We start from the raw sequence: 144,179 nt of genomic DNA on the forward strand, positions 1-144,179 counted from the left end.
AGCTCTAAGCGGTTGACCAATCACAACAGAACCGGCCTGCTGACCAATCAGAGCAGACTGGGCTCTGGTTTCAGACAGAGGGTGAAAAGAGGTGCTGCAGCACAGACAGTATGAGAAAAATAAAGAGCTTTCTGAACATTAGAGCATGGAGACATGTCCCAGGAGAGACACTACATATGAACCTGGAGGTGAGCAGAATATGACCCCTTTAAGTGTGTCTTTATTTGCCAATAAAATAGAGAGTGGAAATCAGAAAGAGTGAGTTTACACGTGCAGCTTTATGGACATTTGCAGCATACATCTGTCACCACCAGAGAGGGAACTTGTTGTACAAACTGCCTAAGACTCTTTCTATCCAGGGCTCTGGTTTTATTATCTATCTTTAGTATTATAATATTGGACCCCAGCAGCCAAATGTAGCTCAGAGGCCTCCTCCTGAAGAAGTGCGGTTGATGCATTGACACGTTAAACTGTAGACCTTTACACACCGTTGAGATAAATGCTTTTGTTTCCGTCTCATTTCTGTGTTTCTATGTCATGAAGGATTGGTTTGAAGTTTTTCACTGGTTGCATGAAAGCTGTAGCTAAGGAACTGCATTGTTTTAGCTGAATTACATCGTATTTGTAAAGGGAAGAAACTGGCTTTATGTAAACACGTCATGTGGTCACTTTGTTCTTTAGCAAATCAAGTTTGTTATGATGTTGATGTTGGAAGCATGGCAGAAGTTATTTTCCATATTGATCAATCTTCCAATTCTTTTATTGAGTAATAGAGGCTATGCTTGGTCTTGAACATGTAAGAAAATAGAGAAAGAACATCTAAATTGACCGTGTTTTGTCAGACCCCAACTTAATTTATCTGCTGTTTTTCTGAAAAATTAGGATTCAAATTGGATTAGAAAACAAATTGACATCCAAAAAACATATTGATGCGTCCTTACTACTATTGATCTGGTCTCAGTCTTTATTCTGTGGGAATCTATACATGCGTGGATGATCTGATTAGGTGGCCAAACGTTAGCTCTATTTGAAATCTAATTTAAAGCTTTTTCTAATGGACTTTTTGTAGGGAATTCATGCACCTCAGAAACATCCATATAGAGAAGATGTCGTAAATAGCGAGTATACTCATTAATGTACATTGTTTCTCATCCTGATTTTACTGGAGTTACTTAACTATAGCTCGACTTAAATCTAGTCAAATGTTGTGTGAGACAAATGGGAGAAAAGCATAATCCAGGCAGCATTGTGTGCTCTTACAACTTGAAACTAGCTACATGCTGCTGTTACATCACATCAGATCTGTTTGTAAGAAAACATATCATCATTTCCCACCAGTTACTGAAGCAGGAAGTCATTGAGGTTGATAACACAATTAATATTCATAATTTTAGAAATGACGTGCATATTTTTGCATTTCTTATTCGATAACTAGTGGTCATTTATCGTCAACATTGTTTTTTGGGTAAAAATGTGCCTGATAGGCCTCAGACTGTTAGCTTGTAGCCATAATAAGATGATCCCGATGCAACGTACCCAGTGCTTTTCACTTGTTGATGTAGTGGAAGGTCTTCTACATAATTGAAATCCTGATAATGAAATTGTGATGACTGGGAAATATCCCCTGTTCCACCTGCAGCCACCAGGGGGCGATGCAGAGCTACGATAACAAACAACATTCAATTAATAATCCTGGGTCTACTTTTCCATGTGGTGTAACGTGAGGAGTATTAATGCTTTATTAGCTTGTAGGGAAAGTAAAGATCCTCAGGGTTGTCCGTGTTTTAGTATTCGTTCATTAAACGTATAGAGAGAAGCATCAACACATGCCATGACTTTAACACTATTGTTCGTGCATCGTCTGTAGGTAACTGTTTTACACCCTTCCTCTCTTTATGTCACAACAGACGTCATGTATATATATTAGGAACTGCTGTCAACTTTGTTTCTTTATGATATGTATTAGAGATTTTGTTAAATATTTTCTTCTGCAGAGGAGGACGAATAAATCTGAACTCTTATATGAATCTGCGTGGCACTCATTGTGAAATCAACTCACAATGCATGTCAAATCTTATGATATAAAGCTCTCTGATTTGATTTTAAACACTAGATCTACAAAGGAAAGGCTGTCAAATAAAATATGGTGAAGTACAAGGTGCGTCTTTTCATGATTACAGAGGTAGAAGTAGAAAGTAGCATCTCAAATAAAGGGCAAGTAGTGCTAAAGTGTACCCAAGTAGCTGACACAAGGAGGCAAAATATACTTGAATATGTCAACATATAGGATAAATAACGACTTCAATATATACACTTTGCAGGCTGAGCATAACTGAGTATTTGGTACAGCCTTCCTCAGTGTAAGCTAAGGCCTCTATTCTCTAGAATGAGAAAACTCAGACAGTATAAGAAACAAAAAGCACTAAAAGACAGCATTAGACCACGGCTGCTGCACAATATAGAATCAGGAATAAAACATTGTCAATATCTTAACATCACAGCAGATGCAGCCAAGAAAACACACATTCAAGCGAAAAGAGAGCTTACACACATCTTTGCATACATGTCAAATACTCCAGTAAAGTGCAAGTGGTTCTGGAGTGTACACGAGTAGCATACAGTAGCTACATGAGGCAGCAAAATACACTTTAACATGTCAACATACAGGCCAAATAAGGATTCCCACACAATTCCTACAACATATAAACTCTGCAACCTGAGTCATCCTTCCTGACTGTAAGCTTAGGCCTCTATGAACCAGAACAAGAGGGCAAAACTCAGACAATTTAACAAACAAAATGTTCAAAAAGACAGCATTAGAACACGGCCGGTGCACACTGTAGAATAACATGACTGACAAATGTGAACATCAGCCAAGAAAACACACATTAAAGCGATGTGTGGAGCAACACATACAACACCATGTTGACTTTTCTATGCAAACGTTGATCTGCAAATCAGTAGTTAAAGCTGGGAAATGAATGTGGTGGATTCCAAGCTACAATTCTCATGATTGCAGGAGTAGAAGTATAAAGATGCATCAGTTCAAATGCTCGAGTAAAGCATACTTAATCAACCTTCAGTAGCTACTTAAAGCTGCAAAATATAGGCCAAATAACAATTCCTGCACAATTCCTACTAAACTTTGCAGCCTGAGCATATGAAGCTTAGGCCAGTCAACACCAGCAGTACACTGCGGCGGGGCACATTTTGGAATAAAGAACAACACATTAAGAGACATCCATAAACATCCCAGCAGATACAGCCACACACACACACACACACACACACACACACACACACACACACACACACACACACACACACACACACACACACACACACACACACACACACACACACACACACACACACACACACACACACACACACACACACACACACACACACACACACAGTGAATTGAACTGTTGCTTCACTCACCTGTCTGATGTCATCTACCTGGCATCTGCTTGTTCTTCTTCTTCGTTGGTGTTTCACTGCAGATTGCATCCATAGTTGCATTTAAAGTTCCACTGTTCCTTCTTCTTCACAGATTTCAGCCACTCTTCAGCTTACTGTTCTTCAGATTTGTTTTGCAAATCTTTAAGTCTTCTACAATCTAAACTTGTCCATCTTTTTCCTACTGCAAACAGTGTATTCGGCCTCTGTGTCCCAGAATGAGTAAAAAAAAAGCCTAATAATATCATTGTTTTTAGCATTTAGCATGTTTGCATGAAGATCCAGAACACACGTTGGGGACGCAGCATCGCAGGTGGGTTTGATCAGGGTGACGTCAGAAACACGTGGTGCAGCTTTACGTTAGTGACGAAGAACATTAGCGCGAGTCAAAGCACATCGAAACGTAGAGCTTTTGTATCCTTGGTGTCTTTTTCACAGGTTGCCCACATCTGTATTTCTTCATATGCTCTGGGACTTGTAGTTTTTAAATATTAATTGGACTACAGAGGTCGCCCCTTGCTGGCAATATTATTTGATTATTTATAAAATATGTTATACAAATGTATGACGTCAATAAATAAGAAATCAAGGACATTTACCCCAAAAATGATCATATAAAATACCATTAAATTAAATGTGTTTTCCATTTTACGTAAATCCAATGACAAAGCTTTTAATGCCAGGTAAACAACATACATGTTTCAATATAATGGTTATTAAAATGAGAACTATAAATTGTTGTCAAGTCCAGTCTTGTTACTGATTTTGGAGATTCATTTAGCTTTGTTAAATGAAACTTTTCCAATGAAATAAAGAAAAGAACATTAGCGTTTTCCCCTCAATTGTTTATTTTAGTGCAAGTTTATGTCATTTCTTATACATGCATGTAGCACAGTGATGCATAAAAGGATCCTGATCTATAAATAAGACCTCTACATAATTAAATTAACACATGCCCTTTACCATGTCGCCCTCTGGTGGCTCATTCCTGCAAGTGCATGTTCAGAGTGTCCACAACAAACAGCAGCTGCTCACAAAGTCCAGTAACATAACTTTAATAAATCCGTCATTTGCAGCAAGTGTCTCACAAGATCTGAAAGGGGAAAACCCGAAGACAACAAGAAGGGAAAGACGAGGGAGAGTGAGTGTGTTTTTATTCAACAGTGGTTTTCCCCTTGACTTTAAAAAGTTGCCATGTGATCCTCCAGGCGAACTCAGCCAGAATGTCAGCCGGCATTTGCGCGCTGTTGCCCGGTAGGCAACACCCCTTTTCCTCGGTGTCTTCCAACTGAACCGGAACACGTCGACCTGGTTTTTCCTCCAGTTATAAATTCAGTTTCCAGGGGAGTTTCCACAGGGAGGAAACATGCGATCTTTAGCCGGACTTGGTGCCCTTGTGGCGGCTGCGAGTTTCTTCCTCTACCTGCTGTCCACTCATCTCCCCCCGGGTACCAAGCACCTCCAGCCGGCCTCTGATGGTGAGGACGAGACGGTCGAGGAGTACAGGTAGGGCCAATGGAAAGAGACCGTGCAACTTTAAAATGAATTATATGGAGTTGTTAAAGTAGAGGAGACATCACATAAATATCTGAAGTGATGATGAGACTACCAACATGTTTACTAGATGTGTATCTCCTATTTCCCTAGCTTTGTTGAAGCAGCAAGAGAACGAGGCATGGAGTACACAATATAAGCATACAGATTAATCTAGAATACAGTCAATAAATATCAACATATGCATAGTAAACTGTGCAAAGTAGTTTTAGTTTTTGTAATTAAATGTAAAATGCAATGTGTGAGTAAGTCAAAATGAAAGGGATTTGAGTCTCTCTCAGATCAGGTATTCATCCATTAATCAGCTTTTTCCATGTTTACATATCTTTATCGGAGGTCTTGCACTAAAATACTCTAATTACTGTTGTTACAAATAGGTCTACCTGTAAAGGAAGCACACAGAAATCATACTACAATTCAATGATTCAGTGTAGCATTAGCTGACTTATACACCCCCTATTATAAATACCTGTTTGATTATGACCTGTAATTTCTGATCTTAACATGGATCAATGTGAGCCGTTCAGATGCAATCAAATGTTGTTTCTCTTCTAAATGTTTCATTTCTAAGCCCCCAGTGAGGTCAAAGTGATCGAAAATGTCAAAAGATAATCACAATTGTATGATTCAGATAGTCAGAGCTCATTACCCTTATTATCATGTCGTGACACGTCATATTTACCTTACATTACCTTGACATTTTAAACCAAGGCAGCCTTCATTAGAGTCCTCTTTCCAAGTGCATGCTGGGATAGATTCTCTACAGTAAAGGCAATTAATTCAAAAGCGGTGACCTCTGTAGTCAATCCAATATAGAAAACTAGAATTCCCACAGCATATTAAGGAGACAGCCTTGGGAAACCTGTGTGTGGAATTATGATTAATTCTTAAATGTGTTGAGAATGAGACTAATAATAATAATCACGTCAGAACACTCAAATATGAGATGTGTGTGGTTCACCCATCTCTCCTTAAGTTCCCTCTCCTTACATATTGAACTTATCTCATTACGTGTGTGTGTGTGTGTGTGTGTGTGTGTGTGTGTGTGTGTGTGTGTGTGTGTGTGTGTGTGTGTGTGTGTGTGTGTGTGTGTGTGTGTGTGTGATGTGCCAGACAGTAAAGGTTGTCTAGGGACGGTAGAATAACGCCGACCAATACACTCTGAGGCCAAGAGAGCAGGACCTGTGTGTGTGTGTGTGTGTGTGTGTGTGTGTGTGTGTGTGTGTGTGTGTGTGTGTGTGTGTGTGTGTGTGTGTGTGTGTATGTGTGTGTGTGTGTGTGTGTGTGTGTGTGTGTGTGTGTGTGTGTGTGTGCGCGTGTGTTAAATGACATTGATGTTACTCACATTATACAGTTACTTATCACGTTATTTTAAAAATCAGTGCACCCTACAAAGTTACATTTGTTGACTGTTTGCCTAGTTGTGTGCGTGTGTGTGTGTGTGTGTGTGTGTGTGTGTGTGTGTGTGTGTGTGTGTGTGTGTGTGTGTGTGTGTGTGTGTGTGTGTGTGTGTGTGTGTGGATATACTACATTTGTAAGATATCTGTATTTATTTGTACAATAATAATAGCTGGCATTAAACAGAGCCTATCGCAGGTTATTACATTTATTTATTCAAAATATGAATTCTACACTTTTATCTGATTTCAATGAATAGCCCCCCCCCCCCCCCCTGAAGAAGAAGTCTACATGTTGTGATATCTCTTAATTTTTTCAAAGCTGAAGCCGAACTTCCAATGTATTGTATGACCAATTAAAATCGTGAATCAAGCAAAGCAAACGAACTGACCCGATACGACCCGGTTTCATGTGTCGTCTTAGTGGGGATGAAGGGACTTTTACAGTTAAAACCCCCCTTGACCCCCAGTGTGTGTGTGTGTGTGTGTGTGTGTGTGTGTGTGTGTGTGTGACAACATATGCACAGCCATAATTCCTCATGGGGTTGTGCGTAAGCGAAATGAAAAGTGCCCACGGGGACAAATTTCCCTCCTCAAATACAGCTCATGCATTCATTCAGTTTCACGTATCGGAGCTGCTGACCAATCACAGAGCAGCATGTTAGTCCGCCGACCAATGAGAACGAGCAATGCTGAATGTCAGAGCAGCAGGGAAAGGAAGGTGGCATCTTGAGTTTCAGGGTGTGTGTGTGTGTGTGTGTGTGTGTGTGTGTGTGTGTGTGTGTGTGTGTGTGTGTGTGTTAAAGAGTGTCTTCCTACCCTGTGCTCAGGTCTACAGGCGGCGGCACTATTTCTGTCCTCCCATCAACCCTCAAATGTATCCTGTAACTGCCCCCACAACACACACACACACACACACACACACACACACACACACACACACACACACACACACACACACACACACACACACACACACACACACACACACACACACACACACACACACACTATAGGAGCATAACTATTTGGTTTATAAGTGTGTAAGTTTGGTCCCGTTGTGTTTCTCCATGCAGTCTGAAGTTCCCGTCGGACCTGGACTCTCTGCGGGAGCTCGCCGAGATGCTGAAGCTCTACAAACGAGAACATCACAGCTACGTCCTCCTGCTGTTCTGCAGCGCCTACCTCTACAAGCAGTCCTTCGCTATACCCGGCTCCTCCTTTCTGGTGAGGAACACTTAACACGCACACGGACACACACTGAGGAGAGGTTGGATGGAGGGATGATGGGGTTTAAAACCAGAGACTCAGCCTGATGATGATGCACTCTGCTCCGTTGGCATTAATGACTTCTATCCCTCCTTCCTCTCCTCTTCAGAACATGTTAGCCGGAGCGATCTTCGGGCCCTGGGAGGGTCTGGTGCTGGCCTGCCTGCTGACCACTGTGGGCTCCACCTTCTGCTTCCTGCTCTCCTCCACGTTTGGGAAGCAGCATGTTGTTTACTTCTTCCCCGACAAGGTGGCCCTGCTGCAGAGGAAGGTCAGTTCCTCCTGGCCTCTTTAGCATGCTGACACATGCACAGTCAGAACTGATATATTTATCTCTACAACATCTATTTCCCCCATCGTTTCTCTCTCTTCCTCCCTCTCTGCCTCCCCTGTGTCAGGTGGAGGAGAATCGTAGCAGTTTGTTCTTCTTCCTCCTCTTCCTCCGTTTCTTCCCCATGACTCCTAACTGGTTCCTTAACATCACCTGTCCCGTACTCAACATCCCTATGCCCATTTTCTTCTTCTCTGTGTTAATAGGTGAGACACACACACACACTTTTAAAACACACACTCTGGCTGGAAATGTTAACGTGAAGCACACTACCCACGTTTGATCGTTTGAACGACTAAAAAGTAATAGTAGTACAGTAAAGGAGTCTCACCTCCTGCTCTCTCCTCCAGGTCTGATCCCCTACAACTTCATCTGTGTTCGAACGGGCTCCATCCTGTCGGAGATCTCCTCCCTGGATGATATCTTCTCCTGGGCGACGCTGGCTCAGCTTTTAGCCATCGCCCTCATGGCTCTGCTGCCCGGAGCGCTGATCAAAAAGTACGGAAAAGCTCACCTCAGTGTGGACGGCATGGACAGCGACAGCCAGGATCAGATCAGGAAGGACCAGAAGAAACGATGAGGATTCTGGGATGGAGGAGGATACGTCGGTGTGGAGGATTTTTTCTGTGAAGGAGCAGTGAACTGGAGGAGACTGGAAACAGATGTCTTATGATACTGAAGCTTGATAAAGGAGGATTGACTGACAAGGCAACCAGAGATGTGTCAACGCTGTCACCAAGCCTTTCTCTTCATGCATTCATCCTGTGCAGGGTCTGCAAGGCAAGGCAGATTTATTTATATAACATGAGGCATTTCAAAGTGCTTTACCAAAAAAACAAAAGGGGACAGAAAGCAGACGTGGTTGGTTTGTATCCAGCAGAACTTCAGACATGTGTTGAGACCCTTAAACCATTCAGTGCTTTATAAACCAGCAGTGGTATTTTGCAGTTGTTGGCAGACAGTAAGGCGGTGTAAAGACCTCAAGATGTGATCCACTTTCTTGGTATCAATGAGGACTCGAGAGTAAGTTTCCTTATCTAATTTATCTCCTAAAATCTCAGTCAAAACTCTTTCCATCTCCTTTACCTCGAACACCAGAGAGCACAGTCTTAACTCTTATCAGGTTTGGGCTGACAGCTCTTAAAAGTATACGACTACATTTTGCAGAGCTGTGCATAAAGTGTAAGGTTTGAATACATTTGCATATACCAGACTTAAGAGTGACTCGTGATTCGACTCTGACTCTTACTTGGAATTGAACTTGGACTCACACATCGACGATCAGTCTCAAGTAAGTTTTGTCTCGAGTCCGGATGTACTATGCCCCATGCGTGTGCATCTGTGAGGCGAGTTCCCGTACCGAGCACCCCCGCTATTCTCAGTCTAAAGATGAGGGTGACTCGGACTCAAGCACAGGTAATGATGACTCAGACTCGACTCGGACTCTTCCTAGGTGACTCAGACTTGGCCTCGGACTCGAGAATTGGTGACTTGAGTACAACACTGACATAAACCAAAAGAAAAAGCTCAGAAATAACTTGAAAGTCAGATTTAGGATTACCAAACACAACATCCTGTCAGAATAATTGAGATGTAAAACTAAACTCCCCACTGGTGTGACCTTTAGTCCGCCCCAGCCTCTGTAAGGTGACACCAAAGGCTCGTCATGCTTATAGCGTGATCTGTTCTGAATGTTCGGAAAACGTCACGATGCACCAGGTCTAGTTTCCTAAAGGTCTATCGAGGCCAACACATAGAGCTAAAGACTTGGAGGTCTTCTAAATAGACCATACAACTCTTTAACTTTACAATAAACCAGGTGTTAAAAGTTGGGTTTTTTAGAAGTGCCTTAATTGGTCACATCCCATAAAAAACACTGTAATGACGATGGCTGCCACGGTCATACAGCAGCTTTAAAATAAACTCACTGTGAATGTATTGGTATGAGAACAGCTTTAAAAGACACTTTTTGGGGGCATTTACAAACCTTTCTATTTGGTTTTCAGTTAATCAGCCAATGTATTTATAGACTTATAATGTGAACATCTAAGAACTGTTTTATGGTGCTTTTTTAAACTTGTTTACATGGATTTTACTCTAGGATTCTGTGAAGAGTGAAGTTGTTTAGCCAGTGGAAGTTAGCAACCACTGAGGTCCTTTAATATGTAAATATAGAGCCTTTAATATGTAGTGATGCACCTTTATATATGATGCAATCAGTGTGACTGATTTACTAAAATGGTACTATTTATTTATTATTAAATCAGAGTTGATATAGAATTGTAACTTGTCAAGCATAAAGAAAAGCTTACTTCAGTGCACAAGGGACAATCTGCAACCATATTTTACAGACCTTTTCTATCTTTTGTAAACTAACTCCCGTATTGTGAGGGTCAGGATGTATCCATCAGTTACTGCTTTGTTTTTGCTCTGTGAGCTTGATGGCTCCACTTTTAAAGGATTTTGAATGTCAAAAAGTCCCAAATAAAAAACGTTTGAGAGGTTCTTTCCACCTTGGACCTCGCTGTTGGATTAAGTTTGAAAAAGGATCTGTGTACAGACGGTCTCCGAGAGATTTGGTTGACCAAGAGAAAAGAACATCTGCTCAGGAGGGACACAATCTTTACAAAAACGACAAATAAAACCAGCCTTTTGTGCATAATGCAGAGGTTTTCCTGTTTAATGTAATATACATCTTTTCTTCAGCTGCCCTTTTTACATTTCAGTCAGCATCAATAAGTCGAGACGAACGGGAACGTGATTTTTGATGCAGACGGTTTTATTTGTGACTCTCGGTCACACAGTGGTTCACCCTGATTGACTTTACAGCAACACATTAAAACATCCACAGGTACACAAAGCAACGACACACTGTCACACCTCATGGTAACATCTCTCTTTCTGACACGCATGCACACACACACACACACACACACATACACACACACTTGCACACTGGTATAAGCAGGCACTCAGTAAAACAACAACCTGACGTGAAAGTGAAATATGGAGTCAGTTTGCAGAAACACACAGATGGACGTACATGCACATCGTTTCTGATGTGGTTTTGATAAAGGAAAGCAGAAATGTATTTATTTTGGACATTTTACTTCATGTGAAAGGGTTGTGGGATGAAATAAAGTACATTTACTCAAGTATTGTACAATTTTGACATATTTGTACTTGAGTATGTTCATTTTATTCTACTTTTTGGAAGCCAGTATTGTACTTTTTACTCCACCTTTACCAGCTGTGCAAACATTAATGCATCAATGATCATAATCCAGTCATTTAATATGGATTCCGAGTACTTTTGCTTTTAGCATTTGAAGTATATTTTGATGCCAAAACTTTTATTAAGTTAGGGAATTTTAGTCTTTTTTGTGTTTCTTACAGGTAGAAATTACAACAGCATAATTCTTCCCTCTCTCCTGGAATGATTCCAATGAGTGGTCGTTCTCTCTCTGCTCAGGTGCATGTATCACCATCCATCCCTCTTCTGCAACACACTGCACATTTCCCAGTAGCATCACAAATCAGCAGCACCTTAACAGGCAAACAGGAGTGTAGTGTAGAGCCGAACCATCTGTAAACAGCTCAGTGAAGGTAAGGATACTTCACTCATAATGTTTGCGTACAACAGCTACGCCGGCCGACAGGTGCACGCACTACAGCAGCCTTACACACTTCCATTAGGAGAAAGAAGCTTTAATCGCCCCCTGGTTTCTGTTGTTTTCATCTTCTTGCAGCACTTTCAATAAATATGTTTCCTAAAGTTGGTGAATTTCTTAATTTGCATGCATTTTGGCACCTTAGTGTTTTATATTTGCATCAGTCCTGATTCTGAAGCTTGTGGTGGCACAAGGTCGTTTGTACCTGCCGGCCACCGTAGATAGGAACCAGTTTGGGACTGTAATTATATCAGGCGTATCAAAGTGTAACAACACAAAGCAAAACCCTCGATCAGACTTGTTTTAGATTTCTGGGGAATTTCCAATGTTTCGCACTACAGTCTTGAGGAAACTTGGCATTTATTTTCTGATCAGTCTCCAAAAAAAGCATATATTAAATACCTGGTGCCAGATTTGGCTTGCAGACATCTGTGCAAATGTTCCACCATCAATTTATTTAGTTGTGTGACAACACTCAGTCCTAAATAGACGTTTTAAATGACACCACAATGCAATTATAACAAACTCCCGCAGCATCATCACAACACACACATCCAGTGAGTTGCATATAAAAGAAACGTGACGGTTATTTTCAGTCAGTGCAGAGATGGTCAGTGCGGGGCAGAAGTCAGTCTGTTCTGCTCCGAGTCATGCAAGAACATACCGTAGACCAGAGTGGTTAAAAGACACAACGTGCAAAATATCTAATACTGGAAAACAGGCGAGATGATTGGACGTCATCTGAACGGAAACAACATGAAGCAGAGCGAGCAGGAACGCCTTTCAGTGAGCAGCCCTGCAGCCCATTGGCTCAAAGGAAACACATGGCACATAAGGAATACAGTATTCGAGGCTGATGGACGTCTGGTAAAAACAACAAAGCTTATTTGTCCTTCACTTAATGAGAAGTGAATCCAGAAAAAAACACGTGTCACATCATGATCAATGATAAAGCTATGATCAACAGCAGGTCCATTTAGAGCAGTGAAAATCAAAGAAGACTTGGTCCGGAGCCCAGAGAGAGGGAGCGCTTGTTTCGTCTTCAACCATTGCTTTCTTATGGTTATTCAAGGGAGTGTAAATACAGCCTCATAGAACCGGGCCATTTTAAATGTTGGACAGGGAGTGGACAAGCGAGAGGCTGCCACTATGGATAAATAAATCAAACACACCTTTGAATAAAACTCTTCCTCCACTAGGGCTGCACAATTAGAAAAAGTAACCAATGGCGATATGATTCAGGATATTGGAGTGACTGATATGTTTTATTCTCACTATCATCATCACTGAGAACTCATGTGTTATTGTTTGAAGAGGATCTGAACCACACATATCTGTTTTGCAAAGGTGGTCCATAATGCTTCATTCTAAATATTATTTAACAAACGTTTAGCATATATTTGTGTCTGGGAAAAAAATGTGTTGGCAAGACTGAATTTCAGGTAAATGAATAACATTATTTTTGTATAATTTAGTAAATATTGACGAATATATTGATGCTTTTGGATTATTCTGAAGCTATGCCTTAAATCAGGGACGTCTGCAAGCTCGATATACGCTTTTGATTGTGATAACACGTGTCAGCTTAGTTGTGCATTTTATTTACTTTACGTAGTGTCTTGGTCAAGTCAGTAGTGGACCAAGCAATATGCAATTTGGATTTGGATGCTTTGTTTTACTGTGAATAATCCTTCATAATTGACCTGCATTCTGTGAGAGCACTGAGTGTCACAAAAGGTCTCAAAGTCAGAATGAAAATACCCCGGCAGACTAAGTGAACTAGTGAATGAAAACCCACTTCAAACAAATACCACTCTTCCTGTAATTTGGATATTGCACTAGTCCATATTCCGATACATTTCTAATAAATTGTGCAGCCCTGTTGCTCCCTCTCACATGATGTGGGCCCACCCCTCCTCTTTACTCCGCTGTGTGAAGCAGTACAGCAGCGAGGGCTCGTCTCTGAAGATGTGCTGACGATCCAACACTCCTCCCTGCTGAAGCCGAACGCCATACAGTGTGGCGTCCGCCCGCCCCGAACACAAGCCCCTCTGCACCAGCCAGTCCACTAAATCACTGCCCCGAAACACACCCTCAATGCCGGTGTGCTGATGGAGATCATGCTGGTGCAGGAGGTGGGGGTTATCTGTGTCAGGAGACTGGAGACTCTGCTCCTCAGGGATGGAAACAGGTGCTTGGTTTTTATTTTCAAGTTGGGATGGAGGCGAGTATCCGGCGCTGGTTTCATCTGGACTTTGGTGCATAACCTGCGACTCCTGATGCAGGTGAAGGGGCTGATGGGAGGGGGAATGTCTCAAAGCCCCACCTTCCTCCTTTGGTTCTTCATACCTGTCATTATCAGAGGAAGGATTCACCTGTGGAGCCGCTCACACTTTCCCCTGAGCCACTTTTAGAGAAGGACGGAAAAAAGGGGCAGGCAAAGAGAAGCAGGGAGGAAGAAAGTATAAAAGGTTAATGAAGAGCAGCAAAGAAAAGTGGAGAGAAGTTTATGTAACAAGAAAAGAGTCAAGACAAACAGAAACTCAATGTTTCGTTAGTAGAGGGCTTTTTTCAACAGTACTGGAGCGCTACCCAATAGAGTGTTACGTAGGGATGTCCTTATGTCGTGGAAGTAAACAAAGGAGTCCAATGGAGACGTTTCAGGAACACTGTTTACCACAAATCATTACGTTGTGTTTAGAGGACAACAGTAACTGCAGCAAAACAGACCAACTGATGGATGACATGCGAAGAGGATGCAGAGAAGAATCATGTGGAAAATAATCAGAACTCATGTAGCAGGGACACAGCCAAAACAGAACCAAATCAAAGAATAAAAATTTACTTTACGCAAGAGCAACTCAATGAACACAACCATTAGTACAAGCAGAATTACATGTTTCCCCACATGCTTTACACCGAGAACACAAACTGTGCGACACATAAGACACAACCCAGAGCATTCTTACCTGCGTGTGTGCACGATGTCCTGTACACACTGGTCTTTGTGATAGCGGACAAACTGCGTACAGGTGAGTCTGACTTCCTCCGGTACAGCTGAGGGACTCAAATCCTCAGCCTCCCTGCCCTGCCACAGACCCAGAAACCTGACACAGACACACACCAGGTCTTAAACAAGCTGCTATTGTAAACGTGTCTATGATTTGTTTATCTTGACATGAGCTCTTAGCTAATTTAGGCTCTATCACTCACCTCTTCTTGAAGGGCAGGATAATAAGATGTCTGTCCAGACCGAAGATCCCAAAGGACAGGAAGCCCTGGGACAAAGAGGAAGAGGAGTAGTTTATTTTGCGCTCAAAGCAGATCATATTTAATTTACATATTTCACACACACACACACACACACACACACACACACACACACACACACACACACACAGGTACCTGTCCATAGTTTGCCACGGCACTGAAGAACTGCAGTTCCAGGTAGAGCCTCCCTGGATCTTTGTTGAACAGCCACCACAGACAGCTGGACAGATTCTACAGACACACAGAAGAACCAGTAAGAAGTGGGACAAGCTAACACATTTGACTGGTATTAGGACTCATTCCTGCACCACTCAGTAGATTTTGAACCCTTGTCTCACCGCTAGCAGGCTGACAAACAGCAGCAGGCAGAGCAGAGCGTGTCTGACTGTCTGTTTATCGTCAGTGGGCTGCAGCCCGGGGGGGGGCAGGTTTAGCGGCTGCTCAGAGGAGGAACTCGGAAGCCCGTCAAACAGCGCCCCACTGTGGCCTGGAGAGGGACAGAAACATATCAATACATTTCAAGGTTACTGAAAAATTCCTCACATCTTGATTTTTAGGAATATTTCCCATTGACTGAAAAGCTTTTATAGCACTTTGAAAATGTTATTATTTTACAGGGAATTTGTTGTTTTTAGTTTGTTTACCTGTGCCGTTTGACAGCTCTGTCTGTGTGCTGGCTATCATGTCAGGTATTGGCTGGAGAGGGGAGAAACTGTGGAGGTCTGAAGACACAACAGAAGACAATACACATATTTTAAGTTAGTCTGATTCAATATGGACCAATGCAGTCTTTAAATAGCACGAGTAAAAGGAATCGCTAATTAGTAACTTTTGAAATCTTGCAACCCTATTTACTGTACTTAATCTAAGTTTGGTTAACGTTTGAACTCAATTCAACTGTACTTATTTTTCTCTGACAGCTACCTGAGTTGGAACTGTAAGCAGGTGAGGTAATCGTCTCTTCTTTGTTGTTGTTGTTGTTGTTGTTGTTGTGGATCTTCCAGGCCACCAGTGGTCCTCAGCTCTTCGTTGAGGCCTGTTACAGCCGCTCTGTTCAGGGCCTCGTAGCCGGTCTGCTCCCGCTCCCCCTGGCTGAGACCCATCAGGGAGATCGCACCGAGCACCAGGCTGACCGCAAGCACCACCGTGGTGCTGATTATCTGCAGAGAGAGGACGAAAAAAACACTAACCTTCAATACTTGAGTTTTTGTTTGAGTAAAAGTGAGGATTTCCTTGAGAAATTTAGACATGGACTACGTCAATAGCTCAGGTTGTAGGGATTTGGAACCAGATGGTCACTGGTTTAAGTCCCACTATAGACAAAATAAACTGCTCCAAACACGGCAGCCGCTTTGCCCCAGACATCTCTCCAGAAGATCTATGTGTGTATTTGTAGTGTATCATCTAACAGCATGGCAGAGAAGACAGGAGAAAACAGAAGTACATTCACACTGACCTGAGCTCTACCGTAGAAGAAGGCAGAGTCTATGGAATCAGTCCGTTCGCCTACTAACAGAAGACCTCCCACCATAAGGAAGGGAACCCTACGCACACACCACACACCACCCACACACACACACCACACACACACTCGGATCTTTTATCTCAGTCGGCAAAGTAACAAACCCAAAGAAGAGTAAAATAATTTATACAAAACGTAGTGAGGTGTCTGTGCTCACCCCCAACCCAAAACCATGAATACTCCTGGTCTGAGTCTCAGCAGATCATTTCTGTTAGTCAGGGCGAGACACAGAGGGATCAGACCTGAAAAAAAGAACCAAAAAAACACATTTTAATACAAATGTAATCACCAGTGTGTACATGCAAGTGTTATTTGGAACCCTTTGCAGCATTTTGTGCTTTTCTGTCTCTGGTTTGTGTGTGTGTTTAGGGTTGGGGTGATTATATGGGGGGTATGCGATATTATCTGTGATGGTGCTATTCTTAACCATTCACTAACACACACACACACACACACACACACACACACACACACACACACACACACACACCCGTCCAGATGTAGGTGCTGTACAGAGAGCCGTAGAGCAGAGTGAAGGTCAGGATCTTTCCCACCAGATTGTCCTCTTGTGTCGCCAAGAAGTTCCACAGGATCATACTGACACACACCAAAAACTACAGGAGAGAACAGAAGGGTAAGGTGGAATAAAGAAAGTGAATACGAGGAGCCAATGTCATTACCGTTTAAGATTAAGACATATCCTATAAAACAGGAAAGCTGATCTTCTTCATCTCTGAGAGGCTTACACAATATTCTCTGCCATGTTTGCATTTAGCAAGTCATTGATTCTGTCAGTTGACTAATTGGTCACTAATTGTAGCAACTCTAGACCACAGCAATTAAGACAGTAATTATCCTATATTATTATTATTTTCTCCAGCTTTTAGAAACATCTGTATCGGTCATAGTATGTCAGAGTTAATGTTGTGAAAGTCCTAAATTACTTAAACCACCCCAAAAAAAACAGTCCTTTTAAAATACATACCATATTTACAAGTAGAGCCTTTAGCATAAATACTTTGTATTATATATATAATTTAAATAATACATGTAGACACTTGACGGAAGCTCCCCAGGCTTAGCTAGGGACAATACATACCGGTGCTACTTATATTACATTACACACATAGGCCTGACATGTAAACATGCACAATCAGGACCTACACACACGCAGCCCTACAGACGGGCAAAACACCCTCCAGTCATCACTGGTGAAACATGCTGTACACGACTCTATATCAATATCATGTTTATAAATCACTGGAGCTGTGACTGACCTGGGCGAGGAACAGATTTAAGGCAAAGAGGTGAGGGAGTCTGTTGAATTTCCTGCTTAGCAACATCACCACTATGGTCCACACCTGAGGGAGAACACGGGGACGTGAATTATTCATCATGCTTATTGTATTCACTTATTTATTGTGTTGCACCATTTAAAAAACACAAGCCTAACAGTTAGGTGTGTGTGTGTGTGTGTGTGTGTGTGTGTGTGTGTGTGTGTGTGTGTGTGTGTGTGTGTGTGTGTGTGTGTGTGTGTGTGTGTTAACTATGCCTTACATGTAACCTATCCTAAAAATGTCTGAAAAATAGTTTTTGCATCCTATATTCATTGTTCATTCAAAATTCATTCAAACACACTCACCAGCGCTACCAGGCTAACGATGCTAATGTTGAAGCTAACGTTCTGAAGTTCAGTCACCAGGGGGGCGGGGTCCATCAGAGGGATCGTTAGTAACCAGGCCGACACGTACATGATGGGAGCCGACAGAAACGTACTGATCACCATCCCTGATGTTACCTGAAGAAAGGAAGAGGAGGGAATATCAAAACACAACGCACAACACTCAAGAGGATTCTGGTGTCCATGTTGGTAGTGGTTTCTCGTTAGCAAAATGACATGAAATATTAATAATTTACCACAACTTGTTCAGTAACTGAAGGAGAAAAACTTCACCAGGTTGTGTCACTACAGCAGTACTTACCACCTCCAGCTCGATGTTGTAGTGTGCAGCATAGATGGCCACACTGGGTGCCGTTGGGAAGACTCCATACAGGAAGGCAAAGTTAGACAGACTGGTGTGATTGGAGCTGGTGCTGTTCACTCCAACATCCAGAATATCCACCATGTCTTTACACACCAGCGGCATCACCAGGCTGCAGAGAGGGACACAAAAAGTCATTCAACTTCATCAAAGACCGGCTGTCCTAGATAAGGAGGATAACATGAAGGGATTAGTGGTGTCATTGCTGGTCAGCACTTTATTAAAGTGTTCCTAATCCATTGCCTCACTACTATTACTAAACCTAAACACTTTTAATGATTCAGTATACTGCAATTAAAGCCAGCCCCACTTTAAAATCACACACTAATCCCAGTCCCGCTTACAGTTTGGCAGTGATGAGGAGAATCAAAGCGACTCCGGTGTCTCTGGTGAGTTTTCTAAGCTGGCCAACCTGCAACAGAATAAGAGAAATGACTTACTGATGAAAATAATGCAGATTATTATATGCACATGGGTGAAAGGCAAACAGAAATACAGCGTCATTACGTCATAGATATATTCTGCACACTTTACACCATGCAACAAAAAGTTTAATGACTACTTTTGGATTCTTTTTGCATCTTAGCCAGGTTAAAAGAGTGTGAATCTCACATTAACTTATATAGCGTGCATACAACAAGTTAAACAAGCTCTATGTCTGCAGCTATGGTTCATACAAAAGACAAAAGAAACTACCATAGTGAGGCCGAGGTAAAACAAAGCCGCTCCTCCGAAAGAGTTGGCCAGGCCGTCTATGAACTGTGAGAGCACGGCGGGGATCTGCTGGCCCAGCGCAAAGTGGGAGAGGATTCCTATTATCACCATGAACACCATGGGGTTCTTCAGCACCTGCAGAGGGGACAGAGAGAGAGTTAGCTCAACTAAATTAAAAATGACTTTGGGTGTGTTCTGTCAAACTAGTGTTTGTTATTCGTCTGATTCCAAATGTTTGCACGCATTACCTGTAGGACGACGACTCCAAAGATGCGCATAGTGCTGTGTGAATGGTTGGTCTGCCTCCACTGCTGCACCTCACAAAGAGCGAAGCCGATGGGGTTGAGGAGCATGAGAGACACCGGGGCAACCAGATAGATGTACTGCAGGTACTCTGGATATGTGCTCCGATACAAAGCATCAACTAGAAAGAGAAAAGGAGTCTTAAATGCTGTGTTTTCTGGAACATTTTAGTAGAAAGCATCCGTGTTTTGTGTCTGCCTCACCTATGGGGTATCCTAAGGCAAAGTCATTGCTCTGCGTAGCGAAGATGGCGTACAGGCCCGCCTTGCTGTATCTGCAGTCTGGACTGGCCACCATCAGAGTCAGCACACACACCAGCACAAACACGGTCACCTACGCACAGGATGCAAAGGCTTTATTTGTCATATGCACAACAGCTACAGCTTAGGCAACAAAAATCTCCAACACTGCTTCATAAAATGTACTTAACACAATGGTAAAATACATTTCATTTTCATTACATTTACATCCAATAAAACAGATAAATGGTTTAATAAGTTGGAGGAAAGGAGCATCAAATTCAGCATGTGTATTTTTGAGAGGGTTATAATCTTGACCTTAAACCCAGGTTGTTGCCTTTTATCGACTGACAGAAAAAACAGAGAGTCTTACACCAACCTTAGCGACCAGAACGCTCCAGAGAAACGCCCAGATGACGTCTCCAAAGTCCAGAAGCACCATGTTTTTAAAGAGCAGAGCTGGAAGAGCAAATTTAGACACAAAGGCCCCCAAACCCTTCGCCTGGCTCTGTGTGATGATATCTGCCCTGTAGGATATAACGGAAGAGAAATCCATAAACACACAGATGTGTGAGAATGAGAATGCTAACTTATTATGTGACAACAACTTAAAGGACTGCCTCGCTATGAAAGACTACTCAGTGTCATTTATTTCCATATTTAACTGGATGGATTAGAGGGTTGTTTGTTGACAAAACCAAAAGTGGTGAGTGTCTAAGGGTTGAAAAAGAAGAAGGCTTTCGTTAGACTTAATTTGTTTGTGTTGAGTTGGGATTTAGAGGATTTAAAACAAGCTCACAAGGCAATTAAGTTGGGGACAGGGGGGAAACATGAATTCAAAAGGTGTATTGTTGTACTTTCCACTAAAGTAAAAGGCATTAGAATAATCCCTGTAAATCCTGACATTATGAGTTTGTGTTGACTGCTTTTGCCTACCTGCCAGCTATGTAGCCACACAATATGATGCCAAAGCACTCGAGCAGAGCCGGGAACAGCTTATCGATGGACATGTGGGGTCCTGCTGCAGAGCCTGCCAGGGTATTTTGGGATATGTTCTTCCCATGGATGAGCACGTAGCTGTTAGCGGTCTCCATGATGATGACGGGATAGGGGTCTGAAGGTCAGGTGATGCCTGGGGAGTATCAGCACTCTGGAGGAACGAAGGAGTGTACAATCAGGAGAAAGTCTAAAAATGCAAGATACAGTCGACATTTGTTCTGACACAAAATACATCAGTAAATACCGCACAGGTGAATTTTGAAGTGTTTAAAATACGCTGGTTTCTAACACGTGTCTGCACAAAACATTAGCCGGCTTTGTGTGACCCTAATGTAGTTTATTTATAGCCTAATATTAGATTTTTACTTCTGGTGATTGCATTTGCGCTTCATAAATCCTAAAAACTGTCTTAATACGAAGGTATTTCCCGGGTCGGCCTTCAAAAATACGTCATCACTGAGATTTTTAAAGAATCAGAATCAGCAACAGGTTTATCACCAAGTAGGTTAACACCTTGTTGTATTAATGCACAGGTAAACACTGATAAAGAAGAGGAATTGTAAGAAAGGGACCATCAAATAAAACAAAGATTACAACAAATATTTTAAGAAAACGTGGAATATAGACTAAATATAGATAAAATGCAATATAAAAAACATTATTCACAATATAACTGAACAATATTGAGTTTATAAATTCGATAAATTGTACAGCCCTTCTTCCCACTACAGGGAATCCAAATCATGCAGATTATTTTAATATGTAATGTACATTAGGCTGTTTCTCTCTGATAAACACTACTGCAGGGTGCTCTTTAAGCCTCTTTGACAACCCTGCGACTTCAACAACCTCTCGATTAATTGCGCAGCCCTGTTTCCCACTTGAAGGAGCCCAAAATAAGGCAGATTATAAAGATTTTCAATGGAAATGAAGGTGTTTCTGTCTAATAAACAGTCCCTCGTGGTGCCCATCGCCCTTTGCTGGTTCCGCCCCTGAACAGCAGACCGTTAGCTCAGTAACGCTTCATTTAATGCTTTATATTATTTAACAACACTGTGACGTCACTTAATATACATTCGCTCAACGGCATAAAAATCTAACGGCTCCATTGTAACGGCCAGGTAACCGTTAGCTTTAGCTAGGTGCTAAAAACATCAGGAATAATAAACGTTAGAGGCTTTATCATCAACACCTGGCATTTATACATCACTAAAAACGAATTATTTAGGAACGTAATGCTTACCTTTGTTTCTAAAAGACCGCTTTTTTTCACAAATGTCCAATATTCATCTGTCCTGCCGTGTTTTCTGCCGTTTACAAGAGAAGCTCTGCATCTGACAGCTGCCGAGAGTGGCAACGCCCTAAACGTATGACGGGCAGTCAATTCGGCCAATCAGCGCCGAGATACGCCGAGAACTCCAACTGTGATTGGATAAAAGCGTGCGGCGTTTGCTGCACTCGTGTGATAAAGTCAATGATTAAATCTTTGGAGCATATTATGTCTTCAGAACAAATGAACTGAAACAAAGGTAAGTAAACATTGTTTTTGTACGATCACAATGACTGTGCCTTCAGTAAAGCAGTTAAAGTGCCCTAAACACAATTGTGTCTATAATAATATCACTTAATATTCTACACACAGTACAATGGAGGACTGAGAATGACATGAGAATAACAAAAGAATAAATAAGCATACGAAAATATACGTATTAAAAATAGTGAATTAAAATGTTAAAATATATATATATATATATAGATAAGAGTACATAAATACATCTGGAAATAAATACATATATATCTTGTGCATTTGTTGATTAGTGTGCATTGTGCTTTGTATGAATTAAAAAGGCTTATTAAATAACTGTGGCAAATCATATACGTATAACATTAATGTATTAATCAGATGGGTCTTCTCCCCCAAAAATTGAAGTTTATAGCATGTAGTTTGGAGCAAAACTCACTCTTTTTAGTGTGTGTGTGTGTGTGTGTGTGTGTGTGTGTGTGTGTGTGTGTGTGTGTGTGTGTGTGTGTGTGTGTGTGTGTGTGTGGTTTTGGCTATATGAAATATAACCAAATCCATGTAAGAGCACGCAAAAAAAGTGTGTGTTGTTGTTCATCCAGGCCTTGTCTGTCTGTTGGAAACCACAAGACTTACTCTTTTGAAAGCTTTAATAAAATATAATACTAATATATTTAACGGCAGATCATACACACAAACATCCTGTGCTTCTTCTTCCCTCCGTCCTGCCTGCTGTTCTGTTTGTCAGACAGATGTTTGAGAAAGAGCGTGAAGTTTGGGAGGAAGACGTCGTGGATTATTTGGATTCCTTGTCCATTTCGGGCTCTAAGGAGAAAAACAGCAGAGATCTTTAACATCAAGATACATTCATTTTTATTCCCTATAGTCTTTGCTAGTCTTGTTTTCTATTCATTGAATCCAATCTAATCCCATTTACCTAATCTGTTTTTTAATTTGGAGTAAAACATAGCCTTAGTTGTTAAGCTTTTATCATTATTATATTTTTTGCGATACTTTGCATTTCTATTTACGGTATTCCATTCAATTAACTTGTATTTATTCATTTTTAAATGTACATTTTTGTCACTGTTAGTCCTGCAAAACTGTTTGTATGAAAGAAGAAGATATTATACCATAACCAATAGCTGCTTTGTTCAATTCAAAGCTTTAAACACATGTTTGAGGTATTTTCTGGGCTCTCTTGACACATTCAACACATATTCAACATCTCTACATCTCTCCCATAAAGTGAAGTGATCTCTGTGAATGAAGCTCCCTCTCACCGCTGAAGCTGAACTGAGGGAAGCTGCTCAGGTCTCCTCCCCCGTAGAGCCTCTGCAGCTTTGCTCTCTCCTCTGAAAGATGTTTGATGTAATCTGGCTCTTCCTCCAACTGGCCTCCATTCAGCCTTAGGAGAGGAAGAGGAGAGGAGATGAAGAGGAAATTAAACATCATATTACACCTCACGTCACAGTTTCCCTCCAGTATTCCTTGGACATTTTCACAACTTTATACTGTATATTGGAATATGTTATACCGTGGATTACAATGTGCAAAAATGTGTACTTTTTCTAACGTCTTATATATAATTATTGGAGCAACAAAAAACCTGAAAAATATTCGGTTTTTATCTAATATATGAAGAAGAATTTTCTCTCTACCTGTGCATGTTGTTGTATTCTCTGATCTTCTCCAGGAAGAGTCTCTGTACCGGATCTAAATCTGAAAAAACACATAAAAACAATCGATTATAACCCCAAACTATTACCAGACACATATGATATTAGACAGATCTGCAAAACACCAGATTATGTGCTGAACGACTCTGTAATTTGATCTAAATAATCTATAGCTGTGAATGTATCTGTATAGTGTATTCACCTGCATGTGTTCCTATAGCGTCTTCCTCCCTCAGGGCTCCAGTCTGTGCTTCCTCCTCCTCGTCCTCTCTCCAGCAGCTCCTCCTTCAAATCCTCCATCACTTCAGCCGCTGTATTGTTATATAAAAAAAAACAGAAGCAGGAGAGATAAGGCCAAGAGGTGAATCCTTAACAAAGCATCCACTTTGATTTTAGTCCAAATCTCTTTGAGAGCTTAACAAATACCTGTTGTATCAAAGTTTCAATCAATACATCTATTCCTGGAGTGTCCATCTTGCATCTCTAGTATTTACTTATTACTTCCCTTCGTATTTGCTTCTGAAAATGCGTCTTCACCTACAGGAGTCAAACTTACCTTGCACAATATCCGCTCTTATAACCTCCTGACCAACTGGGCCTTGTGTAGCATGGCTAGGATCAGAAGTGAGCAGCTCCTCCAGATCTTCAGACTCAATCTTCAGATCCTCAGTCGGCTCTTTAGACGCCATCATGTCCTCAACCTCCACCTCCACCCTGTCCTCTCCAGGATCACCTTCTCTGTCCAGATATTCTGTGGTTTCATTCAGAGACTCGTTCTCCAGCGTTTCCAGAGAAGCCTCAACTTCAGCCATGGCCTCAATCCCGCTCCCTTGCTCCTCTCCGGACTCTTTTTCTGCTTCCTGACCAGTAGATTCATTTTGCCCCACTTCCTGGTGCCTCTGTCCTTGCTTGACACCAAGTATGGCCTCCAGCATAACAGACGTCTCAGCTTCTATCGCATCTGTGGCTTCAGAGATAGAATCTAGTGTTAAAATGTCCACCTCTGAAGTATCCTCAGAAACCAAAGCTTCCTCTTCTGTGGTTTCAACTCTCATCTTCTCCACTTTAGCTAGTACCTCAGCTTCTTCCTCGAGTGCGTTCCTTGTTTCTAGCAGAGCTTCTGCTTCAAGACTTCCGAATGCTCCCATGACTTTTGCTAAAGTTATAGATTCAAGTGACATGGATTCGTCCTCTCCATTTGCTTCAGGAGTTTTGGAAAGCTCTGCAGGAACAGGACAGAGAAGCTCTTTCACTAACAAGCCACTGTTTCCTTCTAACTCCTGAAGATCCTCAGATAAAGAGTCACATTTTGAAGGAACTCCGGGTAAAATCTGTTGCTCATCTACTCTTGAATTCTCAGCAGCTTTGCGTTTGTCTCCAATATCCTTCAGCTGTTCTTCTAGGACAGATTTTGTTAGGATGAGCTCTTCCTTTTCCAAAGACACTACTAGATCCTGGTCTACATTCACTGAGGATGATTCTACATTTGATTCATTATTCAAAGACAAGAGTGCAGAGTCTTGTGCATTAAGGATTAACGCAGCATGTGAGAGGTTTTCAGCTTCTTCAGTTTCCACTGTGGGCTCTATTGTTCCTCCAGAAACATGACAGGTGCTGGTGTCTATTGTAGATTCTATTGCTGGTTCTTCTTTGGGAGTCTGCAAGAGGTTCATTTCATAGGTGCTTTGGGTTTCTACTTTTAGAGCCTCTACTTGTACTGTGACGTCTGCTGTAGTTTCTTCGGGGTTTTCCAATTTAGCTGCTTTAGTTTCTAGTGTTTCCAAAGCAAAAAGGCTGGTTTCCACAGGTTGTTCTATTGTTTCAATCAAAGCTTTTTCTTCAGCAGTGTGCAAAAGGTTAACAGGACCTACGTCTGGGCTTTGGGTTTCTACTTTATCAGTTGTATCTGCATCGGACTCTACTGGAGTTTCTACTGAACCATCAGCAGCTGTGTCTCTAGTTTCTATTCTTTCCAATGGGAGGTGTATGGCTTCTACTGGTTCTATTGTTCCTGTTAAAGGTTCTTCTTTGGTGCAGTATGAGACTCCAGAATCTGTGCTTTTGTTTCCTTCTTTCTCAGCATTTACTGTGACATCTATTGAACTCTGTATTGGATCTTCAACAACAGCAGCTTCACTTTCTAGTGTTTCCAAAGCGAAATGGCTGGTGTCTACTGATGGTTCTATTGTTTCTATTAACGCTTCTTCTTTATCTGTGTGCAAAAGGGTTACAGGACCTGAGTCTGTGCTTTGGATTTCTATTTTTGGAGCTGCTACATTTACTGTGATGTCTAATGTAGGCTCTACTGACCCTCAACAACAGCAGGTATAGTTTCTAGTGTTTCAAATGCAACATGGCTGGCTCCTACTGGTGATTCTGTTGTTCCTATTAGAGGTTGTTCTTCTGCAGTGTGTGAGAGGTGACCAAAACCCAAGTCTGTGGTGTTAGTTTCTAATGTTTGAATTGTTGTATCCGCTTCAGCCTCCATTACAGTAACGGCAGCTCCAGTTTCTATTCTTTCCACAGGAGAATAGGTGATTTCTACTGGTGATTCTGTTATTTCTATTAAACGTTCTTCCTTGGTCTTGTATGAAAGTCCGGAGTCAGTCACTCCTTCAGCTGGAGTATCTACTGGACCTTCAACAACAGCTGCTCTAACTTCTAGTGTTTCTACAGGAGATATTTCGGGCTCTACTGGTGATTCTAATGCATGTTCTATCAAGGTTTCTAATGTAGGAGCAGGAGAAGAGAAGTCTCCATGTTCTTCTCTTGTGTGTGTTCTGATGAGGGCAGAACTTTGGCAGTTTCCACTTTAGTTTCCTCTGCTTCAGTCACGGTTTGGCTTTCTTTTGAAGTGTTTGATGCTAATGCTGTAGATGTTGTGCTGGTAGCAGGAACTTTCATTTTGGAAATATCATCAGCAACTTCTTTGATAGTAGAAGAAGCAGGAAAGACTTCTGGTTCCTCCTTTGACAAATGAGGAATATTTGAGGTGGTGGTGGAAGGTGTGGGAGGTGGAACTGGAAGGAGGAAGTGGAGAAGAGGAAAAAAGACGATGTTAGGGGCATGAAGAAGGGAGAAAAAAGTGAATCAACAACTCAAGAGCACTTCTTCTTTTGATCTAACATGACCAAGATACAGACACAAAAGTAAACATGTTGATTTTATTCAAAAGCTTTGGTTTATCTGAAGCTAATGTAGTTTCAGGATTCTTGCTGTTCTGAACCCGTTTCATCACGATGAATGCTCTGATTTTAAGGAGCTTTAGATAAAAGCTTCAGTTAAACGTAATGTCATTTCAAAGAGTCTGAAAAAATAGCCAAAAATTATGCATAAAAAGTGTTGAAGAAGTGGCTCTCAAAACCATAAAAACTAAACGCTCTTCAGGGGGGAAATGATCCCGTTCGAATCCAAAACCTGCTGGATATAAGAGATCTGTGATAGCGTTTGTTGTTCCATGACAGAGGCTTGACTCTTTCTCATCCCCCTGCTCTCTACACATCACCCTGAATGAGCTGACCTTTAGCAGCAGGAGGCTTTGATCCCGGCCTACGATGGGAGAAGATTTGCTCCAGGAGTTTAGAGACATCCACCGCAGGCTGGTGCTTGGCCTTCTCTGTAAGTAAAGGAAAACACAGAATGAGATTCAAATGACTTCAGTCGAGGACATTCTTAATATACTTAGGTGATCTGTTCGCTGGAAGGTTTCTTCACATGAAGCACTTTTAGTTACTGCTTTACCAAAATATTCCACTCAATAAGGAAACCCTGCAAAAAACGTATTTGACCGCAGCCTTAATATTGGTGTCGGAGGATAACAATAGAGATGGAGATTACATCTAAAAACCACACAGACAGACAGACAGACAGACAGACAGACAGACAGACAGACAGACAGACAGACAGACAGACAGACAGACAGACAGACGTGTGTCTTACTGATGTGTGTCCTGCGTGGTTGATATCCTTGTGAAGGTTTGAAGCTGTACAGTGCAGTTTGTGACCTCCATACCACTCTGCACAACTCCCTGTGAATACACTGGACACACACACACACACACACACACACACACACACACACACACACACACACACACACACACACACACACACACACACACACACACAGTTTTAGTGTAGGTAAACATGCAATAACCTTAAATGCATTGAATATACTTCCCACATGAGTAACTTGTCTATAGACTCTCTGTGCAGCACATCAGTTTTCATGCTTTGTATTTGAACTATGTTAAATTGCATCGTTTCTATCAAATAAAGAATAAATGAAAAATGAACTTTAATAAGTCACTGCTATCTATAGTTCATCCATGGGGTCAAAATAAAGTCATTTACATATAGAAAATAAACAAATGTACTCACACATAATCCTGTTCCTCTTCTGAACAATACAGCAGCCATTACTGTTTAAATAATATTATATATATATATTACTGTAATACAAGTGTGTAACTCTTTGGTAACACTGAGGAGGAATGTCTCTCTGGGAAGGAACTAAATGTCCTGCAGCTCCCGGTGCTCCACCATGGCAGTTTAACGCTCTTTTAACAGATTTTGAGACACTTGCATAGTATTTTAACGCATTAAATTTGCACAAAATGCCAAAATAACAAACACAATGAATTAATGTTGGTAACTTATCTAAACGCGTCGATAAAACACCCTATAAATGTCGACTTAAACTGATTAAATCGACTTTTATCCGCTGTTTGTTACGTTATATGCGAGCTAGCTAACATATTTTGGTTAAGGTCAGCTGTCCTGTGTGTTCAAAGCATTTTTAAAGCTCTCGTCTTTAAACCTCCAAATGTTGATGTCAAGAAACAAAGAAAAATACGGACTAGCTCCTCCGGTTGTACTCTTCAAAATAAAAGCCTCAACAAAATCTGTCTTTTTGAAAGCGTTACCGTCCATGTCATAGGTATCAACAAATGATAATACTTATTGTACATGTTCAAATGGAAACGTTAAAAAAGAAAGTGTCATTATTAACTGGGAATTGATTTTGCCTCAATGTTTTGCACTTGCTACTTAGCTGTTTTTCTATGAGTTGCTTTTACTTTGAAGGGAATGCTGGGTAACATCCGGTGTTTTTCTGGCTTACTGTTTTGCCTTGTTGAAGAAAGGAAACGCCCCCTTTCTCTGCATGCGATAGATACTTTATTGATCCCAAATTGGGAAAGTCTTGCGTTACAGGAGCAGCAGTGTGTTCAGTCATTAAACATTTGAAAGGTGGAATAAATTATAGACTTAATAAAATCTTAAATCTACAGCACAAAATAGATACATCACAAATAATAACACAATATAAAATATTCCGGATTAAATAACATGATCCATAAAAGACCAACAAGAAAAACGCAGCAACAGAAATAGATTTATACTCCACAGTGGATGGTATATATGGTATATAGAAACAGTATATGAATTGGAGATAAATGAATGAAAAGTGATAAGGATTCTAACCCTAACCCCTAACCCCTAACCCTACACTACATTTTGTACTTCTACTTCCAATTCAAGACTTTTTTAGAAAACCACTGCCTGAGTTTGATCGATTGATTTATCCACATATTTAAGGTCATTTTTCGGACATACACTACTTTATAACATTTGCTGTAAATGTTTAGTTTTAGATTTTATTATGTCTAAACTTTATTCCACCTTTCAAATGTTTTACTGTCTGAACACACTGCTGCTCCTGTAATGCAATCATTTTCCAATTTGAATGTATGAAAGCGTCTAATAGGTGACATGTAATGTATGTTTGGGAAAACCACATATTTTGCCAAGTGGAATAAACAATAACGAACGCTGTCTTAATCTCCTGCATTTTACCAGAAAACCAAAATTAAAGACGAGCCACAAATAATATGAACTTTTCTTCAGTATCTTTACAGATTTACAGTTCAGGACACCTGTGTTTGTGTGTGAGGAGAAACATGGTTTACCACAACAACAAAACAGAAACAGCTGCAGTCTTGGTCCAACTGAATTTTATTCTGAACATTAAAGACAACAACGTACATCTCTTCTTCTACAGTGATAATTAACAGCAGGCTGTCTCTATGGCCCCCTGTAGCGCTCATATATTAACTCTCAGATAGCAGTAGTATTATACACAACCTGGTAGGTGGACAGTTAGAACGGGTTCAAACTGGATCAGTTTCAGAACAGTGTGGAGAGGAAGAAGAGGAGGAGGGGTTTAAGACAAATGCATCTTCAGGGGAAACACAATCATTCGATCACACCTTCCTCAGGTCAAGCTGACTTCTGATTGGACAGTGGCTGGTCACTCAGGTAACTATAGGTTGTCTCAGTGGGAATTCAGTAACCGTGGCATTGAATTAAAAAGCAGCCAATTAGCTCACTAGCTAACATATCTACAGCAACGTTACCTGTCCAACTGGCTAATGCAGCGGCCACTTTGAATACTCATAGGAAGAAATGATGCTGCATTCAGAGAAACGTGTGTGTTTGAGTGTTTTCAAACAAAGGAAATTAAGTGATTGAATGCAATTGATGCCTTACTTTCCAAATTAGTGATTTGTTGTTTCTATTTTATGTAAACAAAACTGGACAAATTGGCACGTTTTCCAGAACAAACCAACACAACCCCATGTGAAGGCATCAGTAGTAAACAACATTTAAAAAAACTATACAAACACTTAATATTTGTTTTAAATACTCAATTGTATAAACAAATAAAAAATTACAATGGTACTCAAAGAACTCAGGCGTCCATCAAGGCCAAATGCCATATCCACCCACTGATAAATAAATCAAATATAATCTGTGACCACCCCCGTGATTATGGTTTGCTCCAAAATGTACCGGGTTCCATGCTAAACCCTTTCTCTTAATTTCAGTAGTTTTCACATTAATTAAATAAAAACAAACACACAAACATCTTGTAGGACGCAACTACAAGTTATTTAAAGGAATTAGTTTTATAAATATTTGAATAAACATGAATATTTGGAGCTGAAATGAGATACCATAGCCTTTAGCTTACTAGCTAGCCAATGTTCGTGCACATGTTAAGCAGCCACCACAGCATTTATTCTCAAAACTGGTAAATAATCTGCAGTTTTATTTAATAAATTGCCTTAAGAGGATGGGGCAGATGCTATTCTATACTTTCTTTATAAGTACTATCTTTATCTGTTCCATAGAAGCTCCAATTTCTACCTAATATTTACAAGCGAGCTAAATGTGGATTCATCCGCCACGGAAAGTAGTCCCAAACGGTAATTCCTGTTGTTTGATTTACATTTCCTTTAAATTCCAGTACTTTTTGACAATAAATGATCAATTATAAGAAACAAAACAAACATTTATGCATTATGCTTTACGTTCAATATTAGCAAATTTCTACTTTGACTATTCAAATTGGCCGCTATGCAACATTGAGTCCTGCTCTGCTCTAATACCAGTGACAGTGTGTGCGTTTTAAAAGTGCTGGGAGTGCCAACACAGTAACTTTGTAATTTACACATACAGTATCTTCCTCAGGGTTGGAGTGTGGTAATGGTCTAAAAGGATGTCTACTATAAGAAAAAGGTCAGTACTACCTTGCATGTTCAGAGTTCCCCTGCATATATAGTGACAGCCACTTTAACAACAGCTTTTAAGACATCTTTCTTTACCGTACCTTAATGTATATTAGCTGTCACCTGTTCCCTGTGTGTTCCAGCATATTATATTATATTTGAAACATGATAAAGGGACACTTTACTTCATTTTTTTCAGCTTATTAGCATCGTTTCACATTAGATCTGTACATATTAGCATTTCCGACACGACAAGTGTCAATGAAAGCGCCAAAAATTCCAATTAAAGTCCCTTTACATGCATTCACTCCCAGCAGAAAGAGGAGTTTCACTTAAGACTCTGAAGTTAGAAAACAAAATAAAAATGTACACTGAATCGTACCTATAATTAGCCTGTCCGCACATCAACACTCATACAGTCGTTCACACACACACACACACACACACACACACACACACACACACACACACACACACACACACACACACACACACACACACACACACACACACACACACACACACACACACACACACACGGTTTGTTTTTTAAGGGAGTAGAAGGAGAGCTGGGATTGTCACTGGAGTGTCTGTGAGGCTGAAGCAGAGGAGGAGGAAAAACCCGGGTGATATCGAGGACTGGACTGGATTCATCGGAGTAGACACTAAAACATAGGAGGGCAGACGTAGACTGGACTGGAAATACACAAAATGACTCAGTGGAGAGCAATATAAGAGCTGCCTTTTAAAATCTCCCATTTGGTTCTGGCCTGTACAACTGGTACGATCTCTAACCAGCAACACATTTTTAAGACCTGATAAATTCAAACTTAGCAAAAGACCTAAAATTGCATCACACGTTAATCTCAGAAAGCTGATATGTAGTTATTTGTGACGTTTGACTTTGCGCAAACTACATAAAAATGTGTATTTAAAAAGAGGAACATTTGCACACTGCGCTGTCTGCCTTCAGGATAAAGCATTGTTTCAAATGACTAGCACGTACATTTAGACGACTAATGCCACTCCAGTTTTCATCTTTTGCGGCTAAATGACATTGAGGCTAGTTGAGAATGTCTTTACAGATGTATTTCTGTATTGCTATGCCTTGTTTTCTGGTTTGAAGACACCAACCAGCCCAGAGTATCGGTCCGTCAGTCACTTTCTGGTCATTTAATTTGTAATATTAGTAAATTGCACAAATTGAGCATAAAATACACTAAAATAATGGGGGTTACAACTCAATTTTGACACAAAACAGGGTTGCAACATTGAGTAGCACTATATGACCAATGTTAATATTGTATAATGGTGGTGTAAATCCCCAAATTAACCAAATGACCCCAAAAAAGTGACTGATATGCACAACTATTATAAACATCATGTAAGCTCTAAAAGAAATTAAGTAAAACAAACTAATATAAATATTCCAGTCCAGTCTAATCCAGCTCCACATTTTATCAGTGTGGTTTCATCCGGTCCAATCCAGTCCAGTCTGATCCTGTCCAGGTTTTTAATATTATTTTTACGGTTCTTCAAACAGCTGGAGGTCGAGCCTGACCACAATCTCTCCTGTAGGAACCTCGTGGAGCAGCAACCGCTTCGTGATTGGTCCTTTAGAGCCCTGGTCCTTCTTTATTTCCGCCAATCGGATCTCTGTCCTGCCCAGGAAGTCTGTTCAGGGGGCGGAGTCAAAGAGAAAGCGTGAAAATGTACTGTAAGGGTGTTTTATAACAAGCAAAACACATTTAGTGCCAATAGTAGTGTAGTGATGACGTGTTGTTGTCAGCCGACATTGAAGTTAGCATCTCCATAACCCTAGACTTAAAGCCAATGGTATTTATCCATTTGTTCAACAGGATAATCTCCACATATTAACACCACTTTTTGAGTAAAAAGTCAATGTTGGGCTATAAAGGAACTACAGCACGGTCACATGACTTCACGTCACCAACGCTAAGCTAAAGGCGGCTAATGTTGGGCTATAAAGGAACTACAGCATGGTCACATGACTTCACATCACCACCGCTAAGCTAAAGGCGGCTAATGACGGGCTATAAAGGAACTACAGCACGGTCACATGACTTCACGTCACCAACGCTAAGCTAAAGGCGGCTAATGATGGGCTATAAAGGAACTACAGCACGGTCACATGACTTCACGTCACCAACGCTAAGCTAAAGGCGGCTAATGTTGGGCTATAAAGAACTACAGCACGGTCACATGACTTCACGTCTCCACCGCTAAGCTAAAGGCGGCTAATGTTGGGCTATAAAGGAACTACAGCACGGTCACATGACTTCACGTCTCCAACGCTAAGCTAAAGGCGGCTAATGCTGGGCTATAAAGGAACTACAGCACGGTCACATGACTTCACGTCACCAGCACTAAGCTAAAGGAGGCTAATGTTGGGCTATAAAGGAACTACAGCACAGTCACATGACTTCACGTCTCCACCGCTAAGCTAAAGGTGGCTAATGATGGCCGTGACGACGTTTAGTCGTCTTCTATAGACACAAAAGCCCTTTGTCTCTACTGCAGATACTGCATATGAATATTTGTTGTTATTTAGACTGACCGTCAGGAGAAAACTGGTCTCGTTCGAACACAGTGACACACAGGACGTCCTGCTCCAGGTCCTTTATAAAAAACTGACAATTGGAGTTCCACTTCGGATTCAATGTGTCCTAAAAAAGGGATCAAATGTATTTAAAGAAAGATCACAGTATAAGTTATAGAAGACGTATAAAAAAGTCTCTTAATATCTGATCAATAATGTAATAATACTTAATGAAAACACAACGGTGTCCTGAACAGAGTCTCACCTGTAATGTTTTTGTGATATGGCACTGTGAACCCATGGTTACCTCACAGTATGGGTTACTCTTTCCTGGAAATACACACAAACACATATTAATATACATATGTATTGCTCCATAGATACTGTGTTCATGTATTTATTTTGAATGTCTGATATTGTGATTGCACTTAGTAGCATTTTTAGTGTTTAACAATATTTTTAATGGCATTAAGCTTGAAAAAAGGGTTTGGATTAAACACTTTGAACGTACCATGTGAGCGACAGGGTTTCAGTTCGATGCCCTCCACGATGTTGACCATCAGTCGGCCGATTCCTGTCGCCCTCTGAGAGCGCACTGAGACAAAAACACATTCGTTATGTTATCATATTTATTCGGTCATTTACAAAACATCCAGGATGGGGAAATAAAATACCTAGATACGCTTTCTCTCTCTTCTTCTTCTCCGTCTCGATGAAGAGCTCTGAAGCGGCTTTAATCTTCTGAACCCACGCCGTCCTAAACAAACAAAGAAACCCACAACAAAACCAATTATTTTTTTAAGCAAATCCAGATATTTTGAGTGTATACCCTAAACATCAAGCTGCATCAACCACTCTCAAAACTGTCCTTGAGTGAAAGTACTCAGTGGTGGTGTTACCTCTCGTTGATGCTCTCGGCTCGCAGTGTGTAGACCCTGTCGATGTGAGAGATGTGGAACAGCGGCTCGTCTCCGGACGGGTCTGTGGGCAGCTTCACCAACACCTCATTCAGGAAGATCGGCTGGAAGAGAGAGGAGGGATTATCTTAAAGTTAGAAGTCATATCAAAGTCGTAAGTCATAGTCGGGGTATAAACACGTTGACCTGAGGTCCATCTATTCTAAGCATATTCTGAGGAGACTCTTCAACAGCAGTGTGTGTGTGTGTGTGTGTGTGTGTGTGTGTGTGTGTGTGTGTGTGTGTGTGTGTGTGTGTGTGTGTGTGTGGTCTTACCGTCTTGTACATGCGGTACTGCAGGTGTGTTTTCGAGGAGAACACTTTGTCTGAACCAGACCAGCCCAGAGGTTTGGTCACCTGTGAGAAAGGCAGTAAGTGATATCCGTCACATAAATGTATTTGAGTAACACTACAATATTTCCTCCTGAAGTGTAGTAAATGTACAGGAAGTATAAAGCAGCAGGAAGTACCTGTGTGAGCAGCAGGAAGTCATTGAACAGGAAGCCGTACAGCTCCTTGCTGCTCTTTGCTTTGAACAGCTTCCCGCTGTGGAGGAACTTCCTCGGACCCAAACAGTTTGTGACCGAGTTAAACACCAGCTGCTGCAGGACGGAGAGAGAAGGGGTTAATGTTTATAGTCCATAAAATATATAAAATGAGAGGCAATGACATAAAAGAGGACATATTATACTGATGTTCAGGTGTATATCAGTATGTAGCGTCTCTACTTTAAAGAGTCCTCTCCTGCTGATGTTCAGGTGTATATCAGTATGTAGTGTCTCTACTTTAAAGAGCCCTCTCCTGCTGATGTTCAGGTGTATATCAGTATGTAGAGTCTCTACTTTAAAGAGTCCTCTCCTGCTGATGTTCAGGTGTATATCAGTATGTAGTGTCTCTACTTTAAAGAGTCCTCTCCTGCTGATGTTCAGGTGTATATCAGTATGTAGTGTCTCTACTTTAAAGAGTCCTCTCCTGCTGATGTTCAGGTGTATATCAGTATGTAGAGTCTCTACTTTAAAGAGTCCTCTCCTGCTGATGTTCAGGTGTATATCAGTATGTAGTGTCTCTACTTTAAAGAGCCCTCTCCTGCTGATGTTCAGGTGTATATCAGTATGTAGAGTCTCTACTTTAAAGAGTCCTCTCCTGCTGATGTTCAGGTGTATATCAGTATGTAGTGTCTCTACTTTAAAGAGTCCTCTCCTGCTGATGTTCAGGTGTATATCAGTATGTAGTGTCTCTACTTTAAAGAGTCCTCTCCTGCTGATGTTCAGGTGTATATCAGTATGTAGAGTCTCTACTTTAAAGAGTCCTCTCCTGCTGATGTTCAGGTGTATATCAGTATGTAGTGTCTCTACTTTAAAGAGTCCTCTCCTGCTGATGTTCAGGTGTATATCAGTATGTAGAGTCTCTACTTTAAAGAGTCCTCTCCTGCTGATGTTCAGGTGTATATCAGTATGTAGTGTCTCTACTTTAAAGAGTCCTCTCCTGCTGATGTTCAGGTGTATATCAGTATGTAGTGTCTCTACTTTAAAGAGTCCTCTCCTGCTGATGTTCAGGTGTATATCAGTATGTAGTGTCTCTACTTTAAAGAGTCCTCTCCTGCTGATGTTCAGGTGTATATCAGTATGTAGAGTCTCTACTTTAAAGAGTCCTCTCCTGCTGATGTTCAGGTGTATATCAGTATGTAGCGTCTCTACTTTAAAGAGTCCTCTCCTGCTGATGTTCAGGTGTATATCAGTATGTAGTGTCTCTACTTTAAAGAGTCCTCTCCTGCTGATGTTCAGGTGTATATCAGTATGTAGAGTCTCTACTTTAAAGAGTCCTCTCCTGCTGATGTTCAGGTGTATATCAGTATGTAGCGTCTCTACTTTAAAGAGTCCTCTCCTGCTGATGTTCAGGTGTATATCAGTATGTAGTGTCTCTCCTGGGACATGTCTCCATGCTGTAATGTTCTAAAAGCTCTTTATGTTTCTCATACTGCCTGTGCTGCAGCTCCTCTTTTTACCCTCTGTCTGAAACCAGAGCCCATTCTGCTCTGATTGGTTAGCTGGCCGGCTCTGTTGTGATTGGTCAACCACTTATAGATTTGCCGCTCATTAGCCTATCACGTACAATGTGTTGGAGCGCTAGTGTGCATGTTATAGAGTGATGTTTAGGAAGTAAACAAAACAGTCAGTTGGCGGTGTTTCAGGCAGGGATTTGTTTGCTTATCAGTCTGTGTGTGTGTGTGTGTGTGTGTGTGTGTGTGTGTGTGTGTGTGTGTGTGTGTGTGTGTGTGTGTGTGTGTGTGTGTGTTTACCTCCGACAGGCCTTCACACTGGACGTGAGCCTGAATCCACTCCAGACGATCGGAGTTCTCCTTCTCCCTGACGCCCTCGTTCACCTGAATTTGTGTGCACATTAAATGAATACGATTATTATTAAAGTTGATATGTCTGCGAGAAAATTCAAAAGTATATTAAACAGACTTTACAGACAAAGCTATTTTTTTCTCATCAATACATCTGCTGTTTATCTCCCAGATTAATTGATGAAAACAAATAGTTTAAAATGTTCATCTCAGTTTCCAAAATTACAAGAATATAAGATATACTTTTTGCACTCCAATGTTGATATATTATACAACAAGGAAAAAAGAAGCTGAATCAGCCTTTTTAGAATACTGCATAAAAATGTACATTTAATTGATTAACAAATGAATTACAGATTATTATTCTGTCAATCTACTAATATTTACAGCTCTAATATATATATATAAATCACATTTTTAAGAGGTCAATGGTAGAATTTGTACAGTTCTGACTGCCATTGACTTCATTTAAAATGGAAATAAGCACCGATAATTTGAGTTTTTGTGTGTATGTGTGTGTGTGTGTGTGTGTGTGTGTGTGTGTGTGTGTGTGTGTGTGTGTGTGTGTGTGTGTGTGTGTGTTCACCTGCGAGCACAGTTCCTCAGCTTTCTCCAGAGCAGCTTTCAGGTGGCTGTTGTCGGGATGAGACTCTGGAGTGTTTTCTATAATCTGTAATCACAGGAAGAGAAGAGTGAGTAAATCAGAAGCTTCATTTAAAAGTGAGATTTAAACGTCAGTGTTTTTGTGGTACGTACGTTCTTGATGATGAGAGGGTAGCGGGTGACTCTCTGCATGGGTTTGAGCAGGAAGCTCGAGAGAGGCATCCCTTTACAGCGCGGATCCATCGCTAATCTCTGAGAGACGGAGAGGAACAGGAAGAGATTAGATAAGGACTTTCCAACGATGCTGTATTGAAGCTGTTTTCCGTAGACATACATTTAATTAATTACAGCCCAGGGGAGGGGGTTAATATCACAAGAAATAAGAGCGAATTTCCACAAATAATGTCGTGAATTAATAGAAAATGATTTGATATTTTGGGATTAGAAATTCACGCATTCATGAGTAAAAGTGACTTTAATGTCTTGAGTTTATTTATTGAAAATGTATATTTTTGGTTGTAGATTTACCAATCAAACATCAGGTTTTTGTGACGGAAACTTCTGGAGCAATGGAGACTAAACTCAGGAGAGCTGAACTTGATGTCAAACACTGAAGGTTTATTATGGAGTTAACGGCGGGAGAATTGACGAGACATTTGCTGCAGCCACGAGGTGTCAGAGCGACCAATTCTGAAGATCTCTCCTGCAGTCCGAGGATTTAACCAGTTCAGAGAGAGAATCAGCATTCCTCATCAGCGAGACTCAACAAATATGGACCCTGAATCTAACTAAAGATGTGGTCCATAGCAAAGAATGTATGCCAGGGAGTCTACGCTCCAGATAAGAAGGGCTTCTAGACGTCTCTGAACAATAAAGTATCTCAGGTCAGCTTGTGCTCGGTCAGAAACTGGCATCAACAATGCGCCCAAGCTGCCCCTCCTTAAGGGAGATAACAGCACCCCCCCCCCCGAGGCCAAAGACCTACACCAAGGGAACGCAGACAGAGGAAGGAAAACATTTGCTTTAAATCTCTTTGTAGAGTTATGTATTTTCCTGGAAATGTAAGATATTATTACCTAAAGTTTTGATTATTATTCTCTAATGACCCTAATAATGAATAAAGTAATATATTTATTGAAATAAAATAAGCAGATTAATGTCATGAACTCCTCTGGAAAACATTACAACATAAAGTGTGTGTGTGTGTGTGTGTGTGTGTGTGTGTGTGTGTGTGTGTGTGTGTGTGTGTGTGTACCTTCAGGAAGTCTTTGATCTCAGGGTTGTCGTCTGTTTTCTGCTGAATCAGCGTGGCTCCGTTCAGCTGACACGAGCAGAATCTGAACACAAAGGTTGATCTCAGAGTCAGAAAACTATTTACCAACATTTAAATGTAAACATATTTATTTATTTATGATTAAAGGACAGGACTGATCGGAGCCTGTGATGTGATTTCAAGGCTGACAGACAGAACCTGATGTATGGCTGCATGTGAGGCAGCTGATTGGTCAGGATGTCACCAATCATCTTCACCGGCATCCGGTCACCTGACATCTTCTTCCTCACCCTCAGAGCCCTGCAGGGGGGGAGAGAGAAATGAGTGTGTGTGATACAGGAGTGTGTGATACAGGACTGTGATACAGGAGTGTGTGTGATACAGGAGTGTGTGATAGAAGTGTGTGATACAGGAGTGTGTGTGTGTGTGTGTGTGTGTGTGTGTGTGTGTGTGTGTGTGTGTGTGTGTGTGTGTGTGAGATTAATGAGTGTTTGATTCAAGTGTGTGATAAATGTGTGTGTGATACAGGAGTGTGTGATACAGGAGTGTGTGATAAAAGTGTGTGTGATCCAGGTGTGTGTGATAAAAGTGTGTGTGATCCAGGTGTGTGTGATGCAAGTGTGTGTGATAAAGGTGTGTGATACAGGTGTTTGAAACAGGTGTGTGTGATACAGGAGTGTGTGTGTGTGTGTGTGTTTCTCTTTACTTGAGCAGCTTGATGTTGCACATGATGAGCTCCTTCCAGTTGACGAAGATCATCGCCACCTCCTTCTCCGTCAGCAGCTCGCACTCCAGCAGAGGTTTGTGGAAGATCTGAAAAAAACAATAACAAAAACAAACCTTTCACCAAATCTGAATCCTGTAAACATTTGGGTAAATATATATAACACTGAGGTTTCGTGTGAGCGTTACCTCTGTGACGAGCTGCAGGTCGTTGGCGTAGTTCTCCTCGGTGACGATGAGCTCGTGGATGTACCCCTGCCTCTTCCTCTCCATCGGGCTCAGCATGTCCAGCAGGTGGAGGTCAGCGCACCCTGAAACACACACACGACACACACACATTACAACAATACACACAAACAGATGTCAATCACACTGAATACTCAAAATTGTGCAAAACTTGAGTAATTATACCTCGTTATATTTTACCCATGCTAAATACATACCTGAGATCTGGACTAACAGTGCAGGAAGTGTGTTTTATAAATCTGTGATTATGTGAGGATTTCTGTCATTCCGATGTCCACATTAAGTGTGTAGAGATATTTTAAGTTATAGAGAAATGTGTATTTATGACAGTGGATCTTTAAACAGTTACCAAACAAGAAAGCTTCTTAATTAATCAAAATGATAATTGATATTTGCGTGAAACTGCAATTCAAATTAAATACACAAAATGTGTCGTCTGGATATTTATTACTTGTATTACCAAACATTTTTTGATTAAAACGTTCAAAAAGTACATTTCTAGATTTATTTAATCGTATTATTGATTAGCTAAATGTTCAGTCCTTCAGATTTAGTCGTGATAAAATAATGTTTTGAAAAAGCTGACTTAAAAATTAGGAAATTTCTTCCATCTTTTAATCTCCATCTATTTAAAAGAGCCTCTGTTTAACGATAAACTCACGGTTAATAAATGTAGTATTTATATACAAAAATAAATCCAGCACCTCTGAAATAATATCAGCTTACTTTACGGGAATTTATTTCTCAAAAAGTTCAATTATTATTTTACCAACACCATTATTTAGGGTTTTCCTTTACAAATTGATCTCTAGCTATTGCAGTATCATCAATTATTAATACTAATTGTGAAGTCAAATAAATAATAGCTGATAAAGACAAAATATTTAGCTCCATTACATTGTACACAACGTGTGTGTGTGTGTGTGTGTGTGTGTGTGTGAGAGAGTAACGAGGCCAGTGGACTGCAGTCTGTCTCAGAGCATTTAATCATCAGGACCAATCAGATTCACCGCTTCATCAATCATCTCCACCAATAAAAACCTCTGGACATTTTTTGCTATCAACGGCGCTACGCTTACACCATTCTGTACATTTCATCCAATCATCCGTCCACTCATTCATCCATTCGTTGAGTTTCCTCTTCACTCCTTTATGTGTCCATAAAATGGCTCATTCATGCTTTATGTTCACTCGCTCACTCGCTCACTGACACCAAGTGCAGTCTGGGTACATTTGGCTGTTAATCCATTCATCAGAGTCTCTATTTATACTTCATATCGACAATAACCATTCATTAGAGTAACTATACAGGAGATCTCTTTTAAACAAACCAAACTGGACCAGAGCCGGAGCACAGAGTGTTAAAATCCAGAATGTGCTGCTTCCACCTGCAGCCCCAAAGGATTTCAACTGAATGCTTATAGGGGGAAACCATGTCTGAAGGTGGGAGGGTTAGCATGTAGTAACAGCGTTTTAACGACTATCGATGTAGCTGGTGTGCAGCCCGGCTCTGGTGCAGGTGGGTTTTTATTTTAGACTAAAATACTCTCTGGCTGTGAGAATGAGTCTCTACCATCGGCGCCCAAAATTACCCTTAAAACCAGAATACTAACATTTCTACAACAGTGTATCAGGGCCTTTGAGAGATAAAAGAGGGGGGGGGGACTTTGAATTTCCAAGAAATACAGCTTTAAGTCAAATAAATTGGGACTTGGGTTTCTTTTTTCCAATATTCTCTAAGATCGAAGTTATAAATTAACATAACCTATACGTCTATATTTACGGGGGAAAAACATGAGAGAAAAATCGCACATCCTCTGTGATTGAAGTCGTACATTTACGGGGAAAAATACTCCCATTAGCCCAGAAGAACTAGTCTGCTTCAGCTCTTTCCACGCAGATCTGTAATGCGCTGAGGCTGAACGCACCCTTTAAAATTAAGTGGAATTGTGTTGTAATTTTCCACATTAATGTCAGAAATCCCCTTCTTTTTACCTCTGAAATCCAGAGTTTCTTTCTTCAAATATTTCATTTAAAAGTAAAAGGTTTTACCCACAATAGCACTAATACACTGTTGTATACATCTGTACATGTGGGGCTCAAAACAAACCAGCTAGTGACCCAAAAGTGGGCCCCCAGCTTCAGTTTTGTTTCCCAACCGATGGTCTTTGACTCGTCCTCCAATCAGAGCTTTCACCCTCCAATACTGACACACCCAGGAGCCAATGGGATCCAAGCAGGTTAATAATGATCACAACTCTATTGCTCTGTGTATAAAAAGATCAATAACCGTTCCATTTGTGTTTCTGAGGGGTAAACATTAAATCACAATACTGTCATCTGGATAAACAAACAAAAAACAACAACAACAAACAATACAAATCTGATATGGCAACCTCTATAAAACTAGTCTGTTGCTATGGAAAAAAAATATATCTATTATTTAAAAGTGAGGCAATGCTGTCATCTGCCCCTCAACTCAGAGTTGCTCAAATCACTGATATGAGGCATGGAGAAATACTGATACACCTGGCTGACCTTTACTGGGGATAAATGTCTTTAATGGTTGATTGGAGGCACAGGGATCTGCAGTAATGGAGCTGATGGTGCCGCTGTAGAGCAGTGTTCTTACTGTGGGGGTTTAAAATCCAAGGGAGGAGCCAATCCTTTTGGTTTTAATAGCAAGCAGCAAAAATATTTTCAAAAAGGCTGCTGTTCAAGGAGGTCACGCTCACATTAATTGAAAAACAAATATGACATGTTTGAGAAATGTAGCCACAACTCAAAGCAGCTGAATACTAAAGAGTATTTTGGGATAGGCTGTGTGAGATGAGAAGATCCACACCATGTCTGCTCACCTGGTTTCACAGGTTTTCTATTATGTAGTTTTTTGTTGTTAAATATTTAAGTCGTTATGTAAAAGTAATCCCACTTATGTGTGTGCTAGAGCTAGCAGTCGATTAGCCTAGCTTAGCGTGCAACAGAAAGCAACTTTCAAATCCTCTAAAATACATAACCTAAGCTCACAAATTAAAAACATGGACTGTGTTTGTTTGATCTTTTAAAAGCCTTAAAGTAAGGAGTGTGATGTGCGGGCTTTAACAAACCTGGGCCTGTTTTGAGCCTAGCTAGCTGTTTACAAATGATTTCCAGTTGCTAAGCTAGGCTAATAATCACCTATCTGAAGTGTGTGTCTAGTCAGAGGTGTGAGCGTGGTATTTATTTTCTCCCAAAACAAACGAGCTTATTTTACCCAAAATGTCAAAGTATTCCTTTAACTGGAATGAATGAAAGATGTGATAAACGAGCCACCAGCGAGGGATTTGAGTTTTTCCTTGAACAATCGTTCCACCCCTGCAGATTGCGTAACAAATAATGTGTGTGTGTGTGTGTGTGTGTATTGATAATGTCCATCATCGTGGTTTGCTAACCCCTAACAGTGTGACAGCATCTAATCGTCATAGCAACAGACAAAACAAACATGTAAACAAATAATAAAAACAACAGAACATGAAACAGATCGGGTAAAACTAATACACATTTAAGAATGTTAAAACGGCAACGGATAAAAACATAATGACCATTTGAGTGTGTGTGTGTGTGTGTGTGTGTGTGTGTATAAACGGTTCACACTGTTTCAGGTTCTTGTGCATTGCTTAAAACTCTCAAACTGTACCATGTTGCTTTGTGTCATTTGGTTAGGTAGTGCTCATTTAGCTTTAGCGCTAAGCTACAAGCTAAGTCCCATTCCAGCCACTCGCTCCCTTCTATGCCTCCTTGCCTCCTTTCCTAGCAGATAAAGAGAGGAAGGAGAACTAAAACACTTTAACGTGATATGCCATACAAGGGAGCAGCATCCTGGGTGGAAACTCTGCTGCTTTAGGACGCGTCTCAATACTGTCTCGTCTCAATTCCTCTCCATCACATTATCTCCTTTTAAGAAGGGGAAAAGAAAGAGGAAAGAGGAGGCAGGAGTCTTTGGTATTGAGGAGAGGAGCGCTGAAGGGAGGTAAAGAGAGGAGACTTTAAAGAGGACAGATCACCACAAAATAGAGAAGTACATATATTTTCATCTGTAGTGCAAGCTAAATAGTTGGTTGGTGTGAGTTGCATCGTTTTGAGAGTCGTAAAGATGTCTCCTTCCTCTCTAGAAAAAAATGGCACTAAACGGTACTGCACCAAAAATACAGATTTATAGCAATATTTTTTTCCATAATCCTGACCCGGTTACTCAAGATAATCTACAGATTTCATAAAGGATCTACTTTCTTTACACCGTATCACTCCGCAGCATGACCATTGTACAGAGGCTCAGGGAAGAAAATAGTTCCTTCATGACATTGTTCACAACGTGTCTGTGTGTTACTGGGTCAAGATGTCTGGGAAATTGCCGTATTTTTTAACTTACCTGACTGTCCTGTTTCACTTTACCAATGGGTATTTATCAAATCCTCACTAGATTTAGCAAAAGCACCAGTTTTTTAACCCTCAAACTGCACCACACCAAAAACACACATAGGTAAATAGCACTACAGGTGAACTGTCCCTTTAACATTGAGACTTGTCCTCCAGCAGATAGTGGGTCTTTCTGTGAAGCTGTGGGAAGGGAGGGGTTAGTGAGGGTGGAGGAGGGGAGGGGGTAGAGCCAGCGCTTTTGACTGACAGTGAATGAAGCTGCTGAACCAATGGGAGCGAGTTAGAGTAAAAACTTAATAGAGACTTAAAACAAAGCAGGAAGGATGAGCTGATTCTAATGACAGAATCTCCCGTAAAGCCACAAAATGACCCACTATCCACTGAACCACGCTCTGATAGGGCTGGATTCATGTTAATGTGTGTGTGTGTGTGTGTGTGTGTGTGAGAGAGTGTGTCCAGTTAAAACAGTCCAATCAGGGAGGAAGGAGCTCAATAGTCTCATCTCCTCTTTCATCTCCTCCTCTCTTCTTCTCCCCTCCTCATCTAAACACCTTTCGACTGATACAACAGGAAGAGAAGAATAAGAGGAAGAGCAGGAAGAGAGGAAGAGGAGAGGACAGATGGAGGAAGAGGAGTCCGAACTATTGATCTCCCTCCATATCGAACAGTGTTTGGAGGATTAGATAAAACAGTTTGGCCGAGTCCGTTCAGAGCCATGCATAGACAGTGTTTTTTAACGTTACAGTCTGTCTGTTTGGCCTCTATTGGTGGAGAGTCGCCATTTCCAGGGTCATGTGACCTCTTGCTGCTGTCCCATTGGTTGAGTGGCCTAGTGGGCGTGGCCTAGTGGGTCTCTTTGAGGGCTTTGAGGAGAGGGGGGTTCTGGGTAATGATATGATCCTAGAGAGAGGACGACAACAACAACATCAACAAAAACAACTAAACAAAACAACAACAACAATAACAACAACCAATCGGGTGCTAGGTGGGTGGAGCGTGCAGCAAGACAAGAGTGTGGAGGTGTGCGCTAAGCTAGCATAGAAACAGAAGCTCTAGAGCGAGCGGTGCGACAGCTTCTATCTGCAGAACGTTGTTGTTATTGTTTACTAAATCATTTTACTGACTATCACATGCTCAGGACACGGTGTAAGGGCCATTGTGGTTAGAATGAATAGAATAAAATAAACATTTCAATGATTTAAGTCATGAATGAAAGACAAACACTATGGGTGAATATTTCCCAAGAATAACACGGTACTTTAAGATAGAAAGTCATATTTCCAATAAAGAAATGAAATTTCTCTGACATTAAAAATGTTAATTAATTGGCACATTTTCTTTAGAAATCTTTCGGAGACTCTGAACATTTGATTTTTTTTACCTCTAAATTAAACTATTCCTTTAGATTTGAACCAGTAATAAACCAAACTTCCAAAACTAAAGGATACAAATTTTGAAATGCTTAAAAAAAGACTATTTTAAACTATAACTGACTCGTGTTTCAACTTCTTTTTAAATTATTCCAAATAAGATTCATATCTCTGCTGGTCCGAAAGGGTTTAATGAGTCCAGAAATATGGAGATGGGGTCAGATGTCTGGTCAGAGGGCAGAGACAGCTTACGGAGAATAAATAGGGGATGGATGTCCGGTGGGTCTGCCGGGGGACGAGTGGCAGGCAGCAGGCTGACACTGAGACTGAGATTTCTGATCCTTTCTTTTACTCTCCTTTTTTCTGGAGAGGAAGTAAAGAAACCTCTGGATTTATTTGCTGTTCATCTGCTTTCTAAAAAATAAAGTTGTTAACCTTTATATCTATAGATTTATCCATCAGTCAAAGCCCTGGTGTCTGTCGGCTTCGCTCTAGAAACTCTAGGTCTATAGTGGATCATGCTGAAGGGACACATGCAGGAGGAGAGGAAACACTTTTACACGGATGCAAATACACACACACACATGCATGCACATACACACTGCACAAACAGACACAAACACCGCCCAGAGGTGTTGCATGACTGGGAGGTTTTATCAAAGAGACCCAAAGGAGATACAAGGTCAAAGGTCAAACCAATCCGGGGTCAAACACTGAGAGAGGGACAGCATCTCCACACCTGGCTCTGGGGTGTGTGTGTGTTTGTGTGAGGGAAAGAGTGTGTGTGAGGGAGAAAATGTGTGTGACTGTATGAGTGTTACTTAGTATTCCCATCGAATGTTAGTACACTGTGTTGCTCTGTGTGTGTGTGTGTGTGTATGTTTCTTGTACTCACACTGCGTGCTGGGGTCGGTATCCGTGGTGAGTTTGACGTAGTTGCTAGGAAACAGCCCCTCCCTCCCGTTTAGCTCCCCTTTCCACCAATCACAGTCGTCCTTGTTGAGCACGGTGATCACCTGACCCTTGAGGAAGGCCAGCTCGTCGTCGTTCTGCGCCACGTAGTCGTACATCCCGATCACCTGACACACAGCTGCGGGAACACACACACATTTATTTATCTTGTGGTGCTTTTACTTTTCCCAGCATGCAGTGGGAGAAGCTACAGGATTTTATTCATGCATTTGTTTGTGGGTGTACCTGTGTGAGTACCTGTGCTGGCCGGAGCCAGTTTAGGGGGGGTGGGCTCTGTGGGTGTCGTCTTGCTGGTACTGGGACTCAGCAGCTTCACGTAATTGGCCGGAAACCAACCAATCTGCCGCTTCTTCCCCCGGGCCTTAACCAATCAGAGCACAGCATGTGATTAAGCAAAACGTACAACTTTACTTAAAGTCCTCACAGTATGCAAAAAGCCTCATAATTCACTAAATGTATAATACATTTCTGAGGTAAATATATTCTGGTATTGCAATTAACAACAATTCAATTACAGAGCAATTGAAGGATTACTAATTAAACTAATTCAGTGACATGGCACAAGATGATCAATGGACTCAATCTCTGTCTATGCAAAGTCAACACAATCAACATTTCCCCCGGTTAAAGTTGTATTAGAGATTATTAGAGTTAGTGCTTGTGTACCTGCAGCTCACCCTCCCACCAGCCCCCCGGGTTCTTTTTCCTGATGAGGATGAGCTGACCCGGCGCTAACGTCAGCTGCTCTGCTCCTGTGGCGCTGTAGGGGGCGATCACCTGAGCGATCTCTGAGGGAGAGACAGAGGGAGAAAGGGAAGAAAAGATATAATAATCACAATAAATTATCTTTAACTTTGTGTGTTTTGAGGACATTTCATTGGAAGAACAGTAGATGAATCAATTAGTCTTTTAATGGCAATTTAGTTTTCATTCCACATTTTATTCTGGTATAAACAGTGAAACAGGAGAGGTTTAGGAAGAACACAACAACCAAGAGGGAAGATAAAGGTTTATTTAGATGTCTTTTTTATTTAGTATACACTTTTATTTTATCATTATTTATTTATTTGATTTTTAAAATGTGTGCAGGTTTTTTTTTATCAAAATACTGACAGAGGGAGAAAGATATGGGTAGGGTCATCACCAGCATGGATAAACATACACTCATACATTCATTAGTTAAGGAACCTGCCCAAGTAAGACAGAAACCCTGGACTATCTTGTAAGAGGGGATTAAGTACTTAACAAGTTGGACAGGTTCAGGTTCTGATCCCTTTCTTTTTAAAATGCAAAAATGGAAAGGAACTAAAACTCATACAGACTTTATTGCAAACACTTGGTATAATCTGCAGGGGGGAAAGACAAGAGTAGGAGCTGCATTAAAGCAACGTTATAAATGAATAGAAAGCTCACCTGGTTTCTTTCCCAGGCTGCCCGTCTTCCCTCCTGGTCCCAAAGGCTGGAAACAGAATTTAAATCTCATTTATTACAAACACCCCCGGTCCTGGTGCGTCCTCATCTGCTCTGAGCTCGCTCTCACCTCTAACGCCGAGTCGCGCGGTTTCACATAATTTGACGGAAAGACTCCAATCTTTCCCCCGACCATCCCCGTCCACCAATCACCTTCTTTCCTGGTCACCATGACGACATCTCCCTGTTGAAAGCTCAGGTCTCCCTGTTCGCTGCTCTCGTACGTGTACATGGCCACATATTCTGCAAGCACGGAGACGCAGGGAGTTAATACAGTTAATCAGGCTGTAAAACAAATATGCATTATGTGTGTGTGTGTGTGTGTGTGTGTGTGTGTGTGTGTGTGTGTGTGCGTGTTACCTTCTCCAGACTCGGAGGGTTTTGTTGGCGAAGGGGAGGGGCGCTTTCCATTGGGGGGGCTTTCCGATACTCCTGATTCACTAAGAGAGACGAGGGGAAAAAAGTGAAATGAAATATACAGGATTTTATTTCAATATTGGAAAAAAGGCACATTGTTTAAAATAAAAATACTTTATTGAAGTTAAAGATTAAATTAAAGTGTATACTAAATGAAAAAGACATAAAGTACATCTAAATAAACCTTTATCTTGCCTATTGGTTGTTGTTTTCTTCCTAAACCTTTCCTGTTCATGTTTTTACGATTAGAACTTACACAAAAACTTAAAGTAAAGTAAGTAATTGATTCATCTACTGTTCTTCCAATTAAATATCCCCCTTGGTGTGATGATAAAGATTGTTGATATGATCGACATTCACTCATAGTTTTGAATGAAAAAGTTCTATTAAAGGATCTGTAGCTATACTTTAACCAGGATTAGAAATACGATTAACGTACACAAGGCAGCAAGAAGCATTCAAATAGATCAGAAAATCCTCGAAACTATAACTCCAGAAGCTAGCAGAGTGTAGTGATGCTAACGCCGAAAGCTACAAGCTGCTGAGTTTTTATGTTCTCTCAACAGTTGAACCCACCTGGGGTTTTTGCTGCGTGCGATGGCACCAGGGGGGGGCGTCATGTTGGCGGAGATGAGCTTGACGTAACTTTTGGGGAACCAGCCTCTCTGTCCGGTCTGCAGTTCACCTAACCACCACATGTCCTGCTGCTCCAGCACCGTAATGATCTGGACCAGGAAAACCACGAGTTACATACAGGACAAAATCATTGCAATGAAACAGAAATACATACTCAATAAAAAATATATGGAAACAGTTAAAAGCCATGTTCCTAACCAAAGGTGTTGCTTATTAACATTCATTACATCCACTGTTTGGTTTGCTTCTTTAGAGGATACAGTAAATTAAGAGCTTGTTATCTGAGTTTCTTTGATCAATTTCCACCTCCCAAGTGTTTCTGATATTTCAGGATACGTTTTCACTCAATTAAAAATGCACTAATGTATAAGTGAATGAAAACACACTTTATTAGTGAAGATAATGTAATGTTTGGTGTGTTTAATATAGAGGAATGCTCCTCCACCTCATTTTTGTTGAAGTTAAGGTGGTTGTCCTTCTTCGCCCTCCAGGGATACAAAGCCTGAGCCTGAAGACCCTCCACCTTCTCCCCCTGACAGAGGAAAGAAGTCAATAATTATTACAGATTTTAATCTACAAAATGGTTAATCGTACAAAGCAAAAGGTTATCAGTGAAAAATGAGAGTGATTATATATTCAAACCATATTTTGACTCAGTTTAGGAGACTGTTAAAAAGTTCCTACCTGGCCCAGCACAGGAGAAGGAGAGGAGCCCGTCGTCAAGGTAGCGGGTGTGAAGGCGGAGCGTTGCCGTAGCTGCGCCGATGGAACACTGAGGGAAGGATTCTGATTGGTCGTAGAGGTGGGCCATGCGTCCCAGCCCTCACTTTCTGATTGGCTGGCTGTGTTAGAGGGCCAACTGGATACAAAACACACCAGGAAATCATTTATGATAAAAAGAGCACACAGCATTTTTAGTGGTGTCAAAGGGTAAGGACGTCCTCAAATAATTATACTACATTTAATTTATACAGCCCCTTTTCTTGGTACTCAAAGATGCTTGATAATTAAAAAATATGTCGACTGAAACTCAGATCGTTGACTTACGTGGTGCTGAAGTCGGCCCAGTTACTGTTGGCGGAGGACGTGGAGGAGGAGGCGTGTCCCGGTGCGGGAGGAGGCGTGCTCATTGGCTGCTGGGCTGAAGTGGGCGGGGCTGAGGCGGTTGATCGCAGGGTGATTGGCGCTTCACTGTCCGGTATCCGTTCAGCGTAATTGGCGGGAAACCAACCGGTGCGGCCCCTGAGCTCTCCTCCCAGCCAACCAGGTTCACCCGTCTGAGATTCATCGACCTATCAGGAGCAGAGGGGCGGGGTTAGGAGCAAGTAGAAGAATGCTAACACACACAGGGCCTTGTATTAATGCAGATGTGTGAGCGTGTGTTTCAAGACTCATGGAAGAACAATAACAGCAACAATGGCCACAACAACAGCTGTTCAGAGGTAGCACAACAACATTTACAGGCCTCACTAGAATGATTCAGTAAACAAATAATAATATCAAAGGCATTCATCCACTGGCAAATGAATGAATGTGGAGGTGACGTGAGACGAGCCAATGACAGCGAGAGTTCAAGTGAAAGCTGGCTTGTGATTGGTGGAGGCACAACACTTGGCGGGGGCAACAACAACTTACCCACTCCCCCTTCACCTTCAGTTTGCACAGCAGAAAAGAGAGGAAACAGTTAATACACACACACACACACACACACACACACACACACACACACACACACACACACACACACACACACACACACACACACACACACACACACACACACACACACACACACACACACACACACACACACACACACACACGATGCAAACACACACACACACACACACATTATTCTTCTTGTACATCTATATTTCATGTTCATATCTCTATTTTTTTTATGTTTAAAAATGTAAGGAACACTCCATTTCTGCGTGCCTTCATACTGTACAAATGAATAAGAAATAAACTCATATTGTATGTGTGTAAAAATCAGCTAGTTTCCCTAATTTAATAAACTTTACAAAATAACACTAGCCCTTACTTTATCACTCAGTCAAACTCCTCTTTTTATGAAACCAAATATAGTTCATGATTTGTGTTGAACTGCTGCAGACAGAGTGTCCTCTTCCAGTGTTTTTGTACCAACGGTAAAAGGGTGCAAGTGTTTGTATTTATACTGCGTACCATGATCACATCTCCCGGAGCGATGCTGATCTCATCATGGCTGCGAGCGTCAAACGGATACAGAGCTCTGTAGTAAACCACCTTCACCGACGGCTGCTGGTCGAAGCTGCTGACCGGAGTCTTCTGCTCGAACAGGTTGGGCACCGGACCCTTCTCCACTGTGGACATACAGATGGTATGGAAATATAATTAACACAGTGTATATTAACACCGCTGCTGTTTTAATTGCAGTGTAATAACCCACCCGATGAGCCCCAGGGATCTCCCGGCTGGCTGAACAGCTTGCTCAGTTTCTCGTGCATGTCCTTCTTCCCTCTCCCCTCGTCCTCCTTCTCCTCCGAAGACCCTGCTGCTCCCTTCAGATCCTGCTCCTCATCCTCTTCCTCCTCCATCATCCCTCTCCTCTTCCTCTCCTCCTCTTCGAGAGTGACTCTGTTGAGCCAGGCGTGGGGTGCAGAGACGGCAGGGGGCGTGGGATCGTTGGACGCAGAACTTCCTGCGTCTTCTCTCCAGGACAAACCCTCCTCTGCTGACAACCTGATGAGGAAACACGGAGGATTATGAACTGATTCATCAACACACTTTTATTTCAATCCATTGATAACATAGAAACAACTTGTTGAGCTCTTTTGATTGTCTAGTTTATTCATCTACCTGCCATCCTGCAGTTCGGCAGACTTCCTCTCGTTGGGTGTGTGTAAGTGAGGGTGTGTGTGCGTCAGTGAGTGTGTGTCCCCATCCAGATCCCTCTGTTTCTGCCTTTGCTGCCGGCTGTGGATCTCCCTCAGCTCCTGCAAAGCATCATGGGATACAGGAGAGGAACAGCGGTGAGGAGGAGGTGGGAGATCAAAGGGGCTGATTGCTACGGGTTACCATTGACCACAAACAACAACAACAGCAGCAGTATGGATTAGTCAGGTGATCAAGGCAAGCTCCGCCCCTTTACACTGTGTCACTGAGGTCATGGATCTCCTAATGATCTCCCAGCTGGTAACTACGGCAATTAATTGAATTTTAACTATCTTAACGAACAGCTAATTTATTTTGCTTTCAAGCTAGAAATCCTCGCTACTGCTTGAGAGCCTGCAAATCAGAAGGACAACAGGAGGAGAGAGGAAACTGTATATTATGACATGTAATGAATGTCTAGGAGTCATTAGGAGAGTCAATTTACATAGGTTGCTTTTCTGGGGAGTCGGGTGAGACAGTAAAGCTTTTTCGGGGGAAAATCGTGATTTGTGAACAAGCTCTTAATGAAAAAAGGACAAGACTGAACAGAAACTGGCTAGAGAATGTCAGTGTTTTGCTTGAATACTGTAGTTTAGATCACCAATCAATCAACATATGACAAAGAAATATTGAATTTGTGCCATTAGCAATTGAAGATATGAGTGAAAATTGACTTCAACTGAATTATGGTTTTGTGTTTGGTCTATTGCAAAGGCAGGGAATTCACTAAAGAGCACCTCACTGCTTTTGCTTTGAACTAGGAATGTGTGGCTAAAAAGGGTGAAAAGGAAACTACTCCTTCAGAATAAAGATGAGACAAAATAGAAGATTGCACGGGAAGATTGAAGAAAAAGCTGCTGGCACAAAGGAACAACAATTAGAGGAAAAATACATAGCATTTTCCTGGCGGCCATAGACCTTCTTGAGCACTGAGGGAACTCGTTTGTGATGGGTTGAATTTAACAGACATTTATATGCAAGTCCTGCACCCAAAACACAGGGCTGCAGGTTGGCGAGGGGGCGGAGCTTGCACAGCGGGATGGAGAAGACAGGGGGGATGCAGTTCTGTGTAGTCGTGACAACCAGCTGTGCCATTAGAACACACTCTGTTACTATAGTGACAAGGCAGCTGTTTGTGTTTCACAGCCAAAACCAACAAGTGAGGAAACGAGAATTAAATTTGGTCAATAAGAGACTGATGGAGGAGATAAAAGAGAGGGAGAGAGAGAGAGAGAGAGAGAGAATGAGGACAGTCTGTAACAGGACGTGGAGGACATGAGACAACATGAGGACAAGTATAGAGAGACAAAGACCCTCCTTTAATGTTGAGATACAATGGGGACCTTATGTTGGAAGAAATATTTACGGCAGATAACGAGGATCCTTGCTGTGGACTCCAGTACATGTTTTGGGAATATAAATCCCATACGTGACACCAGAAAGAAAGGGACTTTGCCTCTCTATACACACACAGACACACAAACATTCACCCAACTAACGAAACGCTTACCATACTCAGTTTCTAGTTCATCAACATATTAGCCTCGCAAATGTTTACTAGCTTGTCTGGCTGAAACATCGTCTGGTAGCACACAGGAAGTAGCATTACCGTACAGAGTAGTAATAGCATAAAGTTGCTAATTTAGTACACCTGCTAATCTAGCGAGACCACGGTGGCCCTGAGGGTCAAAACACAAACAGATGTCGCCATATTTAGCTAAATACCACCGTTTCTTTCCAACTTTTTGTGACTTCAAAAATGTGTTTTGACATGGTTTGACCATCAGGGCCACCGTACAAGACCGCTAGTTTAGCATTTCAGCTGCGCACATCATCAACTAGGGGAGCGTAGTTAGCTTGCTGCTAATTATTAATCTAACACCAGGCTGGCAATAGAAAAAGAGACGAAGAAGGGAGGGGAAGGGAGTTGTGAGGACCTTTATAACGTAGTCTAGCCGAGCCAGACACACCCTGGCGGCTGACACACACTCCTGTAGCTGCCCCTGCTCCTGGCACTGAAACGCACACACACACACACACGATCCTACTGTAGACACGGACACACACTCAAAGACAGATGATGCTTCAAAACTAATTAAGGAATTAAAGAAGTTATTTTGGAGCTTTCTGATGTTATTCTGAAGTTGAAATATTGTGACCTGTGTTAATACTATGTCATACATGTTTGTTAAATGCAAATAAATTAATATATGACAGTTTAAAACACAACATTACACTTACGGACGACAGTAGTTAGGGTTTTTCAGCTGTAATTTCACTCTGCATTTCAGTTTCACACCTATAAATGATCCAGTATATCTTTATATGGACATTTGCTCTCCAGTCACCTTACATATATTCTAATCCCTGACAGTTTTTTCTCTCAATAGAGATTAAACCAACAAAAGGCCTGACTCATGCGAGGAGAGGCTCCTGTGACTCACCGTGATGAGTAACCTACTGTAAGGTTGTAGACAGTGTTATAAAACAGAGGCTGAAGTTGGCAACAGCCCAGTTACCATTACATTTAGTGCAGTGTGCAAAAAGCAGAGTCTTTCACGGACCTGTCTGTCGAAGAGATAGTGTTTATATGTGTTTAATAGGTTTTAGGGTGAGATATATTGCTGACATAACTGAATTTCCTCCAATTTAATTAGTATAGTTTGTTAAAAATAACTAATAATCTGGAGCTAAAGAACATATTTCCGCCATGCTAGTTGTATATCTTGTGTTCCTGTTTTATCAGAGTCCTGTGTTTGTCTCACAGAGGACACATTTACAGTGTTACAACAGCAAAGAGACAGTGCATCTAAAAGCCAAAAACAAGTCGCTTAACAATGTTTCTCCACATAATATTGAATTAAGAAGCAAGCACAAGTTATGCTGAATTTTGCATCTATTTTCTCTGGATTTGTTTGTATTAAGTGCTTTTTAGCCAACTGACTCGTGAGATTAGAAAACAACAGCACACCAGAATCAGGACATGAGTATGTGAGTGCTTTTCAGTAATCAAACCATTCACAGCTCGACGATCACAGTCCAGCTTCAATTGGCTGAGAATACATGTATCTGTCTGGGAGAGGGGCAGCACACTGCACAACACGATGTTGACCAGGAAATGTCTGCAACAACCAGGCGGTTTAAGAGTCTGGTTTGTACATTTTCAAAGCCCTCTCGAGAGAACAAAACATTACAGGAAGACGTTAGAGTTTCTTAAATTGTCTGAAAAAGCAGGGAGAGCTAGTCGAATTCAAATGCAAAATCTGCCCATTGCTCCAGGTCTTCATATTAGGATGTTTGATATAGAGTGGTACAGTGATAATGTATTTTATGTAGCAACGCAAGGACTCCCTCGACAAAAACTCAATGGGATTTTCCATTAGATTTTGGACTACTGCAGAAAATAAGATCTGTGGCGAACACATGTTTATGATATTTTCAAATTTTGTTCAGCAGGATACTCTCTACATATTAACCACGTTATAATCATAAAAAGCTAACGTTATGCTATGAAGAAACTACAGCACCGTCACATCACTTTACGTCTCCACCGCTAAGCTAAAGGAGGCTAATGTTGGGCTATAAAGGAACTACAGCACGGTCACATGACTTCACGTCACCACCGCTAAGCTAAAGGAGGCTAATGTTGGGCTATGAAGAAACTACAGCACCGTCACATGACTTCACCTCACCACCGCTAAGCTAAAGGAGGCTAATGTTGGGCTATAAAGGAACTACAGCACGGTCACATCACTTTACGTCTCCACCGCTAAGCTAAAGGAGGCTAATGTTGGGCTATAAAGGAACTACAGCACGGTCACATGATTCGCGTCACCACCACTAAGCTAAAGGCGGCTAATGTTGGGCTATAGGTTTCAAGGTTTCAAGGTTTCAAGCTATAAAGGAACTACAGCACGGTCACATGACTTCACATCACCACCGCTAAGCTAAAGGAGGCTAATGTTGGGCTATAAAGGAACTACAGCACGGTCACATGACTTCACGTCACCACCGCTCAGCTAAAGGAGGCTAATGTTGGGCTATAAAGGAACTACAGCACGGTCACATGACTTCACGTCACCACCGCTAAGCTAAAGGAGGCTAATGTTGGGCTATAAAGGAACTACAGCACGGTCACATGACTTCAGGTCTCCACTGCTAAGCTAAAGGCGGCTAACGGTGGGCGTGATGAAGTTTATTTAATTCCTTTATTCGTCCTGCAACTGGGAAGTTTGCAGCGTTACAGCAGCAGAGGTACAGTGCAGATAATAGAAAATAAAGTGAATACTTATAGATTAAATAAGAAGTTAGGCACACGTCAGTAAAAAATATAAATAAACAAATGGTAAGGAAAACGTTAACAAATTGTTTATATATTGTAAAGTTATAAAGTATTTATTGTATATAAGTTTATTAGTGTTTTAGTTATCTTATTTAGACACTTGCTTTATGCCTTCTCTTCAGCTTGTGTTAACCACAGATCTTATTTCGGGCTTCCAACCAAAAACACTTTTAAAAACCATTGACTTCCAGACGAGGGAACGGGAAGTGCTAAAATGCTGACTCATTTCGGGGTTTTCAGAAATCCCCCTGCACCACTATTATTATTCAACAGTACAGAGTATATCCCAGCTGCAGTACCACCCCAGTCCAGCAGTGGCAGTGTGCTCTACCTGTCTCCCTCTCTGTTCGTCCTGCAGCTGGCGTCGCAGGGCTTCTATCCTGGCACAGTGGTTGGCATAGAACTCACACAGAGACTGGCGCAAAAGGCCAGAATGGGAGATAGATGAAAAAAGGGGTAGAAAAAAATTAAGAAGGAAGGGTTTAATTATGAGGATTAAACAAAGAATATGATAAAAGAGTGAAGAAGCAGGAAGGAAACACACAGCAGGAGAAGGACAGCGAGAGGAAAAAGAGTCCCAGTGGGTAAAGAGGACAAGAGAGTGTGACCAGAGAGGATTTTGGGGAGAGGAAGTGGTGTAGAGAGGAAGGTGGACGGCAGTAAAATCAAACAATGGTCACATCTCAGCAGACTATGGCTCGCTTTGCAAAGAACCACACCTTAAGTAGCTGTTTGTCAAGTTCCTATGCCAAGATATCTTGCTTCTGCACCTCGACTGATCCACCTCTGACTTGGATGATTCATAATGAGAGCATATGCAATGACACTGCACTAAACGATTAAATTACATGGTCCAAAACGTGCTTCGATCCACACTTGCAGACTTCCAGTATCTTACTGGCACAAGGTAATTAGTCTTGCGCACTGAAATCTGCCCGACGACACGATCATATGACATAAATAATAACAAACACAAGCTTAGCATAGTCCAAAGATATCCAAATTAACAAACACTGTGTAATTAATTAAAGAATATGTAATCTGTCTTGCAAACATGAACATTTACACCACTGAGGGGAGGACTGTGTGTGTTGCTTAAAGGCTTTTCACTGCCTACTCTAATTATTCTCCTACAGAAGAAGCCTGGGAGCCATCCTTATTAGATAAGCCATGTATTTATTGAAGTCTGTTTTCTCTCTCTTTCATCCTCCTCCTCTTCCTTCTTCTAGAAACAGACCACAGGATTAATGCTCCTCTCTCTGACCTCACTCTACAGTCACAATACAAAAGATGGTCCCGGAAACATAAACAAACCGCTGTGCTGCAATGCTTAAAGGAATGAAATCCCCCCCCCCCCTCTTCTTCAGAGTGGTTGAAGCTGCTCGCTCAGTGTTCCTGTGCACAGCTAGCTCTCTCCAAAAACACAGCGACCGACATCAACACACACATGGAGGTTACACATCGACACACGCTGAACAAAAAACAGAAGCATTTCGGTTTTCACTCCATTTTTCAAAATAAAAGACGCTTTTTATGCATTTTTTTGGGTGCAAAATCTGCCACGTCTGACTCTCAGATTTTAGAGAAAGAATACTTTTTTTTATTTCAAAAACAAAAGGAGTTGCAGGGTTTTTTTTGTTCAGTGTCCATACCAACACAGATGCTGTAGTCAGATATACATACTAAGACATTATAAGTGTGTTTAACTAGTGTGAGGATGGGTTATGAAGGACAGGACAGGATTTAGAGCTCCACATATAAAACATTTACTGCATTAGCAAGTTTCTTTTTAAATGCTCTGTTTTGTTAAATATTCATTTAGCATGAGTTGAAAGCACGACAGCAGTGATTTAATATGATTTGCACATGCAGGTCCTTTATTCTTTTGTTAGGTGAACAAACAAGGAAATCTGCAGCTGTGCATCAAACTGAGGGACGTGTTGAATTTTCTGTACTTTTAGAGTCTAATTCCACACATTTAAAGGTCAAGGCTCTCCAACAGATCTCCGAAAGGACTTACATGTTCGCAGGACTTATAAGAAACATGTAACTACTCTTTGATATCCGGGAAAATACCATTAGTTCCCCAAAAAAGAGAGCCTAAACTAAAGAGTAGGGAGATTTGAAATGATTGTCGGGTAATGCTTCAAAATAAATCCTCAATCTTAATTGAAACACCTCACTTGTGCGTCCATTTATGGGTCCGCTGCATCCAGCTGTGCTCGGCCAAGTTAGTTTGTTGAGTACTTGGTTCATGAGGAGTTTTTATCTTTATACTAAAGTACAAAAGACCTCGGTGTGTTGTGTTGTTGTGTTAAAGGTGTGGTTACCTTCAGCTGGGTGTTGAAAGCGTCTATTTCCAGCAGCTTGGCCCGGGTCTCTCTCTCCACAGCATCCAGCTGTTCTCTGAGCTGCTGTCTGCTGCTCTCCTTCTGCTCCACCGCCTTCTGCAGCGACGACAGGCTGTCACCTGAACACACACACACACACACACACACACACACACACACACACACACACACACACACACACACACACACACACACACACAGATTAGTTCAGGCCCATGTCAACTAAGCACTTTTTTCTGAGAGCCAGTGTCTTCTCTTAATTGATTTAAATTAGAACAGAGCCAGGCTGTCGTGTGTCCGCCACAAATAAAAGCACAGCGCCTACTTTCTTTTTCTGAGCGCTCTTTCTGTGCAGTAGCTTTGATTGCTTGACCTTGACTATTTACACTTTTCAGAAAAAGCACTCAGAAACTTTTAAGGAAAATCATAAAAATCTAAATAAAACAGAGCTAAAAAGTAGGCTTCTATACGAATGATCGATTAAATTATAATAAACTGTAATTAAATGTGTAGATTTCTTGCCTTTTCTCTGTTTTTATATCGAGGTCTACATAACATACAGTATTTGTGTTTTCGACTGACAAAACACAACGTTTAAGGTCACCACCTTTGATTTGAGGAACTGGGACTGATATCTTTCACCGCTCCTGACATTTACAGACCATATGATTTATATATTAAGGTAAAAATAAATTGCTAGATTCATCTATAATACATTTTCAATAGTTGTAGCCTTAATTTGAACTCTTTCAGAGAGTAGGCAAAACATATTGTATGTTGCACAACCTTTTTGATCATGATGCAACACAGCCAATCGAGACAGCTTTGTAGGTTAAGAATATGAACATGTGACCTTTGAGTGTGTGTGTGTGTGTTTTGTGTGTGTGTGTTTGTGTTGAACTCACGATGCAAACTGTTCTGTTGCACCTGCTTCAGCTGGTCGTTGAGACACTGCTTATCGGGGATTAACCTCCCCAACCACTGCTGGGAGTCCTGCAGGAAACAGCAGAAAATAATCTCACATGAGACATTTTTCTACATGAAAGAATGTGAAACACCCTCTTGTATACATGAGGACAATCCACAGTTCTAGCAGAGAGTAAAGTGACATTTAGTGTTTGTTTCACATCTGTTGTGTGTACCTGCAGCTGCTGTTGTAGCAGAGTGATCTCAGCGATGCGCGTTTCCCTCGTCTGATTGGTCTGCTCCACCTCCCTCCGCTGAGCCGACAGACGGAACCGAACGTCCTTCAGTTTGCCCTCCAGCTGGGACTTCTTATCGTTCTGCAGAAAGGACAGATATAGAAAGTAATATATATTGTGTTTCTGCTGATGTGCCGAAGGATTAGGTTTCTCAAACGGTTTGTTTACAGCTGCTCTGTTCTTCCTGGTGTTGATACTTTTGGTTTATGTTCCCTTGTCATTTTAATTTCTCTGACTTTGTTAGTCTGCAACAAGTTTTTGATCTGATTTACATACATGTTTACAGACTCTATACAGTGTGTGTGTGTGTGTGTGTGTGTGTGTGTGTGTGTGTGTGTGTGTGTGTGTGTGGTATGTTTGAATTACCAATGCCTCCAGTTCGAACTCAAGAGTTTTCTTCCTGGCTTTGAGCAGCACGATGCTCTCCTGCTCGCGGTTCCTCTGAGTCAGGAGCTCCTGGCGACGCTGACGCTCCCACTCCAACTGACGCTGCCGCTCCAACTCACGCTTGGCAGCCTGCATAGACACACATCAAAGAGTATGTTTATTTACACCGCAACACATAGAGATTGCACAAGATGTAACATTCCAGGCTCTATTGTCAGATAGCTACAACATAGTTTTGGCAATGAGAATCTGAAGTCTCCGGCTTCTAACAATGCCAACAGTCATTTTTACATTTGTTTCAAGGGTGATTTGACAACCTCTGTCGTGGGTTAACAGTTGAAAAATAGCCTCTTTATTGAACCTTTATTAACGTGCACCGTCCCTGTTAATGAACTAACAATAATAAATGCAACGGACAATATAGTACAGACAAATAGATACTAAATATATCAAAAGAAATGTAAATAAATTGGTACAAGAGAATAGTGCAAAGGACACAATGGTGCAGAAATAAGAAACTAGGGGATAACATTTGGGGTATTGTAATTATATATAAACAAGTGTAAATAAACACTATGGGCAATTTAGACATTCATTTCACATCTTACTCTTGTACCATGGTGTCCTTTTGTGTTATATATTTGACTAACATGTGATTACCCCTTTATTAGAATAGATAAATCTAATCGTTCTACTTTCCCTCTTATCTGCACTTTCTCTTTGTCGTACTGTCCCTGCTGCAGGACGAATAAGGGATTCTAATTCTGATGAATGCAGAGTGTCAACAGCTGTATGTGTTCTGTAACATAAGTGAGTGGATATTTGGATATTTCATCCATCCGTACATCAGACACTCCATTACACACCCTCTGCAGTCGGAGTGTGAGTACGGCTCTTCACTGTAAGAGTTACAGCGCGCAGTGAGTCGTCTGCAGCAGATTTAATTACAGGCTGCAAACGTCAACTCGACCGTAACTCTTCAATTACAATCCTCTTCCCCTCCTCTGTACCTCTCTCCTCTCGATCTCCTTGCGCCTCTCCTCCTCCCTCTGCCTCTCCAGCTCTCTCTGTCGCTCCAGCTGTTTTTCCAGTTCGTGTTGTCGCCGCCTCTCCTGCTCCAGACGCTCGCGCTCCTGAATACACAAACAACTCCTTTATTTGTTTACGTGTCACTCCGATGCATTTTCATTTCCTCCCAGTTTCAACACTTGCTGTAAATGCAAATAAATGCATCCCTTACTGATGAAATGTGAGATATTGTGGCTGTTATTATAAAAGAGATGGAGGAAGTACTTAGATTACTTACTTATCTCTAACATAATATACTCAGATACAAGTTAAAGTTCTGCAAATTCAAAATTGTACTTAAGTAAAATAATTGGCACTTAAAAGTACATAGTAAGTAATCGATATGCAAAATAGCCCTTTTAAGCCCCAGATATGCTAAAATACCTACCTAAAATATTATAATATCATGCGTGTTGATTTATACTTTGTAATAATAACCAAAATCTGCAAAGTAACTCGTAACTAAGTATGTAAAATACAAGTAGTGGAGAAAAAAGCACACCATTTGCCTTCAAAATGAAGTGAAGGAGAAGAATAAAGTACCATAGTGTGCTACAACTACCTAAATGTTTTACTTAGAGACAGTAATTGAGTTAATGTACTACCTAAATTACACCAATGAACATAAATGCAAATATTTTACAGTCTTACACACAATCCATCAGCTGTGACCGATGCAAATGTCGAATGCATGCCTTGTGTGAAAGACATAAATGAATATAGTCAGTATTCTACCTTCCTGTCCTGCTCCTCCCTCTCCAGAGCAGCCAGCCTCTCCTGCTCCTTCCTCTGCTGCTCCTGCAGAGCCTGACGCCTCTTCTCCAGCTCCAGGTTCCCGCGCTCAAAGTTCTCCCTCTTCTTATCCTCAAACGTCACTGAGGAGGATATAAAATGAGCAAATATAAGACACTTTATTGTCGTTGTAAGCGTGCAACAGAATGACGTCTCTTAGTATCAGTGATTAGCAAATATAAAACAAGATGATAAGATAGAAACCAAGATAGCAAGAAAATACAAGTCAATAAAAACGTAGAACAGCTATGATAAATGTGACTTTATTTCTTGCCTTGCCTAAGCTTTAGAAGTGCACACTGTTCTGCTTCAGCTGAAACTGCCAGAAGCTTATTTTCACCACATGAAAGTTCATAGAAAGTGGGTTCAGGGGGGCCTCTTTAATCCTGAACGCATGTCTACGATAGTAAGTAAATGTAAGTACATCTGGATCAAAGCATCAGCTAAAATAGCACGTGATAATAGTTAGTTTTAAGGGGTGCAATACTGCTAGCATTTCTTTAAAAATCTGAAATCACAGTAGGGTCATGAAGCCGACAGAGTGAGGGCATGTCCGGTCCCCGTGTGACAGTAATAGGATGTAATGTGCAACATTAATCACCTGGAAGTGTCTTGCTGCTCTCCGGCTCCTCCTCCGGCTCCTCCTGGACGCTCTTCTGATCCGACTGAACACTGTCACTCCGCACGCGCCTGTAAGACACAAACACAACATCAAAACAAAGTCAAATCAACAGTTACTCTCGGTTTTTCCACTAGTTTAATGTGACTTTAACATAACATACAGCTGAGAGGGTTTACCTGAATGTGGGTGGGAGGTAATCTGGTGGTAACACAGGTGGTAACGGTAACCCTGACATGGCCATATCTATGAGGTGCATGGCTAAAATAAACTCCTCAGCCGTCAGCTTTCCATCCTGGTCGATGTCTGAGAGACTCCTACAGGATAAAAAGGAGGTATTTTAAGAACTTGTGTCTTTAAAGTTTCATTGGATGAAGATTAAAGGGTTGGAATTCAATGCACTGACCATATGGTGGCCAGCTGGCCCTGAGGAAGACTGGACTGCATCAGGATAGTGCGCGCCTGAGGACCTGAGAGAGAGAATTACACATTTAAAACCGGAAAGCATGAAGGAAATATTACCAGAAGGGATGTCAGTGTGTGTGTGTGTGTGTGTGTACCTGTGAGGTGTCCACTCATCATCTTATCATGGGAGTTAAAAAGCTGTCTGTACTTCAGCCTGGAGGACTGAGGAACAGCCCAATCACAGGGGGGCTGAACACTGGGGCGGGGAACAGAAAGGTTACAGTTAGTCAAAATGAAAAATAAAAGACAGATATGGTAGGAATGCAGACTCAAAATACTCCTTGTTTCCTTGAGTAGTTAAATTGTACAGCCTACATTCATATCAACATGTTGTAAAAAGACCTTCAGTCGATTAAAAAAAGCTGAACCACACATTCTCTCATTTATTGTTATCATGCAACATGGTACCATTATTTCTGAACATGCGCCCTACCTAGCAACGTCCACAGACGGCCCCTTCTGCAGCTTGTTGCTGGAACGATTACAAGACGCCGACTTGTTGACAGAGGGCGCTGAAAGAGAGGGAGAACAGGATGTGATAATCTGAGGCTGGGGTCAGATATAGGGCTGCACAAATAATCTAAATGTTATCGTAATGGCTAAAGGTGCAATATTGTAATCGCAGAATCAGTCACTAAGAACATATTTTTTCCCAAATGCTGCTCCCCTAGTTGGAAACTCAACTTCTTCACTTACATTTAAACATACACTTTGGAAAAAACGTTGTCCGTCAGCATATTATTTTGATATATCTTTACTGCGTTTCACATTCTTTGGATATTTCTCATTTTTGCACAAAAGTGCCACTGCACAGCTCTTTCATTTTAGTACAGATATATTTTGCACTTTTTCAAATTATTTATCACATCTTTGTCTAAGTTCGCAGTATTTTTACTTGCTTTATTTTTAATCTATTACTATGTTTACATTATGGCTAGTCAGGGGTTTGTCCTAACCGGATAACAGAGGCACTGCGCCCTCAAACGAGAATGCAGATTTTCCCCGTAAAGTGTTAAAGTGATGCCAGAAAACAATATTTCTGTTGGTCAAAAACAGTATTTCTGAAGTCCTATAATCAGTTCAAAACATTGGGCCTCCATACACACAAAAAATCCAAAGGTAATTTTGTATATTATGTATAAACAGAAGCTTAACACTCCCACACCCCCGGTTCCCACAGAAGCATCGTGAGCATTTAAGCACCCCCCCCTTCCCCCGTGTTGTTGTTACCTGGGAGGGGGAAGCCTGAGATGGGCTGCATCATGCCTGTGGGAGGGGCTCCATTGGCGATGGGTGGGGGGAGGGGAGGCGGGATGGACGAGACCAGTGGGGGAGACACCCCGACCGGGAGAGGCGGCAGGGGGAGAGGAGGCACGGCTGAGAGGGGAGGCATGCCTGCAGGAAAATACAAACGCAGCATCATGATTAGGAGGAATTAGAAAAGGCTCTGAATCGGACGTTATAACTGAGCCACAGAAGAAGAGGAGCAGTGTGACTCTATACTGTGTTTGCATTACATATAACTTTATTGATCAGCCAGGTGCGACACACTGAACAACAGTGAGTAAGCATTTCCTAAAACGACCTTTGGAAACAGTGACGTCGCCTCTATCAAAACACATTTGCGGTGTCTGGCTTTACTGTACACAGAATCCAACCGCAGAGCAGACATCCAGAACGTTCAGGGACAATCAGTAATTACATGAAACAACAGCAGAAGATCATATCTGTGTTGACATGTCAAACTGTGTGCAGTGCTTCCTCTGTATGAGCAGTGAGGAGAACACTAGTACAGAGTGGGAAAGAGGTTAAAATGATCCTTTAGTCTTACAATCGATCACAAACGACAATGTTTACAGCATCATTGTGCTTTTAATTGTGCGTTTGTGCTTCAATATGTGCTGTAATTGCACTTCAACTGTGTGTCTTTTGCTTATGTGCTATAATTGTTACCATGTGATTTATTCTGTGCCTTTGTGTGCTCCCTTTTAATGCCATTAACCACCCATGGACTGCAGATTAATTAGGCTTTACGGCTAAATCTGGCACATTTAAATGACGGACTCAAGTGCCCGTGTTCATTAATGTGCATTGTCACTCCTCAAATAAATAATAGAGAACTGTATTTCACAAACACATTGCATTTTGTGTGGTTTCTTACCGAAGCCGCCCTGTGGGGGTAGCGTCAGCGGAGGTTGTATCATACTGGGAGGAAGTGCGGGGGGGAGCGGGTGACCCTGGAGTTTCAGTTTGATGAGTTTCATGGCGATGGAGAACTCGTGGATGTCCATACGGCCATCACTGTTCATATCAGCCAGAGCCCTTTGAGAAACACACAGAGGAACGGTTCAAATAAAGATGGAAAAAAGAAAGATGTCTCAGCCTGATGAGTTACATTTAATACTAACGAGTGCAGCCTCATTAGGATTTATGAAGTCATTTCTGAGGTGTGTGTGTGTGTGTGTGTGTGTGTGTGTGTGTGTGTGTGTGTGTGTGTGTGTGTGTGTGTATGTGTGTGTGTGTGTGGGCTGGTGTAATATGTCCTGGTTCTGTTACTCACCAGATTTGGGCCAGGATGGGAGGAGGCAGGCCTGATTGGAGGAAGAAGTTCCTGGCTTGGTCGCCTTGACAGACAAACAGAAACAGGATGTGAGACAAGTAAAAGGAAGGCCACTTTAGAACGTGTGAAGAAAGCCTGGGATCTCATTTCGAGTGTTAGCGTAAGGTCTGACGTTAAATAATATTTATTATTTGTATTTTATTTCATGTTTTATTGGACTTCTTAGTTTAATTTGACACATTTTTAAGCCTTATTTGATCTTTTTATTGCACAATCTTACTTCATATGTTTCTATTACATTTTATTTACTTCATATTTTATTTCATTTTGAAATGGAATAAATTAAAGCAATTTCCTCGGCGATAATTCAAGTGTTTGTGATTCTGATTGTCCTTTCTTGCTCTTAATTAGCCACATGTTTGTCTTCTATATTAAACAGCATATTTTTAAGATTTTAAAACCCCCATTTAAATATATGATGGTGTGCGTTGAACAAAAATAATACCAGCAGCAAACCAATTATTTTTTATGATCTTACTGGGCCGTTAAAAAACAACAATGGATTTGTTGAATGACTAATACAGAATAATAAAAATGTAGGAGGTTAATTGTGGTTTTCTAATTGACCTGTAACATTACATTTAACGTTTCATCAATTAAAGTTATCTGAATTCAAGGCGTGTTTTATAGCACACATTCAAGCACTGAGGACCTTGAATGACATTGTCCTTGTTCATCATCTCTCCTTACTCATACACATCCAGGGTGTGTGTGTGTGTGTGGGTGTGTGGTGAGATAAAGAGAGAGAGAGAGTCACCTGTGATGTAACCGCCGGCGGTGGGGGAGAGGCTGAGAAACTGCTGATCATGTTTGGCTCTCTCATCCACTGAGATCAGAAACACATCTGGACCTAATACACAGGAGAAACACAGACACACAGACACACAGACACACACACACACACAGACACACACACAGTTAGAGATTACACACCAAACCCAGAGGCCAAAACAAAGCCAAACACAAGCAGAAGGAGAGACGGAGGAATGAGAGGAATGTGTTAGTCATGAGTTGCGCAAATTTTTAATAAGTGACACTTAAGACTTTAAAGAAGAAAATACCAGTGAATGGATTCATGGACTCTGAGACAGAGGCCGTCGTCTTTCCGTAGAAGGCTCCGAACAAAACCGTCTTTATTATGTTTCCCATTAATATGTGAACTTCATAGACTCTTCACTAACTGACAGAGATGAATCAGTGGCCTTGCTAAATAATGAGCCAGTCTTTCAGCCTCCACAAATAGCCCCAGTTTCTAATTCTTTTATTCAAAAATTAAATCAGTCAGTAAGCGATCAGAGCAGTGGTCCCTTTATGTTCCTTCCTGTGTCGTTTGCTGGACATTTAGAGTGAATCATGCAGACTCATTTCCTCATTAAGAAGACAGTTGCTGCTGACGCAACATCATTTCCTTCTCCTGGTCGGCTTACGTGGAAAATAATGCCTACTCTTTACAAATGTAACCTTGATCCCTCTGAGAAAAATAGAGAGAAATCAGATGAAATCAGCTTTTATCACATAGCTATTTCGTAGATGAAACTTTTCCTGTATTTTTCCAATGCTTTTATTAGCCATACGTATATTTCGTTACAAGACATGAGCAGTAATTGGCACATTAAGCCTCAGTTGTTTTCTAGCTGATTTTCTCCCTTTGTGTAACACTGATGAACTCTGTTTGAGAGGCTAGTGCGCAATATGTCCCAACAGTTACAAATCTGTTTACAGTCTGACAAAATTTCACACTGTCTGCCCTTGTTTTGGTCTGTCTCATCTCTCGTTGACAACGCTGACGTCAGATTTCGTCCCTCGTCCCTCTCTCTGGGGGCGAGCGCCCTCAAACCAAAATGCAGATTCTCCCCGTAAAATGTTAAAGTGCTGCCAGAAAACAATATCTCTGTTGGTCAGAAAGGGTTTAATGAGTCCAGAGATATGGTCAGATGTCTGGTCAGAGGGCAGAGACAGCGTACGTAGAATAAATAGGGGATGGATGTCCGGTGGGTCTGCAGGGGGACGAGTGGCAGGCAGCAGGCTGACACTGAGACTGAGATTTCTGATCCTTTCTTTACTCTCCTTTTTTCTGGAGAGGAAGTAAAGAAACTCTGGATTTATTTGTTGTTGGAGGTGCAATATATGACTCAGCAGCTTTAAGACATGAAGACACTATTATTTTCAGCTTCGCTCTGATGCAGGATTTCACCAGAAAGTGGGCGGGGCTTAATTTAGACTGGAAGTCACGTTAGCACCTCATGCTATGTTTTACTAGAAAACCCCCCTGGCTGTGAAATCTAATATATAACATTTATTTTATTATTTAGCATTCTATATTTTTTATTTTGCATGTTGCAGTTGTTGCTGTGTGACTTGCTACTGCTTTCCCTCTGAAGTGTGCTTCACAATTAGACTGATTAAAATATCTCCGGGGGGAATCCAAGAGGTAAAACTGGTTATGGAAATTTTAAGTGGGTTTATGAGAAGGTGTGGCTCATCCTCTAATACACTGATGGAATATTATAGTGGATTAATGGAGCAATGTGCTGCCCCAGTGCTCTCGACTCTTCGCCATTGTCTCTAAAAGTAAAGTATGCTCATTGACGTTCATTGTACACACCTTTTTAATGGCAGCTACACACACTTACTGACCTGTGAATGAAGTGGGGAACTGCGCCATGGTTCACTCAGTCTTCTGCACGACACAACACCTGAAAAACAAAGTTTATCTGGTCAATCAAACTGATATTTAACTGCTAAATCGTGCATTAATACAGCAACAGTTGACGGGCGGTTTTATCACCGAGGTCAGCAAACCAACGAGACGCTAAACAGCATTTTGAACCTAAATAGTCACCAGCTCAAAAGGTGCTGATGCAGTAAACAAAGTCATTTAGAGAAGTGATTTTACAGCACGAGTCTGGAGTTAATTTTCCACTCTGCTGTCTTTTCCTGCTGGAGTTCTGGTTGCAAAGTAAGTCATTGTGGTTTCGATTCAATTACATGCAGATAGAAAAGGGGAATAAACACTGCAGCTCTCAATGAGGGATATCTTGTTTGTTTTAAATCCAATGTTGCTGCCAGCTCCAGCCCACTGTCAGAGACTGGACCATATGAGCCATGATGTGCATGACAACAGGGCAGCAGACCTTTATTTATGCAGGGCAGCTCGCCTGAGCACACTCTGCTTCACACCATACAGTCCATGCTTCACACTCACTCATTTACACACATTCCCACTGGGGAGCTGACCACCAAGGAGAACGTTTCACACAGCTGACCTGCAAAATATTCTCCTCTCCAGTTTGTTTCGAGTCAGCGGGGATACAAATAAGAAATGTGCAAACAGAGAGCTACCAAAAGGCAGGGAAGTGGTGTTTTTCAGGTGATGGGTTTGTCTGAAAACGTGCAATTTAGTTTGGCAATTTTTTGGACAAAACAATCATCCAAACAACAGTGGAAATGATATGAATGTTAGTTATTTGGCTGCAAAAAAACAGCAACAACAACCTGGAGGTGCCGACAGATCGTACTCTCAGGATGTTAAAAACCTTTTGTCTACCCGTGTACCGGCTGGTTACTGTTCTGTACCATTATAGATTCTGATTCTGGGAAGCAAATCTACCACCCACTTTCATTACATTAAAGTCTTTTAAAGAGGATATATCGTGATTACTATACTATGATTTGAGCCGTAGCAGATCATTTACATGCACCACAACCTATATCAACACACTACAGGAAAGGGGAAAAAACCCAAAAGCACAATAGGGCCTCTTTAGAAGCTAAAGCATGCGATACAGGGATTATTTTTAGCATTTCATATTGAATCTCTTCATAAAATAGGAAGTAAAAGTGCCCTACTCCTTCACATTCGCACGCACGTGTGTGTGTGTGTGTGTGTGTGTGTGTGTGTGTGTGTGTGTGTGTGTAACATACCTCTGCCATAGTAGAGGTATGTTAATCACATCCAGACCCGCTACCCTGCCCTTTAGCCCTGTGGCCAACACACAACCCACAATAATAATACTACTCTGACACACATTGTATCAGACAAGGACTTAGTGAGGATATGTGTGTGTGTGTGTGTGTGTGTGTGTGTGTGTGTGTGTGTGTGTGTGTGTGTGTGTGTGTGTGTGTGTGTGTGTGTGTGTGTGCGTGTGTGTGTGTGTGTGTATTGCAGATCTTTTTACCACATGTCTGATTCTAATAAAGATGGTCAATTAGATGAGATTCTAGGAACCTTTTCCTGTAGGCGGATTGGAATTCAACCACAAAAAAGAAGAAAGACACTAAATTCCTCTTTTCAGAAACAGTTACTCAGATATGCTGCGGACATTTCCACTGAGACTGTCATTGGCCTATTGAGGAGTGTACTGGTGTGTGTGTTTGTGTCCCATTATCATCAGAGTCGGGGGACAAAGTAACCAGCTTAACTAGGTCAGACGAACAAAGCCCACCCGGCACGCACACCACACACACACACAATATTGAAGCAACTACAGTAGGTTTTGAGAGGAGATATTCAAACTCCAGAGGCACCAAAAAGCATGTTGTTTAAGTGAGAATTCTCCCTCAAAACACAACGCTTTATGTCATTAAAAGGCTTATTAAACTGCAGCAGAGAGCACCGGTTACCTTAAGATGAAGCTAGAGGCATTGGTACAATAGTTTCTTTTATTCACCATGCTGTAAGCCTCTAGAGAAATGTCAGCTTGCCAAAACTCTGTCCAGCAAATAAGCTGATGATGAATTAGGGCTGGATGATTTGGCAAAAATGACGAATTCTGATGATTTTGACAGATTTTAAAATTGCAAGATGACTTTTGATAATTGAGGGATAGTTTTTGCATCACAATTCTACCAAACAAATGTGTTTTGGTCTATATAATATAATTTATAGGAAGGAATATCTACTTTACGCCACAAAACTTCCTTCAAAATGGTAATTTAACACATATGTAGCCTTTACCAATGATTGTGCTCCATGCAATTTGAATATTACACTAGCGATTTTGATCAAATTACAACTATAGTGCAGCTACTCTTGACTATGTCTTCACACACCAGCTGAAAAATGGAGACCCAGCCAGAACACTACTGTTCTGAATATGTTATTAATACCACACATGGAATTCACCAGTTCCTGTTTCCCATTATAGCTCGATCAATTAATATCCTTAACCTGCTGATTATATTCAAGTATTAAGGTTCAATCATGCACATATCTGAGTTTGATCAAACAGAGAAGGTGGCACAGACGCACACTTATTTAAACTTCAATAAAAAGTCAACCGCCTAGACGTTTAAATGTGTCTGATGTGCATCCTTCCCCTTTGTCATGAGGACGCTTTATGCTCCGTCCTCTGAGTACATGCATTATGTTTGTGGGATTAGCGTTTATAATTAGAGCGCTGGGATGTAACTGCAGTGTTGGTCTGTTATCAAGGCCTGTGGCAGATGCCTGGTTAAGCCCCTCACACACATAAACACACACACATGCACACAAACACACACATAAACAAAAGGCAGCCTCAGAACATGATACAGATTAGGGTTCAGACTCTCTCCTGTTTGCCCTCCCCTCTTGTTTTTCTGCTGACCTCCCAGTAAACCCCCTTTGACTTCTTCCAGGAATGAACGGAAGACTTTCTGATGCTCTGCTTCCATAGATGTGAAGATATACTTATGTTCTGGATTGTGCACTCAAGAAAACAGCGTTGTGTTTCAATTTATATTTTCAGTCAGTCTCAGTTATCAATTGTCTCCCGTGTATCTCTGAAACATGCTGCTCTCAATCGGAGTAGAATAAAAGTACTTATTTTGGACGCTGCAGCCTGTTTGAAACCACAAGCCCACTCCTGATGCTGCATTCAACAATTGTGAGGGTGATTGACTCTTCTATCGTAAGCCTAGTTTTTAAAGATTCAGCATCAATACACAATACCCCCTTATGTGCAAATATAAAACAGATCAAACTAGTTGCACAATATCAGCTGAAAGTGAAAGAAAACCTGACTTGTTGGAGCCAAACAAAAAGACTAACCCTCAAGCAAGAGACCAAACTAAACAGTACATTTGCCTACCATTTCCATCACATTTTCATATAGTTAAAAAAAGAAGAAACACATTTGGGATGGGTCAAAGATTCATCCTGTAACCCAAGTTACATCACACTGATAAAAACTGAAACCAATCACCAGAAAAAATGACATAATATTCCCACAGATGTATTCCAGGGCTAAAGTAAAGGTGCTTTTAATAAATACATACTACGAGTCATTCATACCTCATTCATACAGAGCCTGTGCCACTTACTCTAGGGAAGCCATCTGCACATGCTGGGATAAATACATATAAATACGCCCTTCATTCGAGACACTAGATGGAAATTGCAATTCTCTTAAATCCACAACGCCTGATTTTTCTTGGCTCTTTCAATCCCTTCATCCTTCGCTTAAACGGGACGAGGATCATTTTGTGTCTGTCTCTTCTGCTGTCAGCCACGTGGCTTTACTGCACATAATCATGACATCATGTTAAACGTGTTGGGCTTGTGGTTAACAGGGATAAGACAATGAGACAACACCAGATGTTGAAATGGGTGCAGAACTGCAGGACACATTACAAAATAACTGCAGAAATGACGCAATCAATTGGTGGATAGGCAGGAACAAATATGAGTTGATTTAGAAAGTAAAATGTGAAGATTTTCCCACCTAATGCCCACATTTCCTTTAAGACTGTGCTAAATTCTGAGGGGTATTCTTAATTTGTCCCATGTTTTATGACTAACCCATCAAAGGAGTAGCAGGGAAAATAAACGACCTTAAAGTAAGAACTCATTTCATGGAATTGGGACCGAATTGTGTTTGTTAATAATGACGTTGATCGTAACAACTGCAGCCTCTTCATTCACATTAGGGTTCTCACAATCACACCCACACAACATATGCATTAGCTTTTAACACACACACACACACCCTCTGGCTCACAAGCACACACCCCAGCCTCCCTCTTTCTCACTCACACACTAAAGAAACTCTGAACACACCCTTTGACACCGACCCTAGAGCCTGCGCCTCTCTCCAAAACACGTTCTTATCGCACCAATGTCAATTGGCGAGGCATGAGAGGTGACAGCACACACAACCAGCTCCTCCCAAATCACTCTAACCTCCCCTCTGCCTCCCGTATTAGTAAAAACTGATAGCCTTGGGTGGTTAAGAGCTCAACTTAAGCACAGCACAGGGAGTGTTCATAGTCATGAAGTGTTAGTTAGTATACTACAAGGAAAAGCGTCAATAAAACGTATGCACCATCTGGCTTTTCGTTTAACCCTGGAAAGGTTTGCAGAAGAAAACATGTTGTAAATTCACGACATAAGAACTGATTGCAATTGTTTGGACTGATATAGTCTGTCCATTCATCAGGGTACTGTTTCTAATTCATCTCAACGCTTTGCAGAATGAAGGGCGTGTAAGCACTACCACATTTTGCAGGACTTAAGCAGGGTTGGGTGTGTTTTCTTAAAGGAGGTGCTCATGAAAAGCAGACATAGCATGCAAGTATTCCAAACAACAAACAGTGAATCAATGCTGGCGGTGGAGCAAAGCATTAATTGAGTATTTTAATCGTGATGGAAGTCATTTAGCACCATCTGCACCTTAAAGGGGTAGTAACATTTTTGGAGAGGGGTTACGCAGCAGCAACACACATCTCAGCCACCCAAAAAATCTGCTTTCTTTAGGATGTTTTCACTGCTTTACCCTTGCCATGAGACAGCCCTTTCCAACAGCTAACTGAATCTCAATTGTGACTCTCTTCAGAGCCACCAGACTCCATAGACAATACTGTGATTTTATCTTGCAAAACACCAAAGATCTATTACTTTGTTTATGTTACTGTGTGATTTGGTGAATAGGAAACAACCCTTGATAAAGTAAGATTTTGTATTCAGGACTTTTCCAGCTCTCTGGTACTTTTCCTTAAGATCTGACTCCCTCTTCCAGCTCTGTTGTTTAGTCTGCACCAAATGGACAACTGCGAGACTGACATCAGGTTTAATGTTAGCAAATGCTAATGAGATAACACCTTCACCCATGAAAGCTGTTTCCTGACCCAACACTACCAGTAACCTTGTTTCATCATCTTTCTCTCAACTGGCGAGGCTAACCAAAAGAAGTGGTGTAGTTTACTAGACATATTTACTTTGAAGATATATTTTTAATGTATGTTACATTAAGTTTATATGTTTAGTAGATTGGTATAAAAGACAGTTTTCTATTTTACACATTTTGTATATTTGATAATGTTTGGATACCTCTCTGAACATAGGGTTTTTAAATGATCTATCCGCCTTTCCATAACAACAGCCACCTTGCACATCTGTAATTTCAATACTATCCTATATGTCTCTGATCCTGTATTATAAATCTCTACTCCTGTAGCTACTCTATTTTATAGAACATTTTGATTAACCCTGAATATTTCATATTGTTTATTATTTCGGATATATGTATTTTCTATCCATCTATCTTAACGTCAGCTCACAGAGCATTAAGATGCAGTGATTTAACATTAGCATACTGGCTAACTGTTAGTAGCACCTAGATGTCATCCTCTTCAAATCCCTCTCACCCTGGTGCTGTTAAAGTAACCGATATAACGCACTTCCAAGACAGGTTGATATCACAGTGAGAGGCTGACATTATAGCAAGCTAACCCGGGTTAAAATGACCACCTAACCGCGCCAACGTTCACATCACTGCAGCTAGCAAGCTAAAGCTAACCAGTGGGAAGCTAACGTCAGGGACATTCTTCCACACAACACACACTTACCTCATAGTTCAGTTTCCATGGTGAAATACGGGATAAAGCAGCTCGTTTTCGCGTTTATGTGACCATATGACTCGGTATCTCCTCCCAAAATGTGTCGGTTTATCCACGAAAACCCTCTCCCGTGAGGTTCCGAAATCCCGACCGACTGAGGGACAGCTGGAAAATGGGGTAACGCTTCTGACGTATCGCGATATCTCGTAGCAAGTGCATGGTTTAGTTGTAACATCGCGAGAGGTGACTGAATCTCAGGGACGCTGTGGAGTAAAACGGATTAGTTGAGCTCTCCTGCCGGCTGCTGTTTATTAGGAATACAAATCCAGTCTTTAAATTTAATCTCGGTTTATTAAATAAAAGTATACAAATAATAATCATAGATTCAATTAAATTATACAAATAAAGGGGAACAAGGGGAATAACGTGATAAAATACATAGCAACACGCAACTATAATCCATTTGCAGATGTGGAAGAAGTACTCAGATATGAGTGTAGTACTTGTGTACTCTGTTACAGTAAAAGTCCTCCATTCTAAATGTTCCTCCAGTGAAAGTAGAAAGTATTCTCATCAAAAAGTACTTAAAGTAGCGACAGTAAAAGTGGTCATTGTGCAATTGTTCCATTTCAAAATAATATCTCTGATATGTTTTATAATTATTGATGCATTTTGTTCAACCTTAATGTTAAAGTGTCATTGTTTTATGTCCAATATAACATTTTGTTTGTGTGTTGTTTTTGATTACTTTAAATGTGGTAATCCTTCAAATCCCATAGAGGGCGATGTTGTCATTTTAACACTACAAGCCAAAAATGTAAACAGCGAAGAAGAAGAGATCAGCTGACTCCTTTGGGCAGCAACTGGGGAATAGCTGTATTTCAAAAGGAAAGGACATGACTAACACATGAAAAGGGATTGTAATTAAGCAGCTTTTTGATATTGTGTGGCCTTGTTGTTGGTGCATAAACAAAGGTAAAACAATATGAAAGGTTTGTACTGCAGAGCCGGAGTGAGTGATGCTGAGCCCAAATTCGTTATCCAGGAAACGGTGAGTGTGTGTGCTGTGTTGTTGGGTCCGACTGTACAGGGGCATGCATTACTGCTTTACTGAAGCCTGGTATTATAAGCCACCTTTTGCATTATGACTCACAGAATCCTCAGATCAGACAAAGCACAGGAAACTGACATGCATGTGAGAATCTGTGGCTCCACCTGCAGATGCTGCTGGGCATTATTGTTGACAACAACATCAGAACATAGTGAAAACTTACCTTTATTTATAGTTCTTAGGTATGTAATTTACAGCCCAATGTTTAGTAGTCATGGTACATTATTTATTGCGTTGTGTAAAGGAAGGAAATGCATGGAGAATGTTTATCAAATGCATTAGAACTGCACGGTTTGGAGAAAATCATTGGAAATACCATATACTGTAGCAGGGATTGATCATATTTGCAACACTATTCTCAATACATTAAACATTATATTAAATTATGATGGTGCCCTTTCTATTAGAGGGATGGATGAACTGTACCAAACTCTGGTGAGTTGTGTCTGTGTTTCCCTCCAGGTTCTTCCAGATGTTTTAGGCAGCCACCAGGTCAGAGTTCAGGTTAAGGCGTGTGGACTCAGTGCACTGGACCTCAAGGTACTTAACTCAAAGTTGATATACAAATGAATGTGACCATGGCTGTACATCCCAAGAAAATAACCAATCAGTACAACAAAAAGCTGCAGATCTGGATAAAAATGAACTTAATTTCGTTGCTTATATTGAAGATACAGTCACTTTGTTTTACACTGATGGTTTTCCTGCAGCTGCTCGATGACGTGGGGATCCAGAGAGACTTAATTCCTGTTGGCAGAGAGGTGGCCGGTGTCGTCCTGCAAGGTAACACAGTCATCCTGCTGATGGTGCAAAAATAATGCATGTGATTAGTCGTCAGTGTCATACAAACATTAAGTCAATTGTTCTTTTTCTGCAGTCGGAGCCAAGGTGTCTTTCTTCCAGCCGCAGGATGAGGTTGTAGGTAGGAGCTGCCTTCTGACACAGTGTGTTTCTCTGCATGTGATGAGTGGAAGGCATGGCAGGATGTATTTCTAATTAGACATATATGTAACTGATAACTGGTAATTTACAATAATAATACTGAGTGATTATTTCAAATTTATTTTCATTTTTTCGATTGTGAAAACAATTTGTAAATCTAGAGATTGTGAGGTCAAGCTTTTTAGTCTGAATTCATGTAAAATTTAACCAAAATCTTAATCGTTTTTTAGAGGTTTTGACAGACAACAACCTCTTGGCTCTTTTAAATATTTGCTTTCTTATTTTTTATATTATAATGTAAGTGTTTGAGTATGAATGGTGTACCAATTTCATTTTTAACTGTTTGTTTGTATTAAAAAAAGAAACCTGCCCTCAAGTTTTATTAATTTATTCTGGATTTATTATATTTTTGATGACATATTACACTCCGAATATCCTTCTCTCTTTTCAGGTATCCTGCCTCTGGACTCCCCCTGCTCTGGACTCTGTGAGGTCGTTGACATAGATGAACATTATTTAGGTAAAGTTGACCAACATTTAATCTATCCTCTACAATATTTAAATCAAAACACCATCAAATACAATATTTATCAACTCTAAATATGTGTGTTTCTGTTTTTATCTGTGCAGTTCAGAAGCCAGAGAAGCTCAGCCCAGTGTGTGTTGCAGGAGCGCTGCGTGACGGCCTCTCTGCGTACACTGCGCTACACACACACGCTCGCATGGCAGCCGGACACACACTTCTGGTGATGGATGGAGGCAGCGTATGTAAAAAAAACAAGAGTTGCATGTTTTACGAGTTGTACACTCTTCCACAACAGTTCTAGCCCATCAGACGACCTTTTCACTTTGTTTTTTCTACTTTTAAACATAAAAAAGACAGAATTAATAAGGATGATTTTCCCACCTTCCTCTCCCTCCTCAGTCTTTTGGCCTCATGTGCATCCAGTTAGCTTGTTACCACGGAGTGAAGGTTTTTACGACGTCACACACACCACAAGAACACACATTCCTGGAGCAGCTACGACCCAGCGTAGGTGCGTATACAAGCTAACATCGTGATTAAAGCTTTCAGAAATGTAAAGATTCAAACCCAATCATCTACAAATCGACCTCAGCTCTTTTCCTGAAAGACCGAGTTATGCTCTTTCACTCTTTTAAAAAATTCCTTCCGTCTTTTTTCTGTCTTCTTCTGATCTTCCCCTCACCCTTCCATAATATCCTCAGGTGTTCAGGATCCGTTAGTAGGTGAGATCTTTTCTTTCTGTCTTACTTCCTGAACTACAGACTTGTTTCCTTGCTTATCTTCTCATTCCTGCACCAAAAGGCAGTTCAATAACTGAATTCCCAATGATTCCAGTGCAATGCAAATCACAAGTTAGTTTATCAGATGTATTGTTTTGAAATAAACGTTTACACATTTTATCAAAGACTTAACATTAATTTGAGGTATGTCTCTGAAAGATAAGACCTTCTGATTTAAGTAAATATTGTAAAAGGGGCACTGCATTTAAAAAACAAAGGAAATCTTGATTTAAAGCCTGCCGCCACCATGTGGACAACAGTGGAACTGCACCCACAATTGGAGTGGTTTTTTTTTTGTGTTACAAACCACACTGATATCATGTTTTTGTGTCTTTGTGTTTAAAGCAAAGGTTATCCCAGTTTATAAAGACCAATCAGAACTAATGGCCCTGGTTATGGAGGAGACGGGAGGATTGGGAGTGGACATCGTCATAGACTCAGGAGGTAAACACATTACCGCCACCTGGAAGACTTTTAACAACCTCCCGGATCCATCTTTTAAAAAAAATAGTTTGATAGTCTTTGTTGTGTTTTTTATAAATATTTTCTTAACAATTGTGAAATGATAAAGGCCTCGTGTTTCTGTGTGTGTATGTGTGTGTGTGTGTGCAGTGCGTCTGCAAGAGAAAGAGTCCCAGGAGACGAAGCTCCTCCCACACAAACATGACATCATCAGTGTGCTGGGTGTGGGGGGGCACTGGGTCACATCCCATAAAGAGCTGCAGGTGAGTCAGAGCTGCATCCTTCAGTGGTCACTGTAATATCTATATCTATTCCTTATAAGTAAGTGGTGCAGGAATGAGTCCTTAAACCCAGACATGAGTCAGCATTTTTTCCACATCTGGTCCTTTTCCTCAGAGTTTTAGGATAGATGCCTTAAATATGTTCTGTGGTTAATACAAAGGTAAACACAACATAAACACTGCAATAGATAACCAACTCCTGACTTTTTAAAGCTTTTAAGCATCTTAAAAATTGTAGTTAAAAAAAAAGTGTCTCAAAAAGACATCAGGGGTTTCCAGGTATGAATGCCAATACGTAAAACACGCACCATAAGATACAAACAACAGCAGAATCTCAATTTTAGAAGAAAATAAAAGTTTTATTGCCACAGATTTGTACAGCTCAATAAAAAAGCGTACATTTGGTGTTTTATTGTCTTATCTCTTCTTTTGTGTATTCCTGCAGTTGGATCCTCCAGACTGCAGACTGCTGCATTTAAAATCGGCCTCTCTGACTTTCCTCAACCACGAGGTGTGGACGGCCTCCTCCGCTCAGCAGGGAAGATACCTGCGTATCCTCTGCACACACGGTGTAAAGTAAAGAATATAATAATGTGCACATCTTCAGGTACATGGAGTCCCTCCTTAACAGACCTGTGTCAGATATTCTCAAGGACATGGTGGAGAAGATGTCCACTGGAGTACTCAGGTAAATGCATAACTCACACATGTTTAGCTAGATACTGGAGTCAGACAAATCCTTATTCTGATACAAAAGCAGGTGTCTCTCCCATCTCCTGTGACAGGTGTAATCAGAGATTCTGCTGCTAATTTAAAGTGGCCTAGAGAAGTAATTATATATGAATAGTGAAACTGTACTGGAAAACAAAGAATATTATAATTGACTGATTTGTGGTATCTATTGTTTATTTAGTGCCCAATAGAGCCTCCTTATTAGATTTTAAGGCCTATAAAATGATTGGTTTTAGACCAGAACCACTAGTCTAAACAAGAAGCACAGTTTCTAAGATGCATTTACACTGTAGATGAAGTTAAATCTGGAGGTGTTTGTCTCTGCAGACCTCAGCCTGAGGAGGCCGTCCCTCTCTATGAAGCCACGGTCACAATGGAGACCGTCCAGCATCACAAGAGGAAGGCCGTTGTTCAACTCTGAACCGTTCATGTAACATGTTAAACACACGCTTAAACTCACAGGAATCATTTCGCAATTTCAGTTTCATCAGCTGTTTGATAATTAAGGGATAATGTACATCCTTCATACTAAATAAACCAACCACCTGACTCACAATATTGACTTTTAAAGTGGTTTTATTGTGTTCGCTACCAACGACTGGACCGGCGGCACTGATCAAGGCTTTCTGTATTGTTCAGTTTCTCCTCCATTAACCAGTCTTTAAACACGGTCTGTCTTCTTCTGCCGATCCCGTTAGAGTTTACTTCCTGTCTGTCTTCTTCTGGTGATTGCTCTGTTGTCCAGCGCTCTGTCTTCTCACATCTTTCCTCCCTCTGTTCTCTTTTTCTTTTCTTTACTGGGAAATAGTTTAGGCATCATGAATCCAAAGTTTGTTCTCTCCTCAGATTTCTAAATAAATATTCTAAAAGTATGCGACAGTGTCTCTGATGTTAAATTGACCGGACTTCTTTCTGCGGACTGATATGACCGCACATAGTCCTGGTTTTTTTCAAACCATTTTACTGCTCTGTGTCTTTGGCTGTGCTTTAGATCAGTTGATTATGGTGAAGAGATCCTGAGGCCCGTCATAACAGGACACACACTCTTTCAGCTCAGCTGGAATACAGGAACTGTCCCGCATCTCCACTTCAGCCAATAACATTGCTTCTTATAGTGACTGGCAGAAGTAAGCACCAATCAGCTCACAGCATCGTCTTCATGTGGTTGGCATGACAACAGTTCGTCTGGTGGTTCTGCTGAGCATTCCGTAGCTTTAAGACAACTTCCCAGGATGCACCTCTCCTCCTGTCGCAGAGCCTGGACCACATGCAGCTGCTCCGTGAGAGACTGATCACACTGCAGGAGGAGGAGGGAGATCTAAACACACACACACACACACACACACACACACACACACACACACACACACACACACACACACACACACACACACACACACACACACACACACACACACACACACACACACACAATAGTTTTGAATGTGTGATCATTTATAGATTCAGATTATAAACTCATACAAAAGAAAAAAATCGACTTATAAATAAAACGTTGAACTGACACACACACCTTCTCCAGAGCGGTGTGTGTGTCCTGCAGTATTCGCTGACAGAGTATCTTCACTGTCCTGACGCTCCACTCCTCTCTCTCCTCACACACCTGCTGGCCGAGCAACACGGCCTTCCACTGGGGACTGGAGATAAAACACATTTAATAAATAAGGAACACACAACTAATTAATACATTATGTACAGAAACACTTTCTATTCAAACAACACAAAACCTGTTTGAGTCTTACTACAGTGTCTGAGGCAGCGACATCAGTCTGAGGGCCGTCATCAGCCTCCAGCCGGGCCCTTCACCGGACACCGTGAGGTTACTGAGAAAAAGGAGGTGCATCAAATTTAGACTCATTGACAATTTAGTGAATATCTTTGTGCAATGCAGAGAGATATGGCATAGATATAAATAAATAAATAATGAAATGTATAAATAAATACAGAAAATAACTGAATAAATACAGGAGTAAATAAAAGAAATGCATTGAGAAATAAATGAAAGAGAAAAGTGAAATACTTTCATATTCATTTTCACATGTATTTATTATTTGTATTTGTTATTTGTATTTATTATTCTTTGTTATGCTGTTTATATTTACACATTTACAGTTTTTTAAATTATATTTTAAATTCATGTGCATTGCCTAGCATGCTGCTGTAACAAAACAATCCAGTTTGGGATCAATAAAGTATATATATGTCTTTCTCTATATGTATATTAATAATCGTTATAGTATTGAGTAGCACAATAACCAAAGCTTACATAGAAAATAGAAAACATAAAAGCAACAGGGAGAATGTTAAAGTCTTACTTAATGAAATGATTCTCTCTGAGGAACTTGATCTTCTGATCCAAACTCCGGTCACCTTTTAGAACTTCACAGAGGAGATCTGAGGAAACAGAGACATAAAGACACTATAATTTAAGCATAGTGTAACACAAAGAAAGGCAGGCCTCTTAAAATATTACTGACACAGGCTTATTATATAAAAACACTTTTATAATGTGTATAGTTGTTGTTAGGCAAGTATACATGAAATAAAATAGATTGCATTATCCTTTTAATTATTCAGATTTTTTCTTTTTACAAAGACTTGATACATCCGGGATGCCTTCAAGTAAACAGCCAGTTGCTTCAGAATAAAAGATTAGGATATTTGTATTTCTTATTTTTCACCTGTGTCCACGTACACCACGCTGTTGGGGTTGCAGGAAGCCACGAACCCGTACTCCAGCATCAGCCGCTGGTTATCATGGGAGCCGTAGTTAATGAAGGCCTGCTCGTACCGGAGCGTCCCGGACACACTCCTGATCTCATAACACCTCGACACGTCACTGAAACTGGCTTTTACCTGGGAGGAAAAACACATTTCTGATGCATCACATGTACTATCAACATCAACTTGACGGTTTTGGGGTTATGTGTTTACTGTGGTTTACCTGCACGTCAGGGCGGTGGTTGAGCAGGTCCAGAAAGGGAGCTAAAGCATAATCATCCTGTCCAAACAGGAAGTCGTTGGACGGTTGGGACATGAAGACAGAGCGGGTGTTGACACTACACCACGCCCACCTGGAGGACGAAGATCTCATTACAGAAAAACAATCCATCTAATTTCAGACTGAAATTATTTGACTTCCATAACGAGGCTCCTGCAGCTTAAGGAAACATTTATAATTAATATAGAGGTTTTGAATCCACCAAGAATCAAAATCTAAAAATAACCAACATTTAGGAAAAATGACCAAAACAAGAAAATTCTCGTTTAAAACTTGACTTTCTTTGTTGGATTTTTAATAATCTGGTATAATTATTATTTTCTTTAATACATGAGAGTTTAAATTCCAATGTCAGAAAGAATCCCATTTCTTCAGTTTTAAAGTTTAAATAACCCTTTTTTAAACAATATTATAGGAAATGGTTTATTGGGTGATTTACTACTGTACTGTAGAAACCTGAATAACTCGAGCACCTGTCAAGATTATGGACTTAAATTTAACGTGTGTGTGTGTGTGTGTGTGTGTGTGTGTGTGTGTGTGTGTGTGTGTGTGTGTGTGTGTGTGTGTGTGTGTACCTTAATGCTTCATATGTCAACACCTCCTCCACAGGCTGACTCAGGATTGGCTGCAGGGATCTGGATCAATAATTACTTTACATTAAACACACTTTTATCCAAAGTGACCATAACTGCAATCAGCCATCAACATACATATTCAGCACAGACAGAATCCCTTTCTGAACCAAGTCTGTACCTTTTATACCTTTACCTGTACATTTTGTAACTTTATAAAGGTATTCTAACCAGTGCCTCTTATTTAGTAACCTTCTTTTTGCTGCTTAATGTATTTGTTTCTATTCAAACTGCATAGAGTGACGCCTACACACCCTCACTGTAATTACAATAAAGATCTCCTGAGGACTTTATCTTCATGCAAACAAGCCCAAACGTTTTCTTTTACTAACTTACGCAACTGTTCAAATAACCTCTGCCCTGCTAATCCTAATCAACCTGTGCACAGAGTTAACCAGTCTGACCACCTGAACAGGTTCAGATGAGAGGAGTGGACTCCTCTCACCGCCTCCCTCTGCTCTAGAGCTCGTCTCTGCACGCTGGCTGGCAGAACGGCCATGACATCATCGGTGAAGTAGGCGGGACATGTGTAGGTTTTAGGCAGCACCTCGATGTAGGGGAACCAATCAGACGCCTCGCCCCGGTGCCGCTCACACACCAGGAACACACAGAGCGCCAGCAGAGGGGAGATACGAGGCTTCCAGCTGAAGTGGAAACATAATGACCGTTTAGGTTATGCGGGGTTGCAATGTTTTAACCTTTGCTTTATGTTCCTAAATATGATGCTTCCTACATAGTTACTCTTTCAAAATCTTTTCTAAATGTTTACTTTTAAAAGTGTCAGATTACTTTTTCTAAATGATCGCTTTTTCATACAATTCTGACTCTTTTTCTAAATTACGACTTTTAGGAATTTCCGACTATTTCTTCAAAATTATCACTTTTTTTATTTTCTGGAATTTTTATAAATGCCGACTTTAAAAAAATGTTAAATTTTTAATTAATTTTTATATTTTATATTATATATTTTTGCCGAATATATTTTCAAGCATTTCTGATGCATTTTCGAGCTTTTCAGCACCTCACAGCAGGGGTAATTAAGATACTTATGAATTGAAGCCTCTTGTTCTTGTTCCTTTATCTCAAGATCTATGCAGATAGTGATTTATAATAAAAGTAATACAATTAGAATTTCAACCAACATCAAACACTAAATCCACCTTGGAAACACATCATAAAAAAGCTAGTGTTTTAGGATTGAAGTAACCAAGTGACTGTTTTACATTCCTCTTTAGCTAGGATCCATTCAGTATGACATAAAAACACAAACTGGACTTTGAAATACAATAAGCGTTGAATCAAAACCTCTGTACCACATTAAAGCTTTAAGGGAGTAGATGTTTCTGCAGGGCTTTGTGATGGATTGCATTACATTGTACCGTTTGTTATTTTGTCCGCTGTTGGACCTGGACATATTCGGATGTATGTAATGTTTTAAAAGAGTCTAAGTTCACCTCTTGATGTACGGACCCAGGTAGCTGCTCAGAACAGTTGAAGTTGTGAGGAGACACGACTCCGGCAGAGAGATGATCAGCTCTCCAGACTGACGAACAGAAACAGACAATATGATTGGTTGACGACGTGAGGTTTTTGTATTAATGCATTGAAGTATAAGTACTAGCTTAAAAGCTGTATTATTACCGTGTTGTAGTTTATTTAATTAGATGCAGTTTTACCTTGATGGTCTTGACAGCTTGAAGTCCTCTGCCTGTGTCTGAAATAAGAGAAGCAACAAACACATATAAAAGTGTTTACTTTAAACCAGCAGATGTTTTATTTTACACAGGTTGAATGCAGTGAAAGGTTGATCTGAACTGTTCCACATGGCAGCTAATAGATGCTCTCAAGGAGTGGAATCTGGAGGAGCAGATTGGCTGATGCGTCTGTCAATCATTTCACACTCAGATTATTTCCTCTCACATATACGGAAACTCTTTGCTTTATCTAAACGTTGCATTTCAAACCAAACATATGCAGAGCCCGGAGCAGAGGGTGCATAATGACTGAGCTCCATACTGTGTGTGTGAACAGAGGCTCCTATCACAGAGGCTCGTACCGGTGAAGAGAGCCGGCTGCAACAGCGTTGATGTGAATCCTCGCTGATGGAGAAACTTTATCAGCCTGACGTACTGCGGCTGGTGGCGCAGAGAGACTGGAGGAACAGAGTGAAACACATGGTGATGGGAGAGAACAGAAGACAGACGTCTCCATGCTGCACTGTACTCCAGTGAATTGGTTTATACCTGAGCGGGCGATGCTCTCTTGTTTCTTCCTCCTCTTCCTCGCAGCACGTCCATATCGATGGCCTCGAGCCCTCATGATCCAAACGGGACAACCTTTGGGGTCAACAAACATACACATTTACACATTAGTGGTGAAAAGTCTCTCTTTCTTTTAATGATGCCACATTTAGTGGACTTTCTGAGGTTGTAGAGCTACAATTCATTTCCCCACTTGATGAGTAGATAGAAAACCAATCAACACTACCATGACCATGTGCTGGAGGAAGCATTCACATCCTAATTGTAGTAAAAACAACACTAACACTACAATTACCAACTCTGTTACAGGTAAAAGTCCTGCATTTAATATGTTACTTAAGGAAAAGTAAGTACGTTTAATCTGCCAAATCTACTCTAGAGTGTAATGTGTAAAAACTCAACCTTGGTAGCACTTGGTCTTTCGGGGACTTGAACCAGTGACCTTGCAGTTTCCAAGCCAAGTCCCTATTGACTTTGCAATCACCGCTACATAATTGATTATATTTGAAGAACGTTCAAATATAATCAATTACAGTTCTCTCTCTGACATTGTCACCATGACTGGGCAAATGTTGCCTTGTTATTCAGTCAATAGTCATTTCTAAGCTGGCCTTTATCGCCTTTGAGGGGTCAAAATACAGTACAGCGAATGTGCCTTTGAGGAAAACCAAATAACACCAGGTACGGAAATAGCCAACAAATATCAATATAGAATATAAAAAACATATAAAACTTATGGAAAAATACTGAAAAGATCCATCTGAATATCAGAGTAAAACGTGTCTGTTTTAAATGATCAATCCTAGTCCACCAGGTTTCCTAATTTAACTTATGATACATCTTAGACTTACAGCTCATTTCTGACATTGTCAGCATGAATCAGCAAATCTGATTCCCCCTTCCAATCTCCTCCCACAGCTGAGAACATCGTTGAAGCTGTTTTGGGGTAGACCCTGCCCTCTTAAGCTTTGTGTGTATTTAGTGCTGTTACAATATGAATGCACATTAAGCCCATTGTTTAATGTTTGTAGTACAGTATTAAGGGCCTGTTTTCATGTCCAATCCCAGTTCACCAATTATTGGTTTCTTAATTCCACTTATAACAGATTATAGAAGTCTGCATATCTTACCTAGTTTAATCAGGTCTGATTACATGATTCATTTCTTTTGTTTGTTGACATTCATGGCTTCTTGATCTTTTATAACTTGCTCTTTAATAAAATCTCTCCTCTTTATTATGTCCTCTTAATCTCCACCACATAATTGATTAGATTTAAAAACGCTACTCACAGTTCTGTCATTGTCACCAAGACTCAGCAAATGTTACCTTGTTTATTCAGTCAATCAACTGCATGTCTGATAACATTATTTAGGGTTATGTTTTTGTTGAAATTCCTGGTTCACCAATCATAAAATAAGATGTACTTTATTGAACCGAAATTAGGAAATGTTTTCGATGCAGCAGAATAAAAAACAAGGCATTTCACATCAGTAGAAATGAGAAGAGTTGAAATAAGCCAGTCTAAAATGTAAACATCTCAATGCAAAAGAACACCAGTGTGTGTATAAAGGCCAATTAGCTTCATCTCTGTTAATTGATCAGCTGTTGTTGCATTTACTGTTGGATATCGTAATGTCTAACAAAACACCAGCTTGTGTTTTCATGCAAAAGTCTTAATTATTAGACTAGTAACTAATGCTGTAAGACAAATGTAGGGCAGTAACCAGTAAAATATTTCCCTTTGAATTGTAGATGAGTAGATGTACTTAAGGGCCTTAAAAAAAGTACTCAAGTAGAGTACATGTAGGCTACTTCAAATTTGGACTCAAGTACAATACAGTAAATGTACTTAATATCCATCACTGCTATCACTGAAGCAGGGATCCCCTCTTGTAACTTACATTATGTATTAACTTACAAGTCATTGGAACAACTGATTCCTTTATAAATACCCCTGGTTAAAACTAACTAAATCTACCACAACATAAATGCTCTTTAACAAATGCATTCAAACACACATTAAATACATAAACAGTAAATAGAATACCTATATCATTCTGCACTGAATCTCGATCCTGCTCGGCGGCTGCTGTCAAACCACGTGGTTCACTTGTTTTTCTGGGTATGCGCACCGACGCTGCGCAGTAGACATCCTGCTCTCCTCCCATTTTCTCCGTATATATGTTTCAGCTTTACTGCGCAAGTCTTCACTTTCTCTGCAGCTTCACCACCTCAGGTCCACTCTACCAAACGCTACAGGTAAGAATCCTTAATTCCAGCTCCTATTTAAGCTGTTTGCACCCTGCTAGCTCTCAGAAAAGTGTATTTTAATGTCTGTATTTGACTGAAAGGGGACTGCTTTACCATGCTAAATCAAAAAAGTTATTATACGCGAGTCAGTGTTATGTAACGCAAGGAAAAGGAGATGAAACCAGGCAAAAGGTCTTCTCTGAAGGCTGCAATTAACCCTTGATTTGCGGGATAAGGTCGGTTTTAGTTGCAAAACGCATTAATGCAGCCTTTCAAAACCAGTAGGCCTATGCATGAAATGGTACACGTTTATGTCCAGACTATATAGACTGCTGGCATGACTGTGCACTTTTATTGATTGGTTTTGGATTTAATAGTTATTTCTAAGCTAAAAAACCACTGGTCTTATTGGCTATGTGGTGTGCCTTGGTGTAAGAGAAAAACGAAGTACTACGATAGCCAACAATTATGGATATAGAATAGAAAAACATACAAAACGTTTTGAAAAATACTGAAAAGATCAACCTGTTTTCATGGGACTTGGCTGTACGGTTTTGTGCAGGAATGTGCGAATACTGACCAGATAAAGTGCCAAAGTTTACAGTATAAATTCACACTTGTATTGTCTTTATCAGTCAAAAGCTATTGGTTTTTTATTATTATCAATACCAGTTTACCAATCACAGGTTTCCTAAATGAAGTTATAATAGATTACAGACCTATTCTCCCAGTGTTCTCTCTGAAATCTTCCCCAATCTCCCCCACAGCTGATAACGTTGTTGAATCCGGTTTTAGGCCGACCCTGCCCTCTTAAGCTTTGTGTGTATGTAGTGCTGTTACAATATGAATGCACATTAAGTCCAATTGTTTATGTTTGTGTTACAGTGTTAAGGGCCTGTTTTCATGTCCAATCCCAGTTCACCAATTATTGGTTTCTTAATTCCACTTATAACAGAGTCTGTCACCATGACTCAGCATCTTTGTACTGATAGAGCTGTGTAAATGTTGAATGTAAGGCTAATTGTGTTTATTTTTTCCTGTATATGATGTGTGATTTCATCCACCGACGTCTCCCTGTTGACAGACATGTCTACCAAGGTCGCCATAGTAACAGGCAGTAACAAGGGCATCGGGCTGGCCATTGTCCGAGCGCTCTGCCAGCAGCAGTACCAGGGAGACGTCTACCTGACCGCCAGAGACGTGTACGTACACACACCCGAAACAGCTGGCAGCAACATGCTCTGTTGGTTTTAGCTCTGTGTATTCAGCCACTGTTGGGGTGTCCCGTTATTGTGGAAAGAAGACATATTTTTTTATGGAAAAGGAGACATTTCCAGCCTCTCTAGTTTTTATTTGGGACATTTTTTAACCTGGAATATTCATCAGACGATTCATGCAGGCGGATAGTTTAACTATAGTTATAATGATAAGAATATTAAGATTCAATATTTAAAAATGTCTAATATTGGAAAGATTTGTGAAAATATATGAAATAAATACAAAAGAATTATATTTGACATGTATTAAAACAATTCAAAGTTAAACTTGTGAACAATGGAAGCTAATTTAAAATAAAATAAATGGGAAGAGTACAAATAAATGTAAAACTATACGTAAAATGTGTGAAAAATATAAGAAATACACCAAAAAAAATCAAGTTTTGTAAAAAGTACAGGTTAAAAATATCCAGAAATAATGTTAAAAACTGTACAAATACATAAAACTTATTAAATATGTAAAACTGTTTTGAAAAAGTATACAAATTTGTTCAAAATATATTAGAAAAGTGTTTGTTAAATATGTGTCAGGGAAAGATACCCCAAACTCCTCCTGCAGAACGAATGAACAAAGCTGCAGATATTTCCATACAAGGGAAATTGAACTTTTCCGCTGTTTTGTGCAGCGGTCGTGGAGAGGAGGCGGTGAAAGCTCTGGCCGCTGACGGACTGACGGCCAAGTTCCATCAGCTGGACATCAACGACGTGAACAGCATCGTCGCCGCCGCCGGCTTCTTCAAAAAGGCGTACGGAGGAGTGGACGTGCTCGTCAACAACGCTGCCATCGCTTTCAAAGGTAGCGTTACTGATCCATATCTCACTGCACTGAAGCCATGCACACAATATTAATACGCCCCCCCCCTCTCTCTCTCTTCAGACGCAGACCCCACTCCGTTCCCAGTCCAGGCCGAGGTGACCCTCAAGACAAACTTCTTCGCCACCCGAGACATGCTGACTCACTTTCTGCCGCTCATCAAAGCTGGAGGTGAGGACACAGAAGTTCAGCTCAGTGCACACACTCATCTTTTTTGTTGTGAGGGGTCAGCTTCAAACATCCCTCTGTGTGTGTGTGTGTGTGTGTGTGTGTGTGTGTGTGTGTGTGTGTGTGTGTGTTTCAGGCCGCGTGGTGAACATCTCCAGCTTCGTTGGAGCCCGCACGTTGAATAAGCTCAGCCCCGCCCTGCAGCAGCGTTTCCGCAGCAGTGACATCACGGAGGAGGAGCTGTCCGGGCTCATGCAGCAGTTCGTGGATCTGGCTCAGAAGGGCGAGCACGAGAAGGGGGGCTGGGCCAACACGGCGTACGGGACGTCCAAGACCGGACTCACGGTACGACTCATCGTAGTAGAAGTGAAATGTAGACGAACAAAAACCATGTTGATTCTCTGAGCAACAACTTATTGTGGATCCATTATTTATACCTGTGTGCATGTGTGTCTGTGTGTGTGTGTGTCTGTGTGTTTCAGGTCCTGTCGATGATCCACGCTCGCCGTGTGACGAAGGAGAGACCTCACGACGGGGTACACTCTTTTATATCTTTGATCAAAGAACAAGAAGAAACTCATCTTTCCAACCATTAACAGAAGTAGTATTAATGTTACAGCTCTTATCCTCGTTCGCTCTCTGCTCCACCTTTCCTACCACATCTCAATCTTAACTTACAAGTTAAAATAATGTATTACTGCCGTCTGCTTTTATGCACTACATATCTCAAATATCAAATCAAAGCTTAGGACTTTTCTGTTTAATTTGGGGATAATGTATTCGCACTGCAGCATCATTTTACTGAATTAGAACACGGTGTAATAATTGTGTGTATTTTTTCACATTTCCTTGTTTCTGCTTTGAAGCCTTTTGAATTGTCATTATTTTGTTGATATTTATTTACTGTTATTTACGTCCTTTATTTGTATTGAGCTCTGTCCTATCCTGTGTTTCTGCTGCTTAAACATCTGGATTTTCCTGCTTGGATCAATGAAGTCGAATCTGTCTCATCTTATCTTATCTGAAGGTTTTTAAAGGCAACTATTATTTGGCATAGATCTAATCTTCGTTCCTTTGATTATAATTTGTCCTCAGATCCTGGTGAACGCCTGCTGCCCCGGCTGGGTTCGCACCGACATGGCCGGCCAAAAAGCCCCCAAGTCCCCGGAGGAGGGGGCCATCACTCCGGTGTATCTGGCCCTGCTGCCGGCCGGGGCCACGGACCCCCACGGGAAGTTCGTCTCCGATAAAGAAGTTCAGCCGTGGTGAAGGGCTGTGGCGGTGTGGCTGTGTGGCTGTGTGGCTGTGTGTGTGTGTGTGTGTGTGTGTGTGTGTGTGTGTCACAGAGGGGAAGTTTTCATTTGTTACAGCAAAGAAAGAGCCAAACACAGCTTAATGTAACAAAAAGATATACAACAATTACACGATTTTACAGAGACACAAAGAAACCGTTCTGCGGTCTATCAGCCAGGTACATTTGTTATAACTGTGTGTGTATATCAGTGTTTTAATTGATAGGAAAATAAATCCAGCTGTTTTTGTTTTGCCATTTATAATTCATGTTATTTGAGTCTACTTTTATTTGCGGAAAGAAAAGCCGATTTTGAGATTTGTATCATGACTGAGTTTACTACAAATGAACCTAAAACAACGACTCCATCGTCCAAGGCAGCAGAAATACCTGACGACTATTTGAAAAAGATGACACAAGCGTCACACAATGTGGGAAAAAAACACTCTTGATACACACAACTTCTCAGTTAGGTGTGTGTGTGTGTGTGTGTGTGTGTGTGTGTGTGTGTGTGTGTGTGTGTGTGTGTGTGTGTGTGTGTGTGTGTGTGTGTGTGTGTGTGTGTGTGTGTGTGTGTGTGTGTGTGTGTGTGTGTGTGTGTGTGTGTGTGTGTGTGTGTGTGTGTGTGTGTGTGTGTGTGTGTGTGTGTGTGTGTGTGTGTGTGTGTGTGTGTGTGTGTGTGTGTCTCTGTGGCTGTGGCTTACACAACAATAATAAGGCCTCTATCTGCAACTGCTGGTGTCTACTCCATGTCATCATTTGCCTTCTTTAACATTTTTATACATTTACATGCAAAGAAGAACTCTTGCCTTCATCGGAAAAAGCTTAAATGTTGTGTTAAGAATAAAAAGCTTTTCTGAAACACTGGTTGTATTTTATTTCTGTGAATAATGCTGGAAATAGAAAACCCTTCAGGACAGATTTGTGGGGTTGCAGTGACATCTAGTGGTCAAGATGGAGATTTGATTATAATATACTTGTATTTCACTCATTTAATGTTTATATATATACAGACAATGGACAACAAAGCAAAGTAGGTCAAAGCAGGAGGCAAGAAATCATAGCTTATTAAAAATGTTGCGTTTTGGTCAAAGACCCCAAAACATTTGTCAGAACTCAAAACTTTGTGATAAGTTTAAAAAAGAAAGTCCAAGCTAAAGGTAAGAATCAAATAAAGTAATTTACAGGGCTTAAATAACACATTTCTGGCCTACTGTTTGTATAATAGTATTACTAAATAATGCTGAAAATCTCTTAATGATAAATATGTGGATATATAGCGACACCTGGCGGTCAGATATGGTAATTGCAGTAAAATCAATTCATAATTATTTTATATTAAAAGAAAAATGATAATAGATTAGATATCCTTCAATGATCCCCAAGACCTTGCACATTAATTCAAAAAGGAAACAATATAAAATAAACGAACAGTGAAAATTTACATAGCCAAGGGTATATATCTAATTGAGTATTTTGATTGAATATGCAATATAAATACACAGAATTGAAGTCAGTGTACTTTACGACAGGCCAGCCTCCTACTAACAACATGCAAACAAAGAATACTAGGGCTCAAGTAATTCCAGTTTTAAAATATATCCAACTCAGTGAATTATGTTTGTTAAAAAGGAATAAAGTAGAGTGTAATCTGGAAAGGAAAAGAGCAGCGATAAAACAATAGAACCTCCAGGAACAAAGCACAACGTGTGGTTTGTGCACTGGTTGATTTCCATAAGCAGAATACAGATCTAAAGGTACATTAGACGTGAATTGCCTTTGATTTGCAGTTTAACGTCTCCAGCATGCACCTATAATTTTGATTTATAGACGTGTTTATGGAGAGCTATAACGACCCCCCGCCCCCCCGCACGTCAAACAATAAATGGCATTCTCCCTGGAGAAATATTAATAGAGCCGGCATATGACACAAATACAGCTTTATTTATGAGCAATGTGTGTGTGTGTGTGTGTGTGTGTGTGTGTGTGTGTGTGTGTGTGTGTGTGTGTGTGTGTGTGTGTGTGCACAGTATAGGAAAAACACACAGGATTTGTTTCTATTTCTTCTCCTTCTCAACAATGCCTGATTTATTTCAGGGTTTTATCTGTAAATGTTGGTCAGTATTTCTCGTTCCACTGCAACAATTCTCATTTTATTTACAAAATACTGAGAATCAGAAATCCTTTATTTGTCCTATAGTGGGGAAATGTACAGTATGACACAGCAAAGGTAGATTGCAGATAAAATACAAGATTAGTTTGTCAAAGAAAGAGACCAGGACATGGTAATCAAATCAAATCAGCACAACTCGATGGTGGGAATAAAATATACACATGAATGCATTTAAGAAACCATTACAACATTATTAAATTGTAAAACATTTGATCAATACTTAACTTTTTATATCAATAGCTCAATATTCAAAAGTCATGAATAAAAATAAATAAGAATTAAAACAAATAAACTGTAAGTGTAATGTAACATCCCGCAGTCCTCCAAATTCACATATTACATTTCATATATCAAATAAACTGTAGCCTATATATTAATAAATATTGACCTTGGTGTCGTTAGCTGCAGCTACGGTCCTGTTTTCATTATTTCTATTTATTTGCTAGCTCACATTATTAGAAAAGGAGTTAAAAAATGATCAGCGATTTCCCTTTAGCGGAATAAAACCCAGACTTTCACATCTGTATGTTTACATCCTTTATCATTACATATGATATCAAATATGAAAGAGAATACAGATGTTTTTGTGCTGAAAATTGATGTTTTTCAGCTATTTTCGCCACACGAAACATCAGCTATGTCCCGTATCTGTCACCTGCTTAGTGCCAGGTGAATCATTATCAGTAATGCTCACATGGTATTGATCACCGTGTATCCTATCACTTGTTGTGGCTTTTGTTCTGAAGGATTCCCCCCCCACACCGCAGGATCAATAAAGTAATTATGATGCTCATGCAGCAATTACAGCCGGTGATAATGATGATGATTATCAGAGTGTGTGTGTGTGTGTGTGTGTGACGGGGTTTCCCGGTGCAGATAGCAGGGATTACAGGATTATCATCTGTGTCTGTGCTGCGTGGATTAGTTTTATCTACGAGGTAATCGGGGGTTTTACCCTCGTCAGATAGGACTACAACTCCCACGGTCACGGTCACGGTCTCACACACACACACACACCACACACACACACACACACACACACACACACACACACACACACACACACACACACACACACACACACACACACACACACACACACACACACACACACACACACTCCAATGTGTGTTGACTCACAGGTTTAAAACAGAGGGAAGCATGAGCCGAAATATCTGGATCTAAGCCGGAAAAGTTCTTCAAAATATGAAATATAAAACCAGTTGAAGGAGATCCCCTGCGCTGACCTTCTTTCCATCAAACGTTTTTCTCTTTCCTGTGGTGGGCTCCGTAGGTTTTAGTGCATGTAAATGGTCTGCAGAGGCTAAATTCCAAAGTTTCAATCACTATGTAACACTTGTGCTTCTATTGGCGGGCGCTCCAACACATTGTACGTGATAGGCTAAGGGGCGGGACATCTCTAAGAGGAAGACCAATCAGAGCAGACTGGGCTCTGGTTTCAGACAGAGGGTGAAAAGAGGTGCTGCAGCACAGGCAGTATGAGAAACATAAAGAGCTTTCTGAACATTAAAGCAGGGAGACATGTCCCAGGAGAGACACTACATACTGACATACACCTGAACATCAGCAGGAGAGGACTCTTTAAAGTAGAGACACTACATACTGATATACACCTGAACATCAGCAGGAGAGGACTCTTTAAAGTAGAGACTCTACATACTGATATACACCTGAACATCAGCAGGAGAGGACTCTTTAAAGTAGAGACACTACATACTGATATACACCTGAACATCAGCAGGAGAGGACTCTTTAAAGTAGAGACTCTACATACTGATATACACCTGAACATCAGCAGGAGAGGACTCTTTAAAGTAGAGACTCTACATACTGATATACACCTGAACATCAGCAGGAGAGGACTCTTTAAAGTAGAGACACTACATACTGATATACACCTGAACATCAGCAGGAGAGGACTCTTTAAAGTAGAGACTCTACATACTGATATACACCTGAATATCAGCAGGAGAGGACTCTTTAAAGTAGAGACACTACATACTGATATACACCTGAACATCAGCAGGAGAGGACTCTTTAAAGTAGAGACGCTACATACTGATATACACCTGAACATCAGCAGGAGAGGACTCTTTAAAGTAGAGACACTACATACTGATATACACCTGAACATCAGCAGGAGAGGACTCTTTAAAGTAGAGACTCTACATACTGATATACACCTGAACATCAGCAGGAGAGGACTCTTTAAAGTAGAGACACTACATACTGATATACACCTGAACATCAGCAGGAGAGGACTCTTTAAAGTAGAGACTCTACATACTGATATACACCTGAACATCAGCAGGAGAGGACTCTTTAAAGTAGAGACTCTACATACTGATATACACCTGAACATCAGCAGGAGAGGACTCTTTAAAGTAGAGACACTACATACTGATATACACCTGAACATCAGCAGGAGAGGACTCTTTAAAGTAGAGACTCTACATACTGATATACACCTGATCATCAGCAGGAGAGGACTCTTTAAAGTAGAGACACTACATACTGATATACACCTGAACATCAGCAGGAGAGGACTCTTTAAAGTAGAGACGCTACATACTGATATACACCTGAACATCAGCAGGAGAGGACTCTTTAAAGTAGAGACACTACATACTGATATACACCTGAACATCAGCAGGAGAGGACTCTTTAAAGTAGAGACACTACATACTGATATACACCTGAACATCAGCAGGAGAGGACTCTTTAAAGTAGAGACACTACATACTGATATACACCTGAACATCAGCAGGAGAGGACTCTTTAAAGTAGAGACACTACATACTGATATACACCTGAACATCAGCAGGAGAGGACTCTTTAAATCATACTTATATTTTGAATTCATTGCACCATGCATTACCCCAGATGAATTAACACTATGAAATGGTCCTTTAGAAAGTGTTACGCAATGTTACTTGTAAAATATCTTACCCAAAAACTGCACTGGCGTTAATCCTTTCCCATCATGCGTCTGTCCTCAGTTGATCAGTTCTTCTGGCAGCATGTGAGGACACAGTCATGCACAGTAATCCCCAAAAAATCACAGAAATCTTGTTGCAAATATTAAGATTTAAGCTCCTTAGCATTTTCGTCATTTTTCTTTTCAATGATACGTTTGTTTCTCGCAGTCTGGGATTTGGTAAAACCCACCGTTGATGTTCAGGGAATAGAGTTTTAAAGCCGTATAAACTGTCAAATATTAATCAGACATAAACATTGCTTTTTCCCAGTATGTTGCATAAAACTGATGAATGTTATGCACGGATTAGATCTTCTAAAAAGGCAGTAAAGTCAAACGATTGTTGAATTTAAAATGTGATTGTTTCTCGCGGCTGCAGCTTTTGTCTTCCAGTAGATAACTGTAATCTTCTCTGTTTATCTATCAGGCTGAGCACACTGTAAAACAAGAGATGCTTTTATCCAATGTGATGGATGGAAGATATTATAAAGTTTGTTTATTCTGTCACGTTTCTCCTCCATCTGATATCTTGACTTACAGTTGCCCAAAGCCTGAAGTCTTTCTCAGTTTGTAATTGAAAGTGTTTTGTTCTTGTACTTTAATTTGAGTTGCACTCTTTGCTTTTGCAGAAGCATTGATTTTATTTCCCCAAAAATGAAGTAGAGCTGGTATTATGAGATTTTAAAGGGGCAATAAGTCAGATTCTCATTCACTGTGTGTCTGCTGGAAGTGTTGGTAACGTTTTGGATCAATACCAATATCTGGAGTGTAGTAAAAAATGCACAAAAAATAAGCAAAACATTCTAATTGAAGAAGAGAAGTTGTGAGGGAAATGTGCTCCCTTTGTTAAAGAACTGTTTCATTAGCAAACCCACCGCACCATCAGAGGGCTCATGGTCCTTTAAAATGACCATAAAGGGGCAAAGCAACCATAGGGAAAAGAATAGCTGCAAAAAGACCAAACCAAAAACTACAAGGTGAAACCAAATGAACACAAAGACCCACAAAAAGACCGACCCAATTAAAATGTGTCACAACAAAACTACAACGTGCTACAAAACTATCAATGAAGAACATTATTACAAACGATCAAATGAGGACAAAGACACACACAACAAAAGGGCCAAAACAACCATGGAGAAATAAGTCGCTACCTAAACAACTGCACAGAGATGCAAAAAACCAGCTACAATTTCGACACAAAAACAAGTAGACATGCAAAACAACTACTATAGGGCCTAAAACAAGTATGGATCAGTGAGAAGCTACAAAAAGAAACAACTTGACCACAAAGACAAACACAGCAATGATAAAGTGACACAAAAAAAAGTGCATAAGAAATAACCAGCTACAAAAAGACTCAGAAAAATACAAAGAAATATAAAACAACTATAAAGAGACACATCAAAGCTAAACGCTCAATTCAACGATTACAAAGTGACACAAAAGCTGCAAAGAAACATGCAAAACAACTACAAAAAGGGCCTTAAACAACTATAGAGCAAGAGGGAGCTACAAAAACACCAAACCTATTAGAAATGTCACAAAAAACAAGAGACACAGAAAATAGCTACAAGATGATTTAAACAAAGGGACTAAAAGAAATTCAAAAAGATATAAAATGACTAAAACGAACGAAAAAAAGGGCCAGAACAACCATAGAGGAACTACTAGCTATACTAAAGACCAAACCAATTAGACCTAAAGAAAAAGACAACTACAACATCACTGTGGATCAAACAGAAACCTATTCAAATGTTGCAGAAACAACAACAACAACAACAACAACAACAACAACAACAACAACAACACAAAGACACACAAAGTGACCTAAAACCAACCGAGAAATAAATAGCTCTACAATTAGACCAAAAACAATTACACAAATTAAGCCTCAAACGGACTCAAAATGACCTCAAAAGTCATAAACAAAGACAACAGAAGCTCCGTTTAGTCTGGCTTTCTGTTCTGGCTGTTTATCAAAAACACCACGTCTCTTTGGTTTATACCAGCAGTGAAACAGTGTCAGCATCACTTGGTTTATAACTGCTGGATTTGATCACTGGTCACCTCTAGATGTCAGTAAAGCAGCACGTGACTCTGCACCTCTTCAGAGAACCTGAATCCTGCTCACAGTGTTTGAAAACGTCCCCCTGCTGCAGCTGGCGTCTCCATGTGCTCCTCTTCCTGCTTCCCTCTCAGTTAAAAAGCAAAGTAAACATACATTATGCAGCCCGTGACCCTGAGCTATAGCAGACCTGGCGCGTGTCCTCGAAAAGCCTCCAACGTGATGTCCTCACAAAATGTAAGACTTAAGAGTCTTTTTTAGGTCCGTCGGCATTTATAGGTTTCAGGGTGGCTGGCTCTTGTTTGGATTTGACACGCGCTGCATTGAGGCTAAGGGTTAGTGATTAAATGTCAGATTAAATGTCACGCGGATATGTCAGGAGGGGAGGGGGGGAATTCAAGCCCATAAAATGCAATACAACAAAAAGAGAATCTTGCATTTGTGCCACTTTGTTCCTGCGTCTCTGCAACAAATGTGCACACACGGTGGTTTTTCCTACTTTCTCGCAGGGGCATAAACACAACATCAGAGTCAATAAGTGTTCCACAGTGGTCAGAGGGATCAAACATGAAGGCTGGCTGTTTAAAGCGCGGGTCTGTCCCTACAGCAGTCGTTCTTATCCCCCTGATACGCGAAAGAAAGGACACTGTGCTGACTTCACACACAGCAGAGCATCTTTCTTATCCCTGAGATGTGGAGAAACAAAGTTACAACATCAGCAGGAGACACACTTCAGAGTAAAACACACAGCGGGGGGGAGTAGCTGTCTGAGCAGGACTCATTGTGGAGGGAAGCACCCCCAGCTAGTGGACAAAGGGGGGAAAACACATCAGTGATTGTGGCTTTCAAAGGGTTCCTATTATGCTGTGTCTGTAGTGAGTTATACAAGTTTTTGTGCATGTCAATGGTCTGCAGAGGCCCAAATCACTCCAGAGGGATTACTGGGACATGTCTCCATGCTTTAATGTTCAGAAAGCTCTTTATGTTTCTCATACTGCCCGTGCTGCTCTGATTGGTTAGCTGGCCGTCTCTGTTGTGATTCGTCCTATCACGCATCTCAGGGATTGTAGCCTCTACAGACCATTTACATGCACAAAAACCTACAGGAAAGGTAAACTCTTTAATCTTATAGCTGCTATTTTAATATTCATCGTCATCAAAGTGAATCGAATACTCCCACACACTTCCATGAGGGTATTACAAAACAGAGGTTTGTTATTTTAGCATTTTTAAATTGTGAAAGGTGAATCTCATGTGCCCGCAGAGTTTTAAAGGTGATGGTTTCCTCGGCCATGACGCTTCTTTGTAAAAGTTAGAGATAAAAAGGACATTCATCTTTCACAGAACAACAAACTAACTCTTGGTGAGTTGATTTGGGTTAAAACACAGAGGGGGGGCATTATAATAAGTATGAAACGCAACAAGAGCTGAATCAACACTTCTATAACACATTACAGCTTTAAGGAAGAAGTGGTTTTTGCAGGACTTGTATGATTTGCATTAAATTCTACGCTTTTCTATTTTGAAATTGTAATAAGGCCCGTTTAAAGTGTGCTTCATTATATTGTCCAACTTTGTCCTGAAATGTGTTGAAAGATAGCATAAATGAAATGCATTTTTAGCAATAGTGCTGCTTTTCCCATTTGAGATCAATATCATTCTTTAGTGCATCTTGAATCTTGCATTAAACTGGAGATTTAATATGTTTGTGTGCATCCTCTGATCCTCCTGCTTTCATCTCCAGGAACAATGATTCATAAGTGAGCTTCAAAAGTTTAGTGGTCAAATCAAAGCCGTATAAAAGAAAACTACTTAAGCATTTATACAGTATACATACCAGGGGTTAGCTAGAAGAATATAGTATGAGGGCAAAACTGTGGCGTTGAGCTTATGTATAACATATATCAATTCTCGCAAATAACAAGGCGACGTCAGAGCTCCATAGAAACAAAGCTGTCTCTGCCGTCTGACCAGACATCTGACCCCATCTCCATATTTCTGGACTCATTAAACCCTTTCTGACCAACAGAGAGATTGTTTTCTGGCATCACTTTCACATTTTTGGGAGAAAATCTTGCATTTTGGTTTGAGGGCGCACACCGACAGGAGGAGGGAGCAGAGACCCTGATACTGGTTTAGACAAAACCCTGATTATATACTAATTTAATATCATTTCTGGAGGATATTCGTGTGTGTGAGGCTCACTGGCGCTGGATTTAAGGGGATTACTTTACTTGTTGTTGTTCTTTTTTTCCTTATTTCCATTTGTTATTTATTTTGTGGGTTTTTTGGTTCTTTCTCTTTGGGCATATAATCAGTGCAAGCTAGTGTGTCATTTGTATGTGCCTATACTTTGCTCTCCATTGCTAACTAATAGCATGTTGTCCATGTGTATGCACTTCTTTAAGTTACAACCCTGGTTATGCCCTGCAGAGACTTAAAAAGATCATCAAATAAGAATACCTTTTCCTTCACGAACCCTCTTGCATTATTCATCGTGTTTGTCATGTGTCCTTTTCCCCTGCTTATATTGTCCTCCTGTCTCCGGCTCATGTGGCTGTTCCTCTCTCACGTCCCTCCCTTGGTTTCCCTTGCTGTTTTAAGTTTTATATATTTCTCCTACACACACAGAGGGTCAGATCCCAGTGGGACGACAAAACTTTGAGATGTTTTCTGATACATATTACCATGCAACACATGCTGTTGTTTTCCATCAGGGCTTCGAGGACGCTCTCTGACAGTATGAGATGTCATGTTGCGGTGCTCCGACTCAGCACAATCCTCCTCAAACCGCAGGACTTCCCCGGGCTGCCACACTGATTCCTACGCTGCAAAATCATCAGTGCTCAGTGAAGTGAAGGGGAAAAAACACACGTCACGGGGCCTGTGTTTATAAGTTCACCCCATCAGAGTTAATGTAGCTACCTCAGAGGCACATCAGCTATTCGAGGGAACAAACAAGCGTCTAATCAGCACTTGTCAACTGCAAATAATCAGTCGCTGCAGATTCAAAACGTGTTATCACGGGAGAATTGGCTGTGCAGATTTGACATGATGACCGCAGCCCTTGCTATCTCTAAACAGACTTTCCTTGAAAGGGTAATTTCACACTGGTGCATTTCTCCAGCTCAAAGCAAAACTGTACTTAATCGTCCCGCTACAGCTGCAGACATCAAGGGTGTCCTGACATCACGAAGCGTGTCCACGCAACGCTGTAATGGAGATTGTTTAGTTGGTCATTTGAAATAAAAAAAAAGGGGTCATTACCGTGTTTTTTATTCATCTTCACATTCTCAAAGGGTTCTCAGAAATGTGCCTCAGGCGTTAGAGGAGAGCTGCAAACAGGAAGCCCTGGACACATAGTTGTGGTCTATAAGGACAAACGTGTTAGCAGAGAAAAGGAACTCCCAATTTCTATATTTGCTCTTATTTTCTATTTATTTTTTCAGTTTCTTTACCTATTTGTTGAATTTCTTTCAATTTCTTTATGTTTTTCTGACTCCTTAAATGCTCACCTTCACTCTTTGAAAATGCTGCTTCTTATCTTTTACCATTTTACAAAGTACTGTTTTGTTTATTTGTAAAATAACGTCTGTATTTAATGCCTTTTATCCGCTCTGTTCCTTTGAAGTAACGTGGACATTTCCCCGCTGTGAGACCAGAATATTTTCTAACTTGCATTCAAACTCTCCTGGTCACCCTGCAAACGCCATCCAACCTCTCCAGCTCATTCAGGATGCTGCCCGTCTATCTTCAACTTCCCCCAGTTCTACCACCACACCTCTACTCCGCTCCCTTCACTGGCTGCCAGAATCCACTTCAAGACCCTGGTCCTGGCCTACTGAGCTGTGAGGGGATCAGCCTCTTCCTACATCCAGGCCTTGGTTAAACCTTCCAATCCATCTCGCGCACTTTGCTCGGCGTCAGTCAATCGTCTTGCTCCTCCATCTCTGTGAGTCGGACCCAGCTACCCCACAAAAACACTCCTGTTACAGTGCTATCCATTGTAAAAGCTGGTGAATTTGTTACAAGGCCTAGGCTAACTCTATAAAGTGCTTTTTGTTGTTGTTGCAAGAATTTAATTGCCAAGCTGCAAACATCTGATGGAAACAGATGCATTTTCAGTTTTATGAGGGAAGATCTGCAGAGTTTCTGGTGTCCTGATGTCAATGCGAAGCTCGTTCCACCATTATTATTACCTATTACACAGCTTTGTTGAATACTCAACTCTGATTGGTCAATTTGGACATTTCAGAGGTTGTTAACGCTCGCTAACAGCCCGTTACTAAGGAGAACAGACTAAGGAGGATCAAGGGACTACGTGGCTTCATATTATTCTATCCTGGCTCCTGATTGGTAGGATGAGCTCCCCATCTGTTTCGATTGCATCTTGGGAATTAAATACTTACAACGACAAAAAAGCCCTTTATAGAGTTAGCCTTGGCCTTGTAACAAATTCACCGGCTCTTACAATGGGAGGACTTGTCTGACGTGAATACATCTGCACTTTCCTTGATGTTCTGAGTTTGATTCTCTATGTTTTTTGCACTTATTGTAAGTCTCTTTGGATAAAAGCGTAAGCCAAATGTAATGTAATGAAACGGTTGGGAGGCCTCACTCTGAAAACCTCCCCTCTCAGACATCACGTGTACATTGTATAATACATTATTTGAAGTATTGTTATCTCCTGAATAGCTCTGAGCGTTGTTGTTTGTGTGTGCGTCGGATTTCCTGTCCGTCAGTCAGGCGGCGTCGCGACGATGATGGGCAGAAAATGACCTGTTATCCTCTATTTATTTGGGCTTCTATTTCCCCTCTTGAAGGGCCAAATGATAGAAGGCGGAAGGTGAGTGAGCGTCTGTCATGAAAATAGCGGAGGTGTGTTGAGCGGTTTCTGTGAGAAGCTCCCATTACCCTCCAATTCTGACACACTGGCACCATCTTACCTCCAACTAAAAGCTCCGTGAGCACTTTCAAAAAGAGAGTTCATTTCCTTTCTTTTGCAAGTTTCTCTAAGCTTGAAGTCTTCTGAAAACTTTCCAGTTAGAAATTAGAAAACATATGATGTGTGAGTTTTAAATGAGACTCCAGGTCACTCCAGGAAACAACCATAAGACGATGCTTTACTCTTAATACTGCTATGAGTGAGGTCGCTCTTACAGATCTTTGTCAGATCCTGTGTGCAGGACACCCCCCCGCAACTGTAAGGAGAATGTCGGCTCTCATTACATTGTGTAAGTAGGTCAATGACAATCAAGGAGCATTAGAGAGAGATACTTCTGACTGATGACCTCTCTGTTTGTCTCATATTTATAGCACAGTGTCTCATAGCATCCTATAGTATTTCCCTAATGGAGTTGGTCCCTTCATTAAATGTTAACTCAGAAACTTACACTCTGCACTCATGTGCAAGAACGTTATTTACGCTCTGCAAACTGTGGGATCGCCCTGGAGGCGCTTTGAGGCCTTATAGTGAATAAGACAGGAACATTAGGGGGTAAACAAACACAAAAATTGGAGGATATTTGAGAAGAAAAACAAGTTTAACCCCAAAACATGTTGAAACTTGCATCACTATCTCCAACACAATTATATTTCTATGCAACTAATTTGCAACAAACATGGTTTTAATGATATATAATGCTGGTTACAATATGAGGGAATTAAGGTAATTATTACCTATTACATGGCTTTGTTGGATACTCTACTCTGATTGCTCAATTTGGACATTTCAGAGGTCGTTAATGCTCGCTAACAGACCGTCGCTAAGGAGAAATGACCGTTGCTAAGGAGGATCAAGGGAAGGAAAGAGGTTAAAAGACAAACAGCTGGACGTCAGAGACATATAAGAAGAAGAAGACAGGAATGAAACACTAAAGGGAACATGCTATAAAAAGCGTTTGATAAATTGATCTTTTTTTACAGGACTTTTCTCTTGTGGGACCTTTATTGACTGCATTAATTCCCTCAGCCACCAGCCCCAATCTTTCCCCTCGCTCATCAACCTTAATCCCTACCATGATCAAAATGTAACAAATCAGAGCAGACGGGGCTCCGGTTTCAGACAGAGGGTGAAAAGAGGTGCTGCGGCACAGGCAGTATGAGAAACATAAAGAGCTTTGTGAACATGACGCACTAAATACTAATATGACTCCTGAAACATTAGCAGAATATGTCCTGCTTCAGGAGGTATATAGGATACATATAGACATGGAATAATATATCTTCGTCCACTCATTGAAAAAAGAATAAACAATAAGGAAACCGTCGCTTATTTACTCAGCAGCTAGCCATATAACCATTGCATCACACACCCGCAGGCCAACAGAAATGGGTCATTGAAAAAAGGAGAAGATCCTTGTGCACTGAGAGTCTTCCCACGGTCTCCATGCTTCACTTCCACAGAGGAGCATGAATGAATAAGAAAACACAAATGTGACGACTAATGACCTGAGATGTGCTGTAAAGGGGTAGCAGTTCTGTTCAGTGCATATCCAACAGACGGAGATCGGCCTGCTCTTGAGACCGTTGCTCTTGTAATGCTCTCCGTCCTCGACGTTGGGAGGGTACACCGGGGTCAGATTACGCTGTGGAGGGAAGTTCACGGTAAGTCTTTCAATGCCATGTGATTCATCCGGTGCTGGAGGAGAGGATGGGTAAAGTTCAACTGGTCCAGCCGGCAGGGTCAGTCGTCTCTTAGCCAGGTTAGGAACTGCTGCTGTGCGCTTTCTGGAGACGTGGTGAAACGGGAGTTTGTAAACCAACTACAGGTTATTAAATATTTCCCCAGAGGCAGAGACTTTCAAAAGCAAGTCAAGATTGTGTTTTTATTGCAGTTATGGTAGAAAAACATCCCATTTCTGCTTGTGAGGAATAAGAAATGTTTGTTTATCTTTCCAGAGGATTCTTACAATTGATGAGGAAACTAATCAAGCAGTAAACATGAGCTTTGGATATTTACTTTTCTGATTTAATTGTCTCCTAATTACGTTTAAAAGGGAAGCTAATTTCCACCCAGATTGTTTTTGTAAATATGATGATGAACATATTTCCAATGAAAGTCCTGGAAGAAAACCAGTGTGGATGGGTCAAATGAAGACGGGACTTTCACACTGGTGTTTGTGTCCCATGTGAAACAGGAATTCAATGTGGATTTATTTCAAATACCATCTAGAAGTGATATTATTTTCCAACTGACCTTGTAGTGTTGGTGTTTTTCTATTGCTTATATGTTGTAAAATCACAATGTTAAGCCCCTGTTTCCAAATGGCAAAGATTATCTGGGAGAAAATCGTTTCCAAACTAACCATATTTAAGGGATGGAGATTGTTGCATTGGCCTTTGGTTCATTTGTAAGAAATGTCCATCACTATTTGTAATGCCACTGATGTAAATACGTCCCACTGGGATGGTCCTTACTACAATGGTCCTCATAAAGACAGCAGTATAAGCATTCAAACACACACAAATGCTCCGTAATGAAGATAATAACCTCTTCTTCTCTTGTGAATCTGTATTTTCTTCAGCCTTGGACTTTTTCTAGCATAACAAGTTGTTTTATTGTCTTTTGTCTTGTTTTCTTTCGATTTAAAACCCCAACCGAATGTTTAATCCCACAAAACGAATCCAGGAATCTACAAGCCTCCAACGAAACTTAAATGAGGATTCAGGATTTAGTTATTGGAAACAGAGTTCTATAGGAGAAAGGGTTTTTGTTCAATATAATTGGAGTGAAAGTGCACCAACTTAAGATAACAACATAATAACAACAATAGTGGAACTAACAGTGAGTAGAGATGCACTTGGTTTATTCGAGTTGTTTTATGGCACTGTGATCTTTAAGGTGATGTTGAGGCATTTATTTTAAGTTACGAAAACCGTGCTAACTATGCTAATGCTAATCGCGACGCTAACAGTTAGCAAGAGGCTAGTTAAGTTGCTATGGCTAATTTAGTTCACTGTTGAGCTTCAATTGTGGTGAATGAGTGTATTTCATGTATCTGTACTGTAATATGTGTGTTCATCTGTGTTGCAGTTTAACCAAAAAACATAACTGAGAAGATTCAGTAAATCAACCTCAACCAAAGCCACTGGGTCTCTTTTTATTGGTTCGCTATCTGTCAGACAGAATATATGTCCTCACTACGATGGTCCTCATAAAGCAAACCATTTAAGCGTAAAACAACAACATACTCTACAATAATCTTGTCAGTCTTTATTGAATGGATGCTTTGTTGCCCTCTCTTATTACTCTGTCTTTTCTTCAGCCTTGGAACTTTTTTAACCAACAAAGTATTTAGCAGCTATTTTGTCTGGTTTTCTTTCAACTTAACATCGTTAACGACGTTATTGAACCACAAAACGAATGCGAGAGTTGATAAGTGTCCAACGAAACATAATTGAGAATGCAATTTAGACGTTTGGGAGCTTAAGAGACAGGGAAGTCTATTTTAATTGGAGTCACAATTAGTGCATCTGTCCTCACTTCGACCTCCTCCCTATGATGTCATCACTACGCTGGTGGTCCTCACACAGATAGCAGTACAAACACAAACACACACAAGGACAATGAAATGCCTGATGCGTTGTGATTTCTTCTCCTATTGTTAGTCCTTCTTTGCTTCAGTTGTTGGAGGTACTTGAAGGGTAGTTCCTTGGTGGTTCAACAGCTGGTTGAGTTGAATTTTGCAGGATTTTTAAATAAACACTACCGCGCAAAGATTAGATAGAACTTTACTGATCCTCATAGGGAAACTAAGGCAACAAAATAAGAGTGAAACAGAGGACAGTAAAGAGTTACAACAAGGATAATAAGAAGGTAAATAAGGCTAAACATGACAGCCTGAATAAGAATAACAACACAAGGTAAAATTCCTTAAAACAAAGGTTATCCTCGTTTAAAATGTCCCTCTTGACTTGTTCCACACACCTCAACATCCATCTCCAATAAGGAAAAATCTGTCTGCATATCAGCTGAGGGTGAGGATACCCTCCGGCCCACAGATGTCTCCACAGCCCCACACTGACCCTGGATCAGGTGGATCTCCAGGGATCTCGCTGTCTGTCACAACCCATCTCGTCACACCCCAGTTGGCCCATATGTTCCCGGCAGGTGTCCTCCTCCCTGTCACCTTTGTGCTCCGTAACCCCTCCTGGAACCCGGTGTACTCCATACGGGACGCAGAGGAAGAGGCTATTTTAAGGACTGGTCATGTGGGATTTTTTTTTTGTCTGTATAAGCACTTTAATAGCAGAGAGAGACGGATCGTTAGAACATGAGGGAGAAAGCATTTTCTAATAGTTACTTTTTAAAAAATAATTAATACTTTAAAATATTTTTATAAATAATTGAATTTTTTTAAACAATTGTATACTTTAAAAATGTGTTGGGGATTCTTATTGGAATTACAAATACTTTAACATGTCAGTAATGTTATACTTTTCACAAGTGGATTGCTTTTATATTCAAAACTAAATAATTATATTAAAACTTGTATCATTCTATATAATTCTTTAAGGCTCTGAATGCTTTTTGAATTCCAATTAATTAATGATTTTCAAATTTAACATTACACATTTTTTGGGTGGATTCTGATTGATGTTTTAAGTGGTGTAAATATATGGAGTATCACAGAGAAAGAAGAAGATTCATATTTGATATTTATTGAATAATTGAACACTTCCTAAAGTAGTGTGTACGAAAGGCTCTGGATGCTTATCTGAATTCAAACTAATTACATTTTTCAAGTGAGTGGATTTCTGTTTCACATTTGAAGCACTACGTCTGCAGAGTAAAATTGAGTCATATTTTTTAAGGATTTATTTTGTATTTGTTATTGAAGTTCAAAGATTCAAGTGTTTAATTAAAAGAGGTTTCCATTTGATGTTTGAAATGCTATAAATGAAGAAAACCTCAATGATAATTTCCATTTGTAAGCTAAACTTTCCCACATTTCACCTGTCTTAAATTTCCTTTCCAGGTTCAGTCAGATGCACGTTGTATTTTCTTGCCTCCTTGGCTTTTTTCCTGCCTCGGTTTTTGTTCTCGCCTCTGGCTGCTGGATTGAAAGGTTGGTGAGGACTGAGCCAAATGGATTTCTGTTCTGCACCGAGATGGTTTATTGAGTGGAGTTTCAACCTGCTGGGAAGCTGTCAATATGCCAAACTTCGAAAGACTGCCTTTGATTTGCTAGTCTATTTCTATTCAAACTGATGCTGGAGAAAAGGTTGCATGTATGTGTGTGTGTGTGTGTGTGTATGTGTATGTGTGTGTTCATATATATCTTAATTGTGGCTTTACACACATGGAGGGGATGCTCCAGGTGCAGCAGACAGAAAACACATCTCAAATACAGTTTTTTGTTCATTAATCTGTGAAATAAATACTAAAAAGTGTTAAAATTCCCCTTAAAAAAAACATGCTTTTGGAATATATAATATTCTGGATCTTTTCGGAGGCCAAAGGTGAAACAAAAGTTGAAGATGTATTTTTGAGTTTAGCTTCGACTCATGTATTGATTATCCTTGTTGGCCATTTAAGGTTGTAATGGAGAGGACATTTAAAAGCCTTTTGGAGCCACTGGTGCAGGAGGTCCCCTGCTGGTCCATGCTGCCAGTGGCATAGTCTTATTATTTTTGGACTCGGCTGTGAAAAAAATGACCTTTTCAAATGAGAATAATTCAACTTTTACCCCTGAAACATGTCCTGGAAATTAGCTGCAAAAGGAAGGGAGAGCAGGTTAGGATCTTTGAAGAGATGGTTGTATTTCAGCTGATTGGACCATTTTATATATTACTTATTATAATTATACTAATAATCTCTCTGACTAATAACCACATTCTCAAATGATTTTTTAAATTAAACTTAAGGCTGTGTTTTGGATCTGCACTTTAATGTCATTTTCCAATTCCAGGCCATTTTTAAGAGGCCCTATTTAGCAAAATGTCAGGCTCAGATTTATATTTTGTGCCTCTTCTGCTGCAGCACCTCTTTTCACCCTCTGCCTGAAACCAGAGACCAGAGTCTGTTGTGATTGGTCAACAGCTTAGAGATGTCCCGCCAATAAATCAGCAGTCAAATGGAGGCGTTTCAGGCAGGGAGAGAAACGTCCTCTGGAGGGAACACAGGGACTTCAGCCTTTGCAGACCATTTACATGCACTAAAACCTATAGACACACTACAGGAAAGAGAAAACCCCCAAAAGCAGAACAGGACACCTTTAATAATATTGCTTTTCTGCAGTTTTTCGACTCAATGTCTCATATAAAGTAGTTTTAAATGTCCCTGAGTGTATGAAGTATTCTCTACAAATGCATTTCCTTTGGTTGAAACCAAACAGAGGACTGGTGTGTATGTGAACACTGAACCAACCAATAGAAAAACACAGAAACTAACAGTTTCAGAGCGAACAAAGAAGCTGACAGGGTTCTGCTTAATAAAAAGAGAAACCATATCAACGGTGGCATTGATCCCCGGGTCAATTGCTGTTATCCAACAGAAACAGTGGAGTGTGAATCCTTCACAGGCCCTGGTGTAATGAGTCAGGCCTCCAGTTACTTCACTCTGATGGGAACACTGGGGGAATAAATTCACACACAGAAGAGAGTGCTTCGAGGCTTTGTGAATCAGGAGAGTTTTACTTTTTTCTACCTTCGATTTATCCCCGCGCTCATCGTCGCCACACCTCAGTTCCTTCAATGCTTTTAACTCACAGTAAATGTAGACTCATGAACAGTGGTGCAGGGAGGATTTTTAAGGCCGTCCCAGAAATGAGCATCCCAACGTAAACTCACGCTAACGATACTTACACAATAGTGACTGTGTACTGTTGGGCCTCCAAATCCAATTTCCTGCGAACGAGTGGTTTACAGTGTAGCATTATTAGCCCTGATATTTGCATGGGTCCCACAAGGCCTTTAGATAGGTTTAAGTGTACCATTTGACCCCTCCTGCACCGGAAGGCACACATGGTAAACTGACACATAAACTGAACTGCAAAACTACATTAGCTTTTGTAAAACATCATGCATTGTTTTATGATTCATAGGGCTTTTAAATAATAACGTGTTTATTTGATCAATAAATGATTGTGACAGCCCAAGAGCCTGCTGCCTGTTGCTTGTGTGTGTGTGTGTGTGTGTGTGTGTGTGTGTGTGTGTGTGTGTGTGTGTGTGTGTGTGTGTGTGTGTGTGTGTGTGTGTGTGTGTGTGTGTGTGTGTGTGTGTGTGTGTGTTGCAGGTCTTTGGAGGGGGGTGGAGCTGAGGAAGCCAATCAGCCTAACTGGGGGCACCTGGCCAATGCAACAGGACCTTCTTAAGCCCAGCTGCTCGGAGGCACAGTCCCTCCCTGACTCCCACTCTGACTCTCCCCTGGATCCCAGTCCCTTTGCCCAGCATGAATGTGTTACTTTCTCTTAACAAATGTGAGGTTGTCCTCGCTAAAACCTTTCTCCCATGTTTGTTACAATTATATTAAGAAGTTATTCATAAATATACAAATTAGATTCCCCTAAAACATCATTGATAATGCAGTTTTGTTGTTGGGGTGGTTTTCTGTAGGAGGGTGCAGATGTTTTCGCACACGTCTGCACAGCCCTCCACTGTAAAATATAATGTGTGATATATTGTCAGAGCCATCGTCCTAAGTTTTTAAGGTTCTTTTGTATTTTAAAATCTAAAGTTGGTGCAAATACTCGTCTTTATTCTTTTTGAAGGCTACATAGTTTGTTCTCTTTCATTATGGTTATATTTCTGACCTGCTTTCTTAGACTGTTGATGTTTGCACCACCAGACACCAAAGCAAATTCCTTGTATGTGTAACTGAATATAAACTTGATTCTGACTCTGACACCACTGAGGGAACACATGTTTTTAACACATTGAACTCATCCTTTAAAACTCTATTGTGACTACAGACTAAGTTTTAAATGGCTATTTCTTTCCTGCATAACTTATTTTCGTGTAATCTCCACCTTCTCCATGCTTCCATATAGCAGTGGAGAAGGTAAAGCAGTATAATAATATGAGATCTGAAATATAAACCTGTCTAAGCTGAGGTGATGGAGATGCTGATTCTCCTGCAGCTGTAGTTGTACACTCACTGAGGTTCTTTCAGTCTCAGTAATGGACTTTATGTTGCTGGGAAATCAAAACCATTTGTCAACATGGACAGTTGCTGTGGCAGTAAGAACAGGAAACCTCCCGACACACTAGACTTTCTTATGAGCTCCGGGTCTTTTGGGGAAGACAAAAAAACTCATTCCTCTGCCGTGTTCCCTGAATCTCTGGCTGATTTAACCTCGTCCTCGTCAGGCATCTGGTAATTCAACGCAGCGATGTCAATGAAATGTCTCAGCTGTGTCTAGTTGGTGATTTATTTTATACTAAAACCAGCCACCTGTTTCCTCAGTCACTTTAAGTAAAAGATAAACCTGTAGTAAGATGATTTATCCAGATACAGATCAGTCTTCACTGCTCCCAACTTTTGCTTATCAATTGAAATGATCTCCGCAGCATCTAGAAACAGCTGGGTGCTAGCTTGCATATGTGGATTATTTTGCATTATTAGCACAAGTTGCGTGCATTAGCATTTATTCTCACTAAATGGACAATTTTTCAACAACTGCCTGACTGAATTGGACAATATTTGAGGGGTTTTGGAGGTTGTTGAGAGATGAATCCATTTCTGACCATTTCATAATTCAACATTTCCAAAGCAGGCCATATTTCCTGTCTCTGTGGTCCTATTTTGGTGCATTCTTTAGTACATTTTGTTGTTTTAGAGGATGTTGGGTTGATTGGAAAGACTGCTTATGTATTTAAAGTGATTTAAAAACAATATATTTTCTGTCTAAATGCTGGGGAGACTTTACATCTTAGGGGTACTCCACATTTCCGAGTCCACAGGCTGACAAATAGACTAGTTTCCAAATTGACATTCCTATTGAAGGTGCTGTGTTGTGACTTTTTAGTTGGGAAGACATTTTTCTGACACCAAATGAATGCAATATTGATATTAGAAACACTACAAAGCCTATCACATATCATTTTACTTCATTTTGGTATGCATTTTTTAATTTAGAGACAAAAAATGCAGTATTTTGCTAATTAAAAAACGTCCAAATTCCAACTTTGACTGGAATAAGAGTAACGGAGAAGGAAGACACATTCATGAGTAGTTGGTCGAACCATTTTTGGGTAGAAGGGCTGAGTACATTGAGAGGGTGGTATGGGAGGAGTTTAAGTATCAGGAAGAGGCAGTGAGGCAGGACTCTAATGCAGTACAGAAATAAGGAGCCAAATATTCTTAAGAAGCTTTAATTCGAAAGCTGATAACAAAGAAAAAATTACAAAACAAACAGGTCAAACTAGACAATACACAAAGAGGTAATACATTTAAAAATAAAGCAGAAAAATAAACAGTCCTGTGACATTAAGTTTGTACTCTAACTTAAGAAAGGTCAGAAGAGCCGTGCGAGAGTTGCTTATCAAAGAGGCAGGAAGTTACTGAGCTGAGGGAAGTTTCATGAAAAGAGTCCAACCCTCTAATATAAGGACTGTATAATGAAGCTGCCAAATGTAGTCTGCCTTGCTCTCAGTAATTGATGAGTCCTTGAAGGTGACACAATGTACACAGAGTGGGAGGTGTGAGGGTTAATCGTGTCCTTCGTGTATGCAATTATATGTGGAATAACGTGATTTTGCCTCCTCAAGAGGTGGCTCCTGTCAGAGCCGCGTGTCAAGGTAATCACTGACTCTAACACGGCAAAGTCTCCTGGTGTGTGTTATGTGTGACTATATTTTTCCGAACACAATTTCACCTGTTTGCAATCATCGAAATAGAAAGCTGTGGGAAAGAGTCTGAATGCTGACAGTTGATCCCAGAGGCGGCTTGAGTTGAAGATTAACGGCTGCTGAACTTCATAGAGGTGAATTCTGAAAAGTGAAAATGTTTATTGCTTTAAAATATTGATTTGCTTGACGCTCAATCATTTCTAAGGCCTAGGTGAACTGTATACTGAACCGTACAGTTAGATGTGCTGTCTGCCGGAGCTTTACCTTGGGGGAGATCTCAATAGGTCCTTCCTGTTCTCTGCACTCATTCATAATGCAGGTGCAGAGCTTGTGTATTTCGATTTCAAAATGTACTGAACATGATTGCATGCAACATATTTAAAGACTGGATAAAAAAAGATTGGTTTGAATTTAAAACATACCCCGTGTTGCTTGAATACTACCTCTCCTGGTGCTTTGGATGCAGGTGAGTTCACTGCAAACATCATTAGTATGTGCAGAGAGCATCACTACCAACACCAGGAGCTGGAAGAGAACGGTGTGGTCCACCTGCCGCTCCACAGCTGCATGACAAATGACTCCTTGATGCTGTGATGGAGTGCTTCACGGACCACGCTCAGACGTCCTTCACGGTGTTAAATGGCTTCGTTTAGCAGTGAAGAACAACAAGTGATTAGCAGGAAATGCGTCAGGTTCGGTGCCACAGTCTTTACAACAGCGAATACATCATAGTGAGCGTAATCTGGAGAGCTGGTCCTTTATTCATTTCCTATAAAACACCCTCTTTCGTTGGGATACAGCTGAAATTGATTTGTGGTTTTCTTAAGGTTCTCATGACATTTGGTTAAGGTTAGAGAACGTGTGTTGATACAGAACTAGGGTTAGGGTGCATCGTGACCAATGTTTGTTATCCCAATGTTGTCATAACTGGCCACAACTCTTCCCACATAAAACATGCAAGAATCCAAAAGTAAATCTAGCTTCAAAAACCTGCCCTATCCATGTATTAGGACCCCTACTCTACCTTCTGCAGTACACAAATATAGCTCTTTCTTCACTCAACAAACAGACATGAACATAATTAGAAAGCAATCGCATTTTCTTAGATATTCTTATTGGGAAAGAGTTTCTTTTCTACTTCCAAATCCTTCTGATTCATTTAAATCCTGCCGATTTCCTGCAGATGTGTTGTTTAAAATGTAGCATTATCAGCATAGATATTTGCATGGGCCCCACAGGGCTTCTAGACAGGTTTATGTGTATGCATTGACCCCCTCCCCCACCAGCAACCCTCAGGAGATCTATTTGTGTATGTTTGCATTAACTAAAGAAATACAATTCATGGTCTCAAAAGCACATCGTCTTTGAATTTAGAAGACTAGGTTTGCATAGTCGTCTGCTAACAGCATTTCAATCACTATATACTAACATGTACTTAAGATGTGTTTTATACTGAAATAATACACAGTTTCTTAATGGAGACATCTGAAAACAAACCTGTAAATTGTCTCCTCGGTTCTGCTTTTAGTTTCTTTCAACTCTCAATTTCTCCGACTGGTTTCTGGATAACAAATATGTTTGAAAACATTCTCAGGCGCCGTCATCTTCAAGCATCTGAGTTACTGGCTGCTCGTCTCTTTTATCCATCAGTTCATTAATGCTTCAAAGCAAACAGGATCCTGTCGGTACCTGCTAAAAGCATCCAGTCTTTTCAGGAGAGTGAAAGTAAAATTGTTATGTTCCATTTCATCATCGGCCATTATTGGCGAGTCTAGCTTTAATGGTTAGTGCATTCCCTCAGAGTCTGCCTTTATTCCTTAGGTTCTGTGCACTGAAGTATCTTACTTGTCGGCCTATTTAATGCTCTATGAAGTTGTTTTGAGTCTCTGTTAGTGAAAAGAAAAAGCTGGGAATACTTTCTTCATTGTTTAAGCTCATAAAGATGGACATATTTCCAAAATCTCACATAGGTTAGTCATTGGACTGTCTATTAAATCACTTTGATTACGAACAATTATTCCAGTTGCAAGACATGCTGATTATATATTTGCCAGAATGAAAGGAGAAAGATTAAATGCAGTCTGGTTTAAAGATGCTGGACAAAAAAGATTGTAAAAAACAACACATTTCTACCAAATCATTTACTGTAAAATGCGTATAAACCATGGACTGTTTGCTGTCACCTTTTTTGACACAAGGGTATGAACGACCTCTTTTAGGGCGACCAACATGCTGTAAATAAAAATGATCAACATCCAAACTGGAAAACACCAAAATAGCTACCTGTCAATCAAAAGGTAGCCACACCCTAAAATATCCCGTAATTTAGTGTCTATTTTATTCAAAATGGGATCATTATTGACTTAATTAACTTTATACTGTATTGAAAAAGACTTCAAACTTGAGATTAGTTCCATAAAGTCAGCCGGAAATAGTTTACCGAGGAAATAAATCAAGAAAGAAGTAAGGTCATTTTCTCATAGACATCTGGAGAATCTGGCCCCCTGCTGGCCATTTGGTATATTGACAATAATGCTGTACACTCAAGCATTGCTTCACTTGCTTTAAACAGTTTTAAAAAAAGAAGTATTAATCCTTTTCCGACACTCTTTACATTCTTGTATAACTTTTGAGGCATTCATGATGACACATGAGCTTCATTTGAGCTTTTTAATAGTTTAAAAGTAATTTCTTTAATCCCGTTTGGAGTTCAAGTCCTGTCTGATATCAGTCTGAGACTCTCACGCTGTGAAATCTCACTGCTGACTCGGACTATCTATCCAGTCTTTACGTCGCCTGACGAGGCCTCCTGGGCAGTAAGCGTCACCTTCTTCTTCTTCTTCTTCTTTAGATGTCTCCTGTCGCCTCTCCGGCTTGGTGACAGAGCTGTTCTCCGGCATGTTTACGCCACAGGAGCTGCTGTCATGGCAAAGCTGTCACCGACATCTCTGCCTCCTCCACCGTCTCCTTGCCTCTGTTTGGACTTCTTAATGATGCGACGAGACTGAAAATATGCACGGGCAGATGGAAAAACAAAATCGTCTAACGGCACATAGCCGTCACGCTTTGCTTACCGCACATCCTGTGAACTGATCCAAGAAACCGTGTCTGCACATGTGGTCACTGTCATTTGTCTTACTGTTGAAAGCTGCACGAAAAACAGTGAAGTGACAAAAGATGTTCCATGTTTCAGTCCACTGATCCCCCTCCCCTCAGGAAAAAATGAAATGTGTTTGTGGTGCTGATAACAATATTAATCCTGTGATACTGCCTGTGGGCTCTGAAGATCGACTCATATTTAATTTGTCTTTTTGCGCCCTTATTTCCCTCATGAGGTCATGTACTACACGACAGACCTATTATGTTTCTTGCATCTCTATAATAAAACTTTTGTAACTAAAGACAATTAGATTTCATTTTGTCAGGGAGCATTTGGTCCAGACTATGTACGTCACGCTTCTCAAAATAACCGGAACAAAGTGTTCAATTTGTAATTAAACACCTTAAATTACCCATTTGCTTTTAGGAGCTTGCTTGTGGTGCTAAATGACATAATTACAAGCATTAAGGTAGCACTAGGACTCCAAAATTAAAAGGAAAAACAAAGGAAAAACTGTTTCAGTGCTGTGTGTTGCACCTGTCCTTCATTCAAAGGTAACAATTTTTGCATGTCAAGTAGCTGCTAGGCAATTACAAAGTTGGCACACCCTAAAAAGATACCATGCTTTATTGTCCAATTTACTCTAAATGGGACCATTATTTACTAAATTAACTTCATATTGTGTTGAAAAAGACTTTAAACTATAGATTTATACCATAAACTCATCATTCTTGAAAGATATCAAGTGAAAAGTAGGGTCATTTTCTCATAGACTTCTATACAATATGACTTCTATTGCAATTAGTAGAGTCGCCCCCTGCTGGCCATTTGGTATAAGGAACATTGAATGCATTTACGCTTGGTTTAACTCGTTCTTTATTTACTATGATGATCCTTTTCCAACCTTCTGCACATGTAAATCTGTAAATATACTAAATTAACTCCATATACTGAAGATATGTTTACTGCGGAAATAAGTGAGAAGTACGGTCATTTTCTCATAGACTTCTATACAATTTAGCTACTTTTTGCAACCTATGGAGTCGCCCCCTGCTGGCCATTTGGTATAGCAAACATTTAATGCACTTACGCATTGCTTCACCTGTCCTGCTTCCTCCAACATCTCCTGCCTCTGTTTTGACTCTTTAATTGAAATGCATATGGGGGTGTGAGGAACAAGCATGCCTGCAACACCAGCTGGGTGGAGAAGCTGCTAAGTTAAAATGTGCTATTTGGTGCATGTGTTAGAAGAATTAGAAATAGAAAGTGAGAAAAAAGCTAATGATGATTAGAGAACAGCTCCAGACGTGATATAGTTGTAGGTGTTTTCTCTTAGTGAAACTGGCCTGCAGCAGACGTTCCTCCTCCTCCTTCACACAGAGTGTAACTACAGCACAACGGCTGCACAGCTTTTATCAGAGCACCATGTTTTGCCTCTTGGTTCAAATTGCATCTCTTCAACCAGCCCTGTAATAACATTGATGTTTTCCCCATGCCCCATCAACCTCAAGTTTTTTTACACAATGATTTAGGATTCCCCGGGTTTCTTTTGTACATCCCGGCCCGCAAGGAAATGTCTTGTGACTGTTATTAGCCCGCTGTACCTCCATGTTCAAAGCCTCCCTCTGGCTGCTTCAACGATTCATAAACCGTGTCTTTCCTTTTTATGAGAAATTATGTTTCATGTGATTCTACTGCCCGGGAAGCTCCACCACTCCCTGAGCCTTCGTGAGAAGAGGAGAAGAAATTTGCAAGAGAGGCGAAGTGAAGACCGGAGGGAATAGGAAGATTTTAAGTGGAAGATGAGGAGAGGAGTGGAAGACAAGGAGAACACAAGGAAAGCGATCGATAGGCTGTGAGGGGGAAGGAAAGGCGAGCGGAGGAAAAGGAGGAATCAAAGACACACAAGAGGTCATGATGCTAATCCACTCAGATCCCTGGAGGCTTCTGCCAATGTCATTGTCAGAGCAGAAAGCAGAGGCTTCGTGTGGAGCCATGAAGAGGAAACACAAAAGACTGTATGACGAAGCCACAGCAATAACTCAGTCTCTTAAAATGAGGAAGAATTTGAGCCAGGAAAGTAGAACCTTGAGTTTGTTATTCTAATGAAAGTATATAAAGTGGAGCGGACACTTAATTTACAAGGCTACAAAGAATAAGAATAAGAAAGGCCTCCAGAATCGCTTCTCAAAAAACAAACACATCACAATAAATCAGGACGCAGTTTCCAAAAAGCATCTCGGTGGTGAGATCACTGTTGATGTATTGGTTTATTATGACTGTTTCAAATGCAAACAAGCTCAGTTCAGTTGAGAAACTTAGTTCTCCCGGGGAACAGATTTGCTAATCGTTACGCTCCATCAACCCTGACAAGTTCCTGCTGATAGAGACTAAAAAGCTGCAGGTAAGAACGCGTCTTCCATTTCTTCTGTCTCTATTTCTGTACGGATCGGTTTGCTCTAATTGCTTCTGACTTCACACAGCATACTGGTACTGTAACCTGCTGTATGTGTTGAATCTGTGGTGCTTTGAATACTTTTCAAAATATACGTGACACGACGAAAGGAGTCTCTGGAGACTTTGCCTTAAACTAATCACAGGACATGCTCATTTTAATTGAATTATACAATAAGAACAGCCCATGACAGAGCGGAGTGGCCAAAAGGACAAAAGGTTTGCAGCTTATGAACATTTCTAACTCGCACACTACATAATTGTCAAGTACTAGATACTTCAAAACTGTTTACTTCAGATCAAACAGGACCAAAATAGTCCTTCTAAGGCAAGGCAATGCTTTAAACGGCCTACTCTGCTCATTTTATGTTTCATATACAGTATGTAGTGTCTCTCCTGGGACATGTCTCCATGCTTTAATGTTCAGAAAGCTCTTTATTTTTCTCATACTGCCTGTGCTGCAGCACCTTTTTGAAACCTGAAAAACCAGAGTCCATTCTGCTCTGATTGGTTAGCTGGCCGGCTCATTGGTCAACCTTAGTGATGTCCCGCCCTTTAGCCTATCCTTCAATGTGTTGGAGAGCTAGTCAATAGAAGTGTGGGACAGCATTATCTCCTTTTCTTTCCGAAAGGATTGTCTGGTGTATCCTTAAGGAGATAATAAAGGACGGATTGAAGCTCCTTTCCTATCATCTAGAGACTTCAAACAGTTCTTATCATGGCTGTCACTTCAGACACTTCCTGGTCATTTCACCTCGTTAGTATCCTTATTAAGAGAAAAGGACTAAACGACCACACCCTCTGACTGAGACGCTTCTGCATCCACGTAGAGTTCTCATTGAAATGACAAAGGACTTGATCATCTGAACACAGCTATGAAGACAACAACAAATAGAAGTAGAAGTAGAAGGCAATCTCAAAGCACCATAGACTCTTGCCTTCCATGATTTGAGGGCAGGACACGAGTCTCTGGGGTTTAAAGTGAAGAAGAGATGCTCTGACAGAAGCTGCTGCTCTGAGACAGATATACTGAGTTCATGAGTGTCTGGGGACAGGCTTTAATTTCACCATGAGTCCAAAAGTCTTTCAGCTTTAAAGAACATGAGTGTAGAGTGTTGCCTTTAAAGCTGTACACATTTTCACATCAAAATAAATCAGGGCTACATTCAAATCTGAGGACTTTTTTACGCTTCTCTGCCCAGGGGAAGCTCTACAGGATGTGTAGTATCAACAAAGACAGTCCATTTCAAGCATCTTTCAAGTTTGCTTTACACCTTTTATACAAATACCTTTACCAGGCCATCCCCCATCACTGTATACTTCAAATTCTGTGTTACAGCACCACTCGATTCCTCACTCCACACAGCGGTGCACTGACAACCATCTCCAGAAACCAAATACCTGGCATTAGCAAATCAAACACACCCCGCTCTGTCCTGAACCCCACGGACCAGTGAACGCATCTGAAGAAGAGGGGGGGTATCTGCACTGAGACAGAAAGACGCCTGTCCCCTTTAGTGTTTACTTCCTGTCTGTCTTCTTCTGCTGTTCCCTTTAGTGTTTACTTCCTGTCTGTCTTCTTCTGCTGTCCCCTTTAGTGTTTACTTCCTGTCTGTCTTCTTCTGCTGTCCCCTTTAGTGTTTACTTCCTGTTTGTCTTCTTCTGCTGTTCCCTTTAGTGTTTACTTCCTGTCTGTCTTCTTCTGCTGTCCCCTTTAGTGTTTACTTCCTGTCTGTCTTCTTCTGCTGTCCCCTTTAGTGTTTACTTCCTGTTTGTCTTCTTCTGCTGTTCCCTTTAGTGTTTACTTCCTGTTTGTCTTCTTCTGCTGTCCCCTTTAGTGTTTACTTCCTGTCTGTCTTCTTCTGCTGTCCTTTTAGTGTTTACTTCCTGTCTGTGTTCTTCTGCTGTCCCCTTTAGTGTTTACTTCCTGTCTGTGTTCTTCTGCTGTCCCCTTTAGTGTTTACTTCCTGTCTGTCTTCTTCTGCTGTCCCCTTTAGTGTTTACTTCCTGTTTGTCTTCTGCTGCTGTTCCCTTTAGTGTTTACTTCCTGTTTGTCTTCTTCTGCTGTTCCCTTTAGTGTTTACTTCCTGTTTGTCTTCTTCTGCTGTTCCCTTTAGGGTTTACTTCCTGTTTGTCTTCTTCTGCTGTTCCCTTTAGTGTTTACTTCCTGTCTGTCTTCTTCTGCTGTCCCCTTTAGTGTTTACTTCCTGTCTGTCTTCTTATGCATGACAAAAGCCTGAATAGAAATACATTAAAACATGTATTTATCTACTTATTTACACCTCTTTTGCGTCTTGTTTCTCCTTCACTTTTCTATGTTTAATATCATCTCTCATAAACAACACAAGCAGGCTCAGTATGGAAAGGCCAGTTGCACAACAGCACACGTCCAACAGGAATAAGCACACATTTCAACCTCACATATCTTCTGTCTTCCTACACTCAGTTTCTGGGAAAGGAGCGAGAAAGCCATCACACACCTCACGCTCAAAATAGCAAATGACACCTATCATCCTCTCCATCTACACTTTACATCGCTGCCATGGAGAAGAGCTCACTTTGGCACGAGTTGTCTCGCTCCTGCTACAGCAGCTCCGAACAATCTGTCTCATTACGGTACAGGCAGGGGCATGAGTGTACATGATGTGTATATCTCAAGGATTGTGAGAGAAGGAGTGTGTTGCTATGAGGATTTCTGCAGGTTTCTATGTGGAAAATGAACTCGGTGAAAGAAAATCATCATGTTCTGGGAAATGATATACCTTTATTATGTAGCGGTAGCAGAGAGACGATAGGACACAACGAAAAGAGATGCAACAAAGTGGTTTAGACATATTCTGTTGGACAAACTGAGCCGGATAATAGGAGAAACAGTGCTAAATAAAGGCCATTCGAGAGGATTTTATACACCAAACACCTGGTAATTTCTTAGAGCAAGCTGTAGCAACAATGCCATCCTTTCCCTGTCTAAGAGTAGATCACAAAAGGCAAAGTAATAAGGTATTGATTATTTATCTGAATAACCAAATACAGTATATCAAGTAGGAGACATTGTACTTTTTATGATGAATGTTTATTATCTATGACTCAGCTCAATAAAGTGGCGATCCATTCAGAATGGATGTGGAAAAGATGCCTTGTGAATTTATTAAACCCCCCCCCCCCCACACACACAGCATAAGGTTAATCCCATTTAATGGAAACCATGTATAAAACATTTCAAGGTGGATGATTAAAACATGATGTGTGATTTATAGTAATCATGTTAAACTTCTTTCCTTGAGTTCCCGGGGTGTAAAGTTCATGCTTTTGTAATGATGCCAAACTGCAGACGTTTCTCGTGCAGCTTTAATTAAGCATGAGTATTTTACCGTGCCGGTTTTTGAAAGCATTCAAGGCTTCATGAGAGAGGAAATCCAGGTGAGACACTTTCTGTCTCGGCTCGAGTCTGAGCAGTCGTCATCAGGGATTATTTCAATCTCCTCTGAAACCCGAAAGAGTCCGTGCCTCATAATCCTTTCCGTTGAAACAATATCAAAAAGATTGATTAATAGACTGAAACAAAACCAGCGCTGTTTGTTTGCTTCTGACAGAAATAAAAGATTACAAGTGATGTGATAACATAATTAGGTAGGGAGGTTACTGTATTCCCTCACAGCAACATACAAAAGGAGGCTTATACCATCTTATAAATACTGATAAATCACGAAGCAAATTTGCACATTACATTAAAAATACTATCAAATGTTTGCTATCAGAAAATAAAATGCAATTAGCAAATATGGTTCACAAAGTGCTCTATTTGGAGATTGACCTTTTTTAAAGGTTGTGGTTGGTAGAGCTCTGTGAAACAGGAGAAGGTGGGCGGAGGTCAGGTTTGATGAAGCAGGAACTGCAAACATGTAATTAATGTATTTATTTGAACAAGGACCATGCACACAAATACATTCATCTCAGAAAAGAGAAGAGATGGTTTATGCTAGATTTGAGCTAATAGCTGATTTCCCATTGCAGTCGTTAGGCTTGTGTTCGAAGAGAGCACAAAAGCACACATTATAGGTGCGTTCTGTTACCGAAACAAACAGCAGGACACCGATCAGCCATACCATGATGATCACCTGCCTAACAGTGTCACCTTTCTAACAGAACCAGCATTCACTGTTTCAGCAATTGGAGCTTCAGTAGCTCTTCTGTTGGATACGTGCATCAATGATCCTTTGCCACCCATGACCCTGTCGCCGTTGCACCGGTTTTTAAACTGGTGGTCTCCTGTGCAATGAACTGGTGGTCACACATGCACACTGGTTACTTTTCACATGAAGAAGTTTGCCAGTGCACAAGAAAGTTTCGCAATGCACGAGAAACTAACCAGCTTTTCTTTTCTTTACATGTGTCCATGGCTTACTCGAGCTCATGAAAAGGTTTACCCGTGCAGAAGAACCTCTTTTTAAATGTCCCCTCCGTAGATACTTGATTTATTAAACCATATACTCTGCTTCTAATTCACATACTAAGCTTAAACAGCATTTGTTTAATTGCATTTGATATTGAGGCAAACGTAATTAGTATTTGTCCCAGAATATATTTCTAAAGTAACCCCTCCCAACCCTGGCTTCTTCCCGTGGGTCAGAAAGCCCTCTGGAAATTTCATTAAACGATTTTTCCTTTGCAGTCGCACACAGGAGCACCGTCTGCCTGAAGGCGTCTGCTTGGTGATGGGATTCTTCAACCATTAGACTCACTCGCCCAAGAATATTATTATTGATTTTGATCTTGAGCTACGGCCGATTGAATGCAGCAGCTTGTTTTTCCCACAGCAAGCAGCGGTATTGGGAGCAATCGTACAGCGCTAATGACATCATTTTGCAAGGATGCCTCTCTCTGCTGAACGGGTGCTGTAAATATATTTATTTATCAGGCAGGTTCGTGGAGGGGGGGGTGGGGGTGGGGGAGGAGATTACCTGTCGAGATTATGCCAGATGATTAATGTTTGTTTGGGCACCGGTAAATAACGCCCATTTGATTTAATGACTAAAATGAATCGCTTTTTTGAAACTTGCAACTTCAAACAGCTTCTTTTTTCCCAGAGAAAGTGGAGTAAGGGGGACACACGGGGAAGATGAAAACACAGTAATGGGCTGAAAAGATTTATACTTCATGTTTTATTAACAGTAATGTCTTGTTCAAGCGTTCACGCATGAACAAGACATTCATTTAAAAGACTCATTAATATTAAATATGTGAACTAAGGAGGCATGTATGTCAGCACATGGTTTGTCTGTTTTCAAACAGATTTGCATAGATTTCATATTTTATGCTAATGATAATTATATTTCACATTCACATAGTATTCGACATCAGAGGGCAGGTTTTAATGTTAATGTATTAAAGGGGTCCTATTATGCAAATTTGAGTGTGGAATTTATAACATGCTACTTTGTACGTTTCCTACACTACATGTATGTAGTACCTTTAGTTGCTAGGCAGATTAGGATTAATGATGGTGAATATAATCAGCCCTTAAATCAGACTGTAGTTCACCTGCAGTAAATCCAGCAGCTACCCTGCAGTATACAAAGCCATTCAAACTAGCTGCACCTTTACCAGCTCTGAGAACACTTTAATGATCAATCATTATAAAACATATCAGAGATATTATTCTGAAATGGACCAATCAGACAATGACTACTTTTACTGTCGCTACTTTAAGTACATTTAGAGGAGAGTACTTTCTACTTTCACTGGAGGAACATTTAGAATACTTTTACTGTGACAGAGTATTCCTACACTCTGGTACTTCTACTTTACTCAACTACAAGACCTGAGTACTTCTACTTTACTCAAGTACAAGACCTGAGTACTTCTACTTTACTCAAGTACAAGATCTGAGTACTTCTACTTTACTCAAGCACAAGACCTGAGTACTTCTACTTTACTCAAGTACAAGACCTGAGTACTTCTACTTTTACTAAAACACAAGATCTGATCTGAGCACTACCTCACTCCTAACTCAGTGCTCTGTATGCCGCAGGTGTATCTTCTCACACACACTTGTCTTGTGTTTGTGAGTTTTGCTAAACATATGTTCCTTGCTCTCCACTTCTCCTTCTCCTCACACCTCACCCTCCTCTCTTTTTCTTCTGCATGTTTTCACCTCCACCTCCCACTGTATGTGGCTAATTGGATATAAGCATCACTCCACATAGCCGGGGAGTTAACGCTCGGCTCAAAATAGCGTAATGTTAGCAGCGTGCAGGTGGATTGTCAAAACGTATGCCAACACGTTTATTTCCATCTCGATGCGTGTGGAAGACCTCTTTCTGTCGGCACCGCACATTCCTAAGACTCTATTACACAGTTAATGTTTTATGGCCAATCCTGCTTAAGTGAGTAAGCTAAATGTGTGAAATGACACTGCTTGGAGCTCCAGGGAGCCATGGGGGTATTTTATTGTGCAAAAGATGTCAATGCAGAAGGCTGTGAAATGCGGCGGATTTGAGTGCACCCCCCGAGAACTTAGATGTGTTTTTGTCCGCTCTATTGTCGTGTATTTCCTGCCGTTTCACACATATTTGTACACACTGTCTATTAATAACAGATGATGAGGTGTTACTTTTTCACTCTGTAATCCCTCCAGATGTTTCTAAATCGAACCCAACAGTAGGCTGTGATCCCTCGGAGCACATCTTACCTCATTTATACTGTAGATATTGTTCTTAAAGCCAAGTTTAATTAGCCTGCAGGATTATGTATCTCAACAAACAGGCGGTAAATGTCACTAAATGCCATAAGCCTCTAAATAGACCTTTGGTAAGAAATCGATAGAACAGTTAGCAGCGAGGTCGTCAATGCGGCAAACTGCCACTGAGCAGATTCCCCACTTCTGCAGGAGGTTTGCACAGACAGGACATTTTCCACATCTGTTCTATGGACTTAAAGCATTATTTTTAATCCCTTTCTTCTAACTGCTTTTAAGAGGCAGCGATGCATTCACAGCTGCAGCTAAAAATAGAAACAATATGTCTGCGCATTAGGGTTTTCTACATTCCTTATCTGAAGACGGTTTTTGCTTTTCCATTAAGGACAATGTGTTTGCACGGGCTCTCACCTGAGCAGAGCAGTTTATCCAAGGCCTCGTACTGTGGCCGCAGCCGAGGGAAACATGCATCACATTTTCAGAGGTATTTGAGGATGAAGTTAAGGTTGAATTTGCAAAAGGTCAACACACAAACATCACAATAACAATATAGTGTTATGCCTCTATGTAATTATGTAGAGAAATATGCACAATCTTAATGAAGTTTGTTGTATCATGAGGGTTAGGGTTAGGGGTTAATTAGAGGTTCGGTCGTTCTGTCAGGGTTGGGGAAACAGGACCCAAATGCAGTAAATCCAGGGGAAGCAGGTAAGGGTCAAAAACAAAATGCGAGCTTTATTCAAAAGCTGTTGATGAAAACACGAAGCAAGGGGAACACAGGACATGAAAAACACTTAGCTTCAGACATGAAGGGCGACAGGAACAGGCAGGTATCATGGACAAGATCAGGGAAGAAATGAGGACGACCGAACAACAGACAAAAGGGGAACAGGGACTAAATACACAAGGGTAATCACAAGACGAGAGACAGCTGGAAGGGGGAGGAGAAACACAGGGGCAACAGGTGAACACAATCACACAATCAGGCACAGGAGGGAAACGCAGACAGGAAGTGAAGATAAACAACAAACAAGAGGGGAAACATTTCAAAATAAAACACAACACAAAGACATGACAGACACCAAACAAGGATCATGACATTTACTTTCGACCAAAATATTGTAATGGATTTTTCATTGAGTGTTTGCAAATATGACTAAAATAAGGTCATGAAGAGGAAGGTTTTTGAGGCCGTTTTAACCGGATTTTAGCCATCAATTTTGTGTGGTAATGATTATTGTGAAGAGACGTAATGAATAGCAAACAATGCTTGTTAAGTTTTTGATCAGAGGAAAATTAAGAGGAAGAAGAAACACGAGCTCTTTGGCCGTCAGTAAAAAGATGTTCAAAGGTTTCTTCTACATTTCATTGATTGGAAAGTAAATATATTTAAGTGATTCCAGACTTTTAGTTGTGGTTATTACTGCTTTAATTCATTGGTGCATATTTCTATTTCTTTTCACTACAGTGAGAGAACCCTACCACATGTGGTTTTGTATGATGGCGATATCTGATCGTGATCTGATTGGTTCTCACACACAAACATCACAACAACAATATATTGCGTAAGGAGAAGAAATATGGGTGTGTGTCTTGTCTCTACATTATTACTCAGCACCAATTATTGCTGCTACTTCTGTTTTATCACCACGAAATGTCGTTATACTTAAGTATGATGATAATAAAGATATTCTGATTCTGGTTTTAGAAATATTTTGTTGACCACTCTTTTTACTCTTTTCAGCTCTGTATATAATATAGATCTAGACCCTGCCATCCCACAGTTACTGATATGTCTAGAACCTTTGAATGACTAAACAAAAAGGAGGAGAACGTAACGTATACTTCCATTGCCATGCTTTCCTGTTATGAAGCTTCTCCTCCCATGAAGATCCCACGGTGCCCTCTGGAGGTTATTCCAATTAAAAACCAAAAGACAGACGATAGAATTTGCCCCAGAATTCTACAGCAGCTTCGAACTCCTTCATTCATCTGAAGTTCTGCCGTTCAGTGAGTATATTTTATTAATAATAAGCACAACTTTGAGACGTATTCCTCAGGTTTCGGAGCACTGGGTTGCCCTCCTCAAAGCTCAGACTGTTTCTCCTCCACGCTCTATTACTTTCAGTCTCATGGCGCCATTTTACACCGTAGACAATGGAGTTGAACTCAATGTCCCAAACAGTGATTTGTTCCTTCAGACACCGGTCTCACATGGCTCACATCACACCTCGCTCTCTGTTGTTTCAGAGGACTCCATCATCCGCTGCAGTCAGCCTTGGGTTTTCCCTGTGGGCGGTATTCTACACTTGGAGTGAACAAAACAGAACACAACTTTTATTCTTTTACTCTCCAGAACAACAGAGGAAGAGCTGCGCGGTGTCAGGTGGTCTGCCTTACTCATGAAAAATGTAAAACATATTAGTGTGTAGGAAGGAGACTCGGGGAGGAAGACATTCCTCAGCATTGCTTTAGCATCACGTTAAGGACGAAAAGGAGGAATGAAGTCGCTCTCCTTTTGTCACAATGTTGATAAAAGTAAATCATTCATTCTAATAAATGAAAATAAGCATTTTCGTGATTCGGATACTTTTGAAAACATCTGGTCTTCTTTGGCCCATGCTAAGTAAGGGGTAATGGCTACGGCGGAATCTCCTTGTACCTCCTTAGCAACGGTCTGCTCTCCTTGGCAACAGTCTGCTCTCCTTAGCAACAGTCTGCTCTCCTTAGCAACAGTCTGCCCTCCTTAGCAACAGTCTGCTCTCCTTAGCAACAGTCTGTTACCAACAATAAAGAAGCTCTGAAATGTCCAAATTAAGCGATCAGACTCATATTTTCACCTTTTATATATTTTTCCAAGCATGTTTCTAACTTTGAAAATCTAAAGAAGGCATATTAGTCTCCCTCGTTAGCTTGTTAGCTTGTTAGCTTATTCCTTAGCTAACCACATCCTACAGATGCCAAGATGACTTTGAGTGGAATTATTATGGAATTACCAAACTGTTTAGGGCCACAGTCTTGATGCAGCCGGTGGAAAGACGGTTGTCGGAGACCCTGTGGGATTAATAATTAACTCTCATTCGGTGGGAAAAAGAGGGAAGAGGGACTTTTAGGGCTTCTTGATTGGATGTTGTGAACCAGAAGGAATTTGCCTCTCTGACTTTAAATCCTAAGGTTAATAGAGGAGAGTTGGAGAATAAATGAATGTAAATCAGCCGAGGGGTGTGGCACCGAGGGCCCACTGAAAGAAGAACTGGAGAGGCGATAATAAAGTGGTCCTCCTGATTAAACTTTGGCTAAGCTCCATTTATTTTGCTACGTTGTGGACACACAGGATGTATGAGCATAAAAACAGCAGCGCTGACGGCCGAGCTCATGTAGATTAATGCTGTACAGTAATAATAAGATGGATGAAGCCTGAAGCACGGGACCTTTCCTCATTCGGCTCACACAACACAATGAGCCTGGTTCAGCTCGGTAAACTGGGTGAGGCATTCTGCAAGAAAAGTGACGATCTGAATCTCTTTATATGTAAATACACCTGATTAATTCATTCAATGAATACTGATAAAGAAACACTTGGTGTAGATTGTGCTGACCTTAGGAAAGTTATCCTGCTTTCATTTAGTTTTGCTTAGACAAGGGTAACTGCTACTTGATTCTCAGGAAGTCAAACCTTCTCTCTCATCACTTTCAAACCAACGGCCATATCCTGAAGTATATGGGTTTCGCTTCACTGCTCGTATCCTGTGAATGATAATTAACAAACCAGGAAGTGAGAAGGTGTCAGGGATCTTTTTCATGGGGTGTTATTCCTAGAGTTCGGACAAAATAGACCAGATCGACCTCCTACCTTAACGACAGGAAATGACGTTTGCCACTGATTTCTCAAACTAAAACAGAAGTCCTTCTGTCAGACACTCGTTGAGAAGTGGTTGCAACTTCAATCAAGCGGTAGGCTAAACGTTGAGAATTTAACCAAACTACTTATTTAAGTTACGCAAAAGATCTCGGTTTGGGAACTTCTGTTGAGGCAAGGCATGGCAAGTTTATTTATACAGCACCTTTCAACACAAGGCAATTCAAGGTGGTTTACAAACATGAAAGACATTAAGAGCGTTAAAAAATTAAGGTTAAACAGGAAACAAAATCCCTTAGATAAACACGTTTGAGAATGACCTTTGACTGTTGAAGGACAGCATTGAGATAAAGGAGATTTGGGGATAATGTGTTTTGGCTAAGGTTTGGCGGGCGTCAGTGGCGAAGTCTATAGGGACTTTGCTTGGGAACCGGATGGTCACCGGTTCACGTCCCAGCCTGACCAAATGCTATCGAGGTGTCCCTGAGCAAGACACCGTTCCCTACCCTCTTCCACTAGGATGTGTCAAATGTAGAATATACATTCCCCCTCTGTGGGATGATTAAGGGGTTGCTTCTTGTCTTTTTCAAAACAATGTACAATACAGCATGGTTTGATGGAGAAAAATGATGGTACTTCTCAATTATCTCCTTGAGAAGATTTTTGGACTTGTGTTTACACGTGTGTGTGTGTGTGTGTGTGTGTCTGTGTGTGTGTGTGTGTGTGTGTGTGTGTGTGTGTGTGTGTGTGTGTGTGTGTGTGTGTGTGTGTGTGTGTGTGTGTGTGTGTGTTGGCCATATCTGTCTTTTTCCACGGCTAATCTGACCTAATATTTTTTTGTGCAAATGAATAACTGTATGGTCAAGAAACCGGACTGGAATAGGACTGTCGTGGACGGTGAGTGCGGCTAACAGCTAATGGAACTTTTCACTAAGCTAATTATGTCTGCAGCCTAAGAACATCGGTCTTCTGCAGCTTCAGTGTGATCTTTCCTCATTCAGACCAACACAATCGTCACTGCTTAGGTCTCTATTTTCTCTTTCAATGCAACATTTAGAAAACACTTTTCGTGCCAGGCAAAGTTTGAATACGCAACACAATTTTACAGATTTAAAGAGATGCATTTGGGTCACAAAAATAAGGCATCGGGAGGGAAAAATCCCTTGCTCACTGTAATTCACATGAAAGGCTGAAACAGAACACACTCAACCCACTTGCCACACTGCATACTGAGATGTTATTATTATAGTGCCACACACATGCTCTCATTTAAACATTATGCTAACGTGATCTGCCCTGCAACCACTCATTATGGGCTGCTGTGTTCCTGAAAGCGTGTGAAGATTAGTAGCTCTGCAGATGCAAATGGTTTGGCTCCTGGCTGATCCTGACACCGGCAAATTTAGCCTGCAAATTAAAGGAAAATCAAGAATAGTCCGTCTTGAATGACAGGCTAATCTTAGCGCTCTGTGGATGTTTGTGGGTGTCTGAATCTGTTTGTTTTTTCTCCTCGAATATGTCTTGATATATTTTTGTTGATGTACTGCAACGCTTCCACTGAGATGACTCGCAATCTTTTTCCGTTTATTCATTACTGGAAATGGCGAAAGATAAAGTGTTGCATGGGGAGGCTGGGAATTGGAATATTTTGTTAAAGAAGATTAATCTACCGCTGGAGGATCATTTTAGGTGAACAAACACAACATTTTTATGCTTGAAATGCCAATCCCAATCTTTCACACTCCAGATTTGTGTTTTTTTAAATGGAAAAAGCAGGGCTCCGAACCGGTTCAAGGCACGAAAACGAAAACCGAAAACGAACGGAATTTTACGAGGAACGGAAACGGAAACGAAAACGAAATGGTCTTCAACTGTTCCGGAACAGAATTGTTATTCTGAAATCCACAAAACCGGTTAATAACGTTTTTTTTCGTTCTCAAAACTTTTATAAAATTTCACAAAAGCATAGCCTTTGTCAGGGGAAAAAAAGACTACTTCCGGTTGAACGTTCACTTCGCTGCCCGCTAGGCTCAATGCAGGCTGCTGTCACGAATCACACCCCAGCGAGAGGCGATGCTTTTGAAGCTGAGCTATATAAAACATCAACAAAGGTAACTGAGTTTAATCAACCGAGTCCACAATAATAACGTTAACTTAGCAGTAACTCACTACAAGGTTACAAATATAAATATATAAATATAAAATCTATGTATTAGACATTTCTAGCAGCGAAAAACGAATCAGCTACACTGTTAATGTGAGCTAACTAGCCAACATTAGCTATATAGCCAATTAGGACTTAATGTTAGCTGGCTAGTTTGGTTGTTACGGATTGAATGCTTACATTTATTTTGGCTTTTACGTGTTGTTTAGATGGGACGGAACCAGGAAAACCCGATGAGAAAACATTTCTCATTTAATGCGGCGTTAAATAGGAAATTGGAGGTATATTTGTCAGCAACAGACAGGCTACAACATGTTCGCTTATAAGCGGGGTTAGGAATTATTGAGCAAGCCTTTGAAGATCTCCATATGGATAAAACTTACAACCAGGTAAGGAGTTTCTAGCAGGAGAGGGGGAGAGCAGGGACGAATGAAACAGCGATTTCCTCGAGAACAGTACACATATGAAACATGTAGGCTATTCTGTCAGTAGCCTACATTCATCTTACCCGTCGTAGTTTTTTTGTGATCAAAAGTTGTTTTAGTTGTTTTATGCAGTAGGATGTTATGACCATACAGCAGATGAATCGTTACTTTAATAAATCCGAAAGTCTGAAATGTTAACGTTGTCAGGTTTACTGACAAAAAGGATTTAAGTGTCAGTATAGGAGGACACTCGACGAATGAAACACTTGTTTCAATCGTCACCCACGCCTTAATGCTGGATCAAAATAAAACAGGAGGATCCACTATAAATTCTGCAACAGGGCTCAAGTAAGTAGCCTAAAGTAATAATAATAGAATAAGTGAATTAGATTAAATATAGTCTTCAGAATGGTAGAAAAAAAGCTTAACAGAAATGTGGATCTCGCGCATTGGCGCACGTGTTTCATTCGTCCCGTCTCTCCCCCACTTATCCAGAAATGTTTTTGATAAGAAATTATTTATCATGGAATAGGCCTACAGGCTACAGTAAGCTATGTGGGATGGATAGCCCATCAGAATGTTTTTGGATGCCGCCGGTGATTTAGCCTATTATTTTTGGGCAGAGCTACGGTGTAAATCAAGGGCAAATACTAATGAGTAGCCTACGTCTATTCTAAGGTAAAGTCCACACACATAGACTTGATAGGCCCGCCAAACACTGCCGGAACGATAAGAACGAACGATATTTTACGTTCCGAACCGGTTCAGGAACGATATGTTGGTGGCGGAACGCAAGAACGAAAACGTTAAACATGCCTGAACCGTTCGGAACGGAACGATTGAAAAATAATTTCGTTTTCAAGCCCTGGGAAAAAGAAAGATTTACCGCCATATTAGCAGGTTTTCTGAGACTCAACAAGGTTTTAGGCGCTGTCATTGGAAACTGTTTGGGAAAAAGGGCAGGTAGTTTGAACAGACCTTGGCAGGTGATTCTAAAAACAGTGTCTCTTCACCTTTTTCATCAAGGAAAACCTTCAGTGCTGATCTCCTTTCGATGACGTAGTTTTGTAGGACAGAAGTAAGAGTCGCAAGGGTACCTTTGACAAAGAGCAGTGGGATTTCCCCATTGGATTTTGGTAAAATCCTTCAGTTTGCGTTAACCACTGACTTTATTTTAGACTTCTAACCAACTACACTTCCAAATAACCATTGATTTCGAGACAAGGCAACCAGAAGTGGTAAAATACGAAGTCTTTTCCGTGGTTTTAGGACACCATCAGTACTCACCTCTTTCTCTGCTGTCTCTCTGTCTCGTCACACACACCTAAACCACGGCCATAGCTGCCATTAGCTCTTCAAAGGACGATGGTTGGTCGGTTCCTCGGAGAATTACATCATGGATTTACGTGGGATCTTTTGATCCTTCAATTCTCGTGTGACTTCCTTGAAATTTGAGCTGCTGTGCAAGGTACATTTTATGTCAGATACAACTCAGACATGACACTTCAAACCACATTTCCAAAGCAGAACAGTTTTGCTTTTTATTGAAGTTGGTTATCTGGATTAGTATCCCTGCCGTGCTGCAGACTTCTGTGTGAATTTAAGGGGGCATTCGGCAGGAAAGGTGAACAAATAAAGGTTGACACACAAGCGTGCATGCACCTGTAAAACGTGCATGCTAAACAACACACACAGAAGTAGTGTGTAACAGTGAACTGGCGGGCGGTAAAGGAGAGGTGTGATGGGTTCTGTCTGGCCTGCAGTCCAGCGCTTTGGAGGATCAAGCTGTAGCTCTTATCTCTCTGGCCTGATGGTCTAACCTGTAACCCCTGCCATCATTCTCTCTCTCTCTCTCTCACACACACACACACACACACACTGGAATGATGGAGTTACTTTTGTACGGTCCAGATTGCCTGCTTTGAAAATGCAGGCAGTCAGATTTGGAATAGTGTTAGAAACTGCATGCCCCCACACATAAACAGATGAAAGCACACACACACACACACACACACACACACACACACACACACACACACACACACACACACACACACACACACACGGTCCATAGTTACATCTGGGCAACAGTGGAAGTGTTAACCGCCCAAAATGACCAACCCTAGTTTTATTTTTTAATTGATCATTTAAATCCCAATTGGACTTTTCTAAAGAGCTAAAATCTCTTCTGTCTGCAGATCAATTCAAACTATTTAAGCCATAATTATTTGGTTATACTTCTTCTCTTGCAAGCCGACACTCATCTGTGGTTTATGATAATCAAAGCCCTCTTGCTAAACTGTCAGACTTAGACTTGGAGAGAAATACAGAAAGGCAATTAAGCGGCTGAAAATTTTTAGTGAGGAAAATTAAAGATTCAATCAGGGAGAGTTTTCCTTTTTTTTACCCTATTTTCACCTTGATGTGTTTATTGCCTGTATCAGGTTTAATTGGAGTTTTCAAATGTGTATAAATGATTCAAATAAACACAGATACATTCAGAATTTATCTTCGAACCAAAACTGAAAATTAAAGTTTGACTGTAATAAAGATGGCTTTCTGAATCTGTCACCAATAAAAGGAGAAGTCAATGAAGTTTCCCGATAAGTGTTCCCTCTCAAATCTCTTCCAATGCTTCTGATATTGTTCAACCAGCAGGATGGGAAGCAATGCTTAATCACTGGCATGTAAACTCATCTTTTAAACCTGCGAGTCAGAAGTAAATGCAGTTTCCTCCAGGTAAAGTAATAACTCATACAAATTAAACGTGAATATGTGTGTGAGAGGCTCCGATAAAACATGCAGTGGATAACTATTGCCGGAATATCTCACATAAGAACACAAATCCAGACAACGCTTGCAGACTTTTATCCGTTAAAAGCTCATACACTGATTACAGTTGGTCAAACAAACACTGTGTGTGTGAACAGAAGCACAAAAACCCTCCATATGTCACCTGTGTTTGTTCTCATGAGGACGTAATGGAATCAAGGACGACAGTATCAAATAACCAAAACTGTTGCGGCTGAACAATTCGATAGAGAAAAGAGCCTTTGGGGGTTGAATGGCAAACTAAATCTTTAATAAAAATGAAATAAGGACGAAAGAAAGATAGATAGAAAGCTCTGGGCTGATTTCTACATGCTAGTGTGTGTGTGTTGAATAAGATTTAGCCTTGCCATTCAGGCGTTGCTTCTCAAGGATCAGCCATCGTGAAGGATTTCACGAGTGCAGGTTTGAATTTTCAGGTACTTTATATCCAGAGGTTTGCGTTATTTAATCAGGCCTTTGAGCGTCGGTCGCACAGAGAAAAAGGGCCGCGAAGATGGTTTAAAAAGTCAGTTTTTGAAGAGGGCACATTCACAGAGTTCGAAGGGCGGCTGCTTTAGGTGTTCTGTAAGACATATTCCTTATGAAGAAAACACAAGATAGCTCTAAGACTTGGTATTTGTAAAGTCTTATCCAAGAGTACACGTTTAAAAAGGGAGCCACAGACACTTCTCGATGGCAGCATTAAACAGAAGGTTGGTGCTACTTGTGCTTATTGTTCACACTTAACTTTATACAGTAAGGTTGGCTTGTTTTCCAAAATCAAATCAAGTCATGAATCGTTTCCCTCCTCTGTGCCTGTTTTGATAAATTATCATTGCTTTCTATGGTGGCCGACGGGGGGGGACGCACTACAGCGGTCCAAATCTCTCACATTCAGAGAGACGTCCTGCAGCTTCACAAACACAAATCTGCCGAAACACGTGCAATAGAAGAAACATCTTTTTTCGCGTTCACTAAAAGCGCTGCAAATACAAAATGAGGGAAGGAACTTAAAACAAAACGGGAACCAGGGCACGCTAAAAAGGGACGCACACAGCTGGGATCGAAGCGCTCGTTAACGTGTGAGGATTATAAGGCTTGCCAACAATCACTGTCACGGGAAACTCACCTAAAATGTAAGTTTTATTGGCTTTTATTTTAACATCATGATCCCTTCTAGTACTTTTGCAGATCTGCTGTAAGCTAGATAGCTAAAGTAGCTAACCGTGTCATCTCAAATATACTGTCAAAACACCATTATGAATCAGGTTATGTGCATGCATGTGTTTCGGCACATTTGTGTTTGTATTTGCAGTGTTTCTGAAGCTGCACCTCGTTATTTTCAATGTTATTTTCAGTCGACCACCGTACTTATCCTTAATCCTCAGAAGAAATCCCCTTCATTTCTGTGATTTTCACTCAGAATGTAAGTTGTCAAACATTTAGAGAGACTGGCGGGTTTACTAATGAAATCTCAAATGGGTTATGACATCAATCACAAAGTTTGATGGATGGAAACACTTGTAAATTATGACATGGTTCATCATACACTTCATTGGCGTATGCATAGTATGGCATTTTAATGTGAAACCATATTTTAAAACATTATTTGTCGTTGATTTCTGTGTTTTAGGCAGCATGGTGAAAAGAGGGTACTACCTGCTACTTGGATTGGTATCTAATGAATACTGGGATGAAGTCATACCATATTGTGTGTGTGTGAAAAGGCCAAATAATAAGTGCTGATGTTCCCCAGCATCGCTTGTTGCTTTTAAGGAGTCAAAACGTCTTCGAAAGCAATCAACCGAAACAACTCTCATTTTGAAAAATCTTTACCAGAATTGCAACCATTTTTTACTTTTTATCACCAGAAACATTTGGCTGTAAATTCATACAGAGATTCAAAAGCTTCCAATTCATAGGATACAACATAGAGACATTTATTTGTTTCAATACCCAAACCATGTGGTTCTCCCCTCCCATCAGCCCCAGAAAGCAGCATTGTTCGTTAAAAACCAAAAATGGAAAAAAACAAACGAAACTGAAACTAAAATAAACGTCAGAGTAGCTCCGTCTGTCCTTCCTTTGTCCGTTCATCTGACCGTCCGACAATGGATGCACAGGTGAGTGTGTGTGCGCGTCTGTGTGAAAATACCATTTGTAAAAAAAACTAAAGTAATCTAGATTGGTTTCGGCCAAACGGGGGGTGGGGGGGTGGGGGTCAGCGTACAGCGTACATGTGCCCTCTTTAACAATCTGCCCTCCCAAAGATGACCAACTGTACTGTAGTAGCTTCCGGTGTTTTTCTTCTTCTCTTGCTGCAATTCAGTACACACACACACACACACACACACACACACTCACACACACACAAGCACACGGCCGGGGAGTTTTAGTTTTTTGTCGTAAGTCCTTTAAAGTGTATTCTTGGCTGGGTAGACACGTTTTTTAAAAGGCCAGCAGGGGGGGGGGGGGGGGGGGGGGGTAAATCGGTGTGGAGGCTCCTTCCTTGTCGGCCATATTGGATTCTGTACAGGCTCACAGAATCTCGTGGACGTGCGGCGTTCTAAAGTCTTTCTCGAGAGCCGTCAAACCCAAAATCGTGACAGAGTTAATACAAAAACAGGGAGGAGAAGAAAAGAAGAGTAGTTACATCATTCCTGTGTTCTTCAACGTTGGTCACTTTTTGAATTCCATATATTTATATCCATATATATTTATATATATATTTATATATTCTTTTTACAATTAAAAACACCATGGAGTTGACAGACTATTTGGTTTCTTTTTGCCTAAGTGTTTCTCTTGTTTTTGTAAATAAATGTAAATGTTTTTTTTCTTCCATACTGTCAGTCGGTGTAAAGGCGCTCAGTGTTTGTATCCGTACAGTCTGCATCACCAGAACTTTTTCCTTGATATTACATGGTGTTTTTTTTATCCATTCGTGTCCCACTGATGCAGAACACGTCAGTCTGTCGAACTGAAAGCGAAAGTCCTAAATGGAGTCCTCTCATTGGCTGATTTGGCCCAGGTCTCTGTGTGATAGGCTGGGGCTGAGCAGCTGCGTCTGCGTGGGTCCGTTGCAGCTCAGCGCCCCGACGCTTCCTCCGCTAAGATTCAGGAAGCAAACAGTTTCTCTGGCCTCCACCTGTGCAGCCGTGCATCCGCCGCTGACCCCGCCTTCCTCCTGCTTCCTGTGGGCCAGCGCCAATGCCCTGAGCTGCTCCTGCGCCTCCTCCAGCAGCAGCGCCACCTCATCCCGCTGCTGGCCAATGGCAGAGGAGCAGGAAGTAGAAGACAAGGCGACCTGTGCTGCCCTCTCTCTCCTCGCTTCCTTGCCTCCCGCACACATGGCCCTGGTTGCTGGCGTGACGCTGGTTTGCATACAAGACGCCTCGCTGTCGTGGTGACACTGGACGGAGGGGATGATGGGGATGGAGCAGGAGCGAAACGGAGGAGGCGGGGAGTGGCGGCGTCCGGGTCTACGCAGGCTGCGGGCGTAGGGATTGGGTTCGCTTGGGTCGGACGGGGCACCTGAACGTACCCCCATGTGGACGCTCAAAGGCGATGGCGACGGAGTCTCAAAGGAAACAGGAGATTGCATATGGAGGAAGGCATCTCGTCTGGGGTCGTCACAGCGGTGCTCACCCTGCGTCTGGCATCTGGAGATGAAGGGGGAATGGGTAATGAAGGCAGAGAGAAGAAAGGAGATCCTTAATCGTTGCAAAAAATATTTAAAAACTATTAAAAAAATACATTTTATACAGAATAATATTTAAAAATATGTGCAGTATTGTGATGGAAAGTGTAAATAAATATGTCTTATTGCAATTCCCAACATTGTAGATAAAATGTATGATTGAGGATTGCAAATACTTTCTGCTAGATCAAATTAAACAACACAAAATACACATTGATTGGTAACAGACCGAACTGTCGAACTTAAGAACAACGTTTAGCTTGATCTGTTAGCGCAACATTAAACCGTCAGACATGGACGTCTGCTATGACATGTTTATGGTGGGTTTGTTGTCTTGGTTTATGTCAAGTTGTCATAACAAGGACGTCACAAACACCTTTGCATCAGAAGTGACATAACTTAATGACACTTAAAGACACCTGTCATCAGTATTCATTAATGATTAAGACAGGTGTGATGTCAGTCTTATGAACACCCATTCAAGTAAAGTGTTACCCATTTATTTTGTATTAAAGTGATTTTTTATGGGAAATAAATCCATCATGATAAAGAATTTGGTTGCTAATTCATGCTGATCTTGGGAAATGCTTGGTTTAGAATACATAATTGGGGAATTCACTTCCAATTTTAATTTCAATCAATTTTTTTTAAATAGATGTGCTTGCCAAATTAATTTCCCAATTTGGGATGAATAAAGAATATCTGACTCTATTCAAATACAAAAATAAAACAATTATTTAAGAAGTTTCTTATTTTTTCCTGAAGTAAATTTACTTTAATTAACAACAGACATTTTGGGGTAACTTTTTATAAATACTTTGAATGGACAAATGAAAAAAAGTTCCTTCTTCTTAAGTTTTATAAAATATCCTTGTTTCATTTCGCTCTTATTTTTAAAGTTGAAACGGGTCCTTTTGACCCAAACACCACTTTAGATTTTAAAGGAGAAAACGTCCTCACTTCACCCAAGAACTCATTTTGTCTTTGAGTGCAGTTTCTACTAAATCGCCTTTTTTTTTTTTACTCCCACGCTGAAGCCCCGCAGAATACACAGAGGGACAGCTCAACGCCCTTTGCCATCTCACCGAGGAAGAAGAGGGAGGAGAAGATGGGCCGTGACATCTTTCTTTCATCTCTTTCTTTCTGAGTCCACACACACACACACACACACACACACACACACACACACACACACACACACACACACACACACACACACACACACACACACACACACACACACACACACACACACACACACACACACACACACACACACACACACACACACACACACACACACAATCTCAAGCGGAGAGGTTACCTGGAGTTTAGTTTTTGTATTATTGATTTAATGAAAAATGTCGAAAACAAGTTTTATTTGAAAGTTCAGATTCAGTCAAGGACAGATGAAGTTATCACTCGCTGTAATTTTGATTGTTTTTACATCTATCGTTCCAGTTTTGTTTCAAGACCATTTGCTTTGTTGGAAAATAATTTTACTTTCAACCTATTTGTGCATCCTGTCTTCTTTCCCTTTCAGTGTCTTTCTGATTCTTAACCGTCCTTAAAATCAACTAAATTAAACATGTTCAAAGAGGACATATCATACTCATTTCAGGTGTATATCAGTATGTAGAGTCTCTACTTTAAAGAGTCCTCTCCTGCTGATGTTCAGGTGTATATCAGTATGTAGTGTCTCTACTTTAAAGAGTCCTCTCCTGCTGATGTTCAGGTGTATATCAGTATGTAGAGTCTCTACTTTAAAGAGTCCTCTCCTGCTGATGTTCAGGTATATATCAGTATGTAGAGTCTCTACTTTAAAGAGTCCTCTCCTGCTGATGTTCAGGTGTATATCAGTATGTAGTGTCTCTACTTTAAAGAGTCCTCTCCTGCTGATGTTCAGGTGTATATCAGTATGTAGCGTCTCTACTTTAAAGAGTCCTCTCCTGCTGATGTTCAGGTGTATATCAGTATGTAGTGTCTCTACTTTAAAGAGTCCTCTCCTGCTGATGTTCAGGTGTATATCAGTATGTAGTGTCTCTACTTTAAAGAGTCCTCTCCTGCCGATGTTCAGGTGTATATCAGTATGTAGTGTCTCTACTTTAAAGAGTCCTCTCCTGTTGATGTTCAGGTGTATATCAGTATGTAGTGTCTCTACTTTAAAGAGTCCTCTCCTGCTGATGTTCAGGTGTATATCAGTATGTAGAGTCTCTACTTTAAAGAGTCCTCTCCTGCTGATGTTCAGGTGTATATATGTATGTAGTGTCTCTCCTGGGACATGTCTCCATGCTTTAATGTTCAGAAAGTTCTTTATTTTTCTCATACTGCCTGTGCTGCAGCACCTCTTTTCACCCTGTCTGTTCTGATTGGCTAGCTGGCCGGCTCTGTTGTGATTGGCCAACCCGTTAGAGATGTCCCGCCCCTTAGCCTCTCAAATACAATGTGTTGGAGCGCTAGCCAATAGAAGCATGGGTGTAACATAGTGATGTCACTATGTTCTGGAAGTAAACAACGGAGTCCAATGGAGGTGTTTCAGGCAGTGGGGGGGAGTGTGTTGGAGAAAAACTTTGGGATTTTAGCCTTTGCAGACCATTTACATGCACCGAAACTAACACACAACAGGAAAGGGAAATCGCAAAAAGCATTACTGCGCTTTTTAAAATCAAGCTCTGCTCTCGATCACCTCTTAATCTCACTGATGTTGTTCCAGCTACTTTTTGCCACGTCTCGTTCTGTCTGAAGATCTCACTGATGGTGTGTTATCTGTATTCAGGGTCGAGTTAAGCCACATTACAAGCCTCTGATCTGTATCCTGACATAACTTCACTGAGCCCAGACATAATCTCTTTCTAAGACTGACCGGTGCTATCACGGTCTAAATCCAGCTGCGTTCTCCGGCAGAGCCTTATTATCGTTTGCGTAATAACTCATAATCCTCCACAAAGGCTATCTTTCTCTGCCATGACAAAAATCCAACTCGGAGTCCCCCTTGTAATGCCTCATCACACGCCCTCTCCATCAATAGCGGTGGGAGGAGGAGAAGGTGGGTTTTTCTTTTCGTGACTCAAAGGAAATCACTTGGTCCTTTTATCGCCGCAGTTTTTTTTTTTCCGAGACATGAAAACCTCGCCAAAAATAAAACCACAACGGAGATTTACTTTGCCCACAGAGAGGATCCCAGCGATAAGAGGAAGATGATGCGAGGGTGCTAATTCCCCCGATAACATTCACAGACAAATCTCTCTCTTTTGATGTGTTGAAACGCAATCAGATTGCACAAATCTAAGAAGCACCGTTCAAATATAGACCCTGGAGCGACGGGGGAGCAGCTGGAGGGGTATTACATGGAGAGATTGTGTGCAAGTGAGGTGAGATAAGTTACTGGGCTTTTATCTTTTTTACAGGAGCTCATTACATGCACAAGTGTTAACAGTCCTGCACATCAATCCATTCCCCATTCAGCTGTCTGGAGACACATTTTGCATACATACAACTTAATATCATTGCATTAAACTAACCCAATACAGTTGTGTGAAATGTGTTTACATAATGCATCCAATCAGAGTCAACGTGCATGCTTTTCCCACTGAAGGCTGCACGGTATGGCAAAACGATGCAGGGATAATATGAACGTCTCTGAAGAAATACTGCAAACAGAGGAGGAAAATACAGAAATGCATACAGTGCCTCCATCAGCCATTTTGGAGACAGCCTTATCTTAAAATAGAAGTAACAACACAGGACATTCTGTCTCCCTGTCAGCCATTTTGTCGAGATAACACAAGGCTTCTCTAACAGGCGTGGAATAGAGCGGGCGACCTTTCTTTTAAAGCCCGTTTTCCAACTGTCATGTGCTATCTGCACACTGCTCTATCACATCCTTTCACCGCCGCCGTTTTCTTTCTTCTCTCACTCACTACACTTCCCAACACTTTCCGTCTGTGTCAGAATGCATTCAAAACTGCTCGCCTGTCTCTCCCCGTCTCCGTCTCTCTGCTGCAGCTCTCCCTCTCTTCTTCTATGCAATCATGGCCAAGTATCACCATGGCAACTCAGACTACCATACTATGTTGAAAGGGGAGTCTGGCTTGTTTATCTGCCGTTATGTGAAGTCGTGCATTAGTGGAATGAGTGAGTAGATGTGCGAGGGACTTTTTTAAAGGAGCATGACCTCTTGCCGTTTTCTCCATTTGTTCGTCATAAGCTATATTTAAAATGTGCAGCAGCTGTGCATGAAGGCCTTTTATGAAATGTAATTCTGTGCTATGGTACTCAAATAAGCCCTATGATTGCAGCAAAGGACTCTTCTATCAATCAGGAGACATGTGGGCGGACCAGAGGACGCAATATTTGACCAAAAGACACAAAATAAAACATACCTGGTCCATTGAGAGGATCCTTCGCCTGACCAGTGGACATTCAGTTTGGCCAGAGAGTGCTTGGACTGACCATTGGGTTAAACCAAAGACAGCAGGGCGGTCTGGAGGACACCTGACCAGTGAGCACTCAGACTCAACAATAGACATTTTGGACTTATCATATGGACACTTGGGACGGATCAGAGGACTCTCATGATGACCTTACTGTCACTTGGGCAAACAGAAGACTCTGGGGTAGCTTCAGAAGAGCACTTTCGTTGAGGAGAAGCACTCTTAACAAGCTTGAGTGGCCCTCAGAAGTGACATTTGGGTCAGACAAAGGAGTATGAACAGGGACTGACTCTGAAGCTAGCAGCTAACGGTGCTAAAAGTGCAAAGAAAGCTAACAGTGTTTGGAGAAAACGGAGGGTTGTTACTTATCTGTCGCTACTGTATCTTTACATAGCTAATAGTTGTTTGTTTATGTGTTAATTTCCATCATTTCCAGTCTAAAACTATTACATAGAGATGGGAAAACTTAACAAGATTGAGGCCCCCCTGTGTGCAAACCACTGTCACTTAATGCCTATAAACACGTCTAGCATTCTGACCATATGTGGGAGTGTGTGTGCCATAGCTTTCTGCTCGTCCTCTTTTTTATTCGTATGCATGTGGGTCATGTGGAGCTTTATCCTCAGCCAGGACCGCTGGGACCTGAGTGCCTGAAGTGAGGCTTACTAGTCCAAGTGGGTAAAATACTGACTCGAGACACAGGGTGAAACCGTTGCTCACCGTTCCCTTGGCTGCTATGCAAATGCTGATAATATTTAGATGCCAGGATTTAAACGGTGTGAGCCATAGCATTAAAAAAAGAGGCAGAGAGTCATAATTTAGGACAGGTTTGACGAGATGTCGGA

At 40.8% G+C, this 144,179-nt stretch overlaps 8 protein-coding genes across 10 annotated transcripts in view; 4 read left to right on the forward strand and 4 right to left on the reverse strand.

Annotated features, from left to right (window-relative positions):
• bean1 (brain expressed, associated with NEDD4, 1) overlaps nucleotides 1–2,137 on the forward strand; it is a 33,726-nt gene extending 31,589 nt beyond the window's left edge. Inside the window, exon 5 of the mRNA XM_063875202.1 lies at nucleotides 1–2,137. This exon is cut by the window's left edge and continues 1,560 nt beyond it. The gene's annotated coding sequence lies outside the window, so the exon portion shown is untranslated.
• Nucleotides 2,138–4,518: 2,381 nt separating this feature from the next.
• Nucleotides 4,519–11,757, forward strand: LOC134859026 (transmembrane protein 41A-B-like). The gene is made up of 5 exons (XM_063875296.1): nucleotides 4,519–4,968; nucleotides 7,490–7,640; nucleotides 7,792–7,953; nucleotides 8,081–8,219; nucleotides 8,364–11,757. Exons 1-5 carry the CDS (start codon nucleotides 4,829–4,831, stop codon nucleotides 8,591–8,593), a joined length of 822 nt encoding a protein of 273 aa, XP_063731366.1. The 5' UTR covers nucleotides 4,519–4,828; the 3' UTR covers nucleotides 8,594–11,757.
• Nucleotides 10,772–22,703, reverse strand: gpr155b (G protein-coupled receptor 155b). The gene is made up of 20 exons (XM_063875297.1): nucleotides 22,017–22,703; nucleotides 20,711–20,924; nucleotides 20,154–20,301; nucleotides 19,739–19,868; nucleotides 19,481–19,656; nucleotides 19,215–19,367; nucleotides 18,863–18,930; nucleotides 18,459–18,630; nucleotides 18,119–18,274; nucleotides 17,754–17,837; nucleotides 16,967–17,090; nucleotides 16,634–16,718; nucleotides 16,411–16,498; nucleotides 15,897–16,114; nucleotides 15,599–15,693; nucleotides 15,293–15,441; nucleotides 15,090–15,185; nucleotides 14,898–14,962; nucleotides 14,654–14,791; nucleotides 10,772–14,033 (listed from the first exon to the last, which is right to left on the reverse strand). The coding sequence occupies exons 2-20, from the start codon at nucleotides 20,866–20,868 to the stop codon at nucleotides 13,577–13,579; spliced, it is 2,760 nt and encodes a 919-aa protein (XP_063731367.1). The 5' UTR covers nucleotides 20,869–20,924; nucleotides 22,017–22,703; the 3' UTR covers nucleotides 10,772–13,576.
• A 7,265-nt stretch (nucleotides 22,704–29,968) lies between these two features.
• On the reverse strand, nucleotides 29,969–75,278 carry itsn1 (intersectin 1 (SH3 domain protein)). 2 transcript variants are annotated; one of them, XM_063874363.1, is made up of 45 exons: nucleotides 75,123–75,278; nucleotides 68,934–68,992; nucleotides 67,054–67,146; nucleotides 66,237–66,300; nucleotides 65,838–65,998; nucleotides 64,907–65,071; nucleotides 64,110–64,188; nucleotides 63,772–63,872; nucleotides 63,618–63,681; nucleotides 63,391–63,528; nucleotides 63,194–63,282; nucleotides 62,536–62,675; nucleotides 61,743–61,865; nucleotides 60,712–60,861; nucleotides 60,286–60,426; nucleotides 60,049–60,136; nucleotides 59,123–59,262; nucleotides 52,376–52,512; nucleotides 51,966–52,258; nucleotides 51,722–51,879; nucleotides 50,582–50,826; nucleotides 50,219–50,393; nucleotides 49,980–50,066; nucleotides 49,475–49,623; nucleotides 48,842–48,921; nucleotides 48,552–48,724; nucleotides 48,425–48,470; nucleotides 47,678–47,799; nucleotides 47,249–47,372; nucleotides 46,935–47,129; nucleotides 40,197–40,318; nucleotides 39,991–40,097; nucleotides 39,483–39,584; nucleotides 39,267–39,348; nucleotides 38,165–38,263; nucleotides 37,995–38,078; nucleotides 37,358–37,441; nucleotides 35,529–35,660; nucleotides 35,335–35,415; nucleotides 35,002–35,123; nucleotides 34,777–34,859; nucleotides 34,614–34,697; nucleotides 34,368–34,432; nucleotides 34,121–34,229; nucleotides 29,969–33,216 (listed from the first exon to the last, which is right to left on the reverse strand). In XM_063874363.1, the coding sequence occupies exons 2-45, from the start codon at nucleotides 68,959–68,961 to the stop codon at nucleotides 33,068–33,070; spliced, it is 5,253 nt and encodes a 1,750-aa protein (XP_063730433.1). In that variant the 5' UTR covers nucleotides 68,962–68,992; nucleotides 75,123–75,278; the 3' UTR covers nucleotides 29,969–33,067. The 2 variants fall into 2 exon arrangements, with proteins under 2 accessions (XP_063730433.1, XP_063730432.1); XM_063874362.1 differs by having other exon boundaries at nucleotides 47,237–47,372.
• Nucleotides 75,279–75,911: 633 nt separating this feature from the next.
• cryzl1 (crystallin, zeta (quinone reductase)-like 1) lies at nucleotides 75,912–80,502 on the forward strand. Of its 2 annotated transcripts, XM_063875301.1 has the most exons (13): nucleotides 75,912–76,164; nucleotides 76,687–76,764; nucleotides 76,935–77,007; nucleotides 77,102–77,146; nucleotides 77,618–77,686; nucleotides 77,797–77,930; nucleotides 78,092–78,203; nucleotides 78,394–78,414; nucleotides 78,817–78,915; nucleotides 79,084–79,196; nucleotides 79,660–79,765; nucleotides 79,857–79,902; nucleotides 80,274–80,502. In XM_063875301.1, exons 1-13 carry the CDS (start codon nucleotides 76,099–76,101, stop codon nucleotides 80,365–80,367), a joined length of 1,056 nt encoding a protein of 351 aa, XP_063731371.1. In that variant the 5' UTR covers nucleotides 75,912–76,098; the 3' UTR covers nucleotides 80,368–80,502. The 2 variants fall into 2 exon arrangements, with proteins under 2 accessions (XP_063731371.1, XP_063731372.1); XM_063875302.1 differs by lacking the exon at nucleotides 78,394–78,414 and having other exon boundaries at nucleotides 75,914–76,164.
• On the reverse strand, nucleotides 79,553–87,972 carry setd4 (SET domain containing 4). The gene is given in 14 exon segments (XM_063875300.1): nucleotides 79,553–81,156; nucleotides 81,159–81,264; nucleotides 81,478–81,601; nucleotides 81,707–81,787; nucleotides 82,280–82,358; nucleotides 82,646–82,820; nucleotides 82,909–83,038; nucleotides 83,541–83,600; nucleotides 84,005–84,241; nucleotides 85,052–85,140; nucleotides 85,274–85,311; nucleotides 85,654–85,749; nucleotides 85,841–85,933; nucleotides 87,907–87,972. Coding segments are annotated over 13 exon segments (1,344 nt in total). The 5' UTR covers nucleotides 85,917–85,933; nucleotides 87,907–87,972; the 3' UTR covers nucleotides 79,553–81,103.
• A 54-nt stretch (nucleotides 87,973–88,026) lies between these two features.
• cbr1 (carbonyl reductase 1) lies at nucleotides 88,027–92,521 on the forward strand. Its single transcript, XM_063875415.1, has 7 exons — nucleotides 88,027–88,118; nucleotides 89,194–89,311; nucleotides 90,013–90,182; nucleotides 90,264–90,371; nucleotides 90,505–90,713; nucleotides 90,851–90,904; nucleotides 91,464–92,521. The coding sequence occupies exons 2-7, from the start codon at nucleotides 89,196–89,198 to the stop codon at nucleotides 91,635–91,637; spliced, it is 831 nt and encodes a 276-aa protein (XP_063731485.1). The 5' UTR covers nucleotides 88,027–88,118; nucleotides 89,194–89,195; the 3' UTR covers nucleotides 91,638–92,521.
• Nucleotides 92,522–136,904: 44,383 nt separating this feature from the next.
• LOC134859253 (pro-neuregulin-3, membrane-bound isoform) overlaps nucleotides 136,905–144,179 on the reverse strand; it is a 321,042-nt gene continuing 313,767 nt past the window's right edge. Inside the window, 1 exon segment of the mRNA XM_063875647.1 lies at nucleotides 136,905–138,863. Within this exon segment, the coding sequence (XP_063731717.1) occupies nucleotides 138,212–138,863 (652 nt within the window). The 3' untranslated portion in view covers nucleotides 136,905–138,211.

This window comes from Eleginops maclovinus, chromosome 22, assembly GCF_036324505.1.
Source record: "Eleginops maclovinus isolate JMC-PN-2008 ecotype Puerto Natales chromosome 22, JC_Emac_rtc_rv5, whole genome shotgun sequence".
Taxonomy (NCBI): Eukaryota; Metazoa; Chordata; class Actinopteri; order Perciformes; family Eleginopidae; genus Eleginops; species Eleginops maclovinus.

Coding starts and splice junctions, on each gene's coding strand:
- LOC134859026 (XM_063875296.1), top strand. CDS start 4,829: ATGCGATCTTTAGCCGGACTTGGTGCCCTTGTGGCGGCTGCGAGTTTC. Junction 4,969..7,489: donor GAGACGGTCGAGGAGTACAG/GTAGGGCCAATG, acceptor TTCTCCATGCAG/TCTGAAGTTCCCGTCGGACC. Junction 8,220..8,363: donor CTTCTTCTCTGTGTTAATAG/GTGAGACACACA, acceptor TCTCTCCTCCAG/GTCTGATCCCCTACAACTTC.
- gpr155b (XM_063875297.1), bottom strand. CDS start 20,868: ATGGAGACCGCTAACAGCTACGTGCTCATCCATGGGAAGAACATATCC. Junction 18,275..18,458: donor ACAACATCGAGCTGGAGGTG/GTAAGTACTGCT, acceptor TCCTTTCTTCAG/GTAACATCAGGGATGGTGAT. Junction 16,719..16,966: donor CAGCACCTACATCTGGACGG/GTGTGTGTGTGT, acceptor TCTTTTTTTCAG/GTCTGATCCCTCTGTGTCTC.
- itsn1 (XM_063874362.1), bottom strand. CDS start 68,961: ATGGCGCAGTTCCCCACTTCATTCACAG. Junction 61,866..62,535: donor GGGAGGAGCAGGACAGGAAG/GTAGAATACTGA, acceptor TTGTGTATTCAG/GAGCGCGAGCGTCTGGAGCA. Junction 48,922..49,474: donor GCACGCAGCAAAAACCCCAG/GTGGGTTCAACT, acceptor CGTCTCTCTTAG/TGAATCAGGAGTATCGGAAA.
- cryzl1 (XM_063875301.1), top strand. CDS start 76,099: ATGAAAGGTTTGTACTGCAGAGCCGGAGTGAGTGATGCTGAGCCCAAA. Junction 77,687..77,796: donor CATAGATGAACATTATTTAG/GTAAAGTTGACC, acceptor TTATCTGTGCAG/TTCAGAAGCCAGAGAAGCTC. Junction 79,766..79,856: donor TCAGCAGGGAAGATACCTGC/GTATCCTCTGCA, acceptor GACCTGTGTCAG/ATATTCTCAAGGACATGGTG.
- cbr1 (XM_063875415.1), top strand. CDS start 89,196: ATGTCTACCAAGGTCGCCATAGTAACAGGCAGTAACAAGGGCATCGGG. Junction 89,312..90,012: donor TACCTGACCGCCAGAGACGT/GTACGTACACAC, acceptor TGTTTTGTGCAG/CGGTCGTGGAGAGGAGGCGG. Junction 90,183..90,263: donor CGCTGCCATCGCTTTCAAAG/GTAGCGTTACTG, acceptor CTCTCTCTTCAG/ACGCAGACCCCACTCCGTTC.